Source organism: Anabrus simplex, chromosome 14, assembly GCF_040414725.1.
Source record: "Anabrus simplex isolate iqAnaSimp1 chromosome 14, ASM4041472v1, whole genome shotgun sequence".
Taxonomy (NCBI): Eukaryota; Metazoa; Arthropoda; class Insecta; order Orthoptera; family Tettigoniidae; genus Anabrus; species Anabrus simplex.
Genome location: NC_090278.1, coordinates 77,416,877 through 77,561,055, shown reverse-complemented (window position 1 = coordinate 77,561,055; position 144,179 = coordinate 77,416,877). Strand labels below are relative to the sequence as shown.

General features: G+C 39.2%; 1 protein-coding gene and 2 long non-coding RNA genes across 3 annotated transcripts; 2 read left to right on the top strand and 1 right to left on the bottom strand.

Moving 5' to 3' along the window:
• Positions 1 to 60,906: 60,906 nt before the first annotated feature.
• On the top strand, positions 60,907 to 90,744 carry LOC137503026 (uncharacterized). The gene is made up of 4 exons (XR_011018999.1): positions 60,907 to 61,104; positions 75,144 to 75,216; positions 83,492 to 83,564; positions 90,620 to 90,744. It is a non-coding gene; the product is annotated as an uncharacterized lncRNA (long non-coding RNA).
• A 306-nt stretch (positions 90,745 to 91,050) lies between these two features.
• LOC136885789 (uncharacterized) lies at positions 91,051 to 141,733 on the bottom strand. The gene is made up of 4 exons (XR_010861616.2): positions 141,643 to 141,733; positions 137,713 to 137,926; positions 116,017 to 116,225; positions 91,051 to 92,248 (listed from the first exon to the last, which is right to left on the bottom strand). It is a non-coding gene; the product is annotated as an uncharacterized lncRNA (long non-coding RNA).
• Positions 141,734 to 141,812: 79 nt separating this feature from the next.
• Sld5 (DNA replication complex GINS protein Sld5) lies at positions 141,813 to 143,264 on the top strand. Its single transcript, XM_067158523.2, has one exon. It carries the CDS (start codon positions 141,972 to 141,974, stop codon positions 142,617 to 142,619), a length of 648 nt encoding a protein of 215 aa, XP_067014624.2. The 5' UTR covers positions 141,813 to 141,971; the 3' UTR covers positions 142,620 to 143,264.
• Positions 143,265 to 144,179: the final 915 nt, after the last annotated feature.

Genomic DNA, 144,179 nt, shown 5'->3' with positions numbered 1-144,179 from the left:
CGTCTCGGTCGTATTCTGAATAGTAATATTCCTATGAAGCCACTCACCGACATTCAGTTAAATGATCATGAACGTGCTACAAAGTGTAGCATTTGTGATGGGGAATTTTCCGAAAATGACCCTAAAGTTTTTGATCATGATCATTTAACTGGTTTCTACAGATGTGCCGCTCATTATAGCTGTAATCTTAAGTATAGAGTTCCTAAATTTATCCCTGTAATTTTTCATAACTTATCCGGTTACGACTCTCATTTCATCATTTCACAATTTGGAGCTTCAGATGAAAAAGTAGATATAATCCCTCAGAATAAAGAGCGGTACATTGCGTTTGCAAAGTCTGTAAAAGTAGATGCTGAGCATTCTATAAAACTGAGATTCCTTGACTCGTTTCGCTTTATGGCGAGTAGCCTCGATAAACTTTCTAGTCATTTACAGCCTGAACAATTTACAGAAATTCGACGCGTTTTCCCTGAAGAAGCGCAGTTTAATTTACTTCGGCGTAAGGGTGTTTTTTGTTACGAATATCTCGACTGCTTAGACCGCCTCGAAGAACGTGCCTTACCATCGAAACAATCCTTTTACAGCTCGCTGAATTCAGCAGATATTAGTGATGATGACTATTTACATGCACAACATATCTGGGAGCAGTTCCACATTCAAACGCTGGGTGAATACTCCGATTTATATTTAAAGACAGATGTACTTTTGTTAGCTGATGTTTTTGAAAATTTTCGCTGTGTTTGCATGAACACCTACAGCCTTGACCCATGTCAGTATTTTACTGCACCTGGGTTAAGTTGGGACGCGATGTTAAAATACACGCGTGTGAATTTGGAGCTGCTAACTGATATTGATATGGTGCACTTTATAAAAGCATCCATTCGAGGCGGTCTGAGTCAGTGCAGCGGCCGGTATTCGAGGGCTAATAATAAGTACATGCCGAGTTTCGATTCCAGTCAGGAATCTCGGTATATCGTTTACCTCGATGCTAATAATCAGTATGGGTGGGCGATGAGTCAGCATCTACCGGTGAGTGGTTTCCGCTGGCTGACGCAGTGCGAAATTGATGCTTTACAGCTACACGCCCTAGGTGATGAAGCTGATAAAGGTTATTTCCTCGAAGTTGACTTACAGTATCCTAAAGAGTTACACACTTCTCATAATGACCTACCGTTCTGCCCTGAAAATATGAAGTCCCCGTACATTGCATCAACGACGAAAATGCTCATTGCTAATTTATGCGATAAATCTAAGTATATCATTCATTACCGAAATTTAAAACAGTGTTTGCAGCATGGTTTGAAGTTATCCAAAATTCATCGCGTACTAGAATTTAATCAGTCACCGTGGCTAAAGCCATATATCGATCTGAACAATAATTTAAGAACGAATGCGGTTAACGAGTTTGAAAAAGATTTCTACAAGCTCATGAATAACAGTGTGTTTGGTAAGACTATGGAGAATGTTGACAAACGCGTTGATGTAAAATTGATTACAAACTGGGATAATATTAAGAAAAGGTATGGTGCTAACTATTTAATAAGTAAACCAAATTTCCACAGCTGCACCATCATACATGAGAATTTAGTTATTATACAGATGAATCGTGTCAAGGTTAAGTATGACAAACCTACCTACGTCGGCTTCACAGTACTTGAATTGGCTAAAACACTCATGTATGAATTCCATTACGATTATATGATGAAGAAGTACGCGCATAATGCGCAATTGCTCTACACAGATACCGATTCGTTTATTTATCAAATCAAAACTGATGACTATTACAATGATATAAAGCCTGACTTGGGTAGGTTTGATACGAGTAACTATCCTGCAGATAATCAATATCATCTACCGCTAGTGAACAAAAAGGTTCTAGGTAAAATGAAAGATGAATGTGCTGGGAATATTATCGATTCATTTGTAGGTACTAAATCCAAGTCATATTGCATAAAACTCTTAAATGAATTACAAATAAAGAGATTGAAGGGGGTTAAAAAGAATGTCGTTCAGAATCAGCTAAGTTTTGAAAACTATAACAATTGCATTAAAAGTAATCCACCTGTTTTGCATAAGCAAATGTCTGTCATTAGAAGCAAGAAGCACCAGTTGTACACTCATTTAATTAGTAAGGTAGCCCTTAATAGCGATGATTGTAAACGGTTTGTCATTCCAAATTCTACCAACACGCTAGCCTGGGGGCATAGTAGTATTGATAAGTACTACTTTACATAAACATTATGCTAGAGGTGTGTGTACTTACGTTACGCTGTCTTACATCACAATTCGGGAGAGGAACGCTGGTACGGCAAGTCTAAACTTGTACATTCAAGAATTGCATCGAGAAGTACGCTAGGGTAAAATGATTCGAGATAAAACTTGTACATACAAGATGTAAATAAATAATGTAGAATTGGCATATTCTTTTATTTTAGGTTAGGTATCACCTTCCTCCCGCTCCTTATTTGCAGGATAGAGTTTTTGTTTATTACTCATAGAAGAAGAAAGAAGGTGATGAGCAGTTTCGTAAGTATAGTTCGGTAAGTATCTCGAGAGCAGAATTTTTTTTTGTCAAAAAAGCACATAGCTTTGTAAAGCACGTAGAATTTGCCACCACCGGGGTAGCACTGTTCTCTCTGGATTATAAGCTTTGTTTCTAAACAAGAGCACGTGGAATTTGCCGTCACCGGGGTAGCACGGTGATTAAAGATGGTGGATGACAGCTCTGTCAGAAAAGCACATGGGTTTGTAAAGCATTTAGAATTTGTCGCCACCACATAGAGTGTAGCACGGTGATTAAAGATGGTGGATGACAGCTGTCAAAAAAGCACATGGCTTTGTTTCCACGTAGAATTTGCCGTCACCGGGCAGCACGGTGATTAAAGATGGCGGATGACAGCTGTCAAAAAAATGCACATGGCTTTGTTTCTACGTGGAATTTGCCGTCACAGGGCAGCACGGTGATTAAAGATGGCGGATGACAGCTGACAAAAAAGCACATGGCTTTGTTTCTACGTGGAATTTGCCGTCACCACATAGAGGGCAGCACTGTTCTCTCTGGATTAAAGATGGCGGATGATAGCTGTCAAAAAAGCACGTGAGTATGTTTTCAAACAAGAGCACGTGGAATTTTTCAATTTGCCGCCACCACATAGAGGGCAGCACTGTTCTCTCTGGATTAAAGATGGCGGATGACAGCTGTCAAAAAATCACGTGAGTATGTTTTCAAACAAGAGCACGTGGAATTTTTCAATTTGCCGCCACCACATAGAGGGCAGCACTGTTCTCTCTGGATTAAAGATGGCGGATGACAGCTAACGAAATTGCCCGCATGATAGCAGCACAGTGCTCTATTGATTAAAGATGGCGGATGACAGCTGTCAAAAAAAGCACGTAGCTTTGTTTCCCAACAAGAGCACATAGAATTTTTCAAATTGCCGCCACCACATTTCAAAGGTATCTAGCTAAAGAGTACAGCACTGTGCTCTGTTGATTAAAGATGGTGGATGGTAGCTGTCAAAAAAGCACGTGAGTTTGTTTCCAAACAAGAGCACGTGGAATTTTTCAATTTGCCGCCACCACATAGAGGGCAGCACGGTGCTCTCTTGATTAAAGATGGCTGCTGTCACGTGGAATTGTCTGCTACCACAGGTATCTAGCTAAAGAAGGCAGCACTGAGGTTTGCGATGCAATATGGCTGCTGTCAAGAAGCATTTTTCAAATTATCCGCCACCACATTTCAAAGGTAAGTAGCTAAAGAGGGCAGCACTGTGCTCTATGGATTAAAGATGGCGGATGACGGCTGTCAAAAAACACGTGGCTTTGTTTACCTCGCGCTAGTTAGGTTAAGTTGGTAGCACTAAGGTTTAGACCCGTCAAGATGGCAGCACTGCCGATGACAGGTGACGAAAGAGGGCAGCACGGTGCTCAAAGATGGCGGATGGCAGCTGTCAAAAAGCATGTGGCTGTCAAAAAGCACGTGGCTTTGTTTACCTCTCGCTAGTTAGGTTAAGTTGGTACCACCGAGGTTTATTCCCATCAAGATGGCAGTACTGAGGTTAGCGATGCGTTGTTGTCTGTCAAAAAGCACGTGGCTTTGTTTACAAATCTGTCAAAAAGCACGTGGCTGTCAAAAAACACGTGGCTTTGTTTACCTCATGCTAGTTAGGTTAAGTTGGCACTACTGAGGTTTAGGCCCGTCATGATGGCAGTACTGAGGTTTGCGATGCGTTGTTGTCTGTCAAAAAGCACGTGGCTTTGTTTACAAATCTGTCAAAAAGCACGTGGTTGTCAAAAAGCACGTGGCTTTGTTTATCTCGAGCTAGTTAGGTTAAGTTGGCACTACTGAGGTTTAGGCCCGTCAAGATGGCAGTACTGAGGTTAGCGATGCGTTGTTGTCGATGACAGCTGTCAAAAAGCACGTGGCTTTGTTTACAAATTCAAATTTCGCGCTAGTTAGGTTAAGTTGGCAGTACTGTCGCGCTAGTTAGGTTAAGTTGGCAGTACTGGAAGAGGCCACTGCCTGAGGTGGAGGTGGCCACTGGGAGCCGGAGGTGGCGGTGGCGGCCGAACTGTCCAATTATACTACTGGCGACCACGGGGCCCTCAGCTGAGTCCCGGCATTGCTTCCACTTGTGCCAGGCTTCTCACTTTCATCTATCCTATCTGACGTCCCTTGGTCAACTCTTGTTCTTTTCTGACCCCGACGCTATTAGGTTTGCGAGGGCTAGGGAGTCTTTCCTTTTCACGCCCTTAGTGGCCCTTGTCTTTCTTTGACCGATATCTTCATTTTTCGAAGTATCGGTTCCCCTCCATGTTTCCCTCTGATTAGTGTTATTTATAGAGGATGGTTGCCTAGTTATTCTTCCTTTTAAAACAATAATCACTGGGCGAGTTGGCCATGCGGTTAGGAGCGCGCAGCTGTGAGCTCGCATCCGGGAGATAGTGGGTTCCAACCCCACTGTCGGCAGCCTTGAAGATGGTTTTCCGTGGTTTCCCATTTTCACACCAGGCAAATGCTGGGGCTGTACCTTAGTTAAGGCCACGGCCATTTCCTTCCCATTCCTAGGCCTTTCCTGTCCCATCGTCGCCATAAGACCTATCTGTGTCGGTGCGACGTAAAGCAATTAGCAACATAAAACAATAATCACCACCACCACCGAAAAGGAATAAGAATCACGATGTGAGTGAAGCAGTGATGGCAAGAAAGTACAAGGTCAGCCTAGTTTTAGTCAACTTCACGGCCAGTCTAGTTCTCTTACCGAGGAACAAAAGCCAATAGTGTCTCTCAAAAGGCGACTAATGAACATAACTCGTAATTTAATGTGACTTAAATGTCTCTTTCCTCAGTCAAACCTAGGATTAATTTCCTGCAGGAGCAGATTAAGAACAGGGTTGTTTTTTTTTTTTTTGTTTTTTTTAAGTATGTAAAGCACAATATTGCTTTCGCTTTTCGTAATGTTCCGTTTTCTCTGGTGTGTTCTCTTATTAAAGTCTGAAAATGTTTTTTCGTGGGGACACAGATTAGTTACAACTCTCTGACGGTATTATTCATAAGTCCAAACAATTGGATGTTGTATTAGGTTGTTTGCGCATCAGTGTAACCTCCGCAGACCATGTAGCGTTGGTGTTAGGCTCCGCTCTGCGGGAGTGCGCTTGAACTCGGTGAGTGATCTCACGGGTTGCGTTCACAAAATACTACTCTCCAACTCCGAGTAAACTCGGAGTTAATTCTATCCGTTCATAAAAGTAAAGAGTTAACTCTACAAGGCGTTCAGAAAATGCTTTCGAGTTAACTTAGAGTATACTCTTTTTACTCTGCGTAAATAGGTGGGTAGATTTAACTCGACATGCGCAGTAATGCATTCATTGGTGGCGGTGAAAAATATTAACTGCGGCTATATTGACATGGCAATGAATTCAAATTAGCCTATTTTCAGTTGTTGACAAAGAAGGGCGTTATGTATTGAATAAAGAAGGGGATATTTTCGTTTAAAACAGGAAAAATAGGCACCGTGCCAATTTTAATAACCGGCGGAAATAACATGATTGAATTTTTATAAGAAAACCCATGTTATGAATGAGCAGCTGATTTATTAACCTCAACTTTATGAGATTTCCTTGGGAAAATGCAACCTAACTTTTTAATATTTTAGATGACCTTCTGAATGAGACTATTTAATTATACGATCAGAAATACCACACAGTGCATTTATAATTCTCACGAAACCGATCTGTACGAATCAGGTGCTAAGAGCCAAATTACAACCAGAATTTTTTTTCGTGGGTCTTGCAATGGTCTTCCTCGTTCCCCGATTTTGGATTTAGAAAGTTTAGGGCCAATGACTCTGAGTAGATGTTCGAATGCAGATCCGGCAATCGGAAATGTTGTTTAAATTCAGTTTCGTCGTAGTTGTTAACAACATAATCTTTACAGTTAGTTGTCCTAAATGGCTTATCGTGCATCAGTGCGGAGCCGATGTATTGGTATTCATCATCAATGTAATCAGATTGTTCCTACGAGGTAAAGAATAACGGATACTGTTTTAAGGCACAACTTGGTGAGGAAAGTAGTAATAACTCATATAGCACGCTGCTATGAAGAAACTCGCCTGGAAATTAGACATTAAATTCCTCGCAAATGAGGTTATGGTAAAACAAATAACCTCCTTAATTGGTTAGCCATATTCTGTTACTCTGTATTCACTCGAAGCGTTCACGAAATAGCGTTACTCAGAGTTAACCTTACTAGTTACTCCGCGATACTCTACTGTACTCGGAGTCGTATTTTGTGAACGCAGCCACGAGGTGTTCTATTCGTCATGGTAGTAGTAATAAACATTACCTGACTCATCCAGTATTGTTCAACAAAAAGGAGGGACTTCAGTCTACTGCTAGACGACCCGACACGTTGCCTCAGTACCGGATTTCCGCCCTTCTTTATCACTGACGTCTCAACTGTTATGTGAAAGTTGGCCTGTTCATTTTAATTGCATAATGTGCGTCCAGTCAGTGCGAAGTGTTTCACATGCCACTTCCAGGTTTAAGCAATAAGAACTTAAAGGATCCCCCGGGTCGATATGTGTAATATTTCTCAACCATCGTGTAAGATGATAACAACAAGCGAAGCCATATTCCAGGAGTCCCTTTTCCATTAACGTCCTTCTAATACAGATACATATTCGGTTGCATTGTAATAATAATAATAATAATAAAATATTGTCACCAAATATGGAACAATTAAAAGAGTACAGAAGTTTAAATATCTAGGGGAATGGATAACCCCAACAGGACTACCAGGAATAGCATTACAGGAAAGGGCAAGAAAGATGGAAGCAGCATACCAGTTATGTCGAAATGTCTACAATAAAAAATCAGTTTCATACACTTCAAAAATCAGGCATTACAACACTGTCCTCAAACCAGAAAGTCTATATGCGATCGAATGTATTCCACTGAACAGGAAGGGCTTACTAGAAAACATTGAAAAGACAGAAAGGAAGATCTTGAGGAAGATACTAGGGCCCAGGAAAGTGGGTCAAGAATTTAGACTGCGACCAAATGAGGAACTATACAAAAGGACCGAAAAAATCACAACATCCTTCAAGAAGAGAAGACTCTGCTTCTACGGACACATTAAAAGAATGCCACCAGAGAGAACAGCCAAGCGAATTCTGGAATACATGGAGAACAGGAAGACACAAACTAGCTGGCTTAAAGGGGTCAAGGAGGATATGGAGGAAAATAATATATCACAGCAGGTAGTATACAACAGACAGGACTACAGAAAAATCATCAACAAAATTAAGGGATTCCAAGATCAAAGTAGCAAAAAACGGACCGGCAGCAACTGGTCACGAGAACGTAAAGAAGCCCACTCCGAAAGGATGAAGAAGTACTGGGCCGATCGAAAGAGGAAGAACCGTAAATGAATGATGCTTAACGTGGTCCATAGTAGACCCATTCGAAAACGATAATAATAATAATAATAATAATAATAATAATAATAATAATAAGTGCGCATAAAAACAACCAGTCAATTAACTCACACATTTATGACACAGTTAATGATGCCTACAAAAAACTGGGCTTCTTAATCCGACCCCCCACAGACCTGAATAATACCCAACTTTTATTCAACAGAATTGTGAGATTCAAAGTGAATTTGTATATATTGATCCGGGATTTAGAATGTTTAACTAGCAGTATTTCTTGCAATATTTTCTTTCCGTGGAATTGCTTATTGTATTCTTGTTGTTGTTGTTGTTGTTGTTGGATAATTATGTTTTAACTTTTCTTTATTATTACACTAGCATGTACCCGCGTCTTTGCCCGCGTTTATTAATTGTTTTATATAATAAAAACTATTTTTTTCCTTCTAGAGTTTCCGGTTGAACTATATGTTAGTGTCCTTCCAAACGGTGCTAAGATATATAGTGCGTTTACCTTTCCAACTCTTGTACAAACCACGTACAGTTGGCAATGGGAAAAGCAGCCTTTTCGAAGATGGAGTCCTACAACTTTAAGAGATTTTTCTTGTGCCTTGATGATGTTCATAGCGAAACTGAAACAAACGGGGAACTGCAGACATCTAAACTTAACCTGTATTTCCGAAGAAATTATTAAAATCCGAGGAATGGATATTACTTCGCTCGCGGAATACCCAATCATGAGAATTGCTTCAATAATATTAGTCATCAGTTTCTGAGTTGTTTTCATAGCAGAGGGCAGGATTCTTATTCTTAAGAAGGATAATCGGTGCCACAATCGTCCGCTCTAAGATGTTGGAGGGTACTCCAGGTGACTTCAAGTCTTTCAAAAGCTCTGCCATGTAGTCGATAGACTTGTAACTTTGTAGAGCATCGGGTAATTCTTGTAAAAGTTGATGACGTTGACAGCTTCATGTCTTGGTGCAAGAATTGCTCTTAGACACAGCATTGCGTCTCAGGTGAAAACGTATGCCCACCTATGACAAACATTTCAGACCTTTGTTTGGCGTAGATTTGACTTGTCCTATGTATTTCCTCTAAATGTATACATGCCCAACCCTTTCCCACTTTCTCTACGCTGTTTGAGCTTGAAGTGAGATGAATCTTCGTAGCGAGTTTTTACGATCGGATATCTTTCATGACGTCAACCTACTCAGATGAGTTAATGAGATGAAATGAGTGACATGATGTATGAGAGTAAGAATGAACAGGATGAAACCCGGCGCAGGCACATAGCCCACTCCTCTCGAATAGCTCAAGACTTTACGGCCACATCGGACGGACGAATCACCATCAGCAGCGACATATGCCCTCACACCATTAAGACCAAAATCGGCTTCCTACGCCATGGACGTAAAATGGCTCCTTGAATTGTGTTCTCTACCTACCTTATGTTCGTTGCCTAGCGACAGTGACTCTATGCATATAATCTTGGTGACAGCACGTTGGATTGTCATATCCCAATACCACGTTTCCCCATAGTTTTTCGTTCATAACTCACCAACGAAAGCGAAAACGAAAATTCCGGCTTCGGGGTGCATTCGGACCCCCTTCCATCTACCTATATTCAAAATTTCAGATCTCAGCGCGCTGTAGATTTTGCTGAGCATCGCGCACAGACAGACAGAAAGACAGACAAACACTTCCTTTTATTATTATAGACTACTGTTAGTGACCATTGCCAGCGGGAGACTTCCCAGTTTCGATGTATTTAATAATAATAATAATAATAATAATAATAATAATAATAATAATAATAATAATAATAATAATAATAATAAACTTCAGTACGCGTCGGTAATTTGCTCTACCCTTTATAAATCTTATCAAAAACCATGCGGAGAAAGTGCACAAGCGTTCTGTACTTTAAAAAATAAAACAGGTTTGTCCGTAGAGGCATAATTCACTATAAAGTTCTCCTGAAAGAATTCAACTTCACTTAATCATCAAAATAGACGTGTAATAAATGATCAAACGTACCTCCATATAGGTTTCAACAACAATAATTACTTTCTACAACAAGTCGCGTTCAATATTCGAAAGGAAGTTTAAGAGACATCTCTTTCTTTTTTTCGATTTCTATGTAAAACAGTATTTCATAGACGCTCACCATTGTTTAGAATGTGCACTACATATTATTATTTCTATATTCTAGGCATAATAATCAACATCATCATAATCATTAGTCGTTTAGTTCATTGCTGAGCGTCGATCATTTCTCCGTCGCAGCCTTGAGGAGCTTCGTCCATCCAGAGCTCTTTTCAGCTTTCCGATGATCTGAAGAGGTAGGCCAGTGATATTGTTCGCCTACTTGCTGTTCCTCCCCGTGGTCTACTGCCTTCAGCTTTACCTTGCAAAATGGTATTTTCCAAGTTCTCTACTGAAAACGTGGCAAAGAAACTGAAGCTATAATACAAATTTCGTGTGTATATTTCTAGCCGAGTGCAGGCCTTGCAAGGAAGACCCTCCGATGAGGGTGGGCGGCATCTGCCATATGTAGGTAACTGCGTGTTATTGTGGCGGAGGATACTGTTATGTGTTGTGTGTGAGTTGGAGGGATGTTGGGGACAGCACAAATACCCAGCCCCTGAGCCATTGGAATTAACCAATGAAGGTTAAAATCCCAGACCCCGCCGGGATCGAATCCGGGACCCTCTGAACCGCGTTTTTTCTTCAAAAATATTATTTATTGAACACAATGAAACCTATACACAAGAAAGAATTATGTTACTTCTGCACTCCCTATTTTTCCACGTTAATCTCCTTCCCGTTCTATGGCCTTCCTCCAGCGAAACACAAGGGCGACCAGTCCTTGTTCTGTTCATGAAGCCATTTCTTCACTGTGCGAATCATCTCTTCGCCATCATAACCTTACCAGCGGAAGCAGTTGCTTTGAATTTTTTCTTCTGTGGAGAGTCAGAATGGCACCATTCCACCGATTGCAGTTTTGTTTCGGGCTCAAAATGGTGAACCCAGGTTTCATCACCCATCACAATCCGGGACAAGAAGGCTCTCCCCTCAGCTTCAAAACGTTGCAGCAACTCAGAGGAAATATTTTTCTGGGAGTTTTGTGTTCCTCCGTAAAGGCCGCTACACACGACCCAATCTGCTGGGCCCGATCTGCAGGGTCCCTGCAGATTGGGTGCTGTGTAGGTTTGTTGGGACCAGATTGGCCGACAAAACTCATGTCGGGTGGTTGGTCGGGCCGACCACACAATCTCCCAACTTACACTCCGGAAGTCGGCCGATAAGCCACCTAGCACTTGTGACGTGTGTCAGAGGGCAGTGAGCAGATTCAGTTAGATTAGTAGTTCACTGTATACAATAATATAGTTTAGATTAATTTAGTTTATAATTTTAGGTTAGTTTCTTCTCGTATTTTCTACTCATACGTAATTTCAGAAATAAATACTCTTACATTAAAGAAATATATATTTTAATCACTTACTTTCATGTATCCCTTCAGACTATTGAAAATGGCGCAAAATGTTTATGGAATGATTTTAGACAAAAGCTGTGGTAAAATCAAATGAAATGGCGTATGGCTTTTAGTGCCGGGAGATCCCAGGAAGGGTTCGGCTCGCCAGGTGCAGGTCTTTTGATTTGACTCCCGTGGGCGACCTGCGCGTTGTGATGAGGATGAAATGATGATGAACACAACACATACACCCAGCCCCCGTGCCAGGGAAATTAAACAATGATGGTTAAAATTCCAGTCCCTGCCGCGATTGGAACCCCTGTGACGAAAGGCCAGCACGCTAACCATTTAGCCATGGAGCCGGGCAAAAGCTGTGGTGACACGGCTGCACTAAATTGCAAATCTCTGTAACTCGCTCAAGTAGCTAAAAATCTTAGAGTCACGATTAATCGCTCTTGAACACTCACACTTTCCCCCATTATAGTGTCTTGTTTCTTTATTTAAGGCGCCACCAGATAGAGGAGATAATTGAAAGTGTCGATATCCTTTCGCAGAAAATTTCTAAAATCGAATGATTCTAGTTCTTTCATAATATTTGTATGACAATTTCTTTCTCTGTAATAACCACCTTTTAGCCCAATATTTTCTCTTTCGTATTGACTTCAATGACAACAAAGTCAATGCAATTCCTATTTTTTGAAATTTAGAAAATGAAGGAGCCATGATCACGCGTTTCCAGGCCAGAGCGAGCCAGTCTACTGCAGATTGGGTCGTGTGGAGAACAGCACCCGATTTTTACCACGCCAACTGCCTGCATATCGGGCCCTGCAGATTGGGTCGTGTGTAGAGGCCTTAAGACGGCGCAGAACCCATCGTGAACACTTTTTTTTCGTAATCAAGAGCACTGATGATTACACAATACACTTCCTTTGCTGATTGACAGCTCCCATGCCAACTGTGTCCGTCCTAGCGAATGAACACATCAGCACGCTGCATCTTGTCAGGTGTGATAGCCGTGAGTGGCCTCCCCGACCGCTGCAAATCTTGGAGATCTGCTGAATTGCTCTCAACCTCTGTCGACTGCTGATGCTCCATAAACTGCTCATAAACGTTTGTGAATGTTTCTAACCGTTTCTTGCTCAGCAGTGATAAATTCAATGACGATACGCTGCTTCTAACATACATCACTTAGAGACGCCATGTTGAACCATTGCTGCAAGTACGCTATCTGTCTTAAGAAGCGGAAACTATGCACGCGCACTCCGATAACATCAAAGAATTCATATTTAACGTTTCGCATTCGTACCATTTTGGGGGGCTGAGAAAAAAGTGGTGGTGCGTTATTTTCTGGGCCACCCTCGTATAACGATTGTAACTGACCAAAAATTGTTACTATGATTATCAACTAAATTAAATTCAAGCTTAAATTAGGGCAGAGTGTACCCCGATAATCTTAAAAAACTTTCAGGAATGGTGGACGACGGCAAATGGGTCAATTTGAGATAAGGAAGTACATTCGGGAAATGATCGACTCAAAAGTCATCAATAATCCAAGTTGTTTAACGTCCACCCGTTCTTAACAGACGCCGGGGTGGCGAAATTTCGTCCCGAGTATTGCCGGAAGCCATGTGAAGAGCATCTCTTGGCAAGAATTCTCACTGCCTACGACGCTGTTCAAATGACAGCGGGGATATTCGAACTGGTACGACAGAACTTTGTGCGACGCTGCCACGCTTGCATTGTCGCAGGGGGACGCCATTTCGAACATTCGTTGTAAATGGAGTAGTTTGCTAAACTTTTGCAGGTAAACGGACTTAAATGAGTATATTTTGCTTAACTTTTGACTCGATCGTTTCCGGAATATCGTTCCTTATTCAAAAGTATCCATTTTCTGCCCTCCATCATCCCTAAAAGTACAGTATGTGGCATCATCACGGACACACTCCGTACAAAAGTAAGAACAACCGAGCTCTCGATAGCTGCAGTCGCTTAAGTTCGGCCAGTACCCAGTATTCGGGAGATAGTAGGTTCGAATCTCACTGTCGGCAGCTCTGAAGATGGTTTTCCGTGGTTTCCCATTTTCACATCAGGCAAATGCGGGGCTGTACCTTAATTAAGGCCACGGCCGCTTCATTCCCACTCCTAGCTCTTTCCTGTCTCATCGTCGCCATAAGACATCTGTGTCGGTGCAACGTAAAGCAACTAGCAAAAAAAAGTGTAAGAACATTATAACGCCGTACGCTTCGCTGGGACTGAGAAAATATTCCGTGCTGGCAAAGTTTTCACTTTATTCAAGTTCCGCTTTGAGCAAGTTTTACTGTAATTAAGACCATGAAAGTTAAATAATGAGAAATATTTAGTCAAATTAAGGCAAACTTATATCGTTCTTTAAATGCTGCAATGAATGGTCCTTATACGAAGGGCATACTATGTTGTTTTACACCTTATTTTTTGTACGACCGGGTACGGTTCACATTTTACTTTTGAAGGTGGTGACGTGTAACCAAAGCCCAAATGAAGGATTTCATCCTGGATGTGTGCAAGGACAAGTTCAAGCCGGAGGTGGGTATGTGATTTTTTAGGGGTGTTTTTCGTATCATGGATTGGGCCCGCTCACTAAGGTGTACCAGCCTTTCAGTCAACATCTCCATGATGAGTATGCTACTGATACTCCGATTTTTCAACAAATTGAATCGGGCTGGACGCATATGTGTCTGTTTTTATTACATCTCTATTGAGCTGCAAAATCACCTGACTTGAAAATCTGTGGGACATGTTGGAAAAGCGGGTAAACCGCCAACATGAGAATCCCCGCAATTTGGTGGAATTGCTCGATCAAATATTCAGCGAGTGGCTTAAGTTGAACGCGACGTGCCTGCATAATCTTGTGGACTCACTTTGTAACCGAATCCAGGCGGTTATCAACTCCAGAGGCGGAGTTACACGATTTAAAGCTATGCTTGTGATGATTTCTCCAGGGGTGACTTTTTTTTTTCAGTGAGCTTATTATCTCCTACAAAGTTTTATCTAACCTCTGACAGTTATGGTTTACCCGAAATTTATTCAGATCCATTTCATTGCTATTGGTAAAACTGATACACTTTTCTGTTTCGCTTAGTGGTTTACTTTTTACGCAACTTAAAGGGGCGCAATCGCTTGGATTCCCAAAGCCTGGTCGGAGCGGATGAAGACATGGGTAAAATAGGAAGGAAGTTGGGGATTCTCATTTACATCCGGACTAATTTAGATTATTATACAGTACGACAGTTCTTGCAAACGCGGACAAGTTTATATGCCACCATTTTCACGACAACTCGACCGCTGAGGCGAATGATATTATGCCGTTTCCGAACGGGAGCTTTCCTCCTTCCTATCTTGGTAAAGCTCTGGAAATTCCTACGACGACCGCACATAACAAGTGTCCACCACAGTACAGGAAGTGAAATATTAATTGCAAGGTTTCTGCCGTCATCATTACCACCTTAGTACGTCATAAGTTGCGGTTTCTGTTGCAAACCACCGCGCTTGATAGCGCTTATCTATGAAATGCGGACAAATTTCATATATAATAGCATGAGGCATTGACTTAAGTCAGTGTTTCATGAGCGATGTTCCTACTTGGAATGCTTTCTCTTTTCCAGAATGTAAATGTTGCTATAAATAAACAGCAGGGATGTAACGAATGTACAAATACAAATTTTGGCCCCCTCAAATAGAACGTACAAATCTTATTCTGAATTTAATTACAGCAGGCAGAAGTAATGCAATATTTCAATCCAATCAATCACTACTGATCTGCATTTAGGGCAGTCGCCCAGGTGGCAGATTCCCTATCTGTTGTTTTCCTAGCCTTTTCTTAAATGATCACAAAGAAATTGGAAAATGATTGAACATCTCCCTTGCTAAGTTATTCCAATCCCTAACTCCCCTTCCTATAAACGAATATTTGCTCCAGTTTGTCCTCTTGAATTCAAACTTTATCTTCATATTGTGATCTTTCCTACTTTTAAAGACACCACTCAAACTTATTCGTCTACTAATGTCCTCCCACGCCGTCTCTCCACTGACAGCTCGGAACATACCGCTTAATCGAGCATCTCATCTCCTTTCTCCCAAGTCTTCCCAACCCAAACTTTGCAACATTTTTGTAACGCTACTCTTTTGTCGTAAATCACCCAGAACAAATCGAGCTGCTTTTCTTTGGATTTTTTACAGTTCTTGAATCAAGTAATCCTGGTGAGGGTCCCATACACTGGAACCATACTCTAGTTGGGGTCTTACCAGAGACTTATATACCCTCTCCTTTACATCCTTACTACAACCCCTCATAACCATGTGCAGAGATCTGTACCTTTATTAACAATCATATTTATGTGATTACCCCAATGAAGGTCTTTTCTTATATTAACACCCAGATACTTACAATGATCCCCAAAAGGAACTTTCACCCCATCAACGCAGTAATTAAAACTGAGGGGACGGTTCCTATTTTTGAAGCTCACAACCTGACTTTTATCCCCGTTTATCAACATACCATTGCCTGCTGTCCATCTCACAACGCTAACGAGGTCACCCTGCAGCCGCTCACAATCTTGTAACTTATTTATTACTCTGTACAGAATAACATCATCTGCAAACAGCCTTATCTCTGCTTCCACTTCTTTACACATAACATTGATATACATGTAAATATTCAGTAGAGTTCATGTAAACAAACCAGGTGTATGCATAAGTCTTTTCCGGTTGCACTAAGAGATGGCGCCAGCGAACAGTATGCAGCGTATGAATTTGACACATCCATCAGTTTGTTCGTCTGACATTAACCTACCAACACACACAAGTTCAGTCCGCCAAACACTAGCGTCTGTGTTGTATCCTTCAGTGATCATGTCGACGTTTGTGCCTCAAAAAAATATTTGCGGCACGCATTGCTTTTGTTATTTAATCAAAAGAAAAAGGCTGTGGAAAGTCATCGTTTGCTGGTAGAAACATGTGGTGAACGCGCTCCGTCGATTAGAACATGTGAGACATGTTTTTTTCTTTCTTAATCTGTTTACCCTCCAGGGTTAATTTTCGCTCGGGCACAGTGAGGGAATCCACCTCTGCCGCCTCAAGGACAATGTCCTGGAGCGTGAGACATTGGGTCAGGGGATACAACTGGGGAGGATGACCAGTTACTCGCCCAGGCGGCCTCACCTGCTATGCTGAACAGGGGCCTTGCTGCGAGATGGGAATATTGGAAGGGATAGACAAGGAAGAGGGAAGGAAGCAGCCGTGGCCTTAACCCTTTACTACATGAATTATTTTTCGTTTTCGTTTGGTGAAGAAAATTTCAAGCTTCAATGTTCAACTTACGTTCAGTGTTTTAGATGTACCTGCAATTATTAACTGGGGCTAATAACTTAACACTCGTATGTGATGTGGATTGCCATAACGGGGTATATATACGATTTTTCACGATTTCACGCTAAGCTTTTAACATTCAAAGACCGAACATTACTGCCTACTGGCCGAGGGTTAAGTTAGGTACCATTCCGTCATTTGCCTGGAGGAGAAGTGTATCCAGTTCGATCCCTTGTACCACTTTTCAAAATTTCGTGGTAGAGCCGGGAATCGAACCCGGGTCTCCGGGTGTGGCAGCTAATCACACTAACCACTACACCACAGAGGCGGACGAGACATGGTTTCGACAATTTAAACGTGGTTACTTCAATATGAAAGAGAGTGCGCGGACCAGGGCGATATTATGTATTATGAAATCTTGAAGCCCGGCAAAACCGTTAATGCACAACGCTATCACGAACAAATAATCACACATTGATCGAAAGACGACCGGAATGGGCCAGAAGACATGGCAAAGTGATTTTGTTACACGGCAATGCGCCGTCTCACACAGCAAAACCAGTGAAATACACCTTGAAATCCTTGGATGGCACATCCTTCCGCACCCGCCGTATTGCCCCGACGTGGCACCATCTGACTATCACCTCTTCGCATCAATGGGCCACGCGCTCGCTGAGCGGCACTTCAGCAATTTTGAAGAAGTTGGAAAATGGCCCGACGAATGGTTTGCTGCAGAAGACAAGCAGTTTTTTGGCATGGTATTCATAACTTACATGAAAGATGGGCGAAATGTGTGAAAGCCGATGGTCAATATTTTGAAAAAATAAAAAATGAATTTCCCTTGCATGTTTTCTTTTCCACAAAAAGAACGGCAAAAACTAACGCATACACATGGTACATGTACCATTTAAGGAAAATAATGAATAATAATGAATGGCTCTAATATCAGCGTTGTTATTCCAGAGAACTCTTGTGTAGAACCTGAAAGCGTTCTGTTATCTTCGTCACGCCGCACAGTAGATTACAAAACAGGAACTACGGTTAAATGATTTCCTTCCTTTCCTCTCTTCCTAATATGGAACAAGTGGTCAAGATCTGAATACACGATGCCCTCTATATACTATTCAACATTACAAACAAGAGCATATCTACAAGTGAGAACTTCCCACTTGAACATTTCTTCCGCTGCGCGGAAATGCAATGAATCATGGATATATTGTCGGGCTTAGAAGATGAGAGATTCTGCGGTTCTTCCCCTCCTAGTAGCCTTTTACGACATTCAGGTGGTGCAGGTAATGCATCCTTTGATTCTCCCCTATGTGTGAAGTCAAATACAGTATAGACCAGGGCCTCTCAAACGCCCAAATTCTCATGCGTACAAACCGAGGCGCAGAGGTTCTCTGTACCATGCATCGGTCCGACTCGGCTAAGCTAGACTCAATTCGGATCGGATGTGCAGCGCTGCGGAGCAAGTGAGGAAGGGGGGAGAGGCGGAGCGGGACAGGCGTAGGGAACGAGAGAGACAGCGCTATTGGAGTGGGCGATCTGCACTCTGGTCAACGTAGCAAAGTCGTCTTACAAACCTTGTGCCACTCAATGCACTCTGAGTGGCCCTGGTGTAGACAATACTTCCGAATTTAACCTTGTTGAGGAGACGGATGACTGAAATTTCGTCCCATCTGAAAATAATAAATAAAATGAAGGGGGACGAAATTACGATCACTCCCTGATTTATTATAATGACAGGTACAGTAACTCATACCAACCACCTCACTGTAGCGATTACACGCCAGGAACTATACCACACGACTGAAATGCAGTCCAGTATTTCATATAAATATCAGCGCTCACTCTAGAATAACAGGTTCTTAATTTGAATGCTGCACTATCTCAGTTCAGCATTAAAAATGAATCCTCCTTGTACACGGAAACTAAACGTGGTGCTCATAACAAGACAACGGGATGAGGCTACGCGTGTGCGCGTGGCTAAACATTAGGTGGCAACCGTGCAAACTGGAAATTAAGGAGCGGGGACGGAATTTGGCTTCCCTACCTTACATCCCTCCACATAGGGTTGACGTCAGGAAGGCCATCAAGCCTTAAAACACAGCCAAATCCGCAAGTGTGCGGAAAGAGGTAAAAAATGAAGACGAAATGGCGTGTCTATCAATAAACCTCACACTGATCAAGTGCGGCAGTCACAACAAACATCGTTATCTTGTTTCCTCTGTTAGACCTCGTCACAAAGTATTACGCGACCATGCCCACTGACTTTTCAGGTAGTACGGGGAATCACACCTGATGACTTATCTCCTTCCTTATATGGTAATGATTAGGGCCCGGATGTTCATGTAGTAATAGGTTACAATGCAAACTTACTGAAGCGAGTAATAAGTAGAGCCTACCCGCACGACGGTAATGCTATGAGGTTTGCATAAACATTAGGGGTTCGGCCCATTAGAACCCCTTGACTTTATGTTACTCCCACTACATTACGTTAGAGCGGGCTAGTCAACATTTCCTACTAACAAAATTATTTAGTAACAAAACAACTTAGTAGGAAATGTCGACTAGCCCGCTCTAACGTAATGTAGTGAGAGTAACATAAATTCAAGGGGTTCTAATGGGCCGAACCCCTAATATTTATGCAAACCTCATAGCATTACCATCGTGCGGGTAGACTCTACTTATTACTCGCTTCAGTAAATTTGCTTTCCAACCTATTACTGCATAAACATACGGGCCCTACTTACCTCCTTCCGTATATGGTAATGATCAGTTCGCTACAATGTCGTGCAAAGGTGAAATTCTCTTCCACACCTGGAATAAACGTTTTGTTACAAGACAGCTGACACACAATGGTACAAACAAAACTGTGTGATGAAATAAAATAATAATTATCACAGGTATCTGCCTCTGTGGTGTAGGGTGATTATCTTCCACCCCAGGAGGCCCGTGTTTTATTTATTTATTTCTTCTTCTTCTTTTAGGTCTACTATGGACCAAGTGGTCCTTAACTCTGGTGAGCATTTTTCTTCTTCTTAGCCCAGTATTCCTTCATTCTTGCGCTATGGATGTCTTTTCTTTCTTGAGTCCATTTCACCCCTACTCCTGGAAGTAGTGATTTAGCTATTAGTGACTGGAGAGAGTCAGATGACTTGATTAACTTTCTGAACTTATCTTGGTTGTAAATGTCAATGTGATCAATGTTTAAATATTGTAGATCTTTCCTAATTAAATTCTTCCATTTGGCATTTGTTGCTTTCCCTCTAGAGACAGTGTTGAAGATCCTTGACGTGAGTCTCTGGCTGTCCATCCTAACTACATGACCATAGAACATTAGTCTTCTCTTCCTCATAGCTGCTGTAATGCTCTCTATTTTACTGTACAGTTCCCTGTTGTGCCTGATTCTGTACCCATCTCCTTCTTTAATGGGGCCCATAATCCTTCTGAGGATCTTTCGCTCTTTCAGTTCCAGTTTTCTGAGTTGTCCTTTTCGGGTTATGCTTAGGCATTCCGAGGCGTACAGTACAGTTGTTTTTACAAAGGTGATAAGCTCTTTCTAATTTGGTGCATATTGTCCTCTTTGCAAGGTCCTCATTGATATTTGGGAGGGGGGACCGAGCTCGATAGCTGCAGTCGCTTAAGTGCGGCCAGTATCCAGTATTCGGGAGATAGTAGGTTCGATCCCCACTGTCGGCAGCCCCTGAAGATGGTTTTCCGTGGTTTCCCATTTTCACACCAGTAAAATGCTGGGGCTGTACCTTAATTAAGACCACGGCCGCTTCCTTCCCACTCCTAGCCCTTCCCTGTCCCATCGTCGCCGGAAGACCTATCTGTGTCGGTGCGACGTAAAGCAACTAGCAAAAAAAAAAGCTCTTCCCACTGCAGTTGTCGTAATCAATTGCCTCATATTAGTCATCCAGTTTTGCACTACATAAGGTCACAAACGCGCTTTCCTCGTAGCTCAGGAGGTTAAGTGTCTGGTTTGTTGAGATTTGTTGACTTAGAAGCGGAGGCTTCCACTCAATCCTTTCAAAAAATCAATAAAATTAATTTCCTAAAATAATTAAGGTAAAATTAAATCTAGAGACGTTTATATACACACGCATTTATACAGAGAGAAGCTTATATTCTTGAGGGGCTGAGTGAAAAAGGTTCACTGACTCACCCACGACAAGCAGCCATGAGCTAGGCCGAGTCACAGTTCTCTCTTTGTCTATTGCTGCGGTGAGGGACATGTAATGGAATCAACTCCTACAATTTCCCATTTTCTTTTGGGTCAATTCACTTCTATTTTTGTGCTTTGTAATTGGTACACGGGAAGGTTTCATTATAGAGGGTGAATAACCTCTCTAGAAGATAAACATACGGTTCTGTTGTGGCTGATATACCGAGCTCGATAGCTGCAGTCGCTTAAGTGCGGCCAGTATCCAGTATTCGGGAGATAGTAGGTTCGAACCCCACTGTCGGCAGCACTGAAAATGGTTTTCCGTTGTTTCCCATTTTCACACCAGGCAAATGCCACGGCTGTGCCTTAATTAAGGCCACGACCGCTTCCTTCCATCTCCTACCCCTTCCCTGTCCCATCGTCGCCATAAAAGCTATCTGTGTCTGTGTCGGTGCGACGTAAAGGAACTAGCAAAAGAATGTGCTTTGATAACCTGGATTGATACTTTTCTAGGATTCCCCAAAGAGTAGTGTAATTCACTCGAAATTCCCACGCACATTCTGCAATCCCTTTGCGTGGAATCACCGACTGACTTGCTCTATAAGGAAGTAACTGAGATAAAAAGCGCATTCACGGTGCGTAATTCATCACTTGTAAATCAGCTTCCTGAGGCGACAAACCTAGAAAGGAACAACAAGACTACCAATAGTTCCTGTCGATACCTACGATCAGTAGCCAACAGCAGAAGAGCGCTCCGACAAATTGAATTACGAATATCAAAGGAGGGCACCTGTTCGAAAATGAAAACTTACAATATTTTGTTCCTCTGCGTCTATTTGTTCGCGAAGACGTCAGGCAATCCACTGGGTTGTGATCCCAGGTTTCCTGAGATTCGCTATACAAATGAACCAAGGACTGTTCGACTGAAGAACGTTGCAACCGAAAAGTACGTTTTCATGCGAGTTGACGGAGATGATATTGTAATGGGCACAAAATATTTGACTTCAGCTGATGACTATGAAGGTAAGCATCGATTTAAATTCCTTATTTTTAATCGCTGGTTTTTCATATTTATTCACGTATTTACACAGAAAACAGGTGTTCAAAAAACGTGACATTCCGATCACTTCACCGGAAGAAATTTTAAAATCAGTAAGGTACTTACATTAAACGAAGTAAATAAAATGTATTTATTTATTCAATTTATTTACTTTTTATTGTTATTAACAAATACATCACAAATGAGAAATATCCCGGTCGCAATGATTATTTAGAGTAGTGTGATAATACGCTAAAGTTAAAACACAACAACAAGACTGCAACATGCGATTCCGTAGAACGAAAATAGTACAAGCAATATTACTAGTTAAACATTCTAAATCCAGCATCATCATATACAAATTGACACATACCTTAAATATTTCAAAATTTTTCATTATAACTACTACAACAAGAGTATTTATTGTGAGATGACCTACGGTGTCCCCTGTAGTTAGTCTACCCCTTTTGCGCCTTCGCAGCGCGTGCCATCTAGCTTTACCTCTCTCAACTGACCTTAGCAGTTATACATTTCATTTCCTGGGTTGGTATCCCTTCCTGAATTGCTAAGGTGGCATTATTGCTATTCGATGCTTCACCATTTTCTGTTTATCACACATTCGCACTTCAGGCACCATTGTAATTATATATTATTTTCTTCATAATTAATATCCTAAATTACCACACACAAGGTTTCATCTTCGGGGTATTACTGATATCCTGACTCGACGCTGTTGAGATTGGTGTGATTTTGTTATGTATTATAATAATTATTATTATTGTGACTATTGTTATTTTAATGTGTGAAATATACATTTACGAGTTCAATCTATTTTCAGTATTAATATGGCAATAATACTACTACTTTAATGTATGTAAGAGTTAGTTACAAGCTTAATTTGTTTTAACCCTTCAGCACTAAATCAACAATATTATAACCTTAATATTATCGAACCCTTTTGGTGGAAAGTAAAAAAAATACAATATAATCTTGCTGACGTACGTGTGTGAATTAGAGTAAACAAAACCGTAATTGCATTTATAAATACAAAGCACAATTAGGCGGGTTTCAGTTTGTAACATTCTAGTATGTATCGCTAATGAACCGTCGGTACTTCTAAGTACCAATCTACATTTTTATCGTGAGAGGGTACTTGTCAACTATAAATGCAATAATACTGTGCAGAACTAATCTCTGGAAAAATAACATGCTGGACACTTACTAGGTGATATGGACATTAATGTATACCCAAATTGTGACTGTCATCTTAGGATCAAATGGCCCTGAGATCAAGATATATAAATGTGTTCAAACCTACATAGAAAAACAAAATAGGCCTGCACAGCTCATGCGCTGTCTTCTGGCTACTGTGGAAACTGCATACAAGTAGCAGTGACAAGTGCCGCCAGTTTTCAAATCCTGAGTTACATTCCTGGTGTTATATTAGACCTTGGTACTTTAAAGTACCGCCAGTAGAGAGACGGTTGAATTATGTATCCAAGTATCGCCATGCCGAGCTAACTTTAACTTTAAGTATCTATTGTATTTTTTGTATGTTCCCCGCGGAACTCTCTTCAATTTTCTATCACTACGGCGAGGCTTTTTCTTCTAAGTTTAAATTCTATTATTTTGGGGTTCTTCTCTTCTAGTCACTGCGTAGTTTGACTTCTACCCTATTTAAATTTGGCAACCATAACCTATATTTTTATACACGCCATCATTTTGAATCTACCACTGCAGTAACTTTGTGATTATAATAGTTTAGGTCTTGTAACTAAGTTGTTCGTTTTGTTTTCAGTTGAGTTCACCTTCCATACGTTCTCGACCGCTGACAGACACGGAGGAGTTGTGGTGCTACGAACCAGCAGTCACAGTAGAGTGTTTCACGTCTCAAAAGATAGGAGATTAGAGGTGGTGAGTAAAATATTAAATCAACTAAACAGCGCTTCAATTCTAATCATTGAGGTAATAGATGAGACATTGGCCGCATATTCATTTCTTTTTGCTTGCGCTTTTGGTCAATTTTATACGCGTAAAACATTTTTGGCACATCTTTTCTTTTGTTCCCAGATATACCTTATATTTAGCGTCTAGTATTTCTGTCCTCGTGTCCGTTTAGGCCTTCTCTTCAGCTTATCTTCTGGCATATCTGTGTTGTGGATCAACTCTCTTGTGATTCCAACCATTTCTGTGATCTTCTTAACATCCTCCGCCCATTTGGCGGTTGACTTTAAACCCATATGACAGCAGTTGCAATCAGACTGCAGCTATGAAGGAGGAAAGTCACTCAAAAATCCAAGCGATTTTAGGCTGTTTTTCCGGAACTGTGTGAAGCAGTTGGGAGGGTCCTTATCCCGTTCTGCTTTCACTTTTGTCCTCTTACTGCTGTTCCTTCTTCCCGCAGTGAGCTGTTTTCTCATGATCATGTGTTCCTTTTCGTGTTTATGTCTTTCCTTATTGTTATTTCGTCTCGGTGTTTTCCAAAATAGTACGTTCCTCATCGCCAGATGTTTCATTCCAGGCTTGTGTCAATGTCATATGTTACGTACCTATGTTATGTGACCCTCTTAGACTGATTATGATGGTCCGGTCAGCTTTCGCTTCGAGCGCTAGCTCTGTGCCACGTCCCGGGAGCCATCTGGTGACGAATGTTCGTACCATTTCGACTTCTATTATAACGTCTAAATTACAAAAAGTCGTTGTTTAAGAAGACTTTCTCGTGGACAGTCGAGATTTTCTTCTGATGACGCAGAGCACAGTTCTCTGCGAAACGTAAGGAATTTCACCTTATTTTCTTGACACGACATAAGCTATACAGTATGATGTCTATAATATTTCATTTATTTTTCTGTTACTTTCCATTATTGAAACAGCCTTCAATTGTACAAATATCCTACGAAATATGAAGAGAAAGAGATGTATATTATATGTACAACTAGTTTCGCTACGGGATTCTCCGAACGTCAGAAGGGATGTAGTGATTAAAAGCTATTTGTTTTACGTCGCACCGACACAGATAGATCTTATAGCGACGATAGGATAGGAAAGGCCTAGGAAGTGGAAGGAAGTGGCTGTGGCTTTAATTAAAGTACAGCCCCGGCATTTGCCTTGTGTGAAAATGGGAAACCACGGAAAACCATCTTCAGGGCTGCCGACATTGGAGATCGAACCCACTATTTCCCGATTACTGGGTACTGGCCGCACTTAAGCGACTGCAGCTACCGAGCTCGACCTGATTAAAAGCAATCATATAAAATACTCGATCAAATGAAAAACTGCACATTTTCTCACTTTTAACGAACAGTACTACGGTGCCGATGTAAGAATCCAAAGTTGCAGAGCTGGAATGACCAGGCCGCAGACAGCCATGTGAACACTTCTCTGCCATTATTCCGTTAAATATGCACACTTCTCGTTCCAATCAGTGCCTCAGAGGAGGGACTGAATAGCTCGAATGCTATGATGAACCAGTGTGTTACGTACCAGTACCAGTAGTATCAGAAAATTTATGAACCAGAGAAATGGCATGCTAAAGAAGAAAGTTATCTACGTCCCCAGCTACTTCCCGCCAATATTTAGGCAGACTGTTACACTCGTACGATTGGGCGAGTTGGCCGTGTGGTTAGGGGCGCGTATCTGTGAGCTTGCATCCGGGAGATAGTGGATCCGAACCCCACTATTGGCAGCCCTCAAGATGTTATTCCGTGGATTCCCTCCCATTTTCACACCAGGCAAATGCTGTGGCTGTACCTTAATTAAGGCCACGGCCGCTTCCTTCCCACTCCCAGCCCTTTCCTGTCCCGTCGTCGCCATAAGACCTAACTGTGTCGGTGCGACGTAAGGCAAACTTTAAAAAAAAGTACTCGGTACGCAGCAATAATCCTATCTATCGGAGATGAGTGGCAACAGAAGACAAAGCACATCAAAACAAACAATGGTCAACGTAATGTTATTGTTGATCAATTTTATGAGCTTTCTATATTGTAGGCCTTCACATTTAGTTTTCTTTCGACTCTGTGATATTAGGGCGTCTTATAAAGTTATTTATAGCGTAGACTGCCTAGTTCCTTATTGTCCGACTTTACATACTGTTTTCCATTAAATCCTGTTTACCTATTTTCACGTGACTCTGCGATGATAAGGACTTAGTAACAAAAATCCAAATTCATGAATATCTCTCAACATAGCCAGTATGGTAACAATGTATAAGACATGAATGATCAGAAATATAACACTACATTTATTGATACGACCACTAATAACATAATTATTTGGGAATTGAATTTTAGACCTACCCCTAAACTACCATTTCATTCAGCGTGAATAAAATTATTTATGACCTAGATTATAGCGACTTATTCCCCGACTTTGCATACCGATTTTCATTGAGATAGGACTACTAATAACATAAATATTTGAGAGTTCCGCTGTAAGGCTTCCCCTAAACTATCATTTTTCTCAGCGTAAATACAATTATTTATGGCCTAGATTGTAGCGACTTATCCCTCGACTTCCCCTACCAATTTTCGTTAATATACGACCATTAATAACAAATATGTGAGAATTAAATTTTAGGCCTTCCCCTAAACTACCATTTCAGTCAGCGTGAATAAAATTATTTATCGCCTAGATTGTAGCGACTTATTACCCGACTTTGTATACCGATTTTCATTAAATTCTCTTCAGCCGTTTTCTCATGATGCGTGTACATACTGCACCCATCATGCCGGGCTCAGCTCGGCCGGTGAGCGAAGATCTCCAGGGTGCAGATCGTTCGCTTATCGGCTGTGCGAAAATTTTAAAGTGCAGGGATAGATGATGAACCAGTGGCAAATGAGAGAAATCTAAATAGGTTTTAGACATTTATTACAACTACTGCTCTTCATAAATTATACAATAATTAACAAAATCTAGGTATTTTGTTTATATGATTTGTCTTCTTTTATGTCGTAGTCACATAGATACTTCATCGGTAAACGAAACAGGAAATGCCTGTATCTGCAAATATAATATTCATATTTTTAGTGAAAAATTAATTAAATAATTAATAATAATTAATTTGAGATGATCTCTCTTATTTATAATTTAATAATTTGAAAATAAACTTCCTTCCTTCATGGATTTGATTTTAAACAAATTTGAAAATGATCATTTTCATTTCTCTTTGAAAATTAAATAAAAAATTTTCTCTTATAAAATTCTAGTTAAGTCGTCTTCTTTGACCTTTAAATTAATAAATAAACTCAACTTTATAATTATCTAGTAGTTGCTTCACACATAATAGCTCGGAACTTGACCTCATGTCAATTTACATTTATCCGTTACTCGAAACAAGTAATTAAATTATTCTTACAATTTTCGACTTTGTGAGTTCAATCCACTGACATGGCCTATACTTATTCATGTGTATTTGTTAAATAAGATCCTATTCCTCCTTAAAAACGAATAAAATTCACTAAAGGTTTGAATTCATTCAAATGGTGAACCACTAAAGTTGGCGTAAATTCAGGCCGAAAATTCCACAAAATAATGAAGAGCATCATCACAAATATGGATTATAAACTTACATTAAGCAAAACACAGTCAAATCACACATACTACACTCACACAAGGATACACGTAAATATTATATACATATTTACACGAACGCTAGCCCTTGATTATTAATTTTTATGTTTAGACAAAGTTAGGAAAATTATTCTCACGATGACACTATCGTGGTGACCTCCTCTCATCAACTGGGAAATGTGACAGAGCAAGGATTATCACTTAATTATAGAACACAGTTATACGACAACGTTTAGAGAAAATTTACGAACACAAAATCATCCAAAAAATCATCGATAAATCGCTTAAACATAGGCCAGAATAAACATTCCGCGCACGCGGTTCATGAGCTACGACATTTATTTTTTTCTTCTCCACTATAATTGTGATTCTCGATCAATCTGCACTCATAACGAACACATTACATCAAGTAACATATTTATTCCATCATTGACTCATTAATGGATGCACAGCTCGACTGCTGAATTCAATAATATCCATCAATCAATCAACTAATCATCACAGCACAGCAAATATATAACAAATTGTATCGGTCAGATACTGCCATTTCCCAGGCCTAAATTACAATAATGAGCGCACATCAACCATTTTCAATAATAACTAATATTATGCTCATGACCTTAGGTGTTCTTTTACGCGGTAATTTAGTTAAATTATTTTTAATATTATTATTATTATTATTACTGGCCGCGCAAGATCATACGTGCGGAAGCTACTACACAATAATATTTCAGATGACTCTGTTGCACACAAAACTCAACCATATGTCGCATAATTGAAGAATGAACTCTGACATGATAGAATCCACGGAATTTCTGTCCCATTTGATCTCATTAAAAGTCAAAAATATTCAAATAGTCCAAGTTTAACGTTGGGGTCAATTTACACTTATTTCTCCTGCCACAATGAACTCGGGACAGTTGAAACACTTCTCGAAGACATCCACTCAAAACAAACTAATAGGTTCAAATACTCACTCATCCTCAATCTACCATCACCAAGAAAGAAGAGATGGAAAAATTCTAACTAATAGAAAATGTCTAAACAAATAAGCAGAGGCTATGTCATTACAATTACTTTACAAAAGGAAAGAAAGAATAACAAAGTTTAAATATTACTTGGTGGTGACTGTCGGTTGTAGAACTCGGGCTGATGACCTAGCGCATTATCACCTTACGCACCATCGATCCTCGTCACACCCGTCTGGACTGCCTTACATTTTACTCGTGCATTGGAGACATGCTGGCGCGCTGGAAATCACACCGTTCACGAAGAAAGAAGACTGACATCCTGACTCGGACTCGAACCGGTGACCTCTTCAGTGGAAATCTTGTGAAGCTGAAACTAAAAATCACGTCTAAGACAAGGTCCAAAACTCACACCGATGTCTGATAAGATGACAAGGAAACTTAACTTTTAGAGTCTGCTGAATTATAGATGGAATCCGCAAACATCTGAACTGCAGTTGTAACCAGTTGTAGGCTCTGAATGACGAAGTTCCCTGGCAAGCGAAGTGCGTCTTCTTCTGCCCGTAGTCGAAGCTCGAGTAATTCTTCTCGGTAAGCGAAATACGTCTTCTTCCGTCCGTTGTTGAAGCTAGAGTAATCCTCCACAAGACGTGTTCAGAGGTAGAAATTTCTGTGTAAATTTTCCCTAGGAAAATCCATTATTCACTGTCTTAAGACAGGGGTGCGTCTTTTCCTCATAAGCGATTGGTTAATTTATTAACTTAGCACCAAATTAATCGCTTGATTGGCTGCCATAGTCAGACGTCATGCACCTTCACAATTATCGATCGAGCACTTGACACACATTCAGCCTGGTCACGTGTCATTCACGGCTGATTCCAAGGTTATTTGGCTAGCTGTCTCTGCGTTCTCCCCTCGCCTGGCCTTGAGTGGAATTCCCAACCACCTGGCATATCTCGCTCAGTCAACTCGACGTGTTAAAACTCCCTTCCTGGTTCATAAATAATATTTTAACATACAGTAGAAATAAATGCTTTCCAATAAATGATTTTGCCAATTTTGAAGGGGACAATACATACATACGTACATACAGAATGACAGACAGAAATTGCAGAAAAGTAAAACGTGCATTTCCTTGTTACTGTAGGCACGACTGATACAGAAATACCATCCTTTTTTAATTCTGAGCAATGTACAGACAAATCTCTTATTTTATATGTATAGATTATAATACTAATGTGTAGTTAAGAGACTTTAGACACAAGAAAACCTTGAGTTTTTCATTCTTAAGTTCTTCCGTTAGATCATATTTTCCTACATGTGTTTGTATTATAATTATATATTATATATTCACATGAACTCAGTTCGTAACTTCAACCATTTACTGAACCTTATCTTTATGATTTATACACAATATAATTTTCTTTCTTTCCAGCCGGCATTAGATAATGAATTTCCGGAGGATCCCAGCAGCTTTAGGAAGGCAGACGCAAGTTACTTCCGTTTAAAGCGTGCAGCGGATAAAGCGGGAAATGCTATTGTTTTGGAGGCCATGAACGGTAAGTAGTGCGATAACTTTATCTAAACCACATTGAGTTGGCTTTGGATTCGTTGTCATAATGGATTCGCACCTTGTTCTTATGACTGCCACTACTCGTATTAAACATAATACTAATGTGTAGTTAAGAGACTTTAGACACACGAAAACCTTGAGTTTTTCATTCTTAAGTTCTTCCGTTAGATCAAATTTTCCTTCATGAGTTTGTATTAATTTTCAAGCAGGCATTTCCAGTGGCATAGTGAGCGTGATATATGAACACAGCGCTGTTCTTGATTCCTTGTATGACGCTAGTTGTTTAAATTGAATTGTTATTCTTTTGGTCAAGAAAACACTCACAATCGAGGTATCCTTTGACCTCATATTTCGTTATGAGATTCAATGATCGACTTGAAATGTTAAAGATCTCTTTTTTGTGCGGTAATTTAGAATATTAACTATAAATACAAATATGTATTTAACAATGAAGTATGAGTATCATCAACAGCGCATGATGGAGCATCGAAAAGAAATGGAATATTATGACTTGATATTTATATTTAGTTATTTCTTCAATAGCAGTAATGTTTTATTATCCATGACAAAGAATTTAAGGCGCTTCAGATTCATTTTCTGGTACTTTGTAAAGGATCTGGGGTAAATATTTGTTTATAGGAGGGGGAGTTAGGGATTGGAATAACTTCAATAAATTTCCAATTTCTTTGCAATCATTTAAGAAAAGGCTAGGAAAACAACAGATAGAGAATCTGTCACCTGTGCGACTGCCGCAAATGCAGATCAGTATTGATTGATTGATTGATTGATTGATTGATTGATTGATTGATTGATTGATTGATTGATTGATTGATTGATTGATTGATTGATTGATTGATTGATCTGTAAGTACATTAAAGAATCGTTTGTATGAAGTACAAAAAATTGCTTTTTGAAGTTTGGGTTTGTATAACATACATTGGTCACACGTACAAAAATAGTAAAAAGTGTACCACATTGTGTCCAAAATTTTGAGGTGTCTGCAAGGAACTAAATCTCATTTTTAATTTCATGGGCATCCTGTTATCCAAAATCTCAGTAGAATCTCCCCTTGATTGAGGAACGGATTCTCACGCTGAGTTTCTCTGGTAATTGTGTTCTTTTTTTGTTCACAGGAGTTGACTGCAAATACTACTTGGCTGTTGATGGAGATGACCTTACACTGAAGGATGAAACAATGCTCCTAAAAATACCTGAGCCATATTGTGTAAACAGCTGTGTATGTTACATTACCAGCGTAATTTATTCTCAACTCGACACTGCCTGCTGTAAATACGTCAGTTTTACATGTTGGCTTTATAGAGGACCAACGAGCCTGACAATGACGTTCTCCGTTAATTTTTGTATCCATTTTCCAATGACCATGTCATTCATTGAATTTTCTTTTGTTGCTTTCATTTCATGTACTGTGTACTCATGAGCAGGAAAATAAAGCGCTTGAATTATTAGAATATCAGTATATGCTATATCGTCTCTTTCTGATTCGACGTCAATGAAACAAAAGTACGACGATGTTACCTAGCAACCGTGCAGGTTGCCAACTGAAATTAGCAGCCGTTGATGTATGACCGTTTTTGCGAGATATTTACGTCCATTTGAATTTCTCAAAAGGAAAAGTAGGGTTTTTTGACTTCGTTGAGGGAATGGCTTCCAGTCTTACACTTTATAATCATTGAGAATTTCCTCTTAGTATCATCGAAACTGATACAGTGCCAGTCTCAGAAGAGTTGCTGGTTATTCCCTGGGCCGTGTTTGGGTGAGTGGATGATGCAATAGCCGCCTGACCCAGTGATGTCATGGTCTCAGCCAGTCTGCGATAAGCATCCGTATAGCGTGATTGCTTCTTATGCAGCAGCAATTCATCGGATCATTCCGTTTAAATGCCTTTTAAACAAGTGCTGAACAGCATAATTTCGCTTGCTCTAGATTTTTAAAGGCAATTCGCGTCAAAACCTGGATTCCTCTCGGATTTCTCATTTTGATGTCCTTGACCACTCGAAATTCAGTGATATGGTTAATTGTTCGTCCACACCACCCATAAGTACCAAGTCCTGGAAATCTCTTCCAGGAGAGAGAAGGAAACAATTATTAGGCTGCCTCCAGAGATATTACGAACGAAAGGGAACATCCAAAAAGAAGATCAATAATAATAATAAATATAGTTAAGCAGTTACATGACATCTTAGAAGAATTCGGAATGGACTTGTAAACAACAGACGTCATCAGAGAAACTTTAACACATGGAAGAATGTTCTAAGTTGTTTGAAATTAAAACAGGAGTCAGACAGGGTGATGGCTTAGCATACACCAGTTCTCTCCAAGGAGAAAGTTATCCGTGAACAGGAAGACAGTTAGAAAATAGTACTCAGAGAATTAGAGTTACTTACTTCTGCGGAGCTACAGTACTTGAAGAACCTGGGCCTTGTCGATCATTTGTCTCCTCCAGTTATCTCTCGAAGCGGCCAGCCTTCTCCAGTTCCGTATTCCTAGTGTTCTCCAGTTATTCCGTGTCCATTGCTTGGTCGTCGCCATTGAGACTGTCCGGTTTCTACATGTGTTCGACATTTTCGTGACTATTTATTTTTTACATGGCCGAGAAGTCACCCCTGCATACAACCAACAGGGGGTCCGCCCCTTCACAGCCTGTTGGGTGGCTGACTTCTTCTGTCGGGGATGGTCTCTTAGCCCTTGAGGATCCCTGCTCTTCCTACAAGGCAGTAGATTGCTACTGTTAACCTCAGTTGCCAGGTGCCCCTACCGCCAGTTTTATTTCCGCCTTCACTGCCATTGAGATCTTTACCATAACCCTGCTTAGGGCTCCTTACAAGGTACTATCGCCCGGGGCAGGCGACCCAATGTTTTTTAAAGTGTTACTCCTCTGTCACTCGCCATTGCTCCGGACTTGTGACAGGCAGAGCCTGGCTTCCTCAGCAGAGGTCCAGGTTTTTTGGGTAGACAATTAGAGTAGGTGTAACGTTATCTGATCCTGTAATGATTTAAGAGGGGAGTCCTGTCCTAAGGCGAGAGAACACCTCAAATCGAGCACAGTAGTGGTTACAAATCAACAGCTTCAAGAACTCAGTGAACAAAACCAGATGGAAAACGACAAGCTGTCAAGGAAAACGTGCAGAAATTCTGGGCTGCAAAAAATACTTCCGAAAATGTGTAACAGTTATTGAACGTCGTCTTTATTGGCCCTAAACGAAGGAAAGTTCTATTTGATGCGGTTTTAGTGGGGGGGATGCTTTATCCCGCGGCAAGTTACTTAAAGGGCGACGGAAGATTGGCAAAAATATAGTAGCTTACAAGAGAACACAATTGTATGAAAAACAGTGTACCTAAAACACACGCGCTCGACATCCTATTCTTCACACGATCGAATATATGCAATTTATTGTTCATTTTCCTGTTTGTGACATCACAGCACCTGCACCGAACTCAAGACTTAATTAGGATATTGTTTGACAAAAGCTAAACACCAACACTCCTGCTCGTTTTGTTTGCAGGCGGACAAGTTTAAGTTGCTGAAGGGGAAAGATAACCTTAACTTTCCCCCGAGTACACACATCCCTTTATTGCTGTGAATAGACCGGCAAGCAGTTTCTATGAGGAAAATATCTACAAGTGTCAAGAATGTAATAACACGTTTCGGTGAATTGTTGATCTCGTAAGACACAATGTCATGCATTCGGAGGTGAGACCACACGGATGTATAATATGCAGTAAAACGTTCTCACAAAACAAACTAGGAAATAACCAATATAATAATGCTCCTCAGGATCTGACGAACTGAGAGTTAAACTGAGCGCTGTTCCTGCATTGCAGGAGGCATAGCCTTGAGGGGATTCACAAAGTTATTTGTTTATTTACTAGACGACCCGGGCTACTCCCTGCGCTTTATTAATGCTCATACAGAAGGCTAGCAAGTTGATACCTTCCCGTCTGTACCTACGTTGAGAATTTTCTTCTAGCAGCTGCTAGGGTATGTTGGGATCTTCTCTTTGGGCCCCATGGGGCAGGGCCGGGCGTGGAATCCCTTGGAGGGCGGCTCCTTTTCTCAGCAGGGGGAGATGGCACAGCCGGACAGTAGTTGTACGCGTGGCGCCTAGCATGTGGATTGATTTTACGCCCGTGTAGGTGCCACCAAATTAATTTTAGGATTATAGGGTTAAGTTAGTTGTAGGGGTTGCCCTACGTGCGGACTGGCCATCCGCCCGTGTGGGGTGCCACCAAATTAATTTTAGAATTATAGGGTTAAGTTAGTTGTAGGGGTGGACTGGTCATTCGCCCGTGTGAGCTGCCACCAAATTAATTTTAGGATTATAGGGTTAAGTTAGTTGTAGGGGTTGCCCTACATGTGGACTGGTCATCCGCCCGTGTGGGGTGCCACCAAGTTAATTTTAGGATTATAGGGTTAAGCTAGATGTAGGGGTGGTGCCTTATAATTGGATTGGCCTTTCCGCCCTGTAGGGGGCCACCAAGTTAATTGTAGGATTATAGGGTTAAGATAGATGTAAGGGTGGTGCCTTACATTTGGATTGGCCTTTCAGCCCTGTAGGGGGCCACCAAGTTAATTTTAGGATTATAGGGTTGTAGGGGTGGCTCTTACATGATGCCTGGATTTCCCGCCCATGTAAGGGGCGGCTTATTGGATTTAGTTTGTGTGATTTTAATCTGTTTATAATTGTTCAGTGTCGTTGGATTGAGTGGTTCTTTATGTTTTCCGTAAATTCGGATTTTGAACATGTATTTGGGCAAAAATCCTGTAAAGTTCAATAAATTACTCATACTCTTAGTAATCAAACATGGCTACATGCAATCTCATTACTAAGGGTGAAAATCACATATATAAGAATATTAATGCAAGTGTTAGTCGCTTAGCAACCTGCTAAGTATAGAATGTATTGCGGGTTAGCATAAGCCTTCGCCTGCAATTACTGGAGTGATCATTCAATAATCTTCAATTTATTATTACTCAAAGGTGGTTGAACTTAGAGACGTGTCGATGCCTCACGATTCACCGGCAGGTGATTTAGGAGAGAATAAAACTGAAATGAAGCAAATCGGCCCAGTAGAACGGATTTGCCAAAACTGATTTAGTAATCTCTTTTAATATATAGATGACATACTTAAGTGACATTAAAGGTTAGTTAATGGAAAAATACTTCAGTAAGAAATGATAAGGTGTTATGTCAGTTAAAAAAAGGCTTCGCTATGAATACAAAAATGTCGATATCTCACTGATTAATTTTTAAGAAAGATCAATATGACAATAGATTTGTCAAGAGTTGAGGGGACAAAACGCCTCTAGGTTTCAGAATAAGAAGAAGAAGAAGAAGAAGGAGAAGAAGAAATGATAGAGACATTCCTCATGTTAGATTTTAAAAACGCAAAAATATCACAGCTACACAAGAATGATATTCTTTAAAAAGCTCTCATTGGTATTAATAGGTATGTCTGTGAAATCCTTTCAAAAGACTGTACAAAGTTGGCTGATGGGAAACAGTATTTACAGTTCACAGGAATTTGAAGAAAAATTGGTGCACCTCCTCATAAATTACTATAAAGATATATAAACATGTAGATATATTACTTATAGTATAACACAAAATAGTTACAATTCCAAAAATTATGTTCAAGCATATGTTAGAGATTTTAAGACAGTTTTTAATCTAATGAAGTGTGCATACAATTTCATCCACAGATTTTCGACTTCAAGAAAGCTAGTTTTAATATGTTTATAAACCACAAACTTTTATAAGGCTAAATCGATCTTATTTTCAGGCGTAAATTTTGCAATGTGTGTTTTAATCTTAATTTCTTCATCGAAACCGTGACTTATTTATTACATTTGTATAAATTGTAAGAAATTGTGATGATTGGTGGAGCATTCATCGTTTAATGTCTTATATGAAAGTTATACAACTATACAGAAATGAAGATAATTAATTATGGTTATGATTACAAGATTACAAGAGAATAAATAATATAGCTGAGTAATAATTTTTAAAAGCGTACTTTTTATAGTTTTTGACTTGTTTCTATTACAATGCACATTGCTAAATGATAATAAATTCTATTTTATTCTACTCATTAGCGAATCGAATAAAATGGATGTTTTCACCATTAATGTTGGTACATTTTTGTTTCCTCTTTCTTTATCGGGATTGCATCTTCTATAAACAAATTGAACTCGTGGGGAGATCTTCTCGCACCCCTCTTCTTATTTCTTATGTAGATAGAAATATATTTATCATCAACAGATTATTTACCCAATTACAACAAATACACCTTAAATCAATAAAACTAATTTCCGGAAGTAATTAAGGTAAAATTAAATCTAGAGACGTTTATACAGAGAGGAGCTTACATTCTTGAGGGGCTGAGTGAAAAAGGTTCACTGACTCACCCACGACAAGCAGCCATGAGCTTGCCAGAGCCACAGTTCTCACTTTGTCTATTGCTACAGTGAGGGACATGTAATGGAATCAACTCCTACAATTTCCCATTTTCTTTTGGGTCAATTCACTTCTATTTTTGTGCTTTGTAATTGGTACACGGGAAGGTTTAATTATAGAGGGTGAATAACCTATCTAGAAGATAAACATACGGTTCTGTTGTGGATTGATAACCTGGATTGGTACTTTGCTAGGATTCCCCAAAGAGTAGTGTAATTCACTCGAATTTCCCACACACATTCTGCAATCCCTTTGCGTGGAATCACCGACTGATTGCTCTATAAGGAAGTAACTGATATAAAAACCGCATTCACGGTGCGTAATTCATCACTTGTAAATCAGCTTCCTGAGGCGACAAACCTATAAAGGAACAACAAGGCTACCAATAGTTTCTGTCGATACCTACGATCAGTAGCCAACAGCAGAAGAGCGCTCCGACAAATTGAATTACGAATATCAAAGGAAGACACCTGTTCGAAAATGAAAACTAATAATATTTTGTTCCTCTGCTTCTATCTGTTCGTGAAGGCGTCAGGCAATCCAGTGGGTTGTGATCCCAGGTTTCCTGAGATTCGCTATACAAATGAACCAAGGACTGTTCGACTGAAGAATGTTGCAACCGAAAAGTACGTTTTCATGCGAGTTGACGGAGATGATATTGTAATGGGCACAAAATATTTGACTTCAGCTGATGACTATGAAGGTAAGCATCGATTTAAATTTCTTATTTTTAATCACTGGTTTTTCATATTCATTCACGTATCTACACAGAAAACAGGTGTTCAAGAAACGTGACATTCCGATCACTTCACCGGAAGAAATTTTAAAATCAGTAAGGTACTTACATTAAACAAGGTACTTACATTAAACGAAGTAAATAAAATATATTTATTTATTCAATTTATTTACTTTTTATTGTTATTAACAAATACATCACAAATGAGAAATATCCCGGTCGCAATGATTATTTACAGTAGTGTGATAATACAGTAAAGTTAAAACACAACAACAAGACTGCAACATGCGATTCCGTAGAACGAAAATAGTACAAGCAATATTACTAGTTAAACATTCTAAATCCAGCATCATCATATACAAATTCACACGTACCTTAAATATTTCAAAATTTTTCATTATAACTACTACAACAGGAGTATTTATTGTGAAATGACCTACGGGTTCCCCTGTAGATAGTCTACACATTTTGCGCCTACGCAGCGCGTGCCATCTAGCTTTACCTCTCTCGACTGACCTTAGCAGTTATACATTTCATTTCCTGGGTTGGTATCCCTTCCTGAATTGCTAAGGTGGCATTATTGCTATTCGATGCTCCACCATTTGCTGTTTATCATACATTCGTACTTCATGCATCATTGTAATTATATATTATTTTCTTCATAATTAACATTCTAAATTACCACACACAAGGTTTCATCTTACGGGGTATTACTGATATCCTGACTCGACGCTGTTGAGATTGGTGTGATTTTGTTATGTATTATAATAATAATTATTATTGTGACTATTGTTATTTTAATGTGTGAAATATACATTTACGAGTTCAATCTATTTTCAGTATTAATATGGCAATAATACTACTACTTTAATGTATGTAAGAGTTAGTTACAAGCTTAATTTGTTTTAACCCTTCAGCACTAAATCAACAATATTATAACCTTAATATTATCGAACCCTTTTGGTGGAAAGAAAAAAATACAATATAATCTTGCTGACGTACGTGTGTGAATTAGAGTAAACAAAACCGTAATTGCATTTATAAATACAAAGCACAATTAGGTGGGTTTCAGTTTGAAACATTCTAGTATGTATCGCTAATGAACCGTCGGTACTTCTAAGTACCAATCTACATTTTTATCCTGAGAGGGTACCTGTCAAATGTAAATGCAATAATACTGTGCAGAACTAATCTCTGGACTCTTAATTACCGAGAAGCAATATGCTGGATTCTTACTAGGTGATATGGACATTAATGTATACCCAAATTGTGACTGTCATCTTAGGATCAAATGGCCCTGAGATCAAGATACATAAATGTGTTCAAACCTACATAGAAAAACAAAATAGGCCTGCACAGCTCATGCGCTATCTTCTGGCTACTGTGAAAACCGCATGCAAGTGGTAGCGACAAGTGCCGTCTGATTTCAAATCCTGAGTTGCATTTCTGGTGTTATATTAGACCTTGGTACTTTAAAGTACCGCCAGTAGAGAAACGGTTGAATTATGTAAATAAGAAACAGAATCCTGTAAATATCGAAACAACGTAATGAGTGAATAAATACTACTACTTCCTTCAGTGCCCAATCAGCGGTCGGCCAGATGGCTATAAAAATCGTGATTATCCTCAGTAAGGGACTTGGTACTCCGTCGGAACTCGGAGTCTGCGCGTGTGACGGAGGTACTATGCCACGGCTGGTGGGCTAAAGAAGGTACGGCACTTTTAACATGTAATTTTAGAAATATATTCTCCGGAAATCCCCTCTCGGTTGTGGGAGATGCTTTAGTAATATCCAAGCATCGCCATGCCAAGCTAACTTTAACTTCAAGCATCTATTGTATTTTTTTTAATGTCCCCCCCCCCCGAATCCTCTTCAATTTTCTTTTACTACGGCGAGGCTTTTTAATAATAATGTTATTTGCTTTACGTCCCACTAACTATTCTTTTACGGTTTTCGGAGACGCCGAGGTGCCGGAATTTAGTCCCGCAGGAGTTCTTTTACGTGCCAGTAAATCTACCGACACGAGGCTGACGTATTTGAGCACCTTCAAATACCACCGGACTGAGCCAGGATCGAACCTGCCAAGTTGGGGTCAGAAGGCCAGCGCCTTAACCGTCTGAGCCACTCAGCCCGACGCGAGGCTTTTTCTTCTAAGTTTAAATTATATTATTTTGGGGTTCTTCTCTTCTAGTCGCTGCGTAGTTTGATCTCTACCCCTATTTAAATTTGGCAACCATAACCTATATTTTTAAACACGCCATCATTATGAATCTACCACTGCAGTAACTTTGTGATTATAATAGTTTAGGTATCGTAACTAAGTTGTTCGTTATGTTTTCAGTTCAGTTCACTTTCCATACGTTCTCGACCGCTGACAGACACGGAGGAGTTGTGGTGCAACCCACCAGCAGTCACAGTAGAGTGTTTCACGTCTCGAACGACAGGAGACTAGAGGTGGTGAGTAAACTATCAAATCAACTAACCACCACATCAATTCTAATCATTGAGGTAATAGAAAAGACATTGACCGCATATTCATTTCCTTTTGCTTCCGCTTGTGGTCAATTTTATACGCATAAAACAATTTTGGCGCATCTTTTCTTTTGTTCCCAGAAATTTCTTATTCTTTAGCGTCTTATATTTCTGTCCTCCTGTCCATTTAGACCTTCTCTTCAGCTTTATCTCCTGGCATATCTGTGTTGTGGATCAACTCTCTTGTGATTCCAACAATTTCTGTGACCTTCTTAACCTCCTCCGGCCATTTGGCGGTTCACTTTAAACCCATCATATATTCGAAGATATTTTGGGTCAAATTGTTATCGTCCATTCTCACTAACTTCCCATTGTTCCCAAATTGTATTCGTCTCTTTAATGACTACTTTGGCGATATGACAGCAGTTGCAATCAGACTGCAGCTATGAAGGAGGAAAGTCACTCAAAAATCCACAATTCTATCCCTTCAGGCAAGCAACTCAGTTTTGAAAATATCCTAGGGTTATGAGCTACAAATTTTACTTAAATAAAAATTAAAAAGTTGAAAATACATTCTTTATTTAATCCTATCCGGTCCATTAGATCAGCAGTTAGTCTCTTCCTACCACTACAAGAGCTAATGTGAGTCAATGCAGAGTTTCACTTAAGCCCTTATAACTGCATTCGGTTCGGACATTTTTCAAAAAAATCATAAAATATCTAAGGGTATTGAATCAAGGAACACAATAGAGAAAAATTATGTAAATAAGTTAATTTGGTTAGGATTTGAATAAAAAGAAAACGAGGAAAGAAACAAGCGATTTTTACTTTGTTTTCATTCCCCTCCCTGAAGGGGTGGGGCGGGCCACCTTGAAGGTTACGCCTTCACCCTGGCCAGGATTTTCGGCTGGTTGGGGAAGGAGCGATAGTATGAGGAGGAGGAGGATAATTGAAGTAAAGGATGAGGAGGTGTGCACGTATATGTAAATACCGGGGATGTGTTGAGGGAGTAAAAGTTTAGAGGAGAGTACGAAGGGGAATATGGAGGGTTAGTATGTGAGGGTACGTGGGGTAAGTTGGAGGGCGGTAAGAGGGTGGTAAGAACGGTGATGTGGACGAGGTAGACGGAATGGAGGAGCTGGCCGGGGACGTGAAGGGTTGGGGAGGGGAGCGTGACTGTTCGACCTGATGGTGTCGGCCGTGAAGTTGTGTTCCATTGGCGATAAGATGTTGGGCAGGGTCGGGAGTCTCTAGATGTAATCTCACTAAATACGTGGGTCCAGATGCGTTGTAAATCCGGGTAGCTCTTCGAACGGGCAATCCTGCCAGGCGGAGGTCAATGGCGATGTCTTCTGTTGGTATTAATGGGTCCACGCCACGGACGACGCAGGTGCAGTCGGGCGGTGGTGGCGACGATGGTAGACGTGCCGTATCTGCTGCAGAAGAAGTGGCGGTGTCATCGGCGGGTAACTGGACAGTTGTAAGCGGAGAGTTGGATTGATCAGGGGTGGGACCGATGGGGAGAGAAGACGTCAGAAGGAAGGAAGGGTGGCACATAACAGTCGTGGTGATAGGAACATTGGGAGAGGTGTAAGCGGAGGTGATTGTGGTGGTTGTGGTGGTAGTAGTGGTGGTGGTGGTGTAGGATGACGACGAAGTCTGTGGAGTTGGTATCCATGGCTGCGGCAATGTTGTTGCAGGCGTCTCAAAAGCATCGCCGAAGTACGGTGGACAAGGTTCCACTCCATTCCCGGAAGTGGAGATATACAAACCGTCCTGGAACAATTGCCGGGCGTCGTCTTCTGTGGGTACTTGTATAAGGACCCGACTTGTTGGGACAAAGTCCTCCTGGACCCGAGATACATTTGTAACTGGATAGTTGTTCATGCGGAAGAAGTGAAGGAGATCGTCTTCAGAAAAGTCAAGTTCAACATCGTGGATAAGGCAGTTAGGCATGACGGGAAGGCTGACTTCCAACTTGGTGTCAGGCCGTTTTGCTGATTGAGGTCGGCTGGTGCTAAAGTAAAGTTGTGAAGGCCCCCGGCCGAATAAAAAGAGGCGTTGTGAGGAATTCGTGAGTAGTCGTTCGAGAATCGGGCCTGATCCCCCGTCGTGCTCTGTGGAGAAGGTGTGTCGCACCTCCCAAGACGCAAGGCTAGTGCGCCCCCTCCTTATCCCGTTGTGCTTTCACTTTTGTCCTCTTCCTGCTGTTCCTTCTTCCCGCAGTGAACTGTTTTATCATGATCAGGTGTTCCTTTTCGTGTTTATGTCTTTCCATATTGTTATTTCGTCTCGGTGTTTTCCAAATTCGTACGTTCTTCATCGCCGGATGTTTCATTCCAGGCTTGTGTCAATGTCATATGTTTACGTACACATGTTATGTGACCCTCTTAAACTGATTCTGATGGTTCGGTCAGCTTCCGCTGCGAGCGCTAGCGCTGTGCCACGTCCCGGGAGCCATCTAGTGGCGAATGAACGTACCATTTCCACTTCTATTGTAACGTCTCAATTTCAGAAAGTCATTGTTTAAGAAGACTTTCTCGTGGAATGTCGAGATTTTCTGCTGATGACGCAGAGCACAGTTCTCTGCGAAACGTAAAGAATTTCACCTTATTTTCTTGACATGGCATAAGCCCAAAAGCCTATACAGTATCATGTCTATAATATTTCATTTGTTTTTTTCTGTTACTTTCCATTATTGATACAGCGATCAGTTGTATAAATATCCTACGAAATATGAAAAGAAACAGATGTCTATTATATTTTCAAATATATTTATGTATTCACTTGAACTCATTGCGTAACTTCAACAATTTACTGAACCTTATCTTTATGATGTATACACAATATAATTTTCTTTCCTTCCAGCCGGCATTAGATAATGAATTTCCGGAGGATCCCAGCAGCTTTAGGAAGGCAGACGCAAGTTTCTTCCGTTTAAAGCGTGCAGCGGATAAAGCGGGAAATGCTATTGTTTTGGAGGCCATGAACGGTAAGTAGTTTGATAACTTTATCTAAACCACATTGAGTTGGCTTTGGTTTTCGTTGTCATAACGGTTTCGCACCTTGTTCTTATGACTGCCACTATTAAACATAATACTAATGTGTAGTTAAGAGACTTTAGACACAAGAAAACCTTGAGTTTTTTCTTAAATTCTTTCGTTATATCGTTCAAGGAAACACTTACAATCGAGGTATCCTTTGACCTCATATTTCGTTTTTAGATTCAATGATCAGCTTGAAATGTTAAAGAACTATTTTGTGTGCGGTAATTTAGAATATTAAATATAAATATGTATTATTTTAACAATGAAGTATAAGTATGGGTATCATCAACAGCGCATTGTGGAGCACCGAAAAGATATATTATATTATATTATATTATATTATATTATATTATATTATATTATATTATATTATATTATATTATATTATATTATATTATATTATATTATATTATATTATATTATATTATATTATATTATATTATATTATATTATATTATATTATATTATATTTTTTCTTCAATAGCAGTAATGTTTTATTATCCATGACAAAGGTTTTAAGACGCTTCAGATTCATTTTCTGGTAATTTGTAAAGAATCTGGGGTAAATATTCGTTTATAGGAGGGGGAGTTAGGGATTGGAATAACTTCAATAAATTTCCAATTTCTTTGCAATCATTTAAGAAAAGGTAAGGAAAACAACAGATAGGGAATCTGTCACCGGGGCGACTGTCCCAAATGCAGATCAGTATTGATTGATTGATTGATTGATTGATTGATTGATTGATTGATTGATTGATTGATTGATTGATTGATTGATTGATTGATTGATTGATTGATTGATTGATCTGTAAGTAAATTAAAGAATCGTTTGAATGAAGTACAACAAATTACGTTTTGAAGTTAGGGATTGTATAACATACATTGGTCACACGTACAAATGTAAAATGGGTACCAGATTGTGTCCAAAATTTTGAGGTGTCTGCAAGGAACTAAATCTCATTTTTAATTTTATGGGCATCTGTTCTCCAAAATCACAGTAGGATCTCCCCTTAATTGAGGAACTGAATCTCACGCTGAGTTTCTCTAGTAATTGTGTTCTTTTTATGTTCACAGGAGTTGACTGCAATTACTACTTGGCTGTTGATGGAGATGACCTTACACTGAAGGAATATTCCGGAGACTCCAGCGATTATCCCCAAGAAATTATGTTTTACGAAGATGACGTGTTCATCAACCTGATAACAAGTGACTAGGTGACCTCAGCACTCTTCATCTTGGTAATCCCTTGGTCAACTCTTATTATTGTCCAATTAGCTTTCCGAAACCTAGAGAGTCTTCGTGGCCCTTGTCTTTCTTTGGCCGTTACCTTCATTTATGGAAGTGTCATACCTGTTCAGTATTTTCCTCTTATAGAGGATAGTTGCCTAGTTGTATTTCCTCGTAAAACAATAATCACCAGCACGACCTTCACCTTGGTAAACTGCGGGAACCATAACAATCACCATTATCTTGTTTCCTCTGGCAGATTACTACAGCCTGTGTTACTTGACAATGGTCATTGACTTCACAGGAAATACTGGAAACCACAGCTGATTATGTTCCATAAGGTAACAATCAAAGCAACCTTCTGTTCGGCAAGGTCGTGCAAATTCTGATGTGAATCTGCGATAAAAAATTACATAGACATTTGATATATACGGCACCTGTAAGGGGCAAATAACAGTAAGAACGCTAATTGGAGGGACAACATGGATGATTGGGCTATTTTAATACTTCCGAAATTCTGGACAACCATGCCCTGCAGAAGATAGGCATGGAGCTTCAAGAATTCTCCGTAACTGAATATCATTCAGTAGGTTATTTATTTATTTATTTATTTATTTATTTATTTATTTATTTATTTACATGTAAAAACAAAATGTTACAGTTGAACATTTAGGACAATCGTCCAGGCACGCTCATGTCGTCGATTTGGACACTCTCACAAGGGGGCATTCCCTACTCGTCACCACCGATTTCGCTCAGATTTATAGATCATACAGGGCTTGGCTAGAAATGAAAGTACCCAAAGTGGGAACTTCAGATGGCCAAGCGTATAGAAAATAAAAAGACAAACGTTGACGCGGCTCTCGCACCGTATAAGCCACTTATGTTGGTGCACACGCCGAGCAGTAGTTGGCGTAGCGGTAAGAGCTCGGACTAGTAATTTAATGGTTGTGGGTTCGACTCCCCGTGTGGAGAATATTTTTCTTAATTTTTATATTATTCTTTTATTTGAATATATTTTATTTATTTATATGCAAAAGGCATATAGGACGTCATTTATTAATGACCGGGCGAGTTGGCCATGTGGTTAGGAGCGCGTGGCTGTGAGCTTGCATCCGGGAGATAGTGGGTTCGAATCCCACTGTCGGCAGCCCCAAAGATGGTTTTCAGCGGTTTTCCAGGCAAATACTGGGGCTGTACCTAAATTAAGGCAACGGCCGCTTCTTTCCAACTCCTAGGCCCTTCCTCTCCCACCGTCGTGAAAGGACCTATCTGTGTCAGCGCGACGTAAAGCCACTAGCAAAAAGAAAAAAAATAATGACTGAACAATTGTAGAAAATTTGGAGTTGCACATTTTCCCGGCGTGTTCAAACAGAAATTCTTCCTCCTTTATTGGCTATCTCCCCTCCTTGGGGAATGTTCAATAAACGTGAATAGTCGTTTCGCAGTAAGATTCGAACGCGTGAAAGTGTGTTTGGATATGAACTCTAGGAAACGAATTTTCCGGAACTTATTTCAGTTTATTCGACATTTATCAAATTTTGTTCTACTTGAGAGTCATAAGCCCTTGACTTCCTCACCATTTACTAACCTAATTTCTCTGAAAAGTAATTGCATATCATTTCCAGGTGGTTCTACAGTACATTTCTCGAAACATGATGTAGTTCAAACAAATAGTTGTTATATAACATGATGACGCAAATCATTCCGAACTGACGTCATAAATGTTATCAAATTAACACGCGCACCGCGGTTCGCTTCCGAGTAATTATCATAATTCTGTGGCTTAATAGTCTATTGCCTTAGTTGGAGAGAAGTGTGGAGTATTACTTCGTTTATGTTCTTCCATCACTGCCATTTGATCATTTCAATCAATCAATTAATTATTGATCTAGGAATAGGTCCAGGTGGCAGGTTCTCTAGCAGTTGCTTACCTTGTCTTTTATTAAGTAATTTCAAACTAGGTGGTAATTTACCGGGCATTTTCCTTGGTAAATTATTCCAGTGCTTAATTCCTCTTCCTATAAACGAGTATCTTTCCTACTTTTTTGAAAAGGCCACTTAAACTTTTCGTCTACTGATGTTATACCACGCCGTCTCTCTACTAACAGCTCGGAGCATACCGTTTAGCCGAGCAGCTCGTCTCCTTACTCCCAAGTCTTCCCAGACGAAAGTTTGCAACATTTTCGTAACACTACTCTTTTTTTTCGGAAATTATCCTGAACACATCGTGCTGCTTTCCTCAGGATCTTTTCCAGTTTTCGAATGAAGTATTCCTGGTGGGGGTCCCATACTCGGGAACCATATTCTAATTAGAATATGGCCATTCATCCATTGATTGATTAATTGTTTGATTGATACATTCACGTATTCATCTATTGGTTGATTGATTGATTGATTCATTCACTCATTCATTGATCACTTTGATTCATTGATTCATTCATTCATTCATTGATGAATCAATCTCTCACCAGAGACTTACACGCCCTCTCCTTTACATACCCCCTATAACTCCTAAATATCTCATATCCATATGAAGACATCTGTAAACGTTATTTACAATCCCGTTGATGTCATTACATCAATCCTCATCTACCCAGTAATTAAAACTTAGAGGACTTCTCTTCTTTAGTTCTCCAACAACGTAATACTCTATATTACTTTAAATTCCCTACCTCTGAGGAAATCTCGACCATGATGCGTAAGATTTGTACACCAAAATTAATTTTCCTCCAGTTATGATTTCGTGATAATGATCACTGTAAGTTTGCCCTCTTCATTTCTTACAAGTTTTCTATTTATGATGACTAGGGCCCGGATATTTATGCAGTAATAGGTTAGAATGCAAACTTACTGAAGCGAGTAATAAGTAGAGTCTACCCGCACGACGGTAATGCTATGAGGTTTGCATAAACATTAGGGGTTCGGCCCAATAGAACCCGTTGAATTTATGTTACTCCGACTACATTATTATTTAGTAGCAAAACTACTTAGTAGGAAATGTTGACTAGCTCGCTCTAACGTAATGTAGTTGGAGTAACATAAATTCAAGGGGTTCTAATGGGCCGAACCCCTGATGTTTATGCAAACCTCATAGCATTACCGTCGTGCAGGTAGACTTGATAAAACATTCCTGAAATCGTTCACATTTTTCAATGCTTCGCGAACGACGCTCGACATAAGTACATAGCGTACCATATAAATGTTAAGTCTTTTTTACAAAATAAGTCCAGATAGATTCTACGATATAAGAAACAACCATAGGATCAAGAAACTGTATTTAAACCTTCTAGTTGCTCACGACACAGTAACATCATTTGCTGACTTGAAACAACAGAAAATAATAGTAGGGAAAGCCAATAATGCAATTAAATCGTACTTGAACTTTTACGGGTTAAATCATGCATCATAGTTCACTGGACTATTTACTATCAATTATTTAACAAAGGAAGGGTTATGGTGCAGGATCTCTATTTTGCAATACCACCGGTTAATATTAGATAAAAATAATGTACACAAATTATAGTACAAATGTAACTTATAATATTTATTGTCAGTCTAGTATATATAACAGTATTGTTATCAGTATTATTTTAGTTGTAAAACAAATTATCTGTGATAATGTGTAGAATTGTCAATGTAGTGTACAGTACAGAGTAATTCAAAAGTCTCCAATCTTGGTGCATACTCATAAATATTTGTCATTCTGAGAAAGTGGCTTTCTACGCGAAAACATAGGACAAAGTATCTCGATACATTCGCATCCATCTGGTCCGAAAGGTCCTATAGCTCGCAAGTAAGTTCTGTACTGAGAATTGAATAAATATAAGGGGTTTTGGAAGGATCTGCCCCTTATACTTATGCAACCTTGTAACCGAAAGGAGTTTTATAGCCCGCAAATAAGTCATGTAGAGAGAATTGCATACATATTAGTGATTTTAGAAGGAGGTGTCCCTTATATGTATGCAACTCTGTAAACAGAGGTGTTCTGCAGTTCAGACAATACTCACTTCTCGTTGAAATGTAATATGCAGTACATTGTAACTGCATTTATTAGCTTTTTAACTTTATTTATTTTCGTTCAGTAAGACTATTGAGTATCTCTTTTTTTTACATTACACATTGATAATTAGCAAAACTATTCCGTTATGATAGAGACTTTTGATTTCCCTTGTATTGTTCCATTTGAGGACGAGTTGCCTTGCTCCACAAATGAAAATTGCTAAAGTCATCCCCATATATCTCTGAAATCTCCTCAGGTCTGTTTTCGACTTATATTGTACGTTCATTAAAGCATAACGAGGTGACCATCCTGACATGAATATGTAACATAGTTTGATTTTAATTAAATAAATTCCTAGAGAAATAAATATTACGTAAGAGAGTTTAATTAAGGCAGTGACAAAATCTTTGCTAACATTTTGGTTCAGTGATCATTTCTAGTAGTTTTAAAGTCGAGATGTAAATTTATATATTCTCCATTCTATAAATTGAGAGATACAGATATACATATAAAATCAAACAACGGAAATTGTCATCAAATAATTCGTTATGTGTACTCATATAGTGATGCGCCTTACTGTAGGCAGACAATGATAGGAACATAAATAATGAATCTGTTCGTACAAATTACTAGACACCAGAGCCTTCTTTGTCTCTTGGTTGTGTAGCTGCGGAGGTTTCAGTAGATGTGGAGTAATTTTCACCATTACTTAGTAAATATTAAAAAACTCGCAGCGAGTTTCTTTAACAAAATATAGAGCAATTAAATTAGAATATGATAATTTATTATCGTAGAATAGATTCTAAGAATTTTACAACATTCCTTAATTGTTAGTTTACTCTGTATTGAACTTATCATTTTTCATTGTTTACTTTTAATATGAATGTTTATTAATTTACTCTTATTAGCATACTGTAAATTGTTATGACTCTTTGATAACATTATTTATATCAGTTATTTATGTACAAATTTATTCTTGCTTGTTATGATATGTTTGGAAAATCTGTAATTCAACACGTGAACACATACTTTGTTTGAAATGAACTACTGAAATCATGCATCATAGTTCACTGAACTATTTGCTATCAATTCTTTAACAAAGGAAGGGTTATGGTGTAGGATCTCTATTTTGTAATACCACCGATTAATATTAGATAAAAATAATATACACAAATTATAGTACAAATGTAACTTATAATATTTATTGTCAGTCTAGTATATATAACAGTATTGTTATCAGTATTATTTTAGTTGTAAAACAAATTGTCTGTGATAATGTGTAGAATTGTCAATGTAGTGTGCAGTACAGAGTAATTCAAAAGTCTCCAATCTTGGTGCATACTCATAAATAAACTAAATAAATTAACACTTTTATTTACTTTTAGAATCTCCAAACCCTGTAAGTGTATTCTATCTGTTTCCTTTGTGTTATGGAAGAAAATATCATCAGTGAGAAATTTTAGAAGAGGTATTAGTAAATTTCAATAAGGTCGGGGCAAAACTGATTTAAACCAATATCCTGAGCATTTGAGTGTGCAAACAGAAGACACAGAAAGTTCGTATGGCGACAATGGGATAGGAAAGGGTTAGGAATGGAAAGGAAGCGAACCCAGGTGCAGCCCCAGCTGGTGTGAAAATGGGAGACCAAGGGAAACCATCTTTAGGGCTGTCGACAGTGGGGTTCGAATCCACTCACTTCTGAATGCAAGTTCACAGCAGCGCGTCCTCGATCGATGCCAAGAAAACCTTTCTCAAGAGATGCAATTCGCATACCAACGTTACACCATGACACGCACTTTCTTTCTCGCCTACCTCGCACAAAACATCTTAACCGCAGTATTTTCAGGTTCAAGGAGCAATTATGTATCAAATTCGAGACACCACCAGGATGGCCAACCTTGGCATGAAAAACTTGAGAAAGATTTTCTCGCTACTGAGCCTCCCCAGCAACTGAACGTCTTTCGTCGAGAGTTGGAGTCTGGCATTGGCGCTGGTGTTGTGAAAAATATAAGACTGCAGTAGTGACGATGATGTTTGTTATTTAAAGTGGCCTAACAGCTAGGTCATCGGCCCCTAATGATAGTACTAATCACAAGTAGTCTCATGGTTATAATTCTATCATCCCTTGGTCGCCCCTTTCAGTCGCCTTTTATGATAGGCAGAAGATACTGTGGGTGCATTCTTCAACTGCGTCCCCCACCCACAGGGAGTGAGTGCAGGAGTGAATCAGGCTCCGTTCAGAATGGATATGACGAGGCAAATACTGCAACACCCGCCATATTCACCGGACATGTCTCCTAGCGTCTTTGACCTCACCTCCCCGTGGGAGACGGTTTGGGACATGAGAGGACATTGCATAATGCTGTGAAACACGAGACTGCAAAATGGCGAAGTGCTTGGTATGCTACGTCTCCTGCATTGCCAGCGACGTTTTGAGGGCAATATTGGAGACTACTTTGAGGGTTTACCATACAGGTTTGTGCATTTCTAGTGCTGATAGGATCAATGCCATTGTTTGGAAAAAGTGACGCGTGGGTTTGGAGAGAATGATAATACGGATGGTGGAACGCTTGAAAAACGCGTCGGCAATATCCAATTTCTGTCAAACAAGGAACGTTCCTTGCGAGGTAAAGAACTTCATTCCAAGTGATGAACACCACATTTAAGAATCAGCTGCAGCCCTTCCATCAGTGAGAAAGGCCAAGAAAGAGGAGAAGATGGAAGAAGACTAAGATCAAAACAAGATTCGAGCCCATGAATGAAGCCCACAGTGCTTTTGTGACTTTTGTATAATGCGGAATCTCCTCATCGCAGAAAGGGAAACGAAAACAATGTGGATAATATTATTTGTGCATTTCTGGTGCTGGTATGATGAATGCCATCGTCTGGACAAAGTAAAGCACGTGATAATACTGATAACAAGCAATTAAAGCACCTCAACGCCATCCTTCAGGACAACATGTGGCAACCACACAAACACCGTTATCCTGTTTCCTCTGTTCCACTACCACAGTTGGTGCTACGTGACATACGACATGGTTCTTGCAGGAACTATTAGAAACCACAGCTGTTTACCATCTTGAGCACAATAACAATCGCTGACACCGCACAGTTCTTCCAGCGTGTAGAGGTGAACCTCGCCGTGCTGCAAACATCCTCTGACAAACAATAACAACGTAAGATCTTCTGCACTTGTTACGACATGACAATCGAGCGGACAAGCTCAGAACTGCAGTGTCACGTTAACAACGGGGTCAGCCGTTACTGGTTAGAAGGTAAGCGCACGTACAGATGGCGCAGCGAACAAGTCCCGTTCTCAACCACAGACGCACTGCTTCTACGTGACCATAAGGCAGTAGCGATCAGTGAGACTAGAGGTGTGACAAACGGTTATTTTTGTGTAACTGCTACATCTGTCACTGCTACAATAAAGTAATTGTGAAAAGTATCAGTGAAAAATAACGTCCACCGTTACTCACCTTTTACCGGTCACACATTGGTGTTCTGTGCGGTCACAGCCTGGTCACGGCTTCAAGCTTGTCCCCTTACAGCTGTGTTGCAAATTGCCATTCATTCACTCACACATGCGCGCACGCATCACTACACACACTGTTGAACAGCAAAACACGCATTCCAATTTGCTATAAAGTTATCAAGAGGCAGACAGGGGATGAAATGAGAAGACAACATAGCATCTTTTTCTGAAATCTAGAGGAGTGAGTTTGACAATGCCCCAGTTAAGGATGGAAGACAAGAAAACATGACGATCTGTCTGCCAAACCTTGCACAAACCGGTACAAGAGGATCGTTTAAGTAAAATGAAGAACCGATAATGTGTTATTTTGTTATAATGGATTGTGTGAAATGAATTAATAAAAACTTAAGTGGGTGAAGAGACGTTATCACGTTCGTTTCATTCATGACAATCTGAAATGTTTATTGTACTTGTTATGAATATTCAAACAATTGTGCTCATTGTGTTCCACGGTGTAGTGGGCAACGCGCCCGCCTGTCACCTGGCGGTCCCGGGCTCGATTCCCGGCGGGGTCAGGTTTATTCAATTATAATGATGTCAAAGTGAAATAGTATTACAAAATGCATTTTATCTACGTTCATTCTACAATATCAGTTCAGTATGGAAAGTTAGCATAATAATTTATTTATGGTACAAGAAAAATTATACGGGTGAAACTTATAATATTATAATGTAGGTAGCCTTGCACGAACAGTTGAATGTGTGATAACAGTTTACACTTTAGTTACCACTACCAGATGACAGCAGGAACTTAAAGCAATCTCCTACGAAACCGCTCTCACTTGGAAGACATGCGTACTATCTGAAGGTCACATTCTGTGTCTGTAAGGTGCTACTAGTGTGCAAGCTGCTACTAGTGACTGGTCCCCACTTCCCAGTTACTGTTTTCACTAGTATGTTTTTCTGTTGTCGTTACTCGATAACCTGTTATTTCTCGTCCTCGTTATATTTGTAACAGTGACAGACATGTAACTGGGACAAAGTAACTGCTACGTTATTTTTCAGCCATCTCTAAGTGAGACATTGATGTTTCAAGAGGACAGTGTACATCAACATGCGGTGGTAGATGTAAGGATGCTACAGAGTGGCAAAAAGTGGCAATCACGTTTGGCCATTCCCATGGTCATACAGTGTGTGAAGTTGCTTGATTTGTTGGTGTTTCGCGGTGGACTATTCAACGGGTCCACAAACAGTGGTGTAACACATATGACGATATCAAAATTGTGGTCGGAAAAAGAATCCTGACTGAGAGGGATCGCAGACGCGTTTCACGGCTTCTGAATCAAAATCGCTTCTAAACCCGACAGGAAATGCTGCAGTCAGTGAATGAAGATCCATTCCAACCTGCTAGCGAGAGAACATAGCGACGGGAACTGCATGCAATGAATATATTGAGTAGGTCACCTCGCAAGAGGCCATTGCTCACACAGGCATATCATCGAACATGGACAGTGGCTGACTGGTGGAACGTAATGTGGTCTGACGAATCAAGGTTTTTCCTGTATTCCACTGACGCAGGTCATGGAATGCACCGAAGGCCAAATGGAGCATTTCATCCTGGATGTGTGCAAGGTCAGGTTCAAGCCGGAGATGAGGTGGATCTGTAAATTTTTCGGGGTGTTTTTCGTAACATGGATTAGGCCCGCCCAGTGAACCAGCATATTTATTTAAATATTCTGGATAATCAGGTGTTTTCTTTCAGTTGACATCTGTGTGATGAATATGCTATTGGTACCTCGATTTCTCAAGATGACAACAAAAATATTCGTCGGGTTGGACGAATATGTGACCGGTTTCATCAACACTCCTCCACCCTATTACATCAGTATTTGCCTGTAAAATCACCTGACTTGAAGCCCATTTAAAATCTATGGGACCGAGCTCGATAGCTGCAGTCGCTTAAGTGCGGCCAGTATCCAGTATTCGGGAGATAGTAGGTTCGAACCCCACTGTCGGCAGCCCTGAAGATGGTTTTCCGTGGTTTCCCATTTTCACACCAGGCAAATGCTGGGGCTGTACCTTAATTAAGGCCACGGCCGCCTCCTTCCCACTCCCAGCCCTTCCCTGTCCTACCGTCGCCATAAGACCTATCTGTGTCGGTGCGACGTAAAGCAACTAGCAAAAAAAAAAAAAATCTATGGGACATGTTGGAACAGCGGGTAAAACGCCGACATCAGGATCCCCGTAACTTGGTGGATCAAATCCTCAGCGAGTGGCTTAACCTGGATGTGACGTACCTTGTCGACTCACTTTCCAACCAAATCCAGGCGGTTATCAAGTCCAGAGGCGCAGTCACGCGGTATTAAATGATGCTTGTAATGATTTCTTCGTGGCTGACTTAATTTTTTTGTCCAGTGAGCTAACAAGGTGATCTTTCCTCCGCAGAACCTCTTCGCGCATAATGGCCGGTCCGTACCTGCGATTGTCACGTAAGGTACTACAACTACTATGTATGTATGTCTACCCCCGTTATACCTGTTTCCTGATACTGTTTCCGGGAATGAGGCGAGATGAAATTATATGGCAAAATTTACGTCCGGATGGTCTTCCTCAAATCAAATATCAATGATCTGTATTTAGAGTTGTCCCCAGGTGGCAGATTCTCTATGAATTTTTTAAACATTTTCAAGGAACTTGTCGAAAATTTCCCATGATAATTTATTAAAATCAATTACTCGTCGTCCTATAAATTAATTATCGCCCCAATATTTCTTATTGAATTCCAACTTTATCTTCGTATTATGATATTTTCTGCTTTGGAAAATCCCCGCTCAAGCTTTATTCTTCAGCTAATGTCATTCCAAGCCATCTCTTCACTGACAGCTCGAAACATACCAAATAGTCGAGCAGCTCGTCTCCTTACTCACAAGTCTTCCCAGCACAAAGTTTGCAATATTTTCATAACACTACACCTTTGTCGGAAATCACCCAGATCAAATCGTGCTGCTTTCCTTTGCTTCTTTTCCAGTTCTTCGTATCAAGTAATCCTGGAGCCCTACTCTAACTGCGGTCTTACCAGAGAATTATGCACCCTCTCCTTTGCATCCTCACTACAAGCCTAAATACTCTCGTAACCATGTGAAGAGACCTGTAAATTGGTGAAGCTTTATCTGACCCTGTAATAATTAAGAGGGGAATTCCTCAAGGCAGTATTATCGGACCTTCATGTTTTCTTATATATATAAAGTATATGACTAAAGGAGTGGAATCGGAGGTAAGGCTTTTTGCGGATTATGTTATTCTCTATAGAGTGATAAATAAGTTACAAGATTGTTAGCAACTGCAACGTGACCTCGATAATGTTGTGATGGACAGCAGCCAATGGTATGTTGATAAACGGGGTTAAAAGTCAGGTTGTGAGTTTCACAAATAGGAAAAGTCCTCTCAGTTTTAATTACTGCGTTGATGTGGTGAAAGTTCCTTTTGGGGATCATTGTAAGTATCGAGGTGTTAATATAAGGAAAGATCTTCATTGGGGTAATCACATAAATATGATTGTAAATAAAGGGTACAGATCTCTGCACATGGTTATGAGGGTGTTTAGGGGTTGTAGTAAGGATGTAAAGGAGAGGGCATATAAGTCTCTGGTAAACCCCAACTAGAGTATGGTTCCAGTGTATGGGACCCTCACCAGGATTACCTGATTCAAGAACTGTAAAAAATCCAAAGAAAAGCAGCTCGATTTGTTCTGGGTGATTTCCGACAAAAGGGTAGCGTTACCAAAATGTTGCAAAGTTTGGGTTGGGAAGAATTGAGAGAAAGAAGAAGAGCTGCTCGACTAAGTGGTATGTTCCGAGCTGTCAGCGGAGAGATGGCGTGGAATGACATTAGTAGACGAATAAGTTTGAATGGCGTTTATAAAACTAGGAAAGATCACAATATGAAGATAAAGTTGGAATTCAAGAGGACAAACTGGGGCAAATATTCTTTTATAGGAAGGGGAGTTAGGGATTGGAATAACTTACCAAGGGAGACGTTCAGTAAATTTCCAATTTCTTTGAAATCATTTAGGAAAAGACTAGGAAAGCAACAGATAGGGAATCTGCCACCTGGGCGACTGCCCTAAATGCAGATCAGTATTGATTGATTGATTGATTGATTGATTGATTGATTGATTGATTGATTGATTTAAAAACTCGTTAACGTGATTACCCCAATGACGATCTTATATTAACACACAGGTATTTACATTGTTCCCCATGAGATACTATCACCCCCATCAACACTATAATTAAAACTGAGGGAATTTTTCCACAGTTCAGTTTATCGTATTCACAAAGATGCACACGGGAGATGCTGTCACTTGTGTACACTATTTTATTTACAAATTATATACACACACATTAGTGAACTGCCATCTTGAACTGACTCGAAGAAGAAGAATGGTAATTAAGACACTCGTATGGAAATTAGAAAACTCGCTTCGCTCGTTTTATAAACATAGGGGAAGGTGAGGCAAAACGAGGCATTTAATGTTTGGACCTGGTTATTTGTCATCAAATAATCTAAAAGTAGGTTCGAGCCCCACTGTCGGCAGCCCTGAAGATGGTTTTCCGTGGTCTCCAATTTTCACACCAGGCAAATGCCGGGGCTGTACCTTAATTAAGGCCACGGCCGCTTCCTTCCAATTCCTAGCCCCTTCCTATCCTATTGTCGCCGTAAGACATATCTGTGTCGCTGCGACGTAAAGCAAATAGCAAAATAAAAGTATTATTTCTATTTCTTCTTCTTCATGTGTCATGTCCTCGCAGAATGTTGGCTATCAGTAGCATGATCTGTTGTTTGTCCATAGCTGTTCTGAACAGAGTAAGCTTTGTCACCCCAAACCACCGGCTCAAGTTGCCGAGCCATGATGCCCTACTTCTCCCCGGACCACGTTTTCCATTAATTTTCCCTTGGAGTATTACTTGCAGAAGGTGGTATTTAGAGTTCCGCATCATATGACCAAAGTATTCTAGTTTCCTTCTCTTGATGGTAATGAGAAATTCTGGTTCTTTGTTCATACGGTGCAAAACGTCTATATTGGTCATTTTAGCTGTCCAAGGTATCTTCAGCATCCTTCGGTACGTCCACATTTCAAATGCTTGCAATCTCTTGCACATGGTCTCAGTTAGTGTCCATGCCTCAACGCCGTACAACAGAATGCTGAAAACGTAGCACCGGAGTAGTTGTGTCCGTAGTGAAATGGAAAGGTCACGGCTTGTCAAAAGTTTCCTAAGTCTCCGAAAAGAAGTTCTGGCCTGCTCAATTCTGCATCGGATCTCGTGAGTAAGGTCCCAGTCATCATTGATGTGACATCCCAGGTATTTCCATTGCATATATGCATTTATTACACTGTCATGAAGTATAAAATATGTCTAGAACGAACATCTAGCCCTTCCAACTCTTAAAATAAATACATTATCAAAAAAGTGTCTCCCCCCCCCCCCTCCGTTCTGCCGCTTATGTCGGGCAAAATGGGGAACGTTTACCTTTTATGAGTTCAATATCAAATATACCTTACAAGAAAATGTAAAATGAATACACAGTTCTATTCACATAATGCACAAATGTGCGTGGTATCCTCGTCGTCTGTATCACCACCAGCACATGAATTATGGGCCCATTTCTTGCATGACACGCATCTAATCCATTCACAACAGCCTGAACAGCTTCTTCCATGGATACACTGCACCACTGTTGCCTTTCCGTCTTCCGTCTTCTTACCATTCCGAAACATAGAACCGAAAGAGGAATCCATAAGATTAAATAAAATGTGATCAAGGACGAAGTGGGGCAGAACGGGGTATTACCCCATTATGCCCCACCCTGTTTTGCCCCACAAGCACAATTTTACAGTTATGAGATCTAGACAGGAAAAGTAATTCAAATATTTTAAGTAATATAATGGAATAAGAAGGTCATAAGGCACACTTCCAAATAATAATATATTATCTGAATGTATATAATTTCTACTTACTCGAGATGAAAGAATGCTGACCAATTGCAAAGAAATGGCAGAATACTAGACAGTGGCCAAAATAACACAGACACACGCAAGGAATGTCGGTGAACTGCCGTATGATAGCAGGTAGCCACGTGATGTCAATGTTCTGAAAGATTCCGACAGATTGCACCACTTACCGCGGAGATAAGAGCTATACCCCGTTCTGCCCCGCTGCCCCGTCTTGCCCCACCTTCCCCTACTCGTGTCTTAATTATTGCCGTTATAGGCTTGTTGTATCATGTACTAATTCAGCAACAGTGCATAAATACAATAGTAATTGTTGCATTAATAATTATACTCATATATACAAGGCTTAGCCGCTTGCCTGCCATCCAGGCGACCGTGGTTTGATTCCTGATGGTTTTCAGTTGAAAATCCTGTGTTGTCAGGGAGGGCATGCAACCTTAAATCCACGGCCACAACTCATTTGTGCCTCTGTGTGTTCAGGGACCCTGAGTAAGCTGGGGTGGGATTTATGAGAAGAAGAGAATGGGACCCCCTGAGGATGGGGTTGTAGCACACGGATTGAGGTAAGAATGTGTAAAAACTCAACTAACAAGTTTTTAAAGAATTCACCTTTCCACCAATTTATTCTTACATTAAAAGAACATTTACCTTCATAAAAACGGCACGTTTCGTTTCCTTTTGAAAACATCTTCACCGGGCGAGTTGGCCGTGCGGTTAGGGGCGCGCAGCTGTGACGTTGCATCCGGGAGATAGTGAGTTCGAACCCCACTGTCAGCAGCCCTGAAGATGGTTTTATGTGGTTTCCCGTTTTCACACCAAGCAAATGCTGAGGCTGTACCTTAATTAAGGCCACGGCCGCTTCCTTCCCACTCCTACGCCTTTCCCATCCCATCCTCACCAGCCACCGTAATACATATCAGTGTCGGTGTGACGTAAAACAAATTGACTCGATGTTTGCTGGCATTTACATGCTCCATGTATCGGTGCCTCCGGAGAACCTCCGATTGAATGACAAGCGCGTAGTTTGAACTTGGCACGGGAGAAATGAACGAGCATTTGTACAGGAATTTATAACTTGTCGCTATTATCGTGCGAAACTACGGCCCTCCGTTAACTTAATACTTGACTTATTTGGCGGTCTTACAAACAAACACAATATGTATTTTCTTAAATTTAAACATGCTATAATGTAGGCTTTGTCCGTGACTGTAAATTAACTCGTTATGAAATAATTAATACTGTTATCATTTCATGCAGGGCTGAGTGAGTGGCTCATACGGTTGAGGCGCTGACCTTCTGACCCCAACTTGGCAGGTTCGATCCTGGCTCAGTCCGGTGGTATTTGAAGGTGCTCATATACGTCAGTCTCGAGTCGGTAAATTTACTGGCACGTAAAAGAACTCCTGCGGGACCAAATTCCAGCACCTCGGCGTCTCCGAAAACCGTAGAAGTAGTTAGTGGAACGTAAAGACAATAACATTATTATTATTATTATTATTATTATTATTATTATTATTATTATTATTATTATTATTATTATTATTATTATTATTATTATTATTATTATTATTATTATATTTCACCACCGGACGATAGAGTATAACCTCTAAAAACGCGTTGTGCAATACAACTTATTAAAATTGTGACTGGTAACAGTATTAATTATTTCATAATCATGCATCATCATCATCATCATCATCCAAACAACAGTCTTCCTTCACAAGTATTGTTTGTTTCCATGCTGGAAGACAAAGGACGCCAGCCGTTTTTGGCTGAAGAGAGTTTCTTTTCTCGGTTATAATTTCCCCAGCCTTAGAAAATACTCTCTCAGCTGGAACGGATGCTGCTGGTGCGGAAAGATACAATAAGGCTACATCACTAATGCCGGCACTTTTGTTTCCTTAGTCCAAATATGTCACTGGATTGGTAGTTGGAGGCGCGGGAGCCTTCTCAATGTACTGACGGACACTTATCACAACGTCAGTCGCTGCAGCTGATACCCTCTCAGCGTTCTTCTGAAATAAGAAGTTTAGAAACCCACCCCCGAATGAGGTGTTAAGTATCTTTTCCATGCTTCTTACGAAATGCGGCAATTTTCGATTTCGCTTGCATTCGGGTCTCTTCAGCCTTTTCTGCTGATCGAAAAGCAGCTTTTTTGAAGCGTGGCCAGCAATAATAAGAAGTAGCAGAAGAAGGAGGAGAAGAAGAAGGATTATAAAGGAAGGGTACCGGTACCGTATTGTGTAATTTCTTCACACTTTTCTGAGAGAATTGAACCTATACCGATATATTGTTTGTTGTGAGTTGCCACAGGGTTTGTACCTACGAGTGCACGCGATATGAATTATATGTCTATGTTTTTTTTTTTTTTTTTTTTTTTTTTTTTTTTTTTATAGCAAATTAATACTAAATGGAAGGATGCATTAATTCTTCTGAATGACTATACGTTCTTTGTTAAGGGTTATTGTATGGAATAACAGTGATATAGATCAATTTGTGTATGCAGGCAACGCTTTTTATAGGGTGGCTACATTCATGGACATAAGTTTGAAATTACAGCCCAATACGTCCGTACGGTCGGAATTAGTGCTGCGAACAAGAGACAGCCCTCCGGTTAACCTTCGCAGCTCCGTAACTGCTCTGCCTCCGTGACAGTAGATATTAGTAAATATAATTTTCCTTAAATATATCTTGACTATGAAAACAATGAAATCGGTTATTAACGTGAAAAAAAAATCGAAATAGATATGAAAATTTCCTTATGTGCCTTGCTGGTGAGCTGCAAAGTTGACGGCCAGTTTCTTTGGCTGCCCTGAAAGAGTGCTGAAGAGTTAGGATATTGGTCTAGTTGTTGAAAGAGCTCACAGCCAATCACATTAGGTAAAAAAAAATCTTGAATGTCTACCGTTTATGTTTACCATACGAGCAGGATTGAAACGAGTGAACAAGTGTTGCAGTGATCTTGAATATTGGCATCAGATATTTCGAAAAAGTACATACCTGGCTTGTGGCTTCACACGGAACCACAGGAGAGGAAAAGATGATGACACCCTGTTCTAAAACTGGTGAGTATCGAGTTCACTTCTTCTATACAAAAAGCTGGTATATGCTATTTTGATTTAATTCGAAATTTAGAGGATTTTTAACTAAAATCAAATACAATACTATCTGCACACCTTTTTTGGATAGATTTACACCCTAGTGCTGAATTGGTCGACCTCAATCTTCGAGATTCGTACTGGCAACCTTTGAAACACAAACTATGAATCGCTAAAATGTAGCGGATAAAAATTTTCTGTGTTGGCGACACTGGACGCTACTACATCAAAATCTAATCAAGAAGAAGAAGAAGAAAGTCATGTTTACATGACATGATGCATCCTGGCGGTACTGCAAATCTGTTTACACACGTGTGTTATAGTAAATAATCGTTGATATGATTATTCAGTAATGAATGTGTGTTTGTGCATGTGTAGCATTATTAACCTGAAATACTCCTGTTTGAATGACGAGATGTAGCTTTGGGCATTCAAGAAATACAGTATCAACATCAACTATGGAATTGCACTGGATAATAATTGCTGCTGTAAGTACTGTACTATATTATGGTGTATTTTAATCATTAATAATCATGCATTAGCGTTAAGAGTGTGTCATTAACGATGTCTTCTTTTCTTTTTCATTCCCTTGTAAAAAATTATGAAGTCACTGTTAAGCTTAATGGTAAAGGAAAGGGGCCATTGATATAAAGATATTAAAGATCGCATATAATTTATTTTACTATTGCCTCTCAATTAAGGTAGCTCTATGGATTCGGCATACTCTGCCATAATATTGCTGTAATTATGGTAGAGACTAAGGGTCTTCATTCAGGCTTTTATATAGGCCTACATTTAAATTTCACCATTGGTCGAGATGAGTAGTTTCCAGTGAATGAGAATGGTAATGGCACCCACTGTGTTCAAGAGTTTTACTGTAGTATCTAAATACAGCATGTAAGAAAATAAGAGATTGTAGGTCAGTGACTTGTCGCTTATAGGTGAACTATAGGTCCTTGTCATCGACTTTAATTGTTTCAGTTTCTGTTGTTACTTCCCAAAAGCCTTTGTTGGTTAAGTGGGTGAAAAAGCATATAAAAATGACATAAAAAGATACCTGAAGTAGCATAGAAGAGAGATCCTTCCTTTTTGCTTGCTAGAGACCCACCAACCTGCCCGTATAATTATTACTACTTACATGGGAGAATTAAAATGGGGGTTTTGTAAATCTCAGATTTGCGACCTTTTTCTGTCTTGCAGGTGGCCAGCTTGGTTTTTCTATTGCCTCCAATAGAGCTCGCATCATGTGTGCCCACAAGGCTGCCTGAACCTTAGTTGAAAATAAGAAAACCATTCAGTTTCAAGTTGTCATGATGTACGCCCGTTTCAGTTCTTACAGATTTTAAGTCCACATTTCAATGCTTGATAAACTAATACTCACAATTTAAGAGATACGGCAAAATTTAGTCATATTTTCTTTGGTACATGTTTTGACCTTTTGTAATCATCTAATACAATTAACTTAACAGAAACAATGGAATAACATTTAAAAATTTATGAATGAATAAATAAAATGTTGGGTTTCATGATTGGGTGAGAACATTATTTTAAAAACTCACTAAATTTTCTGTCGTAAAATCTTCTTGCTTCTGTCCGTATTAAAATTTACAATATAAATGTTTAAACTCCTCTTGTTGATTTTAAAAGATTAACATGTTGTCTTTGGAAAAACTTTTCTTTCTACAGGGTGTACCAAAACTTGATGGCAAAAATTTAGGAATGGATTCCTCACATAGTGAGAAGAAAAAAGGGTTATGACAACATGGGTACGGAAACGTATACTTACAGATTTATTCACACTTTTGTACATTTACACCGTACATCACCGGGAGCTGGCGGTTTGCTTCTACAAATCTATTTGTCTGCGACTTCAAGTTATTTATGATCTTCATATGTTGTTTGATAGTGTTGTGACTTTGTGCCTGACAGAGTGTGGAAACTGACCCATTTGACCGTTCTCCAATATTCATAAACATTGTGAGACTTCACCTATCTTTGCGTGTGCCATACTACCATTCTTAATATTACGTACTGTTTTCTTTTAAGTGACTCACAATTTCTACCCCCATCGTTAATTTATGTTTCATCTTATACCGATCCAGAGTTCACTTAATCTTTTTCTTTTTCATATGCATTGTTTTACATGTTTTTACGGCTGACGATGACCTGGACTAGGGTCGAAACCGGTCCCATTTATAGTTACTATTAAATAAGAATGTAATCACTACATTTCTTTCCCTTATGTATTGAATAGGTATTGAATCAGTGGATAACTCAGGAGATACTAGACCTGATTGATGAACGACGAAAATACAAGAATGCTAGAAATGAAGAGGATAGAAAAGAATATAGGCGACTAAAGAATCAAGTGGATAGAAAGTGCAAGGTAGCTAAGGAAGAATGGCTGAAGGAGAAGTGCAAGGATGTCGAAGGCTGTATGGTCCTGGGAAAGGTAGATGCTGCATACAGGAAAATCAAGGAAACCTTTGGAGAAAGGAAATCTAGGTGCATGAATATTAAGAGCTCAGATGGAAAGCCACTTCTAGGGAAAGAAGACAAAGCAGAAAGATGGCAGGAGCATATCCAACAGTTGTATCAAGGTAAAGATGTAGATAATCTGGTTCTGGAACATGAAGAGGCTGTTGATGCTGATGAAATGGGAGACCCAATTTTGAGGTCAGAGTTTGACAGAGCTGTGAGTGACCTAAATAGGAATAAGGCACCTGGAATTGATGATATTCCCTCTGAATTACTGACTGCCTTAGGAGAAACCAGCATGGCAAGGTTATTTCATTTAGTGTGCAAGATGTATGAGACAGGAGAAGTCCCATCCGATTTTCGGCAGAATGTTGTTATACCTATTCCGAAGAAAGCCGGTGCTGACAGGTGTGAAAACTACCGCACCATTAGTTTGTACCTCATGCCTGCAAAATTTTAACACGTATTATTTACAGAAGAATGGAAAAACAAGTGGAAGCTGAGTTGGGAGAAGATCAATTTGGCTTCAGAAGAAATGTAGGAACACGTGAAGCAATCCTGACTTTACGTCTGATCTTAGAGGATCGAATCAAGAAGGACAAGCCCACGTACATGGCATTCGTAGATCTAGAAAAGGCATTCGATAATGTTGATTGGACCAAGCTTTTTATGATTCTGAAGATGCTAGGGATCAGATACCGAGAACGAAGAATTATCTACAATCTGTATAAAAATCAGTCATCAGTGATAAGAATCGAGGGCTTTGAAAAAGAAGCAGCAATCCAGAAAGGAGTGAGGCAAGGCTGCAGTTTGTCCCCTCTCCTTTTCAATGTTTACATAGAACAGGCAGTAAGGGAAATCAAAGAGAAATTTGGAAAGGGAATCACAGTCCAAGGAGAGGAAATCAAAACCTTGAGATTTACCGATGATATTGTTATTTTATCTGAAACTGCAGAAGATCTCGAGAAGTTGCTGAATGGTATGGACGAAGTCTTGGGTAAGGAGTACAAGATGAAAATAAATAAGTCCAAAACAAAAGTAATGGAGTGCAGTCGAACGAAGGCAGGTGATGTAGGAAATATTAGATTAGGAAACGAAGTCCTAAAGGAAGTAGATGAATATTGTTACTTGGGTAGTAAAATAACTAACGATGGCAGAAGTAAGGAGGACATAAAATGCAGACTAGCACAAGCAAGGAAGAGCTTTCTTAAGAAAAGAAATTTGCTCACTTCAAACATTGATATCGAAATTAGAAAGATGTTTTTGAAGACTTTCGTGTGGAGCGTGGCATTGTATGGAAGTGAAACATGGACGATAACTAGCTCAGAAAGAAAGAGAATAGAAGCTTTTGAAATGTGGTGTTACAGAAGAATGCTGAAGGTGAGATGGATAGATCGAATCACGAATGAAGAGATACTGAATCGAATTGGTGAGAGGAGATCGATTTGGCTAAATTTGACAAGAAGAAGAGATAGAATGATAGGACACATCTTAAGACACCCAGGACTTGTTCAGTTAGTTTTTGAAGGAAGTGTAGGTGGTAAGAACGGTAGGGGTAGACCAAGGTATGAATATGACAAGCAGATTAGAGCAGATGTAGGATGCAATAGTTACGTAGAAATGAAAAGGTTAGCACAGGATAGGGTGGCATGGAGAGCTGCATCAAACCAGTCTATGGACTGATGACTCAAACAACAACAACATTGAATAGGTTGAACCTCTTTTTCAATTATTTAATTTTTAACATCAGAGGAAATGTTCAAAGTGACAACCTTCAGCTTGAATACAAGCCTCCGCTCGTCGTCGCATGCAGTCAAAAATGCCTGGTGTAGTGCGCTCTGCCTAAGAGGTTGTCACAATGCGCTCACGTAAAGTTGCTTCATCACGAACAGGAGTCGCATACACGAGAGACTTAACGTGTCCCCACAGGTAAAAGTCCAGGGAGTTCAAGTCAGGAGAGCATGGTGGTCAAGCAGCCGGTCCTCCTCTACCTATCCAGCGCTCAGGAAGGAGGATATTCAGGTACCTGCGGGCAGGAGACTGAAATGTGCGGGAGGACCATCGTGCTTGAAAAACATTTGTCGACAGGACGCAAGTAATCAGGCAATGCAGTACACAAGAAATTTGTGTAGTTCTGTCCAATAAACCTTTTCGGAAGAACGTAGGGTCCCAACAAGGAATCACCAACAATGCCTGCCCAGATGTTAATGGTGAGCCTCTGTTGATGAGAAGATTGGATGATTGCATGAGGATTTGTATCACTCCACACGTGTTGATTATGGAAATTCTGCATTCCATCTCTTGTAAATGTTGCTTCATCTGTGAATAACACAAGCTGCGAAGATAGGCGTCATGCTGCATTGTTGTAGGAACCACCAGCAGAACGTTACTCTTGCAGCATAATCCACAGGAGACAAGGCTTGTACACGCTGCAGATGATACGGATACAACAGGTTTTCTCGTAGCAGTCTCCAGATCGTCATGTGCAACCTTTTCCTCTGCAAGCCTAACCTCCTAGTGCTGATTCCAGGACTTTCATCCACAGCGTTGAGTACAGCTTTCTCCTCCTGAACGGTTGTACTGCTTGACCGGTTCCTGGTGGACATGCGAAACTCCCGTGTTCACAGAGGCAGCGATGGATTCCTTCAAATATCTTTCAGTCTGGCAGTCTGCGCCTTGGGTATCGTTCCTGATACAAGCGGCGTGCCTTCAATGCATTACCATTCACCAAACCATATAGGCCTATGTAATGTATGCTCGCATGCTCTGAGTTCGTGTACATGATCACTTCAGAGCAACCTGCATACCACAATTACAATTACCGTTAACTGCAAAAACAGACATCATGCACCAAATCACATACGGCTACTTAACTTCACTTACTGTATTTACTTAAGCAGACTGCAAACCACAATCACTAATCATAGATACCGGACGTGTTAACCAGACTGAAAACTACAGATGTGTTATTGGAAACAGCTAAGCTGAAAGATGATCGGCTATTATGTGTGAAAGCTAAGGTATTTTAAAGCTCACATCAGATTCATTCACAACATGATTACTTCTGTAACAATTGTACCTTAACCGGTGTTTCGAATTTTTTGCAGCAAAGACGACATGTAAATTATTACTAACATTAATTTGTGTCACAACGTTTATGGCCAGACAGGCATCAATTTTTTAAAATGAGGCAAAGTCTCTCGTAGTGGATTGGCACTGCCGGTGGCTCCAAGCAGCCTATGCAGTGGCCTCTACGGTATGCACAATGGGTAGGAGATAGGGATCTGCGCTCAGATGGCCTTCACTTACACCACAGTAGCGCATATAAGTTAGAAAATTTGTTTGGAAGGGTAATAGGGAGGTACATTCAGGGAAACGGGGTGGCCTAGGGAGCGGTGATAATGGAACAGAGAACTGGAAATCAAGTAGGGATGACATTAAAATGTTAGTGTTGAACTGTAGAAGTATTGTCAAGAAAGGAATAGAATTAAATAATTTAATAGATATATATTTACCAGATATTGTAATAGGAGTTGAATCATGGCTGAGAAATGATATAATGGATGTAGAAATTTTCTCATGGAACTGGAGTGTGTATTGTAGAAATAAAATAGGAATGATGGGAGGGGGAGTATTCATTCTGGTGAAAGAAGAATTTGTAAGCTACGAAAAAGTTAAAGATGACAAACGTGAAATTCTATGTGTAAGGTTCATCTCTAAAAATAATAGGCAACTTGATATGTTTGGAGTGTACAGACCAGGAAAGGGTAGCACTGACATGGATTCAGAATTATGTGATAAGATAATAAGCTATGTGGGAAACGACATGGAAAGGAATGTGATTGTAGCGGGAGATCTGCATTTACCAAATGTCAATTGGGAAGAAAATGCGAACGACAGGAAGCATGACCAACAAATGGCAAATAATATGGGAAGGACAGCTGATTCAGAAAGTGATGGAACCAACTAGAGGGAGAAATATCCTGGATGTGGTGCTGGTAAAACCAGCAGACCAAAGTAATAGATGGTATTAGTGATCATGAAGCTTTTTTTGTCGTAGTTAAAAATAAATGTGATAGAAAGGAAAGTCTTAAAAGTAGGACTATTAGGCAGTACCATATGGCTGATAAAGCAGGCATGAGGGAGTTTTAAAAAAGTAACTATGATCGGTGGAAAACAGTAAATAAAAATGTAAACAGACTCTGGGTTGGGTTTAAAGGAATGGTAAAGACCCACCTTATTGTAATGGAGAAATAAAGAGACTAAGAAGGAGGTGCATATTGGAAAGAAATAGAGTGGAAATAAGGAGAAATTGAAGGAACTTACTAGGAAATTGAATCTAGCAAAGAAGACAGCTAAGGCTAACATGATGGCAAGCATAATTGGCAGGCATAGAAATTTTAGTGAAAATTGGAAGAGTATGTATAGGTATTTTAGGGCAGAAACAGATACCAAGAAGGATATTTCAGAAAGAATTAATGAACAAGGGGAGTGTGTATGTGAGGATCTTCAAAAGGCAGAAGTATTCAGTCAGCAGTATGTAAAGATTGTTGGTTACAAGGATAATGTCTAGATGGAGGAGGAGACTAATGCTGAAGAAGTATTAAAATGTACATATGATAACAATGACATTTACAATAAGATACAAAAGTTGAAAACTAGAAAAGCGGCTGGAATTGATAAGATTCCTGGGGATATAGCCTACTAAAGACAATGGGTTGGGATATAGTACCATATCTGAAGTACTTATTTCATGGGCGCCCGCAGGATCTTTTCCAGGGGGGGGGGGGCACATTAACAATTTTCTTGAATATAAAAACCAATATAACGTCAGCTACATTAAATTGTTTACAGAAACTTCCAGTTATAACATATGCTAGATGACTGTCAGTAATTTCAGTTTATGAAATAATCTGGTATGATATTAAACAATTGAACATCAACATCTTTAGAATTCCAGGTGGGGGCAAGTGCCCCCCCCTTGCGGGCGCCCATGACTTATTTGGTTATTGTTTGGTTGAAGGAGCTGTACCAAATGAATGAAGAGGTGCTAGAGTAGCCCCTGTGTATAAAGGAAAGGGTGATAGACATAAAGCTGAAAATTACAGACCAGTAAATTTGACATACGTTGCATGTAAGTTTTGGGAAGGCATTCTTTCTGATTATATTATACATGTTTGCGAAATTAATAACTGGTTCGATAGAGGGCAGTTCGGTTTTAGGAAAGGTTATTCCACTGGAGCTTAACTTGTAGGATTCCATGAAGATATAGCAGATATCTTAGATTCAGGAGGTCAAATGGACTGTATTGTGATTGCCTGTCTAAAGCATTTGATAGGGTGGATCATGGGAGACTACTGACAAAATTGAGTGCGATTGGACTAGATCAAAGAGTGACTGAATGGTTTGCTATCGGTATGTCTAGAAAATATATCTCAAAGAATTAGAGTAGGCGAAGCGTTATTTGACCCTGTAATAATTAAGAGGGGAATTTCTCAGGGCAGTATTATTAGACATTTATGTTTTTTTTTTTGTATATATAAATGATATGCCTGTGTGGGGATTTACCGGTTACCTCCATCGGGCGCGTCCCATTGGAATTGGGGAAGCTCACTGGCTCTGCCGCCAGCAGAGTCAGAGGGTAGTAGGGAAATAAAATACCACCGTGAAAAAAAACTGGTCCCTTGTCAGGGTTACGGCGAAGACTGGTAAATGACCAGAAGCCAGAAAACATCTTGAGGCAACCCCTAGGGCTAACAACCCTAGTTGTAAAAGGATGGGTACCCGTCCAAAGCAAAGTCAAGTCAAAAAGCATGATGGCACAACATTTCAAGAAACATACCCCAGGGGGTAAATCTTCGGATAAATCCCTCGTCGTGAATGCCACGGCGCACGAGTCTCGTTCGGATTCTGGGGGAGACTCGACATCATGCAAGAGACGAGTCGGAGCGTCTCGGTGTACCCCGAAGAGTCAAAAACTCAGGCCAAAATCTAAAACCTTTCTAGCAACTTTCAACATCAATTCACTTACACAAACTGGCAAGCTGAAAACCCTCACCAAAGCTCTTCACGAAAATCAGATATTCATAATGGCCCTACAGGAAACAAGGTACCCAGATGAAGAGATTTTTTAATCCGAAGGCTACCGATTTTTCAAGAGCAAAGCGCAAAGAGGAATCCTCAATGGAGCTGTGATGCTTGGAACCGCGTTTGCTGTTAGAACCAAGATCCTTAAATCGGTTGCAAATTTCGAACCTGTGAATGACAGATTGTCTATACTCACAATTAAATGCGCGAACAAAACCTACGCCCTAGTTAATGCACATGCTCCTACAAACGATAAGAACAAGTCTGATCCAGGCGAAGTTGATAATTTCTGGGACCTACTGGATGAAAAATTAAACAAAATCCCCAAACACCATGTCAAGCTTCTTTTGGGTGACTTCAATGCCCAACTAGGTCGTGAACAGAAGTACAAGAAAGTTATAGGAAATTACCCTGCTCACAAAAGAACCAATCCCAACGGCAAAAGACTGGTGTCCATTTGCGAAAATCACAACCTGCAGGTCATGTCGACCCACTTTCGCCATCTACCCAGAAAGCAAATGACTTGGCGTTCTCCCGTCCAAGCTCTCGGAGAGTTCCAAATTGATCACGTTGCAATCTCCAGGAGAAACAGCCCTGAGATTATGAATGTGAAGGTAAAGAAAGGCATCAATGTGGCCTCAGATCACTATATGTCTCTTATCAAATTCAAACCAATTCCCGCAAACACAAGGAAGACAACCAAACAGATCACACTCTTCGACAATGATAAACTTCGGCAAAGGGTCGAGGAGTTCCGGGAGAAGGTTAGACCAAATGACTGTGACTTTAACAACGCCAAAAGTCTCCTTGTTGAGGCCGCCAAAGACGTTGCAGAAATCAAGAGAAGCAAAAAGCATGCTTGGTGGAATGGTACCTGCGAATCAGTCCTCCAAGAAAGACTCAATGCATGGAAACAGTACTACTCTATGAAATTAGAAAATAATTGGGAAGCCTACAAAACCCAACTTGCCCAAGCAGCTAGGGTGTTCAGAACTGAGAAACGTAAATACGAAAAATCTCTCATTGAAAAGATAGAACAAAACTTTAGGAAGAATGAAAGCAGAGAGTACTACAGAGCCTTCAAACGCAAACTCACTGGCTATAAACCACTATCTCTATGCTTTGAGCAAAAGGACGGCACACTGGCGACGTCAAATGAAGAAAATTGCAGCATTCTGGCAGATTACTTCATTACCACATTGCCCGTCTCAAAAATAACAAAGCGCCGGGTGAAGACTCAGTAGTAGCAGAACTATGGAAATATGCCCCAGAGGAATCACTTGATATCTTGCAAAAGCAAATTAGAAGAAATTTGGAACAAGGAGACCCTACCCGAAGATTGGAAAATAGCTTTGATCCATCCACTACACAAAAAAGGCAGCATGAAGAACATCAACAACTACAGAGGAATATCTTTGTTACCCGTGACTTACAAAATTCTATCACTTGCCATCCTGGAGCGTTTGGAAGCACAAGTCGAACATCAAATAGGTGAATACCAAGGAGGGTTCAGAAAAGGTCGCTCAACAGCTGAACAGATCCAAAATCTCAAAACGATCATCAGATATTGTACACTAAGGTCCAAGCAGTATGTGTCTGTCTTTGTGGACTTTAAGAAAGCGTACGACTCCATTGACCGGGAAGTCCTGCTAAACATCTTAAATGAATTTGGAGTTGATTTGAAACTGCTGGCATTAATTAGAGCCACCCTGACCAGTACAAAATCCAAGGTGAAGTTCCACGGATGTCTCTCGCATTCCTTTGACATCAAAACAGGAGTCCGACAAGGTGATGGGCTATCCCCGATACTCTTCAACTGTGTTCTTGAAAAGATCATCAGAACCTGGCGGGTGAGATTACAAGAAACCAACTACAGTCCATTGAAAATAGGAACCAAATCCAAGGGGATCTCAACAGACTGCTTAGCATTTGCCGATGATATTGCTGTTCTCTCAAACGACATAGAAACCGCTAGAGCTCAAGTTGAAATTTTAAAGGAAATTGCCGAACAAACTGGTTTGCAGATATCGTTTGAGAAAACAGAAGTAATGACTAACATCAAAGAGGCTCCACCAAAACTCCATACAAAATACGGGGACATCACCCGAGTAGACAAATTCAAATACCTGGGTGAGATCATCATGAAAAATGGACCGGACAAAGAAGCACTTCAGGAGCGAGTACGCAAACTGGAAATAGCCTACCAAACATCCCGCACAATCTACAACAGAAAATGCCTTTCCCAAAACACCAAGATACGTCACTATGAAACAGTTCTGAAGCCAGTAGTTCTATATGCAGCCGAAACCCTGTCTCTAAATGCCAGCAAAGGACTCCTTGAAGAACTGGAGAAAAGAGAACGCAAAATTGTGAGAGGAATCTTGGGATCAAAGTACAAAAATGGAATCCATCAAAAGAGATCCAACAAGGAAGTCTACAGCAAAATAGAGAAAATTACCGACACAATCAGAAAAAGACGGGCACGATTTTACGGTCATCTGAAAAGAATGGACGGAAGAAAGTTAACTAAAGAAATCTTTCACTTTTTTGATTCAAACCCCAAAACCACAATTTCCTGGTTTAGAAATACCAAAGAAGACCTGCAAATGCTACATATCTCAGCTGAAGACGCCCTTAACAGAGATCTCTTCCGCAAGAAAATATTGACGAACGGGCTAAACTGAGACGAGCAACCGAAGAGAAGACACGATGCCCCTTGGACAGAGGAGCGTAAGCAGGCCCACGCACAAAGAATGAGGGAAATTTGGGTTCTAAAGAAGGCCAAGTTCAGTGTCAAATGCAACAAGACTTAATGTGGTCCTTGATGGCCCCACGAATTATATATATATAAATGATATGAGTAAAGAAGTGGAATCAGAGGTAATGCTTTTTGCAGGTGATGTTATTCTGTATAGAGTAATAAATAAGTTACAAGATTGTGAGCAACTGCAACTTGACCTCGATAATGTTGTTATGGACAGCAGGCAATGGTATGTTGATAAACAGGGTTAAAAGTCAGGTTGTGAGTTTCACAAATAGAAAAAGTCCTCTTGAGTTTTAATTACTGCGTTGATGGGGTGAAAGTTTCATTTGAGGATCATTGTAAGTATCTAGGTGTTAATATAAGGAAAGATCTTCATTGGGGTAATCACATAAATGGGATTGTAAATAAAGGGTACAGATCTCTGCCCATGGTTATGAGGGTGTTCAGGGGTTGTAGTAAGGATGTAAAGGAGAGGGCATATAAGTCTCTGGTAAGACCCCAACTAGAGTATGTTTCCATTGTATGGGACCCTCACCAGGATTATCTGATTCAAGAACTGGAAAAAATCCAAAGAAAAGCAACTTGATTTGTTCTGGGTGATTTCCGACAAAAGAGTAGTGTTACAAAAATGTTGCAGAGTTTGGGCTGGGAAGACTTGAGAGAAAGGAGACGAGCTGCTCAACTAAGTGGTATGTATTAAATAACACTAGTAGGCTATATTTATATTTACCCACCTATTCAGTACATTTGTATTATATTGAATTAATACAAATACTTTCAGTACGGATCCAAAAATGAATTTTATCACGTGTAATAAGTGGTATGTTCTGAGCTGTCAGCAGAGAGATGGCGAGGAATGATATTAGTAGATGAATAAGTTCGAGTGGCAACCAGGAATGAGTTACGTACCGATATAAATGGTCCGTTATTAGACATTATACATTTTCTAGCTAACTCACAATCTTGTAACTTATTTATTACTATATATACAGAATAACATCATCCGCAAAAAGCCTTACCTCTGATTCCATTTCTTTTCCCATATCATTTATATATTTAAGAAAACATAAAGGTCCAATAATACTGCTTTGAGGAATTCCCCTCTTAATTATTACAGGGTCAGATAAAGCTTCGCCTACTCTAATTCTCTGAGATGTATTTTCTAGACATATAGCAATGAGTAAATTTTATTTATTATAAATTTACTCATTCGCGACAAATATTTCAGGTTTCCTATGGGAATCAACATCTATATTATCAATGAGTTAGGTGGAAAATTTATAATGTCCAATAGTAGACCAACTATATTGGTGGTATTATTAATGTCTGCCGTTCTGCAGAGTCTCACCATATGAGTGATATCCTAATGCATGTGAAGGTGTTATGGTCTCTTTGAGGCAGCACCTACAATGGTTATAGGCTTGGGATTTTCTAGGTACAGCTTGTATCACTCTGACGTTAGCTACTGTTTTCTATCCATCACCCCACTCACTGCTTGTTAAACCATGATGATTAGGAATCCTTTTATTTGTAGGTAGATACTCTTTGACGCCTTTGCCCTTTACTGGAAGATTCCAACACATTTCAAAATCACAATTCCTAAGCTTAATTTTTGTGAACCTAGGAGGCTGTCTCTTAGATTTTTCTGACTGATATCATCTGTGAGGCCAAGATTCTGAAGATATTGTATACTCTCCTGATCAAGTTTTCTTGTGTTGTTCCGTGGTTCAAATCCCGGTCACTCCATGTGAAATTTGTGCTGGACAAAGCGGAGGCTGGACAGGTTTTTCTCTGGGTACTCCAGTTTTCCCTGTCATATTTCATTTCAGCAGTACTCTCCAATTTCATTTCATCTTTCGTTCATTAATCGTTGCCCGAGAGGAGTGCGACAGGCTTCGGCAGCTAGCACAATTCCCATCCTCACCGCGAGATGAGGGCTACATTCATTCCATTCCTGACCCGGTCGAATGACTGGAAACAGGCTGTGGATTTTCATTTTTTCATTTTCAATTCAAAAACCGTCGATACGGAATGAAATTTATACTGTGCGACCATCAGTCATCTGGTGGGTTTGCACCTCTAATGACAGTTCTCCCATTCTCAAGAGAGTGAACCTTCTATTTGAATGGCCCAAAAGTGCTAACTCCCACTTCTTGCTTTGCCATGGTTTTCCTCTACGCGTTTGTGACTCAATGTGTCCAAGGAATCTTAAGTACGCATCTCCACTACCACATTTGAAGTCCCTGAATATGACTAGTCAAGCTGGCATTCAGCGTCCATGTTTCTCTACAGTATAACCCCATCGACCAAACAAATATTTTAAGAAATCGTATCCCCAGCTCTAGGCTCAACGCTGCTCTTACTATTCCCAGCCGCACTCTGACATCTTGGTGACAGTACCCATCCTCAGATAATATTCTTCCTAAATATTTAAAGGAAGATACCTGTGCGAGTGCCACACCATGAATGGAACTGTTGACATCTTTCCTTGATTTACTTGAATTAATTTAATTACAGTAAGTAACTGACTTACAGGAATCTCTGACCAGGAATTGAAGCCAGAGCCCTCTGAATTGAAGGCCAGTATGTGACCAATCAGCCAGGGAGCTGTACAGTGCTACTGGTACTGTTATAATTATTTAAAGAAATTGTTTCTTTCGTGATAGGTGCGATGGAAGTGCTACACGAAATATCTTGTATAGCACCTACACGAATGTAAACGTAGAAAGTGATGCAGGTATCCTACAAACAACACTGTAGATATTTAAACCAAAAACTGGAATATTATTTCCTATTTCCCCAAACAAAAGCTTTAGTTCTAGTTGTGGCATGATCCTTTTTCGAGGATATTTTGTAGGTATTCCTATGAATCAGGATCTTGTTGAATTCGTATTCTTAATCAGTGAAATCAAATTAAGGTTCCCTACTGAGTTTTGATCGAGAATCTAGTTTTACTGTTGTTCCATCTTGCATAGTACACATCTTATATGATTTTTCTTTATCGATCTGTTGTTGTCGTAGCTTCATTGTTATAAGAATGGCAAATTGGCTGGGCTGGAAAGCATTAAGAAATTTCAGAGTGGGTGGTACTTTAGACATTCCTAAAAATAAAGAAACATATGTATGATAATAGTGTAAAACTCTTGTACATTGATTATTTGTCATATCTAATAACTAATATTTTTTGGGTTATTGTAGGTCAAGAAGTCTTCTCTCAGTTGCCAGCAGAATGGACTTGGAACCTCCAGATTGGTGAAGTTTTAATTTTTAGGTGAGTACTTGTAAATTGTATCTTATTAAACATTAAGAAAGTGTAGGACGGTATTTTGGACTATCCTAGAAGTACAGTCAAGACCGGTTATGATGACTCCGAAGGGACCGTTAATCGTTATAGGCAATAGTCGCACAAACTTTTTCTTTGTTGTTGCTAAAAGTGTCATATCTTTAGGATTAAAGGCTGCTCACTTTTATGCTTAATTAACAGAATAAAGTTAAAAATTCAAAAACATAACTAAAATAAGAACTGTATATGATATTTGTGGAGCGGGACTGAGAGGAATTTTTCTTCTGATGCTTTCGTGGTACGTACAATAGCAATATGTCAGACTAATAAACGAGATGTTCTCTCCGTCCTTCCAGAATGTAGAAATCGTTGAATGTGGTACACACAATTCCCTCGCATTATTTATTTACGGCTGATTCCAGAGAATAGTCCACCCAAGGAGGGAAAAGTAAAGTTTAAAATAAAACTAAACAATTTGTTTTTATTATAGATAAAACGTGACATTTTATTAATTTTATAATATGTATTAATTTACTGATGTCTTTCAGTTTTTAATTATGTGCGTAATTGAACCTTTATGGAGAGACTAAATTCATTTCATAGTTCTCTATAGTTTTAGGAATTCCTCTTTATTATGATGAAAAGTTATGAAAATAATTTTACTAAATCTTAATTCTAATGCTCTTTCTCTTCACAGTAAAGTACTTATTTAGGTTATTAACAGTTTATACAAGGAGTAATAAAGTAACAAATTTATTGCTGCAGGCCATGTAAACACGCGACGAAAATGGTATAAAAGTTTCTGTAGACGAAAAGTGCCTGGCTCAGTTTGAATAAAACTTAGTATGCAAATCCAATACTACACATCCTTTCAAGCCGCTTTATAATTCGTTTAAAATTTCAAATGGATTAATACGAAGCTGATAGTAAAATACGCCACGTGTTTACGGCGTTCTTGCGAGCAGGCGACCGGCAAGTTCCCTGCTGCCACAACACGCTGCCCACAGGATTCAGTTTCTGCGTCACACTCACTTGTAAAGGACATATTTTAGAATAGCAATCAGAATTCACACTGAGATGATATTTAATAATGCCACTCTCTCACAAGGAATGTTGTAAACGGTATCGCGAGATGACAGATGACAGCTGCCCAGTTACACGTACGCCGCCAACAAGTACAAGAATTGGTGAAGAAACACAGAGATCAGAAAAAACTTCAGGCTTATCAACAGTTACCCCATTCCTGTTCTACAAGTCCAACAACACAACCATCAACATCGATTGCAGAGCAGAGTACGCCAACGTCTGGTTATAAATGCAAACAAACATTCGGGAAAGCTGTAAAGCGTTCAGAGCACGCTTTACCAGTGAGTCCGTGGAAGGAACGGTACATTGTTTCTGCGCTGAGTGTAAAATTTGGTGTAAGTTCAACTACCACCGGGCAAGTTGGCCATGCGGTTAGGAGCGCACAGCTGTGTGCTTGCATCCAGGAGATAATGGGTTCAAATCCCACTGTCGGCAGCCCTGAAGATGGTTTTCTGTGGTTTCCTATTTTCACACCAAGCAAATGCTGGGGCTGTACCTTAATTAAGGCCACGGCCGCTTCCTTCCAACACCTAGCCCTTTCCTATCCCATCGTCGCCATAAGACCTATCTGATTCGGTGTGATGTAAAGCCACTAACAATAAAAAAGTTCATCTACCTCCAGCAAGCACAGGAAGTCTTCACTTCCAAATTAAGAAATTCTTATATTTCTCAATCCGTATGATATCAGTTGGCCATCTCCTCGAACAAGAGATTTTATCTCCGTAAAGGACAGTTCTGGACAAAAAATTAAAAAATAAAATAAAAAAGGATTCATGTGCGTGATTCGTGTGCGTTACAGTGCAAGACATAGGAAGTTTTTAAACAAGAATACCCATATCACGCTATCGGTTGACTTTGACTTAAGTACATTTCTGTGCATTATCAGGAACACACGATATACATTATGTGGAGCCATTCAAAAATATATAGTTCAGGCAAGAAAATATTCTGAAACTACTACCACACATTCTCTACATCCAGACTACAAGATCGAAGTAGATGCCAAAATTCCACCCCTTGATACGGCTTTTGAAGCGGGTGACTTCGTACTTGGAAAATACAGCAGAAAGGAACATTCAAAATATTATGTTTGTACCATAACTGAAAGTAATGGTGATATTTATTTTGTAACCAATTTTCGCAAGTGCAGCGATAAAGCTGAACTGTTTTGTGAACCACCGACGAAAGACTAGTGCTTTTTAAATGTAGGTGAAATCGAAATAAAATTACCAGTGACTCGTTTTACTCGTGGGAAATGGTATTTTGATGAGTCTATACCAGAAGCAGAATGACAATTTTTTTTTCCTGACCAAGCTTTCATTCAAACTGTACGCTACTTAAGCGTTGAATGTTCAGTTATTTTTAAATATTTTAGTTCATTTTACATTTACTGTTATTAGTGCTAAGTAATTGTGTGACAATTCATAAAAACACTTTACTTTATTAAGTAGGCCACATGTCAGTACCAGTATCTGTAGTTATATACATTATTATTCTTCTTCTTATTATTATTATTATTATTATTATTATTCCTTCAGGCTAGCAACCCGTCGGAAGGACATTTGACTGCTTTCAAGTCTTGCAAAAAGTAAAATGCAAGACCGTAACGGGTCACATGGCCCAATACTTGGAAGGAAGATGATGATTATTATTATTATTATTATTATTATTATTATTATTAGGAGGAGGAATGAAGCTTGTAGTTTTATGTGACCGATAATCTCATAACTGGGACCTCATTTGTTATGCAAAATCCGATCCACCGGGCGCGACTTTCACCTCGCAAATCACATATTCAGTAATCAGGACTCAAACCCAGTCTGTATTGATGTTCCATGCAGCTTTTCCGCTGCGGCATCACACTCCTTCTTCTTCTTCTTGTTGCGTTAGGGCCTACTAGGGACCACGTTACAATCTCAATTCTTCATCCTTTGGTGTTTTTTCTTCCTTTTCTTCCAATATTCCTTCATTGTTTCACTAGTTTCTTTTTCCTTTCTTCAGACAACTTTGTGTCGGTTTTCTTTGCCTCCCTCCCTTGGAATCCTTCCATCTTTAAAACTTTCTTCCTGAAAATTTCTCTTTCCATTACTTCTTCTCTGATGTTGTTTCTTTCCAAGTCTTTTTTGATCTCTTGAATCCAGGTGGTTGTTGACTTTTTATTCCAAGGATACGTGAAGATCTTTTTGGTTAGTCTACTGTCGTCCATTCTGTAAATATGTCCAAAAAATGGCAGTCTCCTCTTCCGTACTGTTATAGATATGTTTTCTATGTTCTGATAAATTTCATTATTACTTCTTAATTTCCAAAATTCTGTCATTTTTAGAGGGCCTAATATTTTTCTTATACTTAATTCTTCTTTCTAGTACTTCCAATCTTTCAAGTTTATAATTGAGTACAAAGCATTCACTGGCATATAAGCATTCTGGTTTCACAACTGTGTTGTAGTGCTTTATTTTAAGATTTTTAGATAAACATTCTTTGTTGTATGCATTTTTTGTTATTTTTCCAAACCATCTTCTTGGATTGTTTCCCCCAAATATTTGAATTGCTTTACCCTTTCGATTGAACCAACATCTGTTCCTAGCAATTTTGGAGCATTTTTTATATTTCTGATGAACTTTGTTTTCTCTGCCGAAATTCTTAAGCCTGCCATGTTGGCTGTCTCTTCCAGAAGATTTACTTGTATTGCTGTATTAGCCAGGCTTTCAGAGAATGTGGCAAAATCATCTGCAAATGCTAGGCAGCTTATTGCAACATCTCTATTCTTTCTACTCAGCATAAGTGGTAATATATTGTGGTGCTTCAGTTTTTCGTTCCATATTCTCACAACTTTTTCCAAGATGCAGTTGAAAAGGAGTGGAGATAAGCCACCACCTTGTCTGACACCTGTTTTTATTTTAAAAGGTCGTGATATCTCACCCATAAATTTAACTTTTGAAATTGTGTCTGTAAGGGTTTCGCAAATCTGGTTTGCCAATTTGGTTTTAAACTCCAAACTCACGTATGGTTTTGTCTGAGATTTGTCTATCAACAGAGTCAAAAACTTTTTTAAAATCGATGAATGTAACGACTATGTCTTTGGAGTTCATTTGTCTGTGACGAATTACTGACTTCAAGTTGAATATCTGTTCAGAGCAGGACCTGCCCTTTTTAAACCCAGCTTGATATTCACCCAGTTGACTGTCAAGTGTAGATTGTACTCTGTTGAGTAATATTGTTGTGAATACTTTATAAGCAATTGGTAGAAGAGAAATACCTATAATTGTTGACATCTTGTTTGTTACCCTTATGTAATGGGTGTATTAGAGCCACTTTCCATTCTTCTGGTATCTTCTCTGTTTTCCAAATTTCTTCAAAAATTATTTGTAAATCTTCAATGATTTTTGGTTTTGACCATTTCAAAAGTTCAGCTGTTATGGAATCTTCCCCACTAGCTTTATTATATTTTAGAAATTTAATTGCATCTTTAATTTCTTGGACAAATGGCGGCAAATCAGATTTTAGGTTTTCATGAATCTCTGGAAATTGAAATTTATGGCTTGGTTCTGGACAGTTCAGAATGTTTTCAAAGTATTTTACCAGTATTTCACAGTTTTCAGCATTGTTAAGGCCTGTTTTACCATTTTCATCTCTGAAACAAATACTCGGAGCTTTATAGCCCTTCAGGTTATTCTTGAAGGTTTGATAGAAGTTTCGTGAATTATTTTGTACGAAATTATCCTGTATTTCCAGTAGCTGTGATTTTTCATATGACCTTTTGACACTCATAATTCTTGCTGTTTCTTTCCTTTGTAGTTTAAATAACTCATAATGTTCATTCTTTCTAGAACATTTCCATATTCTCCATGTTTTGGTTCTTGCCGTTAGTGCTTCTTCGCAAATGCCATTCCACCAGATCTTCTATTTTTTTTGTTTTAGCTGACCCAAATATCTTTCTTGATGCATTGTTAATTTGTTTTGACACTTCTTGCCAAATACCACGTTGAATTATTTTAATTTCTTTCTGAAAATTCTTAATTGCTTCTTGAGAAATGTTGAGTTTATCTGTATTATATTTCATTAGTCTATTTGGTTTCTTTTGTGCTTTGGTTGGTTACAGTTTCAGCTTAATTTTTGAAGGATAGTGGTCAGAGTCAAAATCCCCACTTCTTATTACTCTAACATTCATGACTTCTCTAATATTCTTTTGAGAAATCGCTACATGGTCTAATTGGAATTCGCGTAACATCAGATTTGGAGATCTCCAGGTTGTAGCTTTTCTTGGGAGTTTCTTGAAGAATGTCGACATTAACTTTAGTTAGAAGGATTTACACAGATTAATGAGCCTTATCCCATTCGTGTTAGTTCTTTCGTGTGCTGGATATTCCCCTGCAGTTTTTCTGAAGATCTTTTCTCAACCTATTTGAGCATTAAAATCACCCAGTAGTATGGTAACAATTGATTTTGGGATTTTAGTTATTTCATTGTCCAGTAGATCCCAGAATTCTTCAGTTTTACTAGGATTCTTTTTATTATCTTAATTCATTGGTGCATGGCAGTTGACAAATGTGTACTTTTTGTTCTTACACTTAATTGTGAGAAGATATAACCTTTCTGAACTTGATTTGAAATCTAATACGTTATCAACTATTGTTTTATGAACATAAAAGGCGGTGCCTAGTAGTGGCATTCCTTTCATAATTTTGACTACTGGTTTACCCTTAAAGATTCTATAGCTTTCCGTTTCAGTCACATTCTCTTCCACAGATCTTGTCTCTTGAACTGCTAGAATTTGGATTTCATGTTTATTTAACAATTTTTCCAGTTTTTTCTGTTTGCCAGTTTTTAGCAAAAAATTTACATTCTGGGTTCCTGCAAAGAATTTCCTCTGAAATTTAAGTCTGGAAGGATTCCAATGATGCTCCGACTCATCCTCATTGCAGATGTTGGGACTCCCGAGACCCCTAGGTCCCGCTGCATTGCATAGCACAATGGTGGATTTTTCATTCGAGCTGCCACCTGGGGTAGTGCTATCTTGAAGCAGCCTTTCCATTCTGCAATTGAAATTGTACATTGTAAGGGTGGGAACCGATATTCCAAGTTAAGATCGAATCGTTAATCAAAAAAATTTTTTTTTTTTGGTTTACTCAACTAGGTTCTTCCGTTCTGTCTGCTGTTGGGAACCAAGATTCCTCCTTTGCCTTTGAGACTGTTGACCAGTTTTCACCTGTAACCCTAGGCAGGGGCCCTTTAACAGGGTGCTACCATCCAGGGCCGGATGGTCTCGGGTTTTTTCTTACGAGGTTGATACTCCTCCCCCTCCTCCTTCCCCATCACCTGCAAGATGAGGCCCCGGGCTTGGGACCGGCATAGCGGAGTTCACACCCCTTCTTTATTATTACTTCTGCGATATTAAATATACATTTTATCATTCAGTGATCATGTTTCATGCAGAGTTTAAGATTTATCAGCACCTCATGCCATGTCACCATAGCACTGATTCGCGTGTGTAATCTCGCGATGCTGTCAAGTAAACACGCGACGATTGCCTTCACATACATCAGGTTTACAAAAATGAAACTTGTGGAGGTTGTTAAGTATCATCTAGACGTTATTATACATAAATCTCAGTTTGTTTAGATGGTAAGTTTCATATATATGTTAAAAAGAAATGTACAAATGTAAACATGCGATGCCTGGAATTGGCCGTACCATAAACCTTTACAGTATCTATGAAAGGCCAGGGGAAAAGGACATAGTGCCCCTTGACCTTTTTATAATAATCACCTAAATCTTACACTAAAACATCATATAGGCCTACACTATTGACAGGTAAAGTAACAAAGTATAATTTATACATTGTATTTCTCATTAACACAAACTTTCACTCCCTGGTTCATTCTTCCAACTATTCTATACATTTTCTCACCGCACATGCTTCCTAACATAACATTTAACTATATTTACATTTTTACATTTAATTTTGTCAGAGGTCATTCCCAAGCCGTGCTGAACGAGCAAAGAAACCTAGTTAATGGGACTCAGTTTGCCCAAAGGAGGTTATAAGACACACCCCTTTGGCCTGCAGACGGAGCTGTAGGATAAGGAGAGTCTGGTGAAAGGCGAGTGGCTCCCGTGAGGGACTTGTGTAAGAAGGTGACGTTGCTGTGTTTACACAACGAAGTGATTGTCGGGAGCTATTCTTGTTAATTAGTCATTCAGCGCGACGTTGGATTCCTTGTAGTTTGTGAAGGTTAGCTTTGATGGTACGGTACCAGGCTGGTAGACCATACAGTAGTGTTGGGTATGGCAGTCCATACATTTACGTACATGATATGCGAGAGACACCGGCTGATAGTTGTCAATGGACGGTTTGTCCCCTTTCTTGAAAATCGGAACTTTACCAGCACACTTCCAATCTTGAGGCAAGGAGTAATCCACAGTGAAGTTCGCAGAGAGATGGTGTCGCTGACTCAACACATCATGGAGTATACTGCTGGGTGTTTCGTCAGGGCCACTCGCCGCATGGGGTCGAATCCTCTTCAAACTTCCAAGAAGTAGAGTCTGGAGAGAGGGAGGGGCGTTATATACATGTCCCCAGCTGATTGTATCTGGGAGAAATTCTGTTTCCATTTTTCACACTGCAGGCTGAGGCATTGTCTGCGGGCGTGGAGATGGATTTCCCGTTAGCCTGAAAGGAGCTTGGTGCAGCACTGACACAGTTCCTTTTTAGTAGTTTATTTCCCCATTTTGTAATCGCCATATTATGTCTTTCTTTGCTTTTCTCTTGCAACATTTTCAAAGCAATACTTGCCTTGACTATTTAAAAGTCAGATGGATTTGTTATCTACAGTCTGCTGAAAACAAGAGTTTGAAAATAAGCTTTACAATGTTGTCAACAATCCCCAAACACGTAACAAAGCAAAATATTGGACTTTATAGTCGATACATTTCTCCGAAAATGTGAAAATAATACACCGTTTTATAAGATGTCATATTAAGCTTTTTTTTTTAATACAGTGCTTTTATAGGAAATAGATGGGACCGTTAGATTTTGCCATTGTATCCAATACGTCCTTAAAAACGATGTTGCAATAAACGGTTTTGACTGTACTTAAATCTCCAGTACAGAGTGAAAATCCCTGACATGGATTTTTTATCATATCTGAGAGGCCTAACTAATATTTTTGGGTTATAGGTCAGCAAGTCTTATCTCATTTGCCATCAGAACAGACTTGGAACCTCCAGATTGGCAAAGTTTTCAAATTATGGTGAGTACTTGTTCATTGTAATTTATTAAATTGACTGTTAACGACCTGTGATTCTTGTAACAGTGCTTAGTTGTTATTGATATTTGCAGCTGGTCAGGACTTACGGAGAGCTATTATGTTGACTATTTATGTCACAAATATATTTTGAAGACTGGTGATGTGTAAAAAACTGGCACATTAATGTAAAGTGTTTGTCATTAAACCTTCCAGGATATTTTGAATGCAAAAACTTTTCTCCCAGAACTGGAGAGTTTATCATAAAGGCACGAGATATTCTGTAGGAGTGGGAGTTTGCATGCCGGTGACAGAATAATTTGTAAGCTACAAAAAGGTTAAAGATGAGAAACATGAAATTCTAGATGTAAGGCTCATCTCTCAAATTAATAGGCAACCTGATGTTTTTGGGGTGATGCTGATGCAGAGTGATTTGATAAAATAATCAGCTTTGTGGGGAACAACAAAGAAAGAGACTCGGTTGTCTCGGATGATCTCAAATGTTATCTGGAAAAGAAATATGAATGGCGGAAAGTATGGCCAACAGATAGTAACTAAGTTAATCTGTGAAGCACAGAAAGCAGAAATATTGAGTCAGCAGTATGTAAAGGTAATTGGATGTAAGGATATCTAATATCCAGGTGGAGGAAGTAGATTTATCTATGATAACAAAGATATTTACAAAAAAGATGTGAAAGTTAAAAACTAGAAAAGCAGTTGGAATTGATAAGATTTCTGGTGATATACTGAAAGCAAGGGCTGACACATCGGACAAAGTTTAATGTTTGCATATGTATTATAAATATAAATGAAACATCGCAGTTTAAAAGTACATCCTAAAATCTGTCCTTTTAACAAACATAGCTATAGCTGCGGAAAGTTTTGCTTTTATATCCGTTAATGGAGGTATCACCTCTTCTGGCTTGCAATGGAAGAAGACGTTGGTGTAGGTGGTGCCCAAGTATTGTAATATATACTGTAAGGGCTGCAAGGGCTACTTTCTTCATAATTCATGGTCTTTCTTATAAACCCAGACGGAGTGCACAGTGTTTATACTCTGCGATACAGCAGCTGCCTCTGCCCAACTTACGTTGCATGTGGCCGCCCGGCCTGCTTTAAGTGTGTATGCAATCTTATATGAAATCTTACCTTATAAAAGATGCTGGAAGCGTCATCCTTCATACTGAGGGACTTCATAAACGCCGCACACCAGTAGTGAGAGTTATGACTGTACACACGACAATTAAGATGAAACCAGGCCTCGCCCGATAAGAACACAAGCTGTGGGTCAAATGAACGATCATTCAGTGATGCAAGATACCTCTCACAATATCTCACTCTTGTGGCTAGATCAGCAGGTTTAAAACAATGAGCCCATGTAAACCTGTACGGTTTGATGTGTAACAGTTGTGTAGCTCTGTTACAGAAAAAACCGAAACCCCTACTTGTTGTGCTAATTTTGTGAGTCATTTATTCTGTGACCGTTCAAGATTCACACCAATGTCATCTAGCTTTTGTTCTGTGAAAATTGTTGGTGTGCGCACTTTTTTTTTTTTCTTGAGCACTGAGCCAGTAGTTTGAAATTTATTTACAGTTACATGAATCTGTGCTCATGAAGGTGGCACTTAACCAGGAGATTGCTGAACAAATGCATCGCGTACTCGTCGAGCTGACTCGTACTTAAAATAACTTTTACATACGAAAATACGGTATTGAAATGATAACTGTCTTACCATATTAACAGCTGAGATTCAGACTGGCTACTGATGCTAGAGATCGAAGCACGTGCATGCTCCTTACAAGGTCAACAACTATGCACATGCCTCCCTTACAGCTGCTTAGGTCTCGGAGAGTAAAAACACCACTGGATGGTCTTGGTTTATAAGAGAGACCCTGTACTGTTAGACATATGCAACCTTTGCAAAAGGTAATTTTTACCTTTTGCAGTCCAATATTCTGTCACATGTTCCAACAGTCTGGTCCAAATTAATTTTGCACATTTTTACCTTGTCAGATTAAACTCAGACCTTTTATTAGTAACTATAATTATATTATTATGATTATTACCGTATCTTCTATTGCATAGGAATTAGTTTCCGTAATAATTTTTGTCATCAATGCAGAAGTGAAAAATAACATAAAAACTGAAGTGGAGTGATGCAGCAAGGAGATACCTGTGAACTTTTAGTTTTCCAATCTAATAAATAACTTAGTCTAGCAGGCTAACTATCATGAAATGTTCCATTCTGGTAAACACTATTGTCGTTTGCATTCCCATTTGTATGTGCGGAAGTATTTTCAGCGTCACTGTTACTCAAATTATCAACACTGACCTGACAAGTGTCGTCATTGTCTTGTGCCATATCTCCTCCTCCACCCTTGTCCATTACCTTCGCGCGTCTTCTTGCTTTTGTAGCAGTCAATTGAAATTCCTCTTCTGAATCTTCAGAAACAGCATATGATGGTCCGGGATCATTCCGTTCTTTTTTTTTTTAATGCACAGGTCCAGTTGCTGAAGTTTCATTTTTAATGCTGGAGTTCACTGCACTTTCATCTTCACTTGCCAATTCTCTAAACTCTTCGTCTAATTCAAATAAATAATCATCGTCACTGCTATCTAAATAAACGTGCATACGTATTTCCTCGCCATTCATATTTGCTGCTTTTATATCGTAAATTCAACTGAGACAATTCGCATTCACAGATAAACACGCCAAGCTGATAGAAAGATGGATTCAGAAATGGAAAAAAATGAGTGATGATTTCAAGTAACACAAAATGGTGAGATGTTTTAACTGAAGATATAAGTGGCAAAAAGCTTTCTGTAGGAATATTTTGAAGTGATTGCCTTCGAGACCAGTTCTGGGAAGAGGAATGATGATGTTTTTCTCATACAATGATGCAGTATAATTTGATAGGATGAGTCTCATGTCATACAATCCTATTATAGTTATTTGATCACTCAACAAATGATAATGAAAACACTGTTTTAGGATATCACAGGTCTGTCCAAATCATAATTTTGAAACAAAAGGAGGTACCTCTAGAATATAGATATATTCCTGGGTCTCCAAGAAACTGGTTTAATTCCTTGTAGTAAAAAAGAAACTTATTTAAATCTAATGTTTAAAGCATAGATTTTTTGTTTTTCATTTCACCATCTCTTCTGTTGTTAGTCCTGGAAATAATAAGGAATTAAGCTTTAAGAAAATTTGGTTTGGAAACAGAATAATTTTGAATTGAGTTTCTGTAGTTAAAACCTGGTTGGAAGAATAACTTCAGAAATCTCTTCCTGTGCTTTATGCTGACTGGTTTTGGACTTTATTTCAGTTTTTCTTCCTTCCAGTTCTTCGAGTTCTCTTGATTTATTTGTTTGTTACAATGGTATGCCTAACATTTCCTCATGTTCCTACATTGTAACGAAGGTAAACAAGAGAATTTTTTTCATTTTGAAGCAAGTATGGACAACCTTCTTGAAGCAGCGTGTGGATGTAGAATTTTAACCGTGTTCTTCTGTGGACTGCTTTGGTACAAAAGTACATTTATTATATTCGATCCCCAAGGAAATACGAACAAAGTCTTTGGCTAATTTATTTATTTTCTCATTTAGCTCTTTGGTTAGAATGTATATTATTTTACAAATGATGTTGCAAAGGCTAGGTAAACAATCGATAGGGAATCTGCCATCTGGGCAACAGCCCTAAATGCAGATCGTTGATGGATGATTGATTTCTTTTTGGTTTTGAAGTGGTCAACATAATTCAGTTTACTCGTAGATGTAAACTTATCATAGCCAACAGTGTCGCTGGTTTTTGATCTTCAGGTGTAACTAGTACCCATATTACATGAATATCTCGGATATGGAGATGAGTTTTTTTAAATAGCAAAATTATCAAAGCGACTGAATGAGGTTGAATCCAATCATAACAATCTGCAGAATATGTTAGGATGGAAGGAAATGCATTTTGTGCATCTGTGTTGAAAAGTGTTGGCAATATTCAATTAGATTTTACTAAATGCTTGCAAAAATCAAACAGGAAATAGGGGATGCTCTACAGAACATTTTGAGATAGGAAACCTAAAGTCTGAAGAGAAAGGGGTTAAATATATCTATCACTATTTTCTGTAGTATTTACAGTGACATTTTACATGTATTTAGAATTATATTATTTCCAGTGGTCAAAAAATTGGGTGTTCACAAAAATAGTGTAATAATAACATTAAGTAAAATGCTTGTCACTCGCCTAACTGGGCTGTTGGCTTGTAAAGGTATCACGTTTTAGAATTGGATCTGTCGAGTTCATGATTGCATTGACAGATGAAAATAAATAAATCTCTATGAAAACTCAATACTTTACTGTGCTTCCTTTGAAGGTGGTACATACACAGTGACCAAGCGAGTTGGCTGTCCATTTAAGGGCATGCAGCTGTGGGTACTGGGTCGAACCCCACTGATGGTTTCCCACTTTGATACCAGACAAATGCTGGGACTGTGCCTTAATTAGGGCCGTTTCCTATCCCATCGATGCCATAAGACCTATCTGTGTCGGTGCGACGTGAGGCAACTTACAAAAAAGGAAGACATGGAATTCATTTCCAGGATTATAGTCGCCTGCAATTTGAAAGGGTATGCAGGTATCTTGTACGCGAATAGCGTGCTTGCATTGAAGTTGGTGGCTGTCGTTTTGTTGTGAGGTGCAAAGTTATACATAAACTCAGGTTTGTCATTGATATAGTACTGTAAAAGCTAGATGTAAATAAAATAACATGTTTAAGCTGGTTCCTCAGATACTACGTTCCTATCTCAAAATGTTTGGAAGAGCCGGTCATATTTCCTGTTTAATTTTTTCATGCTTGTACCGAAAAGAAATCATGTATGTATATTAGGTATGGTGTCAAAGTGACTCCCCACTAAGGCACGTGTGGCCAGTGCATGTAGGATATCAGAATTTCATGTAAAACTTAGAGATCTCGTAGCTGTCATGTAATTATCAACAATTGATTTGTATATTCTCTTGAGGATCATGTTTCAATTTTCAAAGTTTCTTTTTTTTAAAAAGAGCTATTTATTGTTGAACTTTCACCTTCATTATTTGGACTCTTAGTGTAGAGAGGGGCGTTAGGGATTGAAATATGTTCAATAATTTTTCAAATTCTTTGCATTTTTTTAAAGAAAATTGTAGGTAAACAGATAGGGAATCTGTCACTTGGGTGACTGCCCTAATTGCTGATCAGTGATGATTGATTGATCGTGTAAATCTGAATATAATATGAGGGCTTACCAATTTGTCGCACAAGTCAGTGATCAGAAAGTTGTCCTTACTTGTTAGAAATGGTTTGTGATTTTTTGATGTAGTAGTATTGCCAACTCTTGCAAGTGTTGAACAGTTGTTACTGAAAATGGTAGAGATAAACTGAACCTTAAGTTAATGAGCCTAAGAACTTGCCAATCTTGGTTCAGTTAACATGTGTGACCAACCCTTGCCCTGTTTCTTTACGGAGTCGGGTATGAAGAGAGTTTTTACGACCGGGTGCTCATTCTGACGTCAACCTCATCAGAGGAGCTAATGAGATGATATGAATGACATGATAGTAGGGAGGGAGAGAGGTGAAACACAGTGCTGCCACATAGCCTACTTCTGTTCAGTAGCACCAAGCAGCCTGCTGAAGGCTCAACGTCCCCGTCTGACGACGAATCACCTGTGTCATATGCCCTCACTCCATATGAGCACAGCGGAGAGGTTTAGAATGTGATTCAGGCTTTTGGCACATAATCTAGTGATTAGAAATTGTATACCATCACCTCTCCTACCTGCTAACATTCTGACGGTGAATTTTTTTTTTTCGACCAGTGTAACTTGAAGTGGCTAACTATGATGTCAAGAGCATATAGACTTGATGCTGTAACGATCATGGCCACCAGGCGGGCTATTTCGAGAAATTATCGTAATTTATCATAAAAACTTTACATTTATCAACAGGAAATAAATTGTTAGTGTTTGGACCTCCCAGGAAGCTTGATTGAATAGTGCAGTCTTTCAGAAGACCTGCTCTAACCAAGCGAGCTGGCCGTGCGGTTAGGACTGTGTAGCTGTGAGCTTGCATTTGGGAGATGGTGGGTTCGGGGAAGCCCTAAAAATGGTCTTCAGGCATTTCCCATTTTCACACCGGACAAATCTTTGTCACCAAAAACCTTCAATGTATTTGTGCGATGTTAAAACACTAGCAAAAAGAGGCCTGCTCTAATGAGATAAGTCTCTTACGACTTACAGTAGTTTAAGGGATGATACACACATGCCCTTTCAATATCTCACGCCAACAAAACCAAAGAAATAACAGTGCCATTTTAAACTGTAGTAAAATTAGGGTGGTTAATAAAATATTCTGCAAGGTTATTTTTTCACTAGTAGGCAATTATAAAACCTCAGTGACTCAGGAGGCAGCGCGCCAGCCTCTCGCCGCTGGGTTCGGTGGTTCAAATCGTGGTCTCTCCATGCGAAATTTATGCTGGACAAAGCAGAGGCGGGAGAGGTTTCTCTCCGGTTTTTCCTTTTCTTTCATTCCAGCAACACACACTATCAGTCATTAATCATCACCCCAGAGGAGTGTGACAGGCTTCGGCAGCCGGCATAGTTCCTGCCCTCGCTGCTAGATGGGGGCTTCATTCATTGCATTCGCGACTTGGTCGAATGACTGGATACAGGCTGAGAAGTTTCATAGTAGGCAATTGTGTGCATTATTTTTACGTACACACTTCCAGTTGTTGGCAGTACTGCTACATTTAATATTTTTATAACGACAACAGCTTATCGTTGCACCTACAGAAACACCTGTGTGGAATGTTTCCACTTGAGATAACAAAACGCTAACGGTTCAATACCGAGAGTTGCCTCAAAGAATTCTCGGGCATCACAGTTTTTGTGGGTGCTTCGATGATATTTAGAGAGTACTGCTATTGCACTAGTGGGGGGAGGAAAAGTACTCTCCCCTTGTGCAATCGCAGTACTGTATTGGATGTACTTAGTAATATTAACTTTTCCGATTTTTTTTTTCTTGAACAGGAAAGTCCGTGATTCATAAAAGTTTCGACGCTGAACCTGGACACTTGAAATGAGGTGTTGGACTTAGGGTATATTTTTAAGCTGTTTTTCTGCTCAAAATGTCATTTTTAATGTAAAATTGCATTATTTTTTTGTAATTTTTCTTAAATTTATTAGATTATTGTAAGTTTTTAATTAAAATTTGTATTTTTTATGTACGTAATTCTGAAAAATAAATGGGAAAAAAAAACTAAGTCCAAATTTCCACGATTTCGTATTCAGAATGGAAAAACTGAAATGTTAAAATTGCTTTTTTTGTTTCAAAACAGGCATTGAAGCCAAAGCTGTTCTTGGTGCAATACAAATCAATTACAACTTGCTTTGTTACATGAAAAGGAATGTATAAGGAGCATAATATATAAATAAGTCCTTTGTTCTTTCTATCATTTATTACATAATTTTTTGAATGTTACAATAAGTAATACAATTGATGATCAAGCCTGAGGAAAGAGACCAACTATCACATGTTAAGTATCCTGAACATTCAGATTACTTTTTATGAACATTTCCAGACAAAAATTCTCCAAATATAGGAAAACTGACAGTTAAAATAGCAAATGTAGGAAGGAAAAAGTTGCCAGCTTCCTATTACAAACAAGTCACACCTGAACAGAATAGCAAAACCACAAATGTCCTAACTGCAACTGGCATTATGAACCACATTTCAAGAGACACTCCCACAAAGTATAATATACTGGGGTGCTAAAAATTATGTTATACAGAGTTATTCAGCTAAGTTGTCCACCTTAACTCATGAACCATTCAAGATAACATTCTTACAACTTTCAGTAATGACACTTTCTCAAATGGAGCTACACAGCCTTGAACCTACAAATAAAATACCATAATTATTTTGAAAATCTGACTTAGTACTTCACAGAAATACAATGGCAAATGAAGCCTTTTTGAATAAATCATATTTTCTCAACGTACTTTTCTGATTTTCAATATAATCAGTGCTGAATTTATACTGTTGTGTACAAAACAGTATGTTTCCATTTAAACAAGTTAGTATGATTATCTCAAGATAATGACACTAGAAAAAAGTACTGTAAGTCTGACAAGCCCCTTCAAAGTGATTATCAAACAACTTATTTCACAATTTCCTCCACCATCATCTAGAAAAATAACTGAAAAAGTTCAGCCATTTGCAAAATGTTTTGAGACATCTTATTAAGAATATAAAACTTAACAAATAATCCAGCAATAAATAAAAACTGCTTCAGTTACTCTATTTTGCATTTAATTGTCAAAATAATGAGCTATAACATTTACTGAACAATGATCAGTCATCAAAAAGTCTACTTTGGGCCAAAAATACTACTATTTTCCCAAGGTCAAGTTTTTTAATGTTATTTATTCAGGGCATCAACCTAAGATCTTTTGCCCCTAATGTTAACAGTTAAAATGCATTGTTATATCACATGGTAATAAACTATGTGTCCCTAAACTTTCTTGCAACACTGCTTATTTTCATGAATGCAAAATTAAGCCACTATTTTCTTGTTTTGGTTTCTAAACAATTTTTTTAACTGCCATAGCAAATCTTCATCTCATCCATGCAGTAGAGGAAAATACAGCTCTCAGCAACTGCAACCAAAGAAAATATATTTTGAAATTAATCCCTTAAACTGGAATATTACTTTGTATATGTAATTCAGTATACATCCAAACAATCACACCAATGAGAAAAATCTGTCAAGGTTCATTTATAGTTGGGCCCACAAGAGTTGGAGTCTGACATTTGAGCAGCAAAAGTAATAACTATGAAGTATACTGCATTGTCAGTTACCTCCATCTGCAGCAGGCTGAATGTTTAATCAAATATGTAGGCCTAATGCAATTCAATAAACTTTGACCCATTGTTAAGCATGTGCTAATAATTCCACCATTTAAGACAGAACTCCACATTGCCAATAAATTACATATTACATATGTAAAGTGACAATATCCTCAACAAATTCACATGTTAAATAGAGAATAGAACTGTACAACCAGTCACTGACTTACAAAAAACTAACAAAAATGATAGAAAACAAACATGTAAATAATTACATAAACCAGCAACAACTAACAGTACCACTCCAAATAATATTATAAAAGCAACAGAGCAAGCCAACCCATGTGGCAATAGCTTAACACTATGCACCCGGCAGTAGTAATATTACTACCACGCAGCATGTGCCCGAGTGCTGCTGTTAGTAATACTACTGCCATGAAATTTGAAATTCAGTCACTCAAAAGCTATTCATGTTACCTAATTAGTTTGTTTTAACATGGTGTTGATTTCTTTTACTATTGATAGTTTGTGTTATGATTGGTGGTGCAACCTTGGGACAAAGTTTCATAGCCATGTGCACTCAGCTAGATCTTACCTAATTGTTGACATACATACTCCTCCCACACTCTGGTTCAATAAGCTCACATTTATGCGCACATGTTCCAATGATGGATTACCAGTATATGACTTCAGATTTAGAATGAAAGTCTAGTGAGTTAGCAGTCTGCAATCATCTCTCAAGTAGTTGATTGATACTGTATATAGACATGGATTTCAGACCTAGTACAAGTAAAGGAAATCCTACACTTGCATACAGCCCAAGGATAAGCAAGTACAAGTAAAGGAAATCCTACACTTGCATACAGCCCAAGGATAAGCAAGTACAAGTAAAGGAAATCCTACACTTGCATACAGCCCAAGGATAAGCAGATTATTACAGAACTTGATAACGATTTGGATTCTGATCTGCATGAAAGTGATTGTGAAGAATAAAATGAAAATCTACAAGAAAATGACCATATTGCCATAAATATGATGTAGGTCTTTGCATAGGAGAATGTTTTGAGTGTTACCATACCAAAGCTAGGTATTGGGAATAAGAATGTGCACTTCTGTTGTTCAGTGACAAAACTATAAAACTTTTCTGAGTGAATTAGAAATTCAAGTACATGAACAACAAGGATAACAGAATGTACCAATATTGTAGCCTGATATTTCCAATGCTGAAGGTATGCATTTTTTAATTGATTTCATGTGATAGTCCACTTTTTCTAGAATATGTATATAAATTTATTTATACTACAAAAACTAACAAAACTGATTTATTCTGACAGTTTAAACCACACCAGCACAGGGTAGGGACGCTATCTTGACTCACCAGGCTCATAGTATTAAATATGGCATCTTATTGCCATAGCAACCAACCATGAGCAGAGTTAATCAACTTTTCCTCACCAGTGGCACTAAACATCAGACTCACTCTCATGGGCCCAACTATAGTCAAGTGACAAAGGTCATGGGATCCATCAACAGAGTTTTCACTCATAAATATGTGCTGTAGAGGGATGTGTCACATCCATTACCCAGTGAAAAACTTCTGCTATCAACCACTCAAGGTCCCCAGCATGAGGCAGAGAAGACCTACTAGAATAAATTACTCCAATCTTCTAATTCCTGAAACTGGGGAGGGAGTGATTATTGCTGTCCAAATTGGTTTTTTGATACATGTAGTTTTCCTTAATACAGTTTATCTATTTTGCATTATCATTAAGCCTAATAAATGTTTGCATCCATTCCCCAAATTGTCAGTTTATTTTTCCCAGATGTTAAAGTTATATTCATTGACAAAGGGCATCCTGTCCATTAATTGAATGGAGAGCATGCAAGTGACTGCAAACACTAAAGGTGGCAAAACAGCTAAGCAGTGTGCAGCTCATGCTGGTTTAACACAACTGTAGTGTTGACCAGCAGATTTATTTGTCTGTAATAGTACCAGGTGTCCACAATTTAACTATTCAGCACAATACAGCACAGGCTGTAATGATCATAGTAATCTGAAATTTCATAGATATGCTAAATAAGCAACACACTCAAAATAATGCCACAAACATGGATAGTACATACTGTGAAGGCCACTGAATAAGCTACTTGGAGCCATCAGCAGTGCCAATGCACTATTAAAGACTGACTTTTTCAAAAATTGATGCCTGCCTGGCCATCAGATGCTACAGATGTTTATTCCCATAAGGAACCTGAAATACTTGTTCCAAATGAGTAAATTTATAATACCAACATAGTTATTGGTAAAAATATGGTGTTTCAAGCACTCAGAAAATGAAATTGTTCGTTACTCATAATGTTAGAAAGTTCTTCCAGTGAATTCAGTCGTCAGTTCCTTAGTTGTAATTGGAACAACCATTGCATTCAGTTTACACAACTGGTATAGTTTTACAAGCTCATTCATTCTTGAATCATCTCTTCAAAGAAAAATGGACCCTCACAGGCCTGTTAGGTGCACCTTTTAGAGACCTCCTTGAGCAACATAATTCCAGCTTTGCAAGAATGCAACTGTGACCACACCACTATTTTCAAGCAAGCTGGAGCAACACCACATATCACTCACCAGGTGAAAGATTTGCTGCAAGAAACCAGGCATTTTCTACAAAGGTCACTAGGAAAGTTTTGCAATATACAAAGACAGTTGGCTGGACACCAGTTACAGTGAGGGGTAAAAACCAGTCTAGAAGACAGCAAGCCATGACCTTCTCACCAGTTGTTACCAAGCAGTGGGATTGAAAGCAAGTTGTCAGTGTGGTCTAAAGGTGAATATCATGCAATTATCCACTACAATTTTGCTCATGGATTAACTGTTGACCAGTGCCTGGAGGAAATTACTCCTGTGCTGGGGGAAAGACTATCCACATCAGACAATTTTCTGCTAGTAGAAAGAGTTCTGGAGGGGAAATTTTGGGGTTGAAGAAGATCCTAGTTCAAGGGCAACCGTCTGAATCAGTGACTGAGGAAAACGTTGAAGCTGTAAGGAAAATTTGACATATCAGCAGGTAGAAGAGACCCTCCTATCTCTGCACCAGCTATTCATTCAATTCCACACTACCATCTCCATGTTAGAAAGACTTGTTCCCTTCGGGTGCCCCATTCACTTTCAGAGGAACAAAGAAAGGGTGCATCGAGTGAAATGGTGTTGAGAAATGCTAAAACAGTTTGAAAATGGGACTTCGCGTAACATCAATAACATCGTTACAGGTGACGAAACTTGGCTTTATTATTACGATGTCCCAACAAAATCCCAGAACAAGGTGTGGCTGTTTGAAGATGAGGATACACCTGTGACTGTGCAAAAGTCAAGGTCAGTAAAGAAAGGGATGAGTGCAGTATTCTTCACTAAACAGGGCATCCCAACTCAGGTTGTGCTAGAAACACAAAGGACAGTTACTACGAAGTGGTACAGTGAGACTTGCCTGCCTCAGGTCATCCAGGCTCTCAAGCAGCTCTGTCCAAGGTCACAACTCAACACTTGGCTCTTGCATCACAACAATGCTCCAGCACATCATGCTAATGTAACACTGGATTTTCTTGCCAGATCACAGTCGACTGTGCTTGATCACCCTCCATACAGTCCTGATCTTGCCCCATGTGACTTCACACTCTTCCCAGAAGTGAAGCTGGAGCTGAAAGGGCAGCATTTTTCATCCAACAAGGAGCTTCTGGCAGCATGGGATCAAGAGTGTGAAAATGTAACCAAAAAAAAAGTGACTGGTTTCAACATATGGAGAGGAGTATTGAGTGTGGTGGAAATTTTGAAAAAGCATTCACTCGCACTGCAAAACTTTCCTAGTGCCCTTTGTAGAAGCACAATCTTCAATATCCCCCAACCTAAATCCATGCAACATCTAATTATGGAGATTATCAGGGAATATACAGTCACTGCCAAAACTAAAGGCTAGCATTCGACATGTCCTAATTTTACCAGATATGCTGGAGGCAACTGTCAACCATGCCATGTTACAGATGCAGCATGTTGCCAAGTTAGGCCATATTGAACAGTGTTTGTAAGCATAAATCCTCAACATGCCAAAATCACCATTTTCATGTGTGACTTTTCCTGCCCTTTTCTGCAACCCTACCACTTATTACAGCACCATATTTTGCACCTGGTGGCAAGACATGGAACTAGTAATTTTTGTGGCATAATTTGTGAGCACATTGCTTAGTTAACATATCTACGAAACTTCGGACGCCTACAATCATTATAGCCTGAGCTGTGCTGCACTGAACAGTCAGTCTAATAATAATATTGGATTTACATCCCAGTAACTACTCTTACAGTTTTTGGAGACATCAAGGTGCCAGAATTTAGTCCCACAGGAGTTCTTTTACATGCCAGTAAATCTACCAACAATAGGCTGACATCTGAGCACCTTCAAATACCACAGGACTGAACCTGCCAAGTTGGGGTCAGAAGGCCAACACCTCAACCATCTGAGCCACTCAGCCCAGCTACCATCAGTTTAACTGTGGCCACCCAGTATACAGGGTCTCAAACCTTTTGGGTCAAATTGAAATAGGTAATAGAGGGTCCACAACAGATTATATTCAGATAGGGGACCAATGACTGGAAATTCATATTTGTGTTATGGACATACAGAGTACATCGCATAATAACGTAGGTTATAGTAATTGTTCAAAGCGACACCCACCAGCCTCAGCGCATGCATGACAACGGCGCATGAATTTTTGCCATACTCTCTCAAAGATCCCTGGTGTTTGTTGTACCAGGAAACTGGCAGCTTGGACCCGTTTCTACAGGAGTTGTATACACCAACATCTTAAAATACCAGTAACCCCAGAGGAAAGAGTCCAGAGGTGCAAGATCTGGCAATTACACTGGGCATGGGACATTACCTCCCCTTCCAATCCAACAATAAGGGTATGTGTTGTTCAGGTGCTCGCAGACATTAACGTCTATGTGGGCTGGTGCACAGTCGTGTTGAAACCACATCCTTTCATGGGCAACAAGGGGTACAGTCTCAAGGAACTGTGGCAGCATCTCACAGGAACACCAGGTAAAATGGACCAGTCAAACAGGGACAGAAAGTAAGGCCCTATTAGGTGATATTGGATAATGCCTGCACATACTTTGACAATTGTTTGTGGTGGCCACCGGTGTGGGTGGCATGGAGATTGTCCTAACTCCAGACATGGATGTTGAGAGTGTTGAAAACACCATCACAAGTGAATGAGGCCTCATCCATGAACAATACAAACTGTACAAAGTTCAGCACCACAGTGGATAATCCATTGACAGTAGTGAATGTGGGGCTCAAAATCCACTGATCCCAGTGCTTTCACACATTCCTTATGATAGGGGAGGGGGGGGGGGGGGGTAATACCGGTTCCACTAGTATTCTCCACACTGTATCCTTCGTTTTACGCACATGTTGATGGGTGCTTATTGCTGGGTGGTTGGTCGCACGATCCAACACCATCTCAAAGTCTGGTGTTCGGAAATGTCTTTGACCATGGCCAGCTCTCATAAGTTGGTGTCCACGGAGATAATACTAATATAGTTGGTCCGTTATTGGACGAAGTTTCCAGCTAACTCATTCCTGCTTGCCAGCATTTCACCCCAGTATGCTAAGTTAAGCTCATCAGTTGGCAAATAGCATACCTACCAAGACACATGGCTAGTGCATACTGTGGAGACCACTGCACAGACTACCTGGAGCCACTAGCAGTGCCAATGCACTATTAGAGATTATCTCTTTCAAAAATTGATGCCTGCCTGGCCATTAGCTGATACAGATGTTGATTCCCATAGGGAACCTGAAATACTTGTTCCAAATGAGTAAATTTATAATACCTATACATTATGTAGAAGTCTAGTAGTGCACTGGCACTGCCAGTGGCTCCAAGTAGAATGGAAGGATTCCAACAAAGAATGGAAAGGGAACAGGCCAAAGTGGTCTGAGGAAAGAATAAAGCAAAGTGCAATGAAGGAATAGTGGAAAGAATGGAAGAGGAAATAAGGATGAATTGAAATTGGCACATTGTCCCTAGCAGGCCTCATTGTAAAGAAGAAACGCATATAGATGCATTGATTCAAACCAGACCATCCCTGCTGCTGTCAATCTGAAGGGGAACAACACAGACATGAAGAGGCCATGAGAGAAGCACAAAAACTCCGTGCATCACAACCACACTCTCCTCCAACAATTCTGTGCAATCTGTGTGGACACTTATTCTGTAATGGAGTTTGAATAACTACTCGTCATGGTACTATGTTATCTCTATTACATTCATGCTTTCACATCATTTGTGTGCATCTCCGCGTGTTGAATATCGTAACTGTATGGGCTTTTCATTAAATTGCTGATGGTGAGCCATCTAGTGGTGGATTTAGTACTAACAATTCGAAGTGAGTAGTTGGTGCTGCTATCTGGCCGCCAAGAAGATAAGCTTGCTTGGCCGTGAACCGTGGCTCTAACAATCAACGTGAGCAGTTCTGTTTCTTGGCTTTTAAAAACTGGAAGACGCGTTGAGCTAATCTCTGCTGGTTGTGCCTTAAAGATACAAATTATCTTACAAGAAGGGAAGATGGTGTGGATATTTGATCCCGGCTGATGGATTCTCCATCTGGCATAAGTGCCAAAGATGTGGTTTGTTTTTTTGAAAAAATTTTATTTCTTGTAAACACCGACCTCGTAAGTAGCTTCATTGGATGTCATGACTGTTTTATACTGAGGAACTAATCCTGTTATTTTATGGTGTTAAGACGCTGAGTACTTAAGTCTACGATATGTAAGAATTTCTAATGGTGATGTTCGGATCATTTGTAGGCTAAAAAAAAAAAAAATTAGAGTCGAAAACAGGTCATTGTCGTTAACTTGTAATGTGAAAATATTTGGGGTTTCAATTTAATTTAAGAAGATAATTATATGTTAATTTTTTGCTTCTGCATTCAGTTATATTAGGTTTCGTGCACGAAAGCAATAATTGTGTTCAAGGAGCTCCGACAAGATGGTGTACGAATTAATTTTATAACCTTAAAAGCCTAGTTTTATTTCATTTCTTGTTTTAAAACATAATCAAATATTTATTATTTAAAATATTTTCAAGCCATTTCGGGCTGTTAAAAAGAAAACTAGTGCTTTAAATGAAAGCTCATCTAATGACTTACTCGGTACATCGTGTTCTCATTTGATCATGGCGGTTGTCCTGTGTAACACAGCTGTGTAATAGAATTAAAACGCAATGGGGGCGTTGCTGTGTTGAATCTGACATTTCGAGAATCTGCTTATTATTGTAGTCTTGACAATCATCTGTATTGGAAATATTTGCGTGCATTGGATCATTTCTGCTGTATTTGACTTACTCCTTCGATTTTAGTTATCGTCTCTGGGGAATTTTTGTTTATTTATCCTACTTCTGTATTTTATTGCATGTTCGTGAATTATTTCTTCGATTACTGATATAGTGTGTTTGGTTTGTCCTTACTGTTTTCACGCAACCTCCGAAAACCGAGATAGTCTATTAGATAGGTTTTCATTATCCATTCTGTAATGGTGGATTTAATTATTTAATTTTCAATTGAACCTCGTTCATTTATTATTCTAAAGAGGTCTTCTGTTTACATTCAATAATCATTGATGTAAGGATTTTACTTTCTACTGGGTTATTCTTTTAATTGATCAGAATAGAATTCAGTGTTTACCGTATTATTGAATCTTTAAAAAAAAAAAATTAGTTTTGAGGTCGGTAAATTATAAATGTTTTGATATTATTAAAGTTTTCTTAAATGGATCAAGGAATTATTATTTCAGTCAATTAGTTAAGCTTATTTTAAGTTGATTCGCTTGGCCTCTTGTATCCAGCGCTTCCTCAATCAGCGACAGCCTTTTGGTTGGGATAACTAAGTATCTCCTTTATTTTGCTTATTTATCCCTGGTCGTGCTAACACTCTTGACCTTAACTTGCGTTGTGAGAATTCCATGCTAGAAGTGGTCTGTTCAACCATCGATAGTACATCCACAGACAAAAGTGACTTTCATTGCAAGAAGTTAATTACTCGGAAACTAGTTAAAGCTGATGAATTAGATTACTAAATTTATTTTGTCTGATATTCTGTCCGTTTGGCAACCTCAATCATTCAAGGAAGAATAATATAATGTAGGCCTAATCATTTAGATTTAAAAAGGAAAAAAAAAAAACAATGTGTGACACAGTGAATATTGAATTTTCACAACCACAGTCTACTCAAATTTCCAACATACAGTTATCTTGAACTCAGACCGAGCACACGATGTGTACTCTGTGCCACAGCAACTGCCTCAGCCCAACGCATGGCTGCCTTGCTTTAGGAGTGTATACAATCTTATATGAAATCTTAACTTCTAGAAAATGCTGGAATTGTCGTCCTTCATAATGAGGGACTTCATGAACACCATTAGGACGTTCTGCACACCAATAGCAAGAGTTATGAGTGTTCACACGACCATTATCATGAAAACAGCCCTCAGCTGAAAAGAACACAAAGCTGTGGGTCGAATAAACAATCATTCAGTGATGCAGATACCACTTGCAATATCTCACTTTTGCAGCTGGTTCAACAGGTTTTAAACAATGGGCCCATGTAAACCTGTACGGTTTGATGTGTAACAGCTTTGTAGCTCTTTGTGCAGAAGAAAACGAAACCCCTACTTGTGCTAATTTTGTGAGGGATTTATTCAGTGACCATTCAAGATTCACACCAATGTCATCTAGCTTTTCCTGTTATAACTGTTCATATGTACGCAAGTTTTTCGTAGAGCACTGAGCCAGTAGTTTCAAATTTATTTACAATTATGTGAATCTGTGCTCATGAAGGTATCACTTCACCAGGAAATTGCTGAACAAATGCATCGCCCACCCGTTGAGCCAACTCTTAAGTAATCATTGGGACACCATATTTTCATGTGTAAAAGTTGTTTTCTCACCATGTTAACAGCCGAGATTCAGACTGGCAACTCACGCTTGTCAGGTTGAACATGTGCAGGCTGCATGCAAGGTCATGAATTATGCACACACCTCCTGTACTGCAGCTGCCGTAGCGCAGAGTGGAAAGACAGTGCGTTCGGTCTGGGTTTATATGAAAGACCCTGTACTAGGTCGTGTACAGTAAATATAGCACACTCCCTGCTATGTAAGTGCATACTCTTTCTCCCTTCTTAATAATGAAGGTAGTGTATTATAGTTATTTCCTAACTGTTGGGTTTGATTCATTGTCACCAATCATACAGTTTTGGGACCCTACTTGCCAATGCATCTTCTTACAGTTTCCGATAATCATGCATGTTTACAATGTATAGCCTTGATTTTTTCATGACTTGCGACATACGTACTGCAACTGCCATATTGTAAAAATCACTAGTGTTACATTTGCTGGTATAAGTTAAGCCTATTTTCTTTTTCTGTGCGATTGTAAATCTGGATAATACCAGGTAAGTAGAATTGTGGTATGTTCAAATAATGCATTTAATAACAGTTGTGTTAAATGACTAGCACAGCATTTTATTAATACGGTCTTATTTCGTCCATTTTGTATGTACAGAACGTAGCTAGGATGTATAACAAGCAAGAAGTCTGCAAGAACTCCTCTGAAGGGGAAAGCAACATTACCTCTGCTATAAAGATCAATTCAGTTGAAATTTCAGTATCAACCTAACCTAACTTTGTCGTCACGACTTTGGTATGGTTTGCAGACTTAGCCTTTATGTATTCGTATCAACTTACAGCATATGTACCTGTAATATATTTGCTTGTGTCTTATTACAGCGTGGTTTCACGTAATTCTGACAAGTAATAAATTTCAAGAAGGGAGCTGAATTATTTACACAAGGCAAACACAGAATAATACAGTATTGCATAAAGGAATCTCTTATTGATACCTTGGGTGGTTATGCCTTGATTTGAACATGTAACTAGTCAAATTGGCAGCAGTAACAAGCCATTAGAAAAAGAGAATAGGACTGTGATATTTGCCTTTTAATACATAGCCTTACGTACAGAAATGTTTAATACCTTACAGAACAAAAATGGCAAACCAGACACCAGTAGGATCTGAACCCATAACTTCTTGATTTCACAAAAGTTGCTCTATCCATCTCTTTTATACATACTGAACAATTAATACGTTGAAAGCAGTGGCGTGCACTGAACCCCATCTACCCTAGCGCTGCTGGGGTAAATCATTTTGTATTTACATTTTATCATTCGTTAGAACACATTTTACGAAGTTTAAAAAACTGCAAACATCTAAGCCAAGTACAGCTGTCTCGACAATCCGCTCGCACTACCGCAGTTCAGCTTCTCCAGCGAGCTGGATTTCCTTGTGGGCGTAAAAGAGAGCTACCCCAGTGAAATTTAGGTTGCTTGGTTCGCGCATGCACTTCAAGCTTCCTTGTCCTGGGAGCGGGGTAGGGCTGTGGGCCCTCCCGACAGCAATTTACGGCGACAGGCCAGCAAGCTTAGGTAAAGGATGTTAGTTAATACTTGGCACTTTTAAGAGTTCAGTGCCACACACTAGAGATTACAAGAAAAATATCAAGATGTTAACAGTATAGCCACTTTCACATCGTCTTGCAAATGAAAGCCAGTTTATGAAATCAATCGTAATATAGAAGAATATATTTTATTTTTCAATTTTGGCATTTATAAAGTTTTTTTCAGCAATTTAATGATTGCACATGTAGTGTGTTTTCAGATAGCCACAAAAAATATTTTGGTTGTCCAGCATGAACACAGAGCTAAGCACGAAGTAAAAAAATTTTGTATAGTGGTATACAGTGTTTTGTAGTGTTCCTTTTGGATTATAGGTGAAGTTTTCAAAAGTTCTGTGCCATTCTTCATGAATATAACATGTGTTACACATCGTGACAAATATTTTCCCCTCATCTGTCATTGATGCACGTACACTCAGTAAGCGAGTGAAACTATAGAACTTCGGTGACAGTAAAATACCAGTTAAATTTTGCTGGTTCAGTTTAGGTTAGGCTTTATAAGTTTAAAAAAATATTTAGTCCCAGTGAATTTCTGTGAAAATGACTGTACTATCACGAAGCATCACCAGGTGAAACTGTAGGTGCATTTTACAATGGCGAAAAATGAAAGTATCCTCCTATTCAATACATCATGTATTCCGTCATTAGACGGAGTAAACAAGTTCAGACATGTTTCGGCTCGTTTGAGCCATCTTCAGTGAAAAAATTAGGGGGGTTGGAAAAATTTACATAATATGAGTTGAAAAAATGCTATAAAACATAATGAAAGCGCAAATGAAAAAACAAACAAAAGAGAGCCTAGACGGAAACAAAATAGTACAAATATACAATATTTACATCAATATGCAGAGCAAAAAACAACTTAATGCGACAAAATTCAGTGAAACAGGTGTTAATTTGAAATAATAATTGATACTAAAAACTGCGTTAACCTAAGAAACAAGGGAATGAGAAAACAAATGATGCAGATGGAAATGAATAACATGGTGAGGTTGTGGACCTCATAGTTTACAAATTATTAGTTTATAAAAACGACAAAACAGTTTGAAATCGCTGTCAAAATCCTAGTGGAAACCCATCACGTAAAATTGGTCAGGAGGAGAGCGGGAGCAAACATTTTGAGAGAAACCAAGCCTGAATTAACCTGCAGGCGAAAAGCCTGTGATAAGGAGAAAAAACACCTTAAATTTAAGGCTTCAGAAATAGCAGCATTCTTAATATCTTCTCAATCTAGCGGTCCCTTTCTTCATTATTGTTTCATAATGTTGGCTGGTGTTTTGCCTTATTATAGAGGGGTCGGAAGGGCCGCATATAAAAATATGAGAAGCTGTGTTAGGTAGAAGACAGATGCATAGTAAATTGTAGTAATCTAGTGGAAACCGTCAATGAAGTTCTAATGGTGTGCAGTAGGTGGTTGTCCTCTCTAGTGGCTGGCCACTAGAGAGGACAACCACCTACTGCACACCATTAGAACTTCATTGACGGTTTCCACTAGATTACTACAATTTACTATGCATCTGTCTTCTACCTAACACAGCTTCTCATATTTTTATATGCGGCCCTTCCGACCCCTCTATAATAAGGCAAAACACCAGCCAACATTATGAAACAATAATGAAGAAAGGGACCGCTAGATTGAGAAGATATTAAGAATGCTGCTATTTCTGAAGCCTTAAATTTAAGGTGTTTTTTCTCCTTATCACAGGCTTTTCGCCTGCAGGTTAATTCAGGCTTGGTTTCTCTCAAAATGTTTGCTCCCGCTCTCCTCCTGACCAATTTTACGTGATGGGTTTCCACTAGGATTTTGACAGCGATTTCAAACTGTTTTGTCGTTTTTATAAACTAATAATTTGTAAACTATGAGGTCCACAACCTCACCATGTTATTCATTTCCATCTGCATCATTTGTTTTCTCATTCCCTTGTTTCTTAGGTTAACGCAGTTTTTAGTATCAATTATTATTTCAAATTAACACCTGTTTCACTGAATTTTGTCGCATTAAGTTGTTTTTTGCTCTGCATATTGATGTAAATATTGTATATTTGTACTATTTTGTTTCCGTCTAGGCTCTCTTTTGTTTGTTTTTTCATTTGCGCTTTCATTATGTTTTATAGCATTTTTTCAACTCATATTATGTAAATTTTTCCAACCCCCCTAATTTTTTCACTGAAGATGGCTCAAACGAGCCGAAACATGTCTGAACTTGTTTACTCCGTCTAATGACGGAATACATGATGTATTGAATAGGAGGATACTTTCATTTTTCGCCATTGTAAAGTGAAAACCGTCAATACGGAATGATTCTAATATCTTGTAATGTAGGTGCATTGTTTAAAATCTCTAGATTAAGTTGTGATGGTGTCATTGCCGTGAATATCAATTTGGAATCTGTGCAAGTGTGTTGAAAACATTCTTGAAAGACCTTTCTCAGGTAGCACTTTACACAAAAAATGCAGCCTTATAAAATGGTAGTGTTTGACTCGAAGAGTCTAGTGCAGCTACGATTGTTTATATTTGAAAAAAAAAAACTTACGTGCATATAAAATAAGAGTTTTGTCTGTACATTGCTCAGAATTTGAAAAGAATGGTATTTCTGTATCTGTCATGACCACAGTAACAAGGAAATGCATCCTCCCATAGATGACGGCACCTAACCGGCAAGAAACATCAAAGATCAAGATCAATCTCCTGTATTTGTCCTTTATGAATTGTGTTTTTCATTTCACTTTACATGTACTCTTTTCTATACATCATGTACTGTATAATAAAATGACTTGTTCTACATAATGTGTTGATAAATTTTATCTCAATTTAAAGTAGACAAGACAATAGACTTAAAAACTTAAAATTGAAATTCTAGGCAATTAGGAAAAGGTGACCGATTGTTTTCAGCTGCCACCCTTCAAATTTGCTTCATTTTATACACATTTTTCGATTTTTATGAATATTTTTTTAATTTCTTACTACATAAAAATTCATTCCCCTGTGATGAGGCATGGCTCCACTTAAGTGGCTATATAAACAGTCAAAACATCCGCTACTGGAGTCCAGAAAATCTCCACCAGCTGCATGTCCGTCCACTTCATGATGTAAAGATAGGAGTTCGGTGTGCAGTAAGTGCTCGCTGAATTATAGGGCCTACCAACAAACAGATTCTGACCAATATATAGACCTCATTCTCAGGTCGTTCCTTCAAGAGCTGACTGAAGAACAAAGAAGTAATTGTTACTTCATGCACACACTGCTGATCAGCCTATGGAGATGATCAAAACTTATACAATAAAAATCCACCTTTTCACCACAACAAACTCTTGACTATTTCTACATTAATTCCCCTCCTTGACAGACTGAACACTCCTTATCCGTCCCCTTCTATCCCCCCCCAATCATGCCGTGCATGCAGGTCCTGCAGTCACACACAGTTACAATACTAGATGGAGAGCAGCTGTTAGTACAGTAGGTGGTGGAGAATCTGCTGTGGGAAGTGGTACGGGGTGAGTGCACTTAAAATCTAACTACACATGATAATCTGACCTGTTACATTCACATCTTTCTCCAGATTTGGACGTAACAGTAATATACAGAATTTGTTCATTTCCTTCAAGTAAAAAATGGTTTGTTTTGTCCAAGAGTAAGAAATCCACGTCCACTCAAAACAAATAGACCACTTACGTAAGCCTATTTTAAGTTCTTAAGTAACTCAATTTCTGGAGTAGAAAGGACATTTTTAAATTCAGACTGGTTGGAGATTTTAAGACAAAGTGTGCAAGTGCATATTTTCAGTAAGAAGGCGTTTCTCATCAACAAAATGTCACACACAACAAGAAGATAAGAGTCACAAGACTAACATTTTACTATTTCCTTTAATAATTATATTTTAAATAAGTGCTGTTAATTGTGCAATGTTGCATGGAATCTGTTCTTTTGTGTTTTTAAGAAGTTTCATCTATAGCAAGTAATTACACCTGAGTATGTCCTAAAACAGGATGAAACACTTGTCTTAGTTCAGCTGTATTCAAACTTTTTGGTTGGCGTACCCCAAAAATCCAATTTTTTCCTTCGTACCCCCAACCCTGAAGTACGAGTATATTGCAATTAAATCAGAAGTAACAAATATGCCAAATAATCTTATCTACCCCCATCATTCGCAGCTTATCCCACTTGCTCAGGGTCCATGCATGCAGAGGCATGAAAGAATAGGGAACATGCATGATCCGGGGTTTTAATTAAAAATATGCTAATCTGATTCAAAATTGCATGCAGAATTCAAAAATGTGATCAGAATGTACAAATAATAACTCGAAACATGATAAAAATCTACGAAAATGTCACGTCACGCAAGTACGCGATCTCATTGGCCTGACGTCATCGTACAGGTTGACTGAATTAGCAGACGAAATAACACACAGTGTGCTGTGAAAAGCAGGATACACTTCGCGTATTTCTACTTTACGTTAGTGTCTAGTATGGTTAAATTCGAGTTCTATACATTGGATAATAATCTGAGTGGTATATTTTAGACTTAAAATGAATCCTGCGCAGACTGTGAGGCAGAAAACTTATAAATGGTATAGAGTTCCGATGTGCAATAGCATACCAAACAAATTGTTTATAAACGTTCCAAAGACGCTAAAACTAGGGAGAAATGGATTTTGGCGAGCTGGAGAAATGCTGGTGATATATCGGAAAAGTCTACAGTTTATTTTTTTGAAGATATTTACGTAAGATGAATTTGTTTGAATTTTTCAAATCACTTTTCCATGTCAGCTGTTCTAGTGGTATACTTTAAATTTTAATGAATGATGCTTTATTTAAATGCTTCAATTACATCTTGGAATATGAAAGTAATAAACAGTGCATTAAATAATGCTGATTATTAAAGTATTCTCCAAACCTAACCTTATGTTTTGGGTGATCCATGTCAAGATAATAAATCAAAGGGGTTATGAACCATTTTGACAGCTCTAATTCTACCAATATATCTTGGCATGGGACAGTTATGTATGTCTTAATTGAGCTTAATTGGTAAAAAATTTAGGCTATATCTAAATACTCTATAATGTAACAAAGAATAGCGTGTACATCATGAAAGGAAACAACGTGAATTTAAAAAATGTATAACTCTACACAAAACCAATGTTTGTCTGTTGGGGTCTTATAAGTTAATAATGCTCAATTATAATAATTATCATAATATTAATGAAATAAATAACATAATTGCACACAGGTGAAAATAGTGATGTAGGTGTTTAAAATATTATCCAACTTAGCCTAAGTTTTAGGTTATACAAGCCAAGTCAATAAACCGAAGGGTAAAAATACCGCGCGAGTTGCCCGTGCGGTTAGGAGCGCGCAGCTGTGAGCTCGATGCTGAGGCTGTACCTAAGGCCACGGCCGCTTTGTTCCCATTCCTAGGCCTTTCCTGTCCCATCGTCGCCATAAGACCTATATGTGACGGTGTGACGTAAAGCAAAAAAATAAAAGTCACAGCACCCAAAGACATTCCTGTATTGAGCGACTAAAATGTCACCAGGACACTTTTCTTTCCTGATATGCTCAGCTTGTTAAAAGCCAAATGTAATTAATGTTATTGGCTTCACGCCCCGCTAACTACTTCTACGATTTTCGGAGACGCCGATGTGCAGCAATTTAGTCCTGCAGGAGTTATTTTACGTGCCAGTAAATCTACCGACACGAGGCTGACGTATTTGAGCACCTTCAACTACCACCGGACTGAACCAGGATCGAACCTGCCAAGTTGGGGTCAGAAGGCCAGCACCTCAACAGTCTCAACCACTCAGCCCGACTTGTGAAAACTAGATGAAGTCATATTTATCTTTATCATGTTTAACTTTTTCCCTCCACAAAGATATTTAATTCTCTTTCATGGGCCCCGGAAGTGGGTAGGCCAGTTGTCCCAACCATAAATATATATTTTTTTGGGAATGATAGATTATAGCCCTATAGTACTATGATCTTTCTTTCTTTCCTTCTTTCTTTCTTAATCAGTTTATTCTTCAGGGTTGGTTTTCTCTCTGACTCAGCGAGGGATTTCACCTCTACCACTTCAAGGGCAGTGTCCTGGAACGTGAGACTTTGAGTATGGTGATGAAACTGGTGAGGAGGGCCATTACCTCACCCAGGCGGCCTCACCTGTTATGCTCAACAGGGGCCTTGTTGGAGGATGGGAGGATCGGAAGGGATAGACAAGGAAGAGGGAAGGAAACGGCCGTGGCCTTAGGTGCCTGGAGGAGAAGTAGGAAAATACGAAAAACCACTTCGAGGATGGCTGAGGTGGGATTCGAAACCCTTCTACTCAGTTGACCTCCCGAGGCTGAGTAGACCCCGTTCCAGCCCTCGTACTATTTGTTTTCAACTTTCATGGCAGAACCGGGAATCGAAACCGGGCCTCCGGGAGTGGCACACATTAACCACTACACCACAGAAGCGGACTAGTACTATAATGCTACCTATATGTTTATGTTAGTGCTGAAATCCAATTTCTTACTTTACTAATGCTGAAAGCCCGAAAATGTAATGTTATTCTTTAATAGGGGAGTCAGTCTAGAAGGAAATGTTGAAAGTGATGTGATATCTATCCAGGTTAGTTGTTATCCTAATACTATGGGTTACAGTACATTGCACGTATATAAAAGACACCACTTACAAACTTGCTTGTTATCCGCGAATTTCTGCGGCCACAAAAGTCACTATTTTTCAAGAATGATGACATTTACACATGATAGATTGTCTGACTGTGCTGTTTTGAACCTTTCTTCCGTCATTTCTAAGTTATTCGCGATCATCAATAATAAACAATCGGCTTTTAGCAACGGCTGATGCACAACGGCTGGTAGAGCTCCATGCGGTACTGGATCGTGACGTCACAGCGCGCCGCTTACGTCAGAGGCCGTTTCACTCGCCTTGCGGAAAGGCACTATTAAATATTTTTTTAATGGTAGAAAACAAGGCAACATACCACAATGTAATACGTTTACGTACTATTTCATTGGTGTACTTTTCAAAAAAAATATTTTTGAAAATGATGCATGTTCCCAATTGTGGCAGGGATTTAAGATTATATGCCCTTCGTAACACCATGTGATTTTCGACTGAAAATTCCACCCTGCCAAAACCAGGAATCAAACCAGTCACCAGGGCGACAGGCAAGCAACTAAGCCCTTAGGCCATTCCGTTCCCCAATAACAATAATGAATTGTGTATAAGAGTCGCTGAGCAAATGAAACTTCGTAACTCCTTTGAAGTAAAGTTTATGGAAGAAGCCCAAAACTGAGCGGTGAGCAATGTTCGAAAAACTGTTCCTGCCATTTTTGGTGATAGCTCAATTATTCGACCACTGGAGTCTTCTGTGGCCTCAGGTGGTGGTGATTACTGTTTTAAGAGGAAGTACAACTAGTCAACCATCCTCTATATAACACTAAATCAGAAAGAATGGAAGGGATCAGACACTTCGAAAAATAAAGGTATCGGCCAAAGGAAGACTAGGGCCATGAAGGGCGTGAAAATGCAAGACTCCCTAGCTCTCGCAAACCTAATAGCGTCGGGGTTGGAAAAGAACAAGAGTTGACCAAGGAAGGTCGGATAGGATAGATGAAAGTGAAGAGCCTGGCACAAGTGGAAGCAGTCCCAGGACTCAGCTAAGGGGCCGTGGTCGCCAATCCACGCTCCAAAGTTCAGAGCCCCTGGGGCCCCTATTAGTCACCTTACTTCAGGCAGGGGATACCATGGGTGTTATGGGCTTCTCAGGGAACATGGCAGGCCTTCACAAGGCTAATGGAGAAATGTGGCTTTCTCCCGAGTGGAATTAAGAGGTTTTCATTGCGAGCAATGATATATGAGTATAATTATTAATGCAACAATTACTATTGTGCTATATACACTGGCAGTGAAGAAAAGCTGAAGTGAAGGAGTGGATTTCAAAATAAAGATTTTTTTAAAAAGGTCAAAACAGCATAAGTGAGCATTTTTGCATACCTAGTCAAAGGGAGGTACAAACTGACATTTTAGAATGAATAAGTCAGAAAGTGGACTGTAGCAGTAGACAAAAACACTAAATCAAGACAATTTTATTGAAATTGAGTAGGCTCAACTCTTTTCTGTACTGGTCACCAAAAACAGAAGCGATAATTTTGTGTACCACTAAGGGAACACGTACCGCACTTTGAATAACACTGCTGTAGTTAATGTGGATTTAATGTAGAAATGAATAGTCAAGACATTATCATTATGATGGAAAGGTGGAATTTTTATCAGTTTTGATTCTTCTTTTATGACCACATAGGATCACTTTAGTCAGTTCGTCGTTCAGTTCTCTTTGAAGGGATTGTTCGGGCTTTGCAGTCCTCCCAGTACTTCTTCAGTCGCTCCGATCCTCGTGCCCTTTCCTCAGTTGAAAATATGTTGTTAATTTGTTTTGTGTAAGGGTAAAGTGGAGGTTTGTATTCTTTAGTTTTGTATTCAATTTTATCTTATTTGTGGTGTCTTCTGTTGTAAGGCCTATTTACTTCAGATCCTCTCTTCTCTGATCCATCTACATCCTGTTGTATTTTTTGAGACGAGATTGTGTTGTACTAGTTGTTTCAGAAGTTTCGAATCCTGCATCCTCATGATATGTCCAAAAAATCCCAGTCTCCTCTTACTCATAGTATCTAATGGGTCCTAGCTCTTTGTACACGACTGTTAGGTATTAACTGCCACTGGCCATCTTTCTGGTATTTTTGTTGAAGCATTTTCTTCCAATCCTTTCAACTTTCTTTGATTATTTATTCAGGTAAAAAAAGTGTTTTTGCTGCATATGTAGCTTCCGGTTTTATAACTGTTGTGTTTTATTTTTGCATTTATTGATAGACATTTCTTTTTGTAGATATCCCATGTTATAGATTAGCTAAAGCACAAACATTTTGTTCTTGTTTGGATTGAGATTTTTCATTTAGGTTATGTGTTATTACTCCAAGGTATTTAAATTGAGTTATTTTGATTTTATTACCATTTATGGTGACTTCTTTTAGAAGTGTTGGTTTTTGGGGCATAATTTCCGTTTTTTCAAATGATTTTGAGGCCAATTTTATTTGCAATGTTTTGAAGTTCTGATATCTGGGTTTTTGCTTCTTTTATGTCCACTGCTAGTAATGCTAAGTCGTCAGCAAAACCCAGGCAATTTGTTTGATTTTTCGGCCAATCTTTATTTTGGGGGGACATTTTCTAAACCATTCCCTCATTACCATTTCTAGAGCACAAGTAAATAATAAAGGTGAGAGCCCATCTCCCTGCCGTAGTCCAGTTTTAATTTCAAATGTCTCAGATGTTTCACCCCTAAACTTCACTTTTGATTTGGTGTTAGTGCGAGTCAATTTTATCATGTTTAATTTGGGGTGTAGTCCAAGGCGTCTTAAAATTCTGAACAGAGGTTCTCTATGGATGCAATCATAAGCTTTCTTGAAATCTACAAATGTTATCAGCATATCTATTTCTTCTCTTGTTATAGTCCATTATCAACTTAAGACTCATGATCTGATCAGGACAGCTCCTCCAACGTCTGAAACCTCCTTGATATTCTAGTTCTTTCTCAAGTTGTAAAATTATCCTATTAAGGATGATTATTAAAAATATTTTGTATGTTATGTCAAGCAGCGAGATTCCCCTGTAGTTATTAGGGTCGGTTTTGTCTTTTTGTGCAGTGGGTGAATGAGGGCTTTTGTCCAATGTTCTGGTAGTTCTTTAATCCAGATAGTTTTGATTATTTAGACTATATATCCACCAAAGACCAACAATGAAATTTATAGCATGTAACTATAGAGATAATACGGGAAGTTTTCAAAGACCGTGCGGTTAATTATCCCACTAGATCCGATTTAAATCCCAGTGGGAAATGCTGAAGGGGAAAGCATATGTGAACAACGCTCACACAAGAGAACATTGGACAAGTTATTTCGAACATCACTCAGACCGAGATTTGCCGAGTGCCTGCAAACCTGTTTACATGGTGTCTGACAGCTGAGGGACAGCATTTTCAACATTAAATGTAATGCCAGGTAAGTTTTAGACTAATAGTTTCACTATAAATAACTTTCTATAAATGTGAATTGTCACGATGTAGTGAGGAAAGGCACGTGTTATACCGACTAGAAAACTATCATCCTCATGATTCATATCGATTTGGTATAGTACTGAGATAAAACAATGATTTCACCTAATCAATACCAATTTGCCTTTGGCAAACTAAGAAATGTAGTAAATGTTTCATCTAGTGACTAGACATCAGCTACGTCTTCTTTAGGTGTGCTATTTACAAGAAGTAAGGAAACATTCATCTCTTCTTAATCCTAGAGACATTGAAAACCTTAAAAATAATTAACATAGCTCAAACTCAAGGAATGTGTTATGGAAAATGGAGTAGGGTGAAACTATCACATTATGCTTCAAAAAAATTTTAGCAGTTAAATGGCTTATAACTAAAAATAGTTTTGATGTCATACGATGCAGTTTTTCAAGTTAAGTAGTTCTTATGTTAGCGTGAGTTGGTGATTTTCAGGGAATGTGATGAGTTATCTTCTATGACACTGGATCTTGTTTCAAAAAGTTTAAATTTTTAGTTATATCATGCATGTCAAAATTTATAACCTCAGTGGAGTTGGCATTCCATAAGTTGGCTGGTAGTTTGCAACCCGATCTGTAATCGGGAAGAAATGGGAGAAACACAGTTTAAAAAAATTAGAGGAACATTTTTTGTAACGTCTGGTATGTAAACGCTAATTTGGTAGATAGGGTTCCAATGGTTATACAGCATACTTTGAGACCTTAGCTACTCAGGGTATGTCAAATCAAAGTTATACTTCATCTGTAGGCATAGCCATGCATTAAACTGTCAGGTAACCCCTCAAAACAAAGTGAATAATGGTGCAGCCGTGTGTCATCGTGAGGCACGCACATTACTGCGACCATTTGAGCACGTACATCAACCAGCACATCCCGTGAGACATCTTAACGAGGTTCAAGTCACAAGGGTCATCACTTTGATCCAGGAAGGATGGACTTTTCATCGTGTTGCTGTGGATCTCAATGTCTGTCGGTTATTCACCGCTTGTGGAATCGCTACAGTGAGACAAGCCAGTTCACAAGGAGGGTTGGACAAGGTCGTGGACGCATGACAACCCCACAGGATGACATATCTGACCATCTGTGCGTTGCAGCATCATTCAGCAACTGCCAGAGAATTGCAACAAGACCTCACGAGGGTCACTGTGTCTGACCAGACAGTAAGGAACAGGTTAAGAGAAGTGTCCGTACAACCCAGACGTCCTGTTTGAGGGCGCCGTTTAACGCAATAACATCATGCAGCTCGCCTTCTGTTTGCCCGTACCCACATCAACTGGCAACTTCACCAATAGAGACCTGTGTTGTTCACAGACGAGTCCAGATTTCCCCTGACAGCGTGATGGACGTCAACATGTATGGAGATGCTGTGGTGAGCAGCACATGCCAAATGCTTTCCAGGAAGGCGACCGATTCGGACAAGGTTCTGTGATGTGTGGGGTGGCATCAGTATTGATGACCGCATGGATCTTGTCATCGTCCGTGGTAATCTTACCACTGCGGGGTACATCAAGCAGAAACTGCTACAGCATGTGTTGGTTGTTGTATACGGTGTTGGCCCTGAATTCCTACTCATGCACAACAATGCCAGGGCTCATTTAGCGCGCATCACCAGAGCAGTCTTGCGAGAACTGGACATTCAAGAGATGGAATAGCCAGCAGCGAGTCCCGTCCTTAATCCCATTGAGCATGTGTGCGATAGGCTTGACAGAAGTGTTCGTGGGCGTCCTGTTCCACCACAGAATCCCCAAGACCTCGAACAGGCTCTCATTGAAGAATGGGAGCAGATACCGCAACGTGACCTCCGTGGACTTACACGGAGCATGTCACATAGGTGCCAAGCTGTGATAAGTGCTCGTTGGAGACATGCACCATAATGAAGCTTTTCAACTGTGATAAAAATCCACCCTGGAGGACTTATCACTATTTTCGTCCCCATTTGGAAATTTCCATTTGTGTTCTGATAATGAACGCGAATTCATCAATGTTCTTTTGTATACTTCAACAGTAAAGAATAAAGGTTCAGTTGGTAATATACTTGTGTGAGGTATTGTTTTGTGGAGCATGGCATATGTTCAAAAACATGTTCCCCTAAATTTTTTTACCTGTATTTATGTATGATGGAAACTATTGTGGAAAAAATAGTCATTTTGATTGCTTTAAGGAAAACTTACCCCCTCTACATCCAGAGTGTTATTGTCCCTTTACATTTCTAGAGAGTAGTGTTCCAGCTGTTGTCTCTGCCTTCTGTCTGGTTTTGTACTGGTGTGTGTGTAGAAACGTTTCGTTATCGCAGTGCGGCGGGGAAGTGGGGGAAGAAGTGTGTCCTCAGCTCCTTCGTTGTTCGCTGTTTCTCGTGGGGGAGGGAGATCCTAGCTGAATATTGGAGCATTCTAGCTTGTTTATGTTACAAAGTCATATTTCCTCCCTAATATCTTTAGGTAAATTAGGATATTATAATCCAGGGAATTTTGTGCTCTAGGATGTCATTAAAATTTGTCTTTGTATCCAAATAAATGCGAAAGTTTTCATAATTTTTCATTAATTTCGTTGTTTTCATTGTTAGTATTAGTAAATTAGTATCTATTAGGTGAAATCATTGATTTATTTCTCTCAATTATACTGGCTAGTGATCAAGTGTCATTGCGCCAGCCATGCCATGCTCCGAGTGGTGTCTCGACCAAAGCTAACAGAAAAAGACACTATAGTATATTAACAGACAGAATATTTATATGGCCATTAGTAAATTTAATCCCCACTTAACAGATGCTGACACACCCCACCGCTATTCTTTCATTAAATAAGAACTGGTTTCTCGATGTACAATGTTAAAAACAAACTGGAACAATCTACCCAAGGTATTAAAAATAAAGAGCTGCTTCTAAAAGTCAAAATTGAGCAACACAGACCTGTTTCTGTACAGAGGAAATCATTTCCCATCATAACTTGCTGCAAGTAACAAGGTAACCAGCACCGGAAACTTGAGACTACGGTGAGTGAGCTTGTCGAGTACAGATGGAAAGTTTGTCGACACCAGGGTCTCTTCCAGTCTTCTGAGCTGCTTGATCCACCAGAAATGGACAAGAGCTGAACATTCCACCTTCAATGTCCAGCTTACCTAGAAAATACAAGAAACAACCGGTTAGTCATACCTACACAGCTGACTCGAGAATACATGTACAGTAATACAAAACTCTCCTCTCAAAAGAAAATGATCTAACGAAGTATGCAGAAAGTTGTTCCAAAGAAAGGCTATGAAACCATAATCCTCAGAAGTATACAGGGTCTCAAACCCAGACCATCGAGCGGAGTTTTTAATCTCCCCGACTTAAGCAGCAGTACGGGAGGCGCACACATAGTTCTTTACCTTGCAAGAAGAGCCCCGAGGAAATTTACTCTTATTTTATGAAATACTTCCTCTCATGCAGAGGCTAATATGAACGATCTTTCTCAGAAGTATAACATCTTGCACGAGGAACTGATTAAAGCGAAAGTTAGAAATGTTGAACTTTAACTTAACCTTTAACGTTAACTTAACCTCAGCAGAAATGTTTCCTTTTCTTCCAATAACAAGGAAGTAACAATTTAAATCATATTATTTCATCTTCCGTCTCTCTTTACTTATACTTAGTTTTAATTTAATTTCAGACAAAACATCGGTTCTACAAATAACTTTACTGTTCTGGCCCGTGTTGACTTGAAATCCTAAAGCATTCAACCATAAATACAAATTAGGGATATCCAGATATCCTAAGGATCTGTTACCAAGAAATATTTTAAATCAAAGGTTTTTATTCACAACAATGGTCATCTTAAGATTTTATGAATACAACCGTTAGTTCCCACGAACTTTATCATCAAGAGTTTAATGAACAATTCAACCAATTTTACTGACTATATGACTTGTAACTTTACTAAGTTTACTAATAATTTATTTTAAATGTCATTGTGTATCAAAGTGTTTTTTGTCTTTCCAATCTAGTAATGTATTTTTTATATCCAATATATTGTTGTGATTTATTCTAGCTGATGTTCCTTAGGGGAAGAAACATGCACTAGATTTAATAGATTATGTAAGTATTGAATAGGCGGATCATTTAAATATAATATTTAAGTTATTCTTAAATATTCGCTACTTGGTCATAACTCTCGCTATTGGTGAGCAGAAAATCCTAATGGTGCTAGTGAAGTCCCTCATTATGATAGAGAAATTGGTGTTTGGCACCTTTTTTCTTCTGAGAAGACAGTGCAGTGGATGATTTTTACTTGTGAGGTAAACACAGAAAAAGTGTATTGAACAAATCCTCACACATTGGAGGAACTGGAAAAGAACTCATGTCAGCCATAATTTGGTTACCAGATACAATGCCTGTATAACCCAGAAAGGACGACACTTCCAGCATCTTTTATAAGGTAAGATTTCATATAAGACTGTATACTCTCTTAAAGCACGATGGCTGCACATAAGTTTGGCGGAGGTGGCTGCCACAGCGCAGTGTAGAAACACCGTGTGCTCGGTCTGAGTTTTATGAGAGACCCTGTACTATCTAAACAGTGCAGTCTGCAATTCATTCTACAAAATTAGGAACTGACAACAAGCTCACAAAATAAATTCAGCAAATTCTTGATCTGAAAAGTCTCTACTAAAAATTATCCAGAACTACATTTTCTGTTTAACATATCTGCTAATTGAGCTAGGTTCTATTCAGTGCCAGAGAAACTTATCTAAGAATTCTTAATTCTTTCGTGTTTCTTATCTACAAGAAACCTTTTAGAGACAAACTTATCACATTATCTGTCTGGTATAAGTCATCTATTTCAAGTGCGACTACGCTTAATTAAAAACCATTCCTCCTGTCCAAAAATGTTTAAGCTATTCTGATTTGTTCCAACTCACGGTGGTCCACACAAGATGGTACTACTCACAAGTATTGCAATTCATACAGGGAACGCAGACCTATGGTGTTTCTCACACAAGGGCGCCACTCATAGCCAACGCAAACCGGTAAGGTTCCTCACCTAGGTTTACTAGTCACGGGCGCCGGTATTCCCGTGGTGTTCCTCACATAGTGGGTACCAATCACGTCGAGGTCATGGATGTAGGTGAGGATAGAGGGAAAGCTATAGAGAAATTGGAAATTGGCAGGCGGGTTATCGTAGGGTTGACAGCTTCAGAGGTAATGGGATTATTATATTTGAGACCTTTGTCGAGATATTGTACCCATGTGAGCAACACCGCGGGTCTAGGCGTAGGGGAGGTGAAAGGCAATGTGCAAAAGTGTGTCGGTCAGGTTTAAAAAAATGTAAATATTGTGTGTTTATCGCAGTCAGCCAAGTCAAGGAAGCATAGGTGAAGACAGGACGGATAAAGGATTTTGTATTTTATCCTTCCAGCAACTAGAGGTATATGAAGCAATTGCAAAGTTCATAAAAGACACAGATTTAAGAATATAAGGTCTGCAGTACTACAGAACCAGCAAAATGTAACTTCACCAGCAGCAGTTGCAGGCGTTGCAGTGTATATTGATTGATTTATTTTTTCTGCTACCTATATGAGTACCGGTACCATATATCTTAAGGACCCACAAACATAACTATGAAATACACTATCATGGAATACTTCATGTGTGTGTATAAGTGTAAATATACTGTTTATCTTTTATTTTAATTCAAATGTGTTTGTAGCTGGCTGTTTGTTTTATTACCTAAAGTCAATCAATTTTTTTTTTTAAGTCGCACTATCACATCGAAGGTTTTTGGCTACGGAAGGATGGAAAAGGTAGCAGCCGTGGCTTTAACCAAGGTACAGCCCCAGCATTTGACTGGTTATTATTATTAGCGTATGGTAACGTACACAAAACAATACAAAGATTAAATATAAATGAACAGTAAGCACAAACCATTATATACATAATTATAAGATATACACAACAATGAAAACAATCATGCAAGCAAAAGGGTTCAAAGATTTAGATCCAAATTCTCTAGCCATTGTATGGCCTCAGCAGAAGCCACCACAAAGTCCTGGCTAGATCCAGCGAATGCCCTTCCAATGCATTCGGTGAAGATATGGTTGATAGTCTATTTAACTGCCCCACAGTCACAGGCTGGGGAAGATCTCATACCCCATTTAAACATCATTGAACCACATCTCCCGTGGTTAGTACGGACTCTGTTGAGGGCTACCCATGTCTTGCGGAGTAAATCAAAGCCCGCTGGAAGATTCTTATAATTGAACAATGCCCGCCATTGAGTCGGAGCTACGCTGTTCCACTCTTGTTGCCAATCTGCTTTTGGATTGAAATCCCTTCTAACAAGTTCCTGTGCTGTTTGAATAGGAGATCTTGATTTGAGGCGGCTGAATCTGACGTTAGCATCTTCATGGATGGGGAGATCAGGATTGGTTAATATCTTGCTGTATTCTCTAAACAAGTTGTTCAATCTTCTAATTAGAGGAGGTTCTATGTGGCTGAGCACTGGCAACCAGAAAAGAGTAGATTTTACTGTGCCACTTATGACACGCATTGTTTCATTCAGGACCGTGTTCACCTTTTTAGCATGAGAGCTGTTGATCCATACGGAAGAACAGTACTCAGCTGTGGAAAGCACCAGCGCCATAGCTGAAGTGTGAAAATGGGAAACCACAGTAAACTGCCTTCAGAGCAGCTGACGGTGGGATTCGAACCCACTATCTCCTGAATGCAAGCTCACAGTTGAGTGACCTTAACCGCACGATCAAGTTACTCGATGATGATTATTATTATTATTATTATTATTATTATTATTATTATTATTATCCCCCCACTGTGTTTATATACATGCATACGAATGCCGTCTTCGATATAGGCTAATAACAAACATAGTCGAAGAATGAATATAAAGTATTTTCAATTGACCGTCATTCTTAGATATTTCCCGTCTAAAATCACTAGCCTACTATTTTTATCCATATCATGTTTTGTCCTTAACGCGTGTGTATTTATTGTGTGGCATGTAAGCTTAGAGTATTTTATTGCCTTTCGTACGGTATGGTATAGGCCTACGCATTTTCTGCCCCTCGTATTATGGGATTACAAGTAAAAGAAATTTATGTCGACGATCAGGCTGCAGTGAGAATTGCTGGTAGAACAAGTTCTTGGTTCAAGGTATTTAAAGGGGCCTAACGGCCAGGTCACCGGCACCTAAATAATCGCCGATAAGGCAGAACCATGGTGTTCCTCCTATAGTGGTACTAGTTTTATTTAATCTTTTAGGCTGTAACAGATCCATCAAACTAAGTGTCATGGAAGTAGCCTGCTGACAGTTTTCAGTGACTAACTGTGCTGCTCAATGTTGAGAGGCTGGTGGGGCTATTTCACAGAGCAAAAGGAACACCCAAGGACAAAAACAAGGTTACAGACAAATGGGACACATCTATTCCTCTTGCTCAGAACTTGCTGACAAATCAACTTACATTGGTCAGTACTTTAAGACAAACCAAAATGGAAATTCATCACTGGAAAAGAAACTGGAAAGCTGTTGAAGGGACCCAGAATGCCCTTTCTCTGCAATGATAAATTATCAATGTTTGATGCACCTTTTCTCAAAAACTATCTATGACAGACATATGAAATGTGTGTTCACGATATGTACCTTGACTAGCTACTGAAGGATATATAATTAAAATTGCGCCTCAGATTTAATGAATATAATATAGACTTTACAGAACATAACTCATTCATGTGACTAAAAATTTGGAATTAAGCAATCTGAGACCTTTGGTACATGTAGAACACTTGAATAAACAAACTGAATGTTTCAAGCTCCTACATGTAGTAGAAGCTGAGAAAAGATACATTAAGTAATAAAAAAGTAAACTTACAGGAAAATAACCTCCAAAGTGTCAAAATAAGCCTGCCCCATAACTTCAGTCAACCTCCTCTTCAAATTAGTTTGTAAGTTCTTTTGACTGCACTATGTCATTTTCTGGATTTTTTGGTTAAATTCTGGAACTTTCAGTCAGCATTTCAGAGTCGTTCTTTGTCGCATCTCAACAGTTTGACACCAGACACCCAAAACCAACTTTTCCAAAACCTTACATCTTATTTAATTTCCTTCCTTGAATGTGCCACTGCATTAACTACTTCGAGGTGTAGGGTACAAATACCCACAAACACAGTCTTGAGAATCCGACTCCAGATGTCAATGTTTACACTATCGTTTGGATTTTCTGTCCGTCTGTGCAGATATTCCTTCAGCAGACCAGAGTGTGCTAAGTCCCCAAAAACAAGCTTTATTATTTGCATCACAGCAAGAGGTAGACTGTGTGGATGATTGTACTTTTCCCAGTTTTCAGACCATACACCTCATTACAGAACTGCTACATTTAAAATACTTTCACTGAAACCTTAGAGGTAGACTTAACTCAGTCATGATGGCTACCAGCCGACTACTTTTCAAGCATGAGCTATTTAATATTTTTAAAAAATACCTCCACTTATCATTCAAAAATGATTTATATATCATTTTAAAGCCAAGATTCCAAAGTTAATTTTAGATTAAAAATAAAACCGATTTTGTGACCCTGAATCTCCATTCTGGGTCCCCTTAATGAATATGTATGACTGGCAACATGGAACTGTAGATCACATCTTTTGGTCATTTTACAGTAAAAAAGAATATACCCAGGGTCATTCCATGTCAACAAAAATTGCACTGTTCAACTGTAATTGCTAAGATTTGCAAAGCAGGTAATCTTCCTCAGAACCTACCTAAGAAGTTGGAAGGAAAAGGCATGACTGCCAGAAAGGAAGAAATGTTGTGCCAACAGCCAGGCACATTAAAGCATTTATTCTAAATGGCTTGACACCGCGGTTAGCAAATTCGAGTCCCAACGGTCGGAAAGTGAGCAGCAAGACTGACTTGTTCGCAAAAGGAACACCCACACAATTAAGAACATTCCAGAAAAATAAGCAACAATTCAATTTTGTTATTACAGGATACAAGATATGGTATGACTTAATATGAATTCTACCACCATTCCCTGATGTAGATTTGACTGTTTTACGGCTGGATGCCCTTCCTGACAACCCCATATGCAGGAATGTAATGACTTGTGTGTTTCAGTGATGGTTGGTGTATTGTCTGAATATGAAGAGGAAAGTGTTGACACAGAGCCCGAGCTAGAAGAATTAATCAGACGCGATTAAAAATGCCGGCCCGGCCGGGAACCGAACCTGGGACCCTCTGAAGCAAAGGCCTCAACCCTGGCTATTCAGCTAAGGAGTCTGGCATTAGTAATATCAAAATTATTAAGTGGATACAGACTGTAGTTTCAGAATGATCTTTTAAAATATCAAACATTATTATTAGCATTACTACTCTTTTGTAATTATTGTATCCTAATCATATTTTGTACATCTTAAGATGAAACTTCGTCTTATATTAGTACGCCCTACCGCAAAACAAACTTTTTTCAAAGTTTTCAAATTTTGAACATGTTTACATATTTAATTTGCGGAGAATAAAACTGTCCAATATTAATGAAAATATTTTAATAAGCAAAGCTGATATTCCTTCATGCTATGAAACAGTTTCTTAAATCTCTAATCGGAGTATGCCTACTTACTTATACGCCATTTTCCATAGGTTTTGTCGCAATTCAATAAATTCTGCCTTAGAACGTCGAAGTTGCATAAAGTGATCAGTTTTTATCCTAGAGATTTCTGGTTTTAACGAAAACGATCGCAAATTTATCTACTAGTCAAAATATGGTGTACCGGTACGATCAGGATCCGCCAGCAACGGACGAGCACGGGCTCCGCGGCTGCTGTTCTTGCGTTTATAGGACGTTTTGCACGAGTATGACGTTCAGAAAGTTGAGGTGTGCAATCATAGCGGATAATGCGAAGGGACGTGTAGAGACAGCTAATATGTATGAATTACGGTCTGGTATTATTTGGCTGTTTGAGACGACGTAACAATTTACAGGCACTAGATTGGGTTAAGACTTCATTAGCTGCTACGTAAAAGAGACATTAACGGTCCGATATGCTGACGTGACGTGGCCAAACTTGACGAGTATGAGGTACATTCATAGTAAAAAATATTCGTACACTTAATACTGAAACAAAAATACTTAGTACACTTATCGTCATATACGTTGTATAACACCAATAGGTTAGCTTTCTGTACACTATGTAAAGATATGTAGCCTACATCAAAATCAAAATCTCTATTTGCAAATGAGGTGTCTACCTCGATGGCAAATGGTAAACTAAAATACATTATTGTCAAGCACTAAATATTAAATTAAGAGAAGAAAATTTTCCCAAAATACATTATACAATTCATAAAACATACAATTGACAGACGTCTGTCAATACATAAATGAAAATACTCATACTCATAAAAAGAATTCGTACAGTCCGGTTTTACTTTCATTCCCCACTGATTTTTGTGCACATTTAGTATTTTTTGGCAATCCTTTTGATTTTACAATGACCTTAAGCCGCCTAGGCATTGAATGAACTAGCTTGGAGGTGAAGGTGGGCTCAGTCTTACCCCATTCTTCCAAAAGAGCCATTTTTCAAAACTGGCTTTGATGAAATATTTCTTGTGCTCGGTCTCTTTAAGATAAGCCCACACATGTTCAATCGGATTCAGATGCGGGGATTAGGGGGTGTTACCGTATATTTGGGTGTGTTGTATAAAATCCACAATCGTGTATGATTTGAATCATTATCCTGCATGAATACATAATTACCCAGAAGTCCCATTTTTTCGGCACTATTATAGATGCTAGATGTTTCTTCAAAACTTCAATATAGTATTTACGGTCCATCTTTCCATCTATGAATTATAAAGAACCTACTTCAGCCGAGCTCATGCACCCCCAAACCATTAAACAACCACCACCATGCTTCACTGAAGGAAGCAGATTTTTTCGAGTTCTCTGTTAGTTTTCCTCCACACCTTTTTTGCCATATTCTTCAAAAACAGTGAATTTACTTTCATCTGTAAATATAACTATCCCAGAATTCTAGAGAAGCATGTTTATAGTCTGTAGCATATTGTAGTCTTTTCTTCCTATTTGCTGGGGGTAATTCAAGGTTTTCGCCTGGCATTTCCACAATGATACCGTACTAATTCAGACCTCAGTTTTGCAGCACTGATCCTAGGATTTTTCTTTCTTCTCTCTTCTGTTTCTTTCATTTTGCGGCCCATCTTACTGATTGACTGCTATCACTCGTTTAGAACGACTGAAGCACAACTGACTTGGTACAAGACGTTGCAAGGGATGTTATCAAGGTCTTTGATGTGAAATAAACCATATGTACGAATACTTTTTATGCATCTATATTTGGAATTTATTGGATGACTCGTTTGTTAAAACAAACATTTCTAAAGTACTATTGACATTTCCGGTACGTAGTCATATTCATGTTTCGCGATATACCGAATATAGAAAAGTAGTGAAATTTCTAGCAGGCACTAGATTGGGTTAAGACTTCACTAGCTAGTACAATGCGTCAACTACAAACGACATTACTTAACGTTTAAGGTGTACGTATACTTTTTCGCCATGACTGTACGTCCGGCAAGTACGAAAAGCATTGGTCTGGTTTGGTTAGGTCCGGCTAGCTGCAAAACCATTGGTCTGGGGACAAGCAAGCCCCCAGGTTAGGGCCGCGAAGCGGCCAACAGGCCTCTGGCATCCCTTACGAAAATAATTTTAATTCAACGAAAACCTCACAGTGACAAGTTAGGTCGTGATCCACCGAAAACCACTGATAGTGACAGGTTAGGTTCGGTTAAGTGCGACAGCACAGCTGAGTGGCTGTCATGACTTCAAATTATTTCAACACCCATTCGGGAAGGAATGATTATGAAGTACTTTTTACTGTCCTACACTATGAAACTGTTAAATCTTAATACAGAGCAGCGAATCAAAATGTAAAAAGAAATTTACGAGAATAGAAAGGAGGTCTAACTGAAGTGCGATATTTGAACATTTAACTTGTACTTCACAATTTTTCCAGAAGGGAACGCATGTTTTTTTAAGTTTGAATGTGGGGAAGAAAAAGAGTAAAATAACTACCGAACGTAAATACGCGTTCATTTCCACAGCAGATATAATTTAAGTAAAATAGAACAATAACACTACCTACTTCACAGCTGTGGGAATATTTTCTTAAGTTTCAATTGGACCAATTTGACTGAAACCTAGGCCTATTTCAGGTATCATTCTCATCACAGCGAAAAGTTTATAAATTATAACAGCAATATTTTAGCTAAACTTCAAATCTAAGATTAACGTAGAGCGAAAGTTTACAGCCTTCAACAACTAACTTTAAATTATATTCAATCAATTATCTGAAACCTTAAAGTACTGTTAATCTGAGCACATGTATAGCCTTACCTGTTATCTTCTCGTTATGAATACGCTTGAAACCGACTTCTATAGCACTTGCCGATTGCGAAGCACAGTGAATGAATGCTGCGAAGCAAGGACTGGGCACGGCCGACTAGATCCCTCGCTGCGCTCCGACTGGGACGTGACGTGACGTTCCTCCCAATGCCGCTCATTGCACCAGTAGCGTCTTCGGGTCCAACGCACGGCCGGCTGGAGCGACGAATCAAACGGGCCGTGGTCCAACTCTTCCAGGTTTCAAATGGCGCTGTGAGCGCTAACTGCTGAAGGTGTTTTTTTATGCGCCATCTGTTGGCATTCAACCAAACTAATGAAATGGCGGCAATAGCCGACGATGTTAATTTTAATCGCGTACTACTTCTTTACGAATGTAAATTTTTACCGCGTTCCACTTCCTAGCGATTGACATATATACATTTTTTTTATTTAAACATCAACGTTTCCAGATCCTACACGCTTTAATACTGCACATTTTTTCCATGTCAACATCATGAAATTTTGAACATTAAAGTGTGGACTCCGCCCACCCGCAGACTTCATTCATTTACTTATAGTTCCAGTGGAACTCCCAAAAATTATTGGCGTATAGGCCAAATCAGCCGTGATCGACTGACTTGGACGCCAAAGGGTTCAATACATTACTCTTTCCTGTTTGTTACAGAATTTAAAATATACTATTTGTCATAATACTACTGGTACTACAGTAGTTTCTGCGGATAAATCCATAATATATATACGAAGTCGAACGTATATTTGTTTTAGCTGTATAAAAATAATTTTTTTCACGAATAAATATGTCAAATAAACTCGAAGAACGTAAACAATGAGATTTTACAATGTCATAGTCCGTGCTAAGGATCACACAAGACCATTTCCTTGGAATAGTACGACCAAGACCGACTACAATTACTAGCCAATCCATTGATTTAGACTAGACATAATTCTAAACGATTAGGCGGAGGCTGTCTTGCAAACTTCATGTGATTTATGGCGGAATATATATTTCAGACTATATGTTGTATTTTATAGCTATTTGAATCTGAAAATGGCTAGAGATATTGGACGAATGAAAATATATTCTAGGCCAGATTGTTCTCCAACATTTTTTTTAAGAGATCGAAGACAGAAAATGCGTAGGCCTATACTATACCGTACGAAAGGCAATAAAATAGTCTAAGCTTACATGCCATACAATAAATACACACGCGTTAAGGACAAAACATGATATGGATAAAAATAGTAGGCTAGTGATTTTAGACGGGAAATATCTAAGAATGACGGTCAATTGAAAATACTTTATATTCATTCTTCGACTATATTTGTTATTAGCCTATATCGAAGACGGCATTCGTATGCATATATATAAACACAGTGGGGATAATAATAATAATAATAATAATAATAATAATAATAATAATAATCGAGTAACTTGATCGTGCGGTTAAGGTCACTCAACTGTGAGCTTGCATTCGGGAGATAGTGGGTTCGAATCCCACCGTCAGCTGCTCTGAAGGCAGTTTACTGTGGTTTCCCATTTTCACACCAGTCAAATGCTGGGGCTGTACCTTGGTTAAAGCCACGGCTGCTACCTTTTCCATCCTTCCATAGCCAAAAACCTTTGATGTGATAGTGCAACTTTGAAAAAAAAAATTGACTTTAGGTAATAAAACAAACAGCCAACTACAAACACATTTGAATTAAAAGATAAACAGTATATTTACACTTATACACACACATGAAGTATTCCATGATAGTGTAATTCATAGTTATGTTTATGGGTCCTTATGATATATGGTACCAGTACTCATATAGGTAGCAGAAAAAATAAATCAATAAATAAACACTGCAACACCTGCAACTGCTGCTGGTGAAGTTACATTTTGCTGGTTCTGTAGTACTGCAGACCTTATATTTTTAAATCTGTGTCTTTTATGAACTTTGCAATTGCTTCATATACCTCTAGTTGCTGGAAGGATAAAATACAAAATCCTTTATCTGTCCTGTCTTCACCTATGCTTCCTTGACTTGGCTGACTGCGATAAACACTCAATATTTACATTTTTTTAAACTTGACCGACACACTTTTGCACATTGTTTTTCACCTCCCCTACGATACCCTGTCTGCCAATTTCCAATCTCTCTATAGCTTTCCCTCTATTCTCACCTACATCCATGACCTCCACGTCCAATATCTCAACAAAGGTCTCAAATATAATAATCCCATTACCTCTGTAGCCGTCAACCTTTCCCCCTCTCGCTTCTGCCTTTCTCAACTACAATCGCACCCCAGCTACCTCCCATCTCTTTCCTCTGATATCACCACTGCTTCCCTCATTTTATTCTATTCCAGAATTACATTTTAATAATGTGGAATGTTCTCTATAGCAGTGGTGCTATCCAGTACACAATATCATTAGCCATCGAAATCATTTTCTATTACGTTTACATATAATTCTTGTATCAGATTCTTTTTCCGCCATATCATTCTTTTGTCGTATAATCACTAGTCTTAACTACTTTTATAGCATAACCAACTATTTGTTAATTATAGAATATACTTTACTATTGTATGAAGGGCATAACTATATTGTTCTAAACTTTTTTTTTCTAACCGAATGAAGTACATTACACATCAGTTATTACGTCCACCTTCTCAACATAATCTCCTTGTAACTGTATGCACTTTTGCCATTGATGTGTCAGTCTCTCCAGACCTTGCTGAAACCATTCTTTTGGAGTGCTGCGTTACCCATGCCTTGACAGCTGTGTCTAGTTCTGCAAAATCCGCAAAACGGTGACCACACAGAGGTTTCTTCATGTTCCTGAACAAGTGATAATCACTTGGTGCCAAGTCGGGAGAGTATAGTGGGTGTGGCAGCACCGTGAATCCCATTTGATCAATGGCAGCAGTGGCCTCTCGGCTAGTGTGGGACCAGGCACAGTCTTGTTACAGAAGCATAACTTTAACCCATTTTCCTGGCCACTTAGTTTCAACGGCACGACGTAAGCGCTTAAGGGTTGCCACATATGCTGCACTGTGAATCGTGGCCCCAAATTCCAGCCAGTCAAAGAGGATGATGCCCTTCATGTCCCAGAACACTGTCGCCATTTGCTTGCCTACTGATAGCACTGTTCGACATTCCTTTGTCAGTAGACTGCCCCCAAGCTTCCATTGCATCGATTGTTGCTTCGTTTGTGGCTCATGGTAAAGGAGCCATGTTCCATAACCAGTCACAAGCCTAGCCATGAAGTCGGTTGGATCTTGATCATGGCATTACAAAAGTTCTCTGCACACGTCCACACGCCTCTGCTTTTCGTCTTCAGACAAGAGTCTAGGCACCCACGTGGATGACACCTTCCCCAACTGTAAGTGACCGTGCACGATCTGCTGCAGGGTGTTTCGGCTAATTCCTGTGGCTGCCTCCTTTTCTGTAAATGTGATGCATTTGTTTCCTTGGAAGACCTGTTCAACCCAGGCTATGTTGGCTGATGTTGACACTGTCACATTCCTTCCAGAACTGGTTCCCTTGTCAATCGATGTGCGCCCTATTTTCCAACCTTCCACCTAGTTGTTAATTGTTTTCCGTGACGGCACATATTCTCCACAGACTGCCACCAAGCGACGATGAATTTCTGCAGTGGTAACACCTTCTTTCCCTGTCCATGACAGTTGCTTTCCATGTTGTCTGCTCCTGCACTGGCAGTGTTGTTATGAAATGGCTATGACGAGTGCATTCGTTGGCCCCTGTGGGTGTGCTGCTACCAAACGGTGGAACAAGACACTAGTTACACGTCACCACCTTCAAAAGTGAAATGTGAACCATACCCAGGCGTACAGTAGGCCCCTGTAGAACCTTCCACTTTCAATAATAATAATAATGTTAATAATGTTATTTGTTTTACGTCCCACTAACTACTTTTTAAGGTCTTCGGAGATGCCGAGGTGCCGGAATTTAGTCCCGCAGGAGTTCTTTTACGTGCCAGTAAATCTACCGACACGAGGCTGTCGTATTTGAGCACCTTCAAATACCACCGGACTGAGCCAGGATCGAACCTGCCAAGTTGGGGTTAGAAGGCCAGCGCCTTAACCGTCTGAGCCACTCAGCCCGGCCTTCCACTTTCAATTACATGCCAAGTTATATATAATATGTTAGCTCTCCTACTGGAACTGGGAACACCTATTGTTTTTCTCATCAACAGATCAGTCTTTCATTTTTTATTGATTATACATAGTGCCCAAGTAACCAAGCACAGTAAACATCATAGAGATTTATGTTCTTTGCTTACTGTTTAAGTTTAATTCTACTGTTCAGCAAGTAATCTCTGTGATATGTATTTTATATTTTGATTTTGTATTATACTTGCATTATTCATAAGCTGTGTGATAGTAATCATATTCACATTTAGTACCCCTTGTATATATGTTATTTTACATTTTATATTCTTATATTATTGTTATATATTATATATATTATTCCGTAAAGGATGGCTAAGAAGTGCAAGTGTACAAATAGGAACTGTGGGTGTGACCAGGCATTAAGGAGTATGAGGGAGGAGTTGGAGAGTTTGAGGGAGATAATTAGGATTCTCTCAGAGGACAGGAAGGAAAGTAGACCTCTCTCAAAAATTGTACAGGATACAGTATGTATAAAAGAAGGGTGGGAATGAAAGGGGGAATTGTAGAAGACAGGTGGTCTAATGTTTTAAGGGGAAAGAGATAGGAGGCTAAGGGTTCTATTCAGGATCAGAATTCAGGACAGGTGTCTGTGAGAAATCGGTACAAGTCAGTGCAGGTAAAACAACTGAGGGAAGATGAGGAACAGGGAACTGTTGCTGAAAAGTGTGGAAGTAGGAGGAAAGGGAAATGTGGAATAGTGGATAGGAAAAGACAGGTGGAAGAGAGCCATGAGAGGGAGAATAGGGAGGAGGAACTAACTTCTGCAGCTGTCAGGAAAGATAGGGCTGACCAGGAGGGGAGAGGATCAAATGAGGTGGTAGGGTTGAAGCTCTGGTCATTGGAGATTCCACTGTTAGACATGTGAGGAAAGTGTGTGGGTGAAAGGGAACCAGGGTAGATTGCTATCCAGGAATTAGTTTGAAGCAGATATTGAGAAAAGTAGAAGAGAAGAAGGAAGGAAAGGAGAAGGTGGTAGTGTTTCACATTGGTACTAAAAACGTACGACAAGCAGGTATAAGTACCAATATAGTTGGGGATAAGTGGGATCTGGTAAATGCAGCACAGGTGAAGTTTAAGGAAGTGTAGATTGTTATCAATGAAATACTGTGTAGGAGGGATACTGACTGGAAGGTGATTGGGGATTTAAATGAGACCATGGAGTGGGTATTTGGGAAACTGGGAGTGAGATTTCTAGATCTAACAGGTGGGTAGGAGATAGAAATCTGTGCTCAGATAGCCTTCACTTAATCTGCAGTGGTACATTTAAGTAAGGAAATTTGTTTAGAAGGGTTATAGGAAGGTACATTCAAGGAAATGGGGTGGCCTACGGAGCGGTGATAAGAGTACAGGGAACTGGAAGTCGATGACATAAAATGTTAGTGCTCAATTGTAGAAATATTGTAAAGAAAGGAATAGTATTAAGTAATTTAATAGATATGTACTTACCAGATATTGTAATAGGAGTTGAATCATGGCTGAGAAATGATATAATGGATTCAGAAATATTCTCACGAAACGGGAGTGTGTATCGTAGAGATAGGATAGGAATGGTAGAGGGAGGAGTATTCATTCTGATGAAAGAAGAATTTGTAAGCTACAAAAAAGTTAAAGATGACAGGCATGAAATAGGCAATTTGATGTCTTCAGAGTGTACAGACCGGGAAATGATACTGCTGATGCCGATTCAGAATTATTTGATAAGATAATCAGCTATGTGAGAAACGATATGGAAAGGAACGTGATAGTAGTGGGTGATCTCAATTTACCAAATGTCAATTGGGAAGGTAATGCGTACGACAGGAAACATGACCAACAAATGGCAAATAAGTTAATATGGGAAGGGTAACTGATTCAGAAAGTGATGCAAATAAGTTAATATGGGGAGGGCAGCTGATTCAGAAAGTGATGGAGCCAACTAGAGGAAAGAATATTCTCAATGTGGTGCTGGTAAAACCAGATGAGCTCTATAGAGAAACTGTAGTAATAGATGGTATTAGTGATCACAAAGCTGTTTTTGTCATAGTTAAAAATAAATGTGAAAGAAAGGAAGGTATTAAAATTAGAACTATTAGGCAGCACCATATGGCTGATAAAACAGGCATGAGGGAGTTTTTAAAAAGTAACTATGATCGGTGGAAAATGGTAAATAAAAATAAAAACAGACTCTGGGATGGGTTTAAAACAATTGTTGAGGATTGTGAAAATAGGTCTGTAGATTTAAAGGTGGTAAGGAATGGTAAAGATCCACTATATTATAACAGAGAAGTAAAGAGATTAAGAAGGAGGTGCAGACTGGACAGAAATAGAGTTAGAAATGGCTGTGGATGTAAGGAGAAATTGAAGGAACTTACTTGGAAATTGAATCTAGCAAAGAAGTCAGCTAAGAACGATAACATGATGGCAACCATAATGGGCGGTCATACAAATTTTAGTGAAAAATGGAAGAATATGTACTTTAAGGCAGAAACAGGTTCCAAGAAGGATATTTCAGGAATCATTAATGAACAAGGGGAGTGTGTATGCAAGAATCTTCAAAAGGCAGAAGTAATCAGTCAGCAGTTTGTAAAGATTGTTGGTTACAAGGATTCTGTCCAGATAGAGGAGGTGACTAATACTAAAGAGGTATTAAAATTTACCTATGATAACAGTGACATTTACAGTAAGATGCAAAAGTTAAAACTAGAAAAGTGGCTGGAGTTGATAAAATTTCTGGGGATATACTAAAGACTAAGGGAATCAACATCTATATCATCTGACGGCCAAGCAGGCATCAATTTTTGGTAGTGAGACAAAGTCTCTCATAGTGCATTGGCACTGCCAGTGGCTTCAAGTAGCCTACACAGTAGCCTCCACGGTATGCACTAGCCATGCGTCTTGGTAGGTGTACTAGGCACCAACTGATGAGCCCAACCTAGCACACAGGGGCAAAACACTGCCAACCAGGAAAGAGTTAGCTGGAAAATGTATAATATCCAATAACGGACCATTTACATTGGTATTATAAATTTACTCATTCAGGACAAGTATTTCAGATTCCTTAAGGGAATAAACATCTATAACATAGAAGATTCTCAGGTCCGCTACTAATAGGCGGTGGTCAGTGTCAAGGCTCTCGCTGGGTATTACTCTGACATCTGTTACCATTCTGCTCCTTTCTTCATCTGAGATGATATAATCAATTACAGTCTTTTGTAGTCCATCCCAACAGTATTGTGTTATTGTATGGCTCTGTCTCTTCTTGAACCAACTATTTTTTTACCATCAACCCATTCCTCACACAGAAGTCAAGGAGATGTTCACCTTCCATATTTCGTCTAAAATGAGGTCCCATCACATTCTCATATCCTGCTCTATCCATCCCAATCTGTGCATTCAGATCTCCTATAATGATAGATGTAAAGCTGAAAATTACAGGGATGTCAGTTTGACATGTATAGCATGTAAGCTTTGGGAAAGCATTCTTTCTGAGTACATTAAACATGTCTGCAAAATTAATAACTGGTTTGATAGAAGGCAGTCTGGATTTGGGAAAGGTTATTCCACTGAAGCTCAACTTGTAGGATTCCAGCAAGATATAGGTGATATCTTGGATTCAGGAGGTCAAGTGGACTGTATTGCTATTGACCTATCTACGGCATTTGATATGGTAGATCATGGGAGACTACTGGCAAAAATGAGTACAATTGGACTAGAAAAGGAGTAACTGAATGGGTGGCTATATTTCTAGAAAATAGATCTCAGAGAATTGGAGTAGGCAGATCTTTATAAGTCCCTGTAATAATTAAAAGGGGAATTCCTCAAGGCAGTATTACTGGACCTTTATGTTTTCATGTTTATGTTTATGTTTTATGTTGAAGTTAATAAATATTGATATTCATTTATTTCCTTATAAATTTTGAAGAACCAACAACCATTACCATTGCTCAACTTTCCATAAGTTTTTAATAATACGCCATCTGACAACTAAATGGAATGTGTTTTCTGATTTTTATCTTTATTGTAATATCTTTTAATATGTCATAATCCTCAAATAATTATCATGTTTTAGACTCCAATATTATCACAAATATTGTCAAGTAACAGCATACTACATTTTATATAGTAAAAGTTGTTTAACAATCTCCAATACATTTCAAACGATATAGTTTTTAACAGCACTCATAAATAATTTTCAATCAGGTACCTGATCTATCCTAAGGTGAAAAATATGACTGATGATGCCTACTATTGATAGGCAAAACATGTACTATCTAATATGTTAATTTCCTGTTAACAATTTTGATAAGGACAATGTCCTAATTTTTAAAATTGTATTGTATTGAATAGGTGGATGATTAATAAAACATACAAATGTTATTTAATACAAATATTTTCAATACAGACCCAGAAATGAATGTTATTACATGTAACCTCCGAGCATGTCGGTGCAGGCTCCCCAGAATCCGAAGGCTCGCTAACGTCGTACAAGACGACGGTGGATTGGTTACCACCTGGGGTAGTAGCTTTAGCTGAAATTTCCTCCATGCTTTTCACAGTTGAAAAACTGTAGATTGGAGTCGGTGATATTTTGTACCGACCAAGGTACTACCAAGGTTGTGAGCCTTGGAGCCCCCAGCACTGATCGGTTCACCGACCCAGTTTCCCGCTGGGATTGGTTACCCAACCTTCCACTGGGTTGCTCGGCTTAACAGGGGCACTTCTTGTAGGTTACGTGCTGAAGTTGGAGTGAAAGAGGCTAGTTGGATTCTCTTGCTGAATCCAATAGTTTATTGATGCAGATGGTCGCAATGACGCATTTCACTCCCATTTGCCAGGGCCGTGAAGACCCCTCCTAGCTTGACTCCTAGGACCCTGGTGTTCATAGTGTTATTTGTAAGGAGTACTTTAGGCATGACCAAATTAGTGATGGTCTCACATACCTATCCAGGTTGAGACTGAGAGAGAATGCCTTCCCAAACGTATTCCCTACCTATCCCAGCTACTTACAACCATCAGCTCTTAAGGTAATTATCACCTGAGGTCTTAAATTATTATAATGGCTGACATGCTTTATTGTTCCATTTGAATGACATTCTAAATAATAACGGTTTGCAGAAAAGGAAGGAACCACAATTGAGGGATGTTGACATGCTCAAGCCAAGTAATATCGTATTGAAGGAGGCTACCAGTGCCATTAATGCTTTTTTTTTTTTTTTTTTTTTTTTTTTGCTAGTTGCTTTACGTCGCACCGACACAGATAGGTCTTATGGCGACGGCCATTAATACTGCTCAGGCGCAAAAGGTGAGAACATTCCCTATTTTATTACAGGAAGAACTTTGAACACAATATACAGCTATTATAGTTTGGTATTCCCCATTCTAACTAATACTATTCTTGTTTGTTTATTCAGGGTGTTCAATCCCCAGACAAGAAAAATGGAGAAAACTTTGAACATGTACAGTGTCAGAAAAAAGAAGAGAAATTGAAATTGATAATTAGGAATATGAGGGCTTCATTGCAAGAATGATCATTAAAAATTTACAAAGAAGGAATGCTAGGATGAAAAAGAAAGCGACAACTATGAAAACTTTATTTCACGACTTAAAATTAAAAAGTTCAATTACAAACGAGTGTGCTATTCAGCGTATTGATATTTAAGGCTTTCTACTAAGACATTTATGAAAAGATCCAGGGAACAAAATTTAGACAACATTTCACCAAAGTTACGCAGTTCAAAGGACAGTAATGCTGACAGTTGTGATTGCAAGGCTTGTTCTTGCAAATTTGTGGTCTGTAAGCGGCTTTAGTTTGATCAAAAGTACAGTTTTATATGTTATTATTTTGTGTAAAGTGTAGTGTATTATAATTAGGTGCCTTGTGCTTGAATAGGAAGAAAACACAGTTTTAACCGCATTCTCCCTCATTCAGTAACGCACGGTTGTGCCGAATGGGCGTGGCCTCAAGGACTTCCCAATCCTGCGAAGTGGGCCCACTTTCTCAACAGGCTAGCTGTGGTGAAGGGCCACTCCATTACTCTTCTCACCTCCCTGGGTTCGACAATTCGCAAAATGAAGGAATCAGCTGAAAGAAGACAAGGCCATAAAGGGCATGAAAATGGAAGTCTCCCTAGGTGGTGATTTGTTTTAAGAGGAAGTACAACTAGGCAACCATCCTCTATATAACATTAATCAGAGAGAAAAAATGGAAGGGATCCAACACTTCGGAAAATGAAGATATCGACCAAAGGAAGACAAGGGCCACAAAGGGCATGAAAATGAAAGACCCCCAAGGCCTCGCAACCTAATACCTTTGGTAGGCAAAGATATCAAGATATCAAGAGAGTTGTTACTTGTAATACCATTGGTGTCGGAAAAGAATAAGGATTGACCAAAGGAGGCCAGATAGAATAAAGGAAAGTGAGGAGCCTGGCACAAGTAAGTGGAAGCAATGTCAGGACTCAGGGAAGGGCCTCGTGGTCACCAATCCACGCTCCATAGTTAAGAGCCCCTGAGTCCGCTTTTAGTTTGCCTCTTACGACAGGCAGGGTGATGCTGTGGACGTTATTCTACTGCCCATACCCACAGGGAGGAACACATGGCTAAAAATTATAAGTTTCTTAAATTTTTCTCTAACACTAGAAGAGGTGTCATGCACTTCACACAAAGATTGCTTTTTATCATAACTAGCTAGTCTAATGAATAGATACATTTCTGCAATTTTCCTGAGGATTAGTAACTCATATAGATCTTTGCAAAGGTATTCACTATCCACTGGGTGTGAGAAATGGAAAGGCTAGTTACCTCCAGTTCTGAACTTCATTACCGCTGACCGGACAATAATTCTGTCTAGATTGCACGAATTCATCTGCTCACCTAACACAACTCTAAACCTAAATTGGTGGTGATGGTGGTGATTTTTGTTTTAAGAGGAAGTACAACTAGGCAACTAACCTCTGTATAACACTAATCAGAGAGAAAAAATGGAAGGGATCCAACACTTTGAAAAATGAAGATATCGACCAAAGGAAGACAAGGGCTACGAACAGCATGAAAATGAAAGACCCCCGAGGTCTTGCAACCTAATACCATCAGGGTCAGAAAAGAATAAGAGTTGACCAAGGGAGGTCAGATAAGATAGATGATAGTGAGGAGCCTGGCACAAGTAAGTGGAAGCAATGCCAGGACTCAGCTCTGGTGGTGGTGGTGGTGGTGGTGATTAGTGTTTTCAGAGGAAGTCAACTAGCCAACCATCCTCTATAGAACAGTAATCAGAGAGAAAAATGGAAGGGATCCGACACTTCGAAAAATGAAGATATCGGCCAAAGAAAGGCAAGGGCCACAAAGGGCGTAAAAATTAAGGGCTCCCTAGGATTCAGAAACCTAATACCGTCAGGGTCGGAAAAGAACAAGAGATGACCAAGGGAGTTCGGATAGGATAGATGAAAGTGAAGAGCCTGGCACAGGTATGTAGAAGCAATGTCAGGACTCAGCTAAGGGCCTCGTGGTTGCCAACCCACGCTCCCGAGTTGAGAGCCCCTGATGCCCCTTTTAGTCGCCTTTTACGAAGATAGGGGTTACCGTGGGTGTTATTCTACCAGTCTCACTCACAGGGGGGGGGGCTCAGCTCAGGGCACCGTGGTCGCCTACCCATGCTCCCGAGTTGAGAGCCCTTGAGGCCTCTTTTAGTCGCTTCTTACGACAGGTAGGGGATACCATGGATGTTATTCTACCACCCCACCCACAGGGGGTTCATCCTGAATTCCTTCTCTGTGCAATGAATGATTTTAACATCTGGAGATGGTTCAATTAGCTTACCTATCAAAACATGTTGCACAAAATTGTAACATATTTTAAGGAAAGCTGCATAAGAGTCATAAGGGAGACTCTCTGTTTGTCTTATTACCATTGTTCTACAATGTAAGCAAGCGAGATAGTTCAAAAGCCTTATCACAATGTACCCTCCAATATATCTCAAAATCTTGTCCTGAAATTCAGACAATTGTTACAGCTAAAAATATAATGTCAAATAATACATACCTCGTCAGGTGCTTGCCGTCGAATAACTTAAAGTCTTTTCCTGGGTGGCTGAAGTATACGATTTGGAAAATTGAAATTTTCAGGTACCGGGACATCATCCGTAAGAAGTGGTTTATTTCTAGTTGAAACACACATGTAGCATGTCTCAGAAAAGTGGTCACTACAGATCAAACCGTATTTTCTTCTTTATATTTCTGGACGTATCCATGGAAATCTGTAAATGAAGTTACGAATTGTGAAACTAGATCATTCTGACTATAACATATATTACATAAGGTAGGCATTTAATATGCCAATATATCATGTAAGATACCTCCATAGAAGGAGAATACTTGATGGCAAGTGCCAAATCCAAAATAAAACAAAAAATGGTATCTTGATTATATCACATAATGAATGTACGGTCAGATATTTTGAAGAGAAAATCAAACACGGCACATCATCCGCCTTCCAGGCCAAAGAGGATATAGAGGATGGAAATGAAACTCAATAATAAATCTATTAGCATCCAATCTTACAATTAAATAGCCCATTAAATTAAAACTGATTAAAAGGTGTTGCTTCAGTGGTGACGATAAGGACCCCCCGGCTTGCAAGGGGCCCACGTCTGTTTCTTAGTTCAGTAGCTGAAGAGTGTTTTTACATATTGATAAAGGTATAGCACACAACACAGTCATCATTTGTATTACAGAGGGTTATTTCAAACTTAGGCTGTCGTAGTGCAGAGCTTCTTTTGTCAATAGGAGTATGGTAGTTATTTCTGAGAGAAAGTGAGTTTCCCAACCTGTTCCAATAATAAACATCCCTTGCTGCCACTCACAACAACCAACAAGGCTTTTGAAGTAATTAGCCAGTTCTAAGATCCCATTAGTCAGCGAAGATGTGATAACAAAGACAGTCTCCTGATCTACACTCTAAATACTGAAGTTTCGACCCTGTTTATTACCTCTTTGCAGTAAGTGTACCTAATTAGGCCTACGATGGATGGTTGAGTTGTAGATAGTAGTAAATTATTTGGTCCTTGGAACAAGATTATTTCTTGATATTGTGAAGGTCAGCGTGTTTTGGTTACTACAAAAAAGAGCCATCAAAATCATGTATGGATTCCCCTTCCTCAAACCGACACATGAAGTTTTTTCAGAGTCAAATATTCTGCCATTCTATAAACAAATTGCATTTTCATCAGCAGTCTTTATGTATAAGCTAGACAGGAAATTAACCCATTCTACTGTTAACTCCCATTTTAGTGAAATTCATGGATATGAAACTAGAGGATCATTAAGGATATATCCCTCTCACTCTAATTCAGTAAAGTATGGAGTGAAAGGCATAGAATCATCAATGTTTAGGGAATATAATGTGTTGCCTTCTGTTATACAGAACTCTAAATCGGTTCTATGTTTTAAGAAAAAACTGACGGAATATTACTCTTTTACAGATATCTTAATATAATCTGAATCTGAATATACTTGTGTGTGTGTGTGTGTGTGTGTGTGTGTGAGAGAGAGAGAGTGAGAGAGAGAGAGAGAGAGAGAGAGAGAGAGTGTGTGTGAGGGGGGGGGGGGTGCTTACATGTATTGTTGTTTTTGTGCCATACAAGTGGATTACTTTAATTCCTCCAAATTTGAAAAGTAAATTGTGGAGCATTATCATCATCATTCCTGTTCATTGTCATAATATACAACCTTGTACTACAAAATAAACTTGTAACTTTCCTTATCAGGAAACGAGGAGCCCGTTTTCAATTATTGCAGAGGGGGGGGAAGGGGGCCGAGCTTCTTAGCGTTGCTACTGTGTTGCTTAATAATATTATGTGAGGTTCAAACATTTCTATTAATCCTAATAATTCATGTTTCTTGCCTAAAATACTCCTACAGTTCCATTGCAGTATTTTCATGTTGTTGTTCATCAGGTATATCTATACTAATATATAAAGAGGTAAAGTTAGTTTGTATGTCATGGCTAACCTCAGGAACTAATGGACCGATTCAAAAAAATTATTTTACTAACGTAAATATTCGTTATCCCTGAGGGACATGGGCTGTATTTTATTTTCAAAACAATTCTAGGGGGAGATATAAAAATAATAGGCTAATATAGGCAAAATATCGAATTTGTCATACAAGGACGAGACAAAGCTCAATTTAAGCCCCTTGACGCAAAGAACAAAACTCGGTAAGCCCTATGGGCCCCAAACCCATGTTTTAAGGCTGTAAAACCAACCGTTATGGAAATTTTGGCACCACACTACCCCTGCTCTAGGTATCGGATAAAGAAATGAACTGCCGTAACCATGGCAATGTCAGCTCCAGGATTCTACAGCAGCGAAATTATCTACAATAATATCACAAAAACCTTAACATGTTACAGACATGAAAACTGGTATTTGGAATCTCCTTTAAAAATAAAAGAACAGACTTCTTTTTTTTTTTTTTTTTTTTTTGAAAATCCACTTACAGGAGTGAAAAGAATAAAAAAGCGGGTGAATTTTAAAAATGAGTATCTTCTTCTTCTACCGCTTTTCCCACACCTGTGGGTTTGCGGGTGCGAACTGTGCCGCACATGTGGATTTGATCCTGTTTTACGGCTGGATGCCCTTCCTGACAGCAACCCTATGTGTAGGGATGTAATTACTATTGCGTGTTCCTGTTGTGGTTGATAATGTGGTGTATTGAGTGAATATGAAGAGGAGAGTGTTGGGACAAACACAAACAACCTGTCCCCGAGCCAGAAGATATAATCACATGCGATTAAAAAACCCGACCCAGCCCGAAATCGGTGGAGGCTGTGTTATGGTCTTGGGGTGTATTGCTGCATCTGATGTTGGGGAGCTAGTTTTCAATGAGGGAACTCAGAACAGATTCGCTTATTTACATATTCAGAAAGAAAATTTGAAAAGTGTAGAGAATATGGGTGAGCAAAATGATTACTACTTCCAGCACGTCAACGCTCCCAAACATATATCCTCTGAGGTGCTCTATAATATGCCCCCCACAACCACAAAACCCCAGATCAGTCCCCCAGTCTCAAGCCTATTAAGCATTTCCAAAGTGGACTAGAAAGAAAAGTACAAAAACACCACTTCTTTACTAAATCTCAGCTAAAATAATTGCTTCTGAATGAATGGCATAATATTTGAGCAGAGGCAACTGGAAATCTGATGCACAATATGAGCAAGAGACTGAGGGAAGTCAAACTGGGGAAGTGATTCACAGACGAGGTAGGGACAGAATTCATAATGTTTTTCGTTCAAGAAGATTTGTGTTAAGTAAGTGTACGAATACTTCTATCTGACTTAAAAATCATACTGAGAGAAGATATATATATATATAAATGTATTTGTATGATGAATGTTAAAATTGTATCATTGCTGTGGTGGTGATTGTGATTATTGTTTTAAAAGGAAATACAACTAAGCAACCATCCTCTATATAACATTAATCAGAGAGAAAAAATTGAAGGGATCCGACATTTCAAAAAATGAAGGTAAGGCTACCGACCAAAGAAAGAAGGGCCATGACGGGCATGAAAGTGAAAGACTTCCTAGGTCAGGTCTCCATATGTAATACCGTTGGGGTCGAAAAAGAACAAAAATTGACCAAGGGAAGTAGGATAGGATGAAAGTGAGGAGCCTGGCACAAGTGGAAGTAATGCCAGGACTCAGCTATGGGCCCAGTCATTGCCAACCCACGCTCTAAAGTTAAGACCCCCTAGTGCCCCTTTTCGTCGCCTCTTACGACAGGCAAGGGATACCGTGGGTGTTATTCTACCTCCTTCACCCACAAAGGGATCATTACTGTGACCATATGGTCAAGTGATTATTTATCTTTATGTATACCGTATCATAAGTAAGTTATTGATATATGTTTGTATTGAGAGTTCCACAAATAAATGCTCTGGTTGTATCCTAAAGGCTGTACGAATACTTACGTTCATATCTGTACATATATTAAGATCACAGGGTGTTTTATATTCTCAATATATATCAGAAGTATTAGACGTTTGTGTGATTGAAGTCAATGAGTATATTGAATTGATCAGTTTTCTCTGTGATCTCGTAGTACTTTATAATCCTATAGGAATGTATTCTTTTTACTCTTTGCTATTATGATGTAAAATGTAAACTGATGTTATGGCGGTGGTTGCAGGTTTTATTTGAAAGTTAATTTATTTGTTTGTCGGTGATTTGTGTGGAAAGATGCATTCGGAATCATCTGTGCAATAGTACCATTGCAGTGTTTGATATTAATGTGAAAAAAATGGACATCGATGTCGCATTGAGTGATGAAGAAGAAGAGACTCTCACTGCTCAGCAGGTTTTAGAGGCTCTTGAATCAGCCTGGCTGAATGAAAAGTTTAGTCCGGAACTACTGCCTCATAATATCGAATTAGTGGAGTGCATGTTAGAACAAATACAGCAAATGGAGGAGAATTTGCAAAAATCCCGTCCTGATGACCTTCGTGTGTCAATTCATCGTATGGAGCTCGATCGCATTCGATATTTAGTAACTAGTTATTTGAGGACAAGACTTGAAAAGATAGAAGAATATACCGTTGATATTCTCGAAAAGGACAGTCAGAGGGACCCTGAAAGTTCATATCTATCGCCTGGTGAACGAAAATTCGCGAGAGAATATCTAGAGCATATGGAAAATCACTTTCGCGTACTTGCACTTAGACATATGCCTCCTAACTTACAGGATTTTGACAAAGTGAAAATGCGAGTTGTGCCTAATTTGGATTGTCACATATTTCTACGTGCTAACAAGACTGTGAATGGAGTAGTGATAGAAGGTGACACAGAGAATGGTGATGAAGAAGTTGATCTTGAGGAAAATTCACAGCACATAATATTGTATAGTTCAGTAGCTGAACTAGTTAAAAATAGAACAGTGCAGTTGATTTAGTTTAAAATTGCGTAAAGTGTTTGTTTTTTTGCGAATGGATATTCTTGAATAAGATTTTAAAATTGTATTTTTACATCACACAGGTAGCAAAATAATATTTTACATTTGTTAATGAGTTATCAGTCTGTTGTGTTTTTATTCGTTTATGGTGGTGCATTGCTTTCGTATAGTAAGGTAACCCAAGTTTTAGGTTATGGTAATGTTTTTTTAGTAAGTAACTCATTAAAACTCCTGAACAATGGGTACCACTGCCATACACCAACAGTTGCCCATCTCGTCCAGCTTGTATTTGTACCATTTGTCAATATATCCTTCATTACTGTGAGCAGACCAGTAATCTGTAACTTGCAAGAACCTAAGTATAACATACTAATTGTTATAGATTAATATATACAGACATTTGTCTTTATACCAAAAGCAGGTCAATAATATGAGATTCTGAGAACCAGCACCCACCGTCCTTGAGTTTTCCTCGTATTACATTAGATGAAAAATGTTTTACTTCAGTTGTGTACAGAATATAAGATACTATAGGCCTATATTATTTACTTCCTAAATAATAAAGCGGACATCATACACTCTTGGGTTCTTGCTTTGTAAAGAATGAGGCAAAGCAAAAGTCTTTCTAAAATGCCCGAAATTTATGCTTGTCGTATTCTATTAGGCTCAAAATCAAAATACTGTCATGTTCAGAATTTCAAGACTTCAGAAGTTGATATAAGCTCTCAAGGCACCATACAGCTAATGAACAACATGAAAGAGCCAGGCTGAGTGGCTCAGATGGTTGAAGCTCTGGCTTTTTGACCCCAGCTTGGCTGATTCTATCCTGGCTCAGTCTGGTGGTATTTGAAGGTGCTCAAATACCTCGGCCTCGTATCAGTGAGGACTGAACATACATCAAAGAACTCCTACAGGACTAAATTCCGGCACCTCTGTGTCTCCACACCTGGGCGGCTGGAGTGGGATGATGATGATGATGATGATGTCTCTGAAAACCGTAAGACTACGTAACGGGACATAAAGACCAAAACATTATTACCGTGAAAGATGTTGAAATGTATTTTACAGCTACAAAATATTGATCTGGATAAGACCATTGGTCTGGGGGTAAAAGTGTTTTCCCCGGACATTTTCATCAGCCGGGTAGCAGGAATGAGTAGCCGGGAAGGGAATGCTACGTAAAAATATGAATATGTAAAAAAATTTCAATTTATCTCTCTCAGGGCATTAACAATAGTATCGTACAGGTAAACATTAATTGCAAAATTGAACGATGTTAGTGTTATCACGAACAAGACATAATGGAGTATTTTGAACACTTAGTGTTCTACTGCTCGTTCATAATCATGTTACACCGGGGACTCCGTTGCTGTGGAGTGCCATGCAGGGTTGTGACGTCATGCGGAGTCGAGTGCTCGCATGCGATTCCACGCTAATCCAGATACCGCTCACGTATGACACTACATGATAGTCAAGCTAAACATTTACACTCAGATGTATTTGCTGCAATTATGTTGATAGTAATGAAGATTTATCATTTAAATAAACAGATTTACAGTA

What these genes read in the sequence shown, in the direction of transcription:
- Sld5 (XM_067158523.2), top strand. Translation starts at nt 141,972, where the DNA reads ATGGACATCGATGTCGCATTGAGTGATGAAGAAGAAGAGACTCTCACT.